Source organism: Dasypus novemcinctus, chromosome 24, assembly GCF_030445035.2.
Source record: "Dasypus novemcinctus isolate mDasNov1 chromosome 24, mDasNov1.1.hap2, whole genome shotgun sequence".
Classification (NCBI taxonomy): Eukaryota; Metazoa; Chordata; class Mammalia; order Cingulata; family Dasypodidae; genus Dasypus; species Dasypus novemcinctus.
The window spans coordinates 23,899,746-24,042,017 of NC_080696.1; the positions used below are offsets into that span (position 1 = coordinate 23,899,746).

General features: G+C 43.5%; 2 protein-coding genes across 2 annotated transcripts; one reads left to right on the top strand and one right to left on the bottom strand.

Annotated features, from left to right (window-relative positions):
* Positions 1-50,374: 50,374 nt before the first annotated feature.
* CST7 (cystatin F) lies at positions 50,375-62,396 on the top strand. Its single transcript, XM_004474646.4, has 4 exons — positions 50,375-50,508; positions 58,008-58,180; positions 58,871-58,987; positions 59,636-62,396. The coding sequence occupies exons 1-4, from the start codon at positions 50,439-50,441 to the stop codon at positions 59,711-59,713; spliced, it is 438 nt and encodes a 145-aa protein (XP_004474703.1). The 5' UTR covers positions 50,375-50,438; the 3' UTR covers positions 59,714-62,396.
* An 11-nt stretch (positions 62,397-62,407) lies between these two features.
* APMAP (adipocyte plasma membrane associated protein) lies at positions 62,408-116,554 on the bottom strand. Its single transcript, XM_058286784.2, has 9 exons — positions 116,273-116,554; positions 85,326-85,442; positions 76,777-76,892; positions 74,500-74,592; positions 72,988-73,104; positions 71,785-71,959; positions 70,086-70,220; positions 69,512-69,704; positions 62,408-64,753 (listed from the first exon to the last, which is right to left on the bottom strand). Exons 1-9 carry the CDS (start codon positions 116,362-116,364, stop codon positions 64,544-64,546), a joined length of 1,248 nt encoding a protein of 415 aa, XP_058142767.1. The 5' UTR covers positions 116,365-116,554; the 3' UTR covers positions 62,408-64,543.
* Positions 116,555-142,272: the final 25,718 nt, after the last annotated feature.

Sequence of the window (142,272 nt, forward strand, 5' to 3'; positions counted from 1 at the left end):
GATGAAAGATGCAAGCCAGGAAGACCAGAAGCTAATGTTTCCACACAACCCCTGGAGTAATGATACAGAGATTTTTCCCAGGGAAAAAGAGAGGCTGCAAAAACAAAGAACTCTGCAGCAACCCTTAAAGGAATTGACTATTTGAAACAGAATGTGGAGAAGTTTAAGCCTAAGGGTGTCTCAAAAACAACGGAATTTTTGGTGGCAAGAAATTTAGGGAAGGTTAGTAGACCTATAAGAAAAACAAACTAAATCATAAGACAGCTAGTTTATCAGAGAGAACTGGTGAAAGAGCTAGCTAATAAGAATCCTCCTGGGATCAGAACAAACCTTGAAGACTGACTTCAAAAACTATCACTGCCTAAATATAATTGAATCAGACAGTGGAGCAACATATGTCCCAGATCTTTTTTTTTGGGGGGGGGGGGGAGGGAAAGAGCAACCAGTAGTGTCTAATAGCTGGGTGTGTACAAAATGAGGCAGATGGCTCAACAGAGAAATCAGGAAAGAGTTAGTCAAAGAGAACCATAAGAGAACCATGTCATCCAGGGTGAGTGGGCCTCTGAATAGTGACATGAGATGCTTCACAATGCAGGGGAAATAGACTTTGCTGAAATAATCTTGCCAAGTCTCTAAACAAATAACCAAGCAAACAATATTAAAAACAAACCCCAAAGAAAGGGATGGGGTACCAATATCCAGAGTTGCTACAATGTATTCCCTAATGTCCAGTTTTCAAAAACAAAAGTAATATGACTCATGCTAAGAAACAGAAAAGTGTAACCAATACTCAGAGAAAAACTCAAGCAACAGAAACTGCTTATGAGAAGGCCCAGATCTGAATTAGCAAACAAAGACTTCATAATAAAGCAGTCATAATAGATAAGTTCAAATAACTAAAGTAAACCATGCTTAAAGAAGTAAAGGAAAGTTAGATGACAATTTCACATCAAATAGAGAGTATCAATGAATAAAGAGATAGAAATTATTCTTAAAAGGACCAAATGGAATTTCTGGTGTTGAAAAGTATAATAACAGAAATGAAAATTTCATTAGAGGGGCTCAACAGTGGAGTTGAGCTGACAGAAGAAAGAATCTGTGAACCTTAAGATAGAACAAATTAGCAGTTCTTTCCCTCTGGCCTCAACTATTTTTAATTGAGAAAACAGTCCTTAGTGTAATTGCACTCAAAAAAAAAAATAGATCAATAGAAATTATGCAATCCAAAGATTAGAAATAAAAAGAAAGGAGAAAACTGAACAGTGCTTCAGAGAAATATGGGAGACCGTCAAGCATACAAACATATGCATAATGGGTATACCAGAAGAAGATGAGAGAGAAGAGAGCACAAAAAATATTTGAAGAAATGATGGCTAAAAACTTCCTAGATTTGATGAAAAACATTAACCCACACATCCAAGAAGCTCATGAACTCCAAATAGGAAAAACAGAGATTCACACCAAGACACAGCATGGCAAAAATTGTTGAGAGACAATGAGAAAATTTTGAAAACAGCAAAAGAAAAATACGTTATGCACAAGGGAACCCCAACAAGATGAACAGCTGATTTCTCATAAAAAACAATGAAGGTTGGAAGGCATGGGATGAAATAGCCAAGGAGCTAAAAGAAAAAAAAACAAAACTGTGGACTTAGAATCTAATATCCAGCAAAATTATCTATGAAAAATGAAGGCAAAATAAAGATATTTCCAATAACAAAGACTGAGAAAACCCACTGCCAGAAGACTTACCTTACCTGAAGTACAAAAGTATGTCCTTCAGGAAAAAAGTAACTGGCAACAGACAGTAATTTCAGTCCACCAATAAAGGCCCTGTTGGCAGATTGACCTACAAGAATACATGCAAGAAAAATTAATGGGGGATTAAAAGTATCATTTACTGAAAGAGATGATGATGTTATTGATGATGACAACAATGACAACAATGACGATGATGATGATGATGGGTCTTCATAAGTCTAAATTCAGTCAGTTCACAAAACACTTAAACCTTTCATCATCAAAGCCCCACCTGACTTCATCCTTCTGCAGGACTAATCCCCAGCCCTAGACTAATCAACCTACTTTCTCACTAGAGTTTCAAAAAAAAAAACTTTATCAGAGCCAGGAATGTAATCATTTTCTTGTTTTTACCAGTGTGTATCGAACTTTCCTATACATTAAACCACCCAGAGGGCTTTTAAAACTCAAATTTCTGGGACCCATGCCCAGAGCTTCTGCTGCAGTAGGTCTGGACTAAACCCAAGAATTTGCACCTCTAACAAGTTCCCAGAGGATGTTCATAATGCTGATCAGGAACCACATTTTGAGACCCAGTGCCAGTATCTGACCACAGTCATAGTAGCCATCATTTCTGGAGAGTCCATTGTGTGTCAGGCACTGTGTTTAACAGTTTACACATAGGATTTCACTTATTTTAGCCCTCACACAGATTCTGAGGTAGACAATATTATCCCCACTAAGAGATGACTTCATTTGGGAGAAGCAACAGTGTGTTGTAGCAAAAAGAGCGCAAGCCGGGATCAGTAAGATGTGTGTGTGCTCACCATTCATCCAGCAGGAGGCGCTCCATGATTGCTCCTTCTAGTCTCTCATGCTTATGCCTGGGTTGATGGTCATCCACAAATGTTCAGTGAATGAAATCAATCAAATAATGCAAAACTAAAATATAAGAGATACATCTAAAATATAAGGCCAGGGACAAGTAGAAACTAAAATATTAGGGGAAAATTATCAGAAAAATACTAATGAAAAGAAAGCTGATATACCCATACTACTATTAGATAAGACAGATAATGAAGGATATTCCAGAATGATAAATGAAGCCAATCAAATGGAAAATACAACTGTCCTAAACTTGTAGCATATAATCCCGTAACCTCAAGCTATATAAAGCAAGAACTGATGGAACTGAAAAGAGAAATAGACAAATCCACAATAGTAATAGGAGATTTTTAACTATCTCTCTCAGTCACTAAAAGAACAAAGACAAAAAGTCAGTAGAGCTCTAGAAGAAAACTTGACCTGACTCCCCAAAATTACAGAACACACATTGTTTTTAAGAGCACACAGAGCATTTACAAAAATGCTGGCTATAAAGCAAGGCTCAACAAATATATATATTGCATATATTAATAGTGGAATTAAGCTAGAAGCCAATCATTTTAAATAACTAGAAAATCACCATATGTTTGGTAATTAAGCAGTTATACTTCTAAATAACACATTGGCCAAGGAATAGCTTCAGGTTGCCAAATTTCTATTCTAAAATTATTAACCTCAACTCTCATCCCTAGTGTATAAGAGTTTCTATTTACCTATACCTTTGTCAATACTTCATATTAACTATTTAATTTTTGGCCAACTGGATGAAATAGCTTTTTTCCTCATGACACAATTTGCATTTCCCTAGTTACTATCAAAGTTGACCTCCTGCTCATGTATTTACTGGCCATACTAGTTCTTTTCTGAGAATCACCCAGTTCACACCCATCTTAGTTTGCAAGGGCCAATGAAACAAATACCACAGACTTATTAGCTTAAACAACAAAAACTTATTGACTTACAGTTTTGGAGACCAGAAGTTCAAAATAAAAGTGTCAGCAGGGTCACACTTTCTCTCAACTCTGAAGTCCTGCTGGTGGCTTGCTGGCAATCCATAACTTAATCTCTTCCTCCATCACATGGCCGTCTCCCAATCTGTCATCTCCGCCTGTCTCCTACTGTGTCAAGATTTCCTGCACTTATAAGGACTCCAGACATTTTAGATTAAGGTCCGCCATGATTCAGTTTGGCTGCTAACCTTAACTAATAACATTCTATCTACCAATTGGTTCACATCCACAAGAACCAGGCTTAGGACTTGAACATGTCTTTATGGAGGACATGGTTCAATACATAAACACATCCATTGTCCATTTCTCTATTGGATAGTCTATCCTTTCTTTTTGTAGATGTATTTTGTATATTCAGAATATATACACTTATCAAATAAATGGATTGAGAAGAAAAAAAATTGTCAAAACAACCCCATATGTTTGGCAATTTAAAAACATCTAAATTACTAATGGAATAAATAAGTCAAAGAAGACATTATCATGGACTACTTTTAAATTTTCATTCATGATTTTATATGGTTAAGTCCATAAAAAGATCAACATCTTTTCACTGAAAAGTACATTGTTAAGTGAAAGAGGCACATTTCAGAATAATATAATCCAATTTTTGCTATCTGAAAAGGGGAGTTAAGAGAGGAAGTTTGAAAGGTGCCTGATCAACGCAGGTTCCTTCCTGGAAGGGAGGCTGGTAATGGGGGAGGGGTAGATGGTGAGGACTTTTCACTTTGCATACTTCTGTATTGTTGGTTTTTTTAGGTATGAAAGTACACATTTACTTAGAATTAGAGAAGATTCTACCACAAATAAACTCTAAAAAACTGGCAAATAACCATAAACATCTTAAAATCTAAAAAAATAACAATTTTTATTAACTACCTGGCATATCTTTATAACATATCTTTCCTACTTTTTTTGGCTGTGTAGTCTATTTATAACCTTTTCACACAGCAAACTTTCATAGTATTTTCCATAAAGAGAATAGAAAGATAATTTAGTCTTTTTTCTATCATGGTTGATCAAAATATGTCTTTTAATATTGAAAGCAGGAATGTGAGTTCACATTCCTTTATAACGCAGGTGCTGAAGAAACACTGAGGGATTTCAGAAAAAGGGGATAGTATTGGATTTGCATTTTACAAAAACCGCTCTGGCATAAGTTTGCTTGAAAGAGTGTCAGGTTTAGACCGGAGGCAAGAGGACATGTTAGGAGAGCACGTGAGTTTTATAGTATGAAAATGACAAAAAGATTTTCTCTTACTAGAAATGAGCTCACTCCCTTAATACATTCTTTAGCCTATGTGAAGAACAATGAGAAAACTCCATTTCAACATTAGTTTTAAAAAATGAAAGAAAGAAGTCAATTAACTTAGCCTCTGCTTATTTTGTTTATAGAAGCATATTTCAATCTCATCAAGTTATTATCTCAACAGAGATCTTTTTTTAACAAATCAGTTTTATTGGTACAAAAAGCATAAATCCATTCAAAGTGTACAATCAGTGGTATTCAGTGTGCATCATCACTTCAATTGTTCTTAGAGCACTTTCATTATTCCAATAATAATAATAATAATAAATAAAAATCAAACAAAACTCATCACCTCTCAATCCTCTTCCTCCCCTGCTATACATAACTGCTATTCTTTTTCCTTCTCTCTAGTATATTTGTATTTATATTTTGTAAAAACAGTCATGCAATATCACCCATATTTGTGTTTTACATGAGGTTTTACTATCTTATACAGTACCATGGTACAGTTTTTAGCTTTCTTTCTAGTAATATACACGACCTTATACTTTCCCTTTCAACCACTGTCTTACCCATACTATCGCACTGCCAATTACAAATACCATGATTTGCTTTCATCAATTCTATTTATTTCCAAAGATTTACAAACAACACTTTTGCCAACCCTGCACAGATTAAACCTCAGTCCTCCATCCTCTACCCTTCTTCTATTTTCTGGTGAACTATATTCTAATTATTAACTCCATGAGTTTACACAGTGTATTTAGTTCATAATAGCACAATCATACACTGCTTTATGTCCAGCTTGTTTCACTCAAAATAATGTCCTCCAGGTTCATTCATGTTGTCATATGCTTCACGACTTCATTTCTTCTTATCACTGAAAAACATTCCATATTGTGTTTGAGTGTTTGTAAAACTGAAAAGACCTGAAAACTGATCTGAGGTGGAAGATAGATGTCATTAAAGGGTTTGCACAGACATGGCTATACGAGTTCATACAAAGGAAAAAGTCTTCCCTCAAGAGGAATCAAGGAACGTTTTGTAGTGAAGCTGAACCATGAAAGGTGGTTGAATTGGCATGCTGGAATAGATGGGAATGGGAGAGAGCACAGGTAGAAGGAACAATGGGTACAAAGGCTTAGAGGCAGGTATGCATTAGGCAAATATATCAGTTATGTCATGCTGTGTAACAAATGATCCCAAACTTAAGAGCTCAAAACAGGGAACATATATTATCTCACGCAGTTTGTAAGGGACAGGAATGCCAGGTGGCTTAGTTGGGTGTCAAGTTTCTGTCTCACAGTTTCTCATGAGGTTACAAGCGACAGCTAGAGCTGCAGTTTTTGGAAGGCTTGCCTGGTGTTGGACAGCTCACTTACTTGGCTGTCAACAAAAGGTCTCAGCTCTTTGTCACATGAACCTCTCCATAGGGCTCCTGACATTGTGCTGGCTCTCCCCAGAGCAAGCAGTCTGAGAGAGTAGGGAAAGCCAGCATGCCCTGGTCTCTGATATCATATACCACCACTTTCAAAACATTCTATTCTTGAGAAGTGAGTCAGCAAGTACAACCCAAACTCAAGGGAGGGGAATTTGACTCCACCTGAAGAAAGGAGAAGTATCCAAAAAATGTGTGGACAGTGTTTTAACCTACCATAGTATATTTGAGATAAATGGTTACATTTGATAAAAATTCAAAAGTGAAAAAGACTGGTGAAAACTAAAATTGGAAAGAAGCAGAGCAGGAAGGTTTTGGAATGCTGGGATAAGGAATTTAGATAGGTGGCAGGCCCAGAGTAGCAACCTCATACTTACAGGTGTCAGGCAGCTAACAAGCAGGTGGAGCGATTCACAGGGGTACACCAAGGAATGATAGGGAAGGTAATGGACAGGGTTTGTCCCAAACTCTACAAAGAGGAGATGTCCCTTGCTACTAGCACTAGATAGCAGTTGTCACGTCAGAATGTGAACTTTTGTAAATAGTTGTCTGGCAAGAAAGCGAACTTTTTAAAAGTAGAATTGGAAGCCTAGATTTCTCTCTGTGACTTCCAAATTTACAAGTTCGAAACTAATTGTACGGGTGTTTAAACTCTGTGCAAGCCAAACAAAATGTATTCAAAGCACAGGTCCCCACAAAACTCCATCCATCATCATGAGTCTGGTGATCTAATGAAGGAGTGCACCTGGGCCATGTGATTGGAAGAAGGAGGCTCTAGAAGCAGTGGTAAGGCAGAAATCAGATGGACAGAGGACAAAGGGAGGAAGACATTGTAAGGGTCCACATGGGAGAAGAGGCTTACCCCAGAGAAGCACAGGCAACCAGGGGTGCCCACCCAGGAAACAAGGTGAATATCCTAAAAGCATAAGCTAAAAATGGGGGAGAAGAGATGAATCTTGTTGGCTTATGAAAGAAGATAATTGACGTTGCTACTCCCCACTCCAAGGGTGGAGTTTAGTCTTCTCCCTCAACATTGAGTGTAGCCTGCACTTGGTGATTTGCTTCGCAAGGATAGAGTATGGAAAGGTGGAAAGAAAGTAACTTTACAGTGGAGGAAACTGCCAACACCATGTCAGCCAGTGGTTGAAGGCTCACCTTCACCTTGAGAAATCATTCATGTGGTTTCTTCCCCAACCCCTCTCACTCCAGTCAATCATGAGAAAAGCTATCAGACAAACCCCAACTGAGAGGCATTCTATAGACTACTTGGCTAGTCGTCCTCAAAATGGTCAAGGTCATGAAGACGAAGGAAAGACTGAGAGACTTAACCAGACCGGAGCAACCTAAGGAGACCTGACGACTAAATATAACATGGTTTCTTGGATGGGATTCCAGGACAGAAAATGGACGCTAGCAAAAAAACTAGTGAAAATCAAATCAAGTCTAGAGTGTGGCTCATCATGATGTGCGGTGCATACTGGGGTTCTGTGTATGCTGTGGTCTTCATTTTGACAAAGGGACCCTAGTCATTTAGGATATTAGCAGTAGGGGAAGCTGAGCAAGGATGTGCATTCTCTGCACTGTCTTTACAATGGTTCTGTAAATGCAAATTATTCCAAAATAAGAAGTTGTCAACACACACATACACAGACCCAAGAAGTCAAGCCCTGGAGCTGCAGCAAAAAGGTTCTTTTGGGGAAAGGAGAGAACTTTGCCTGGCAAACGTTAAGAAATACCTCAAAACCTTAGTAAAAATATGAGTGAATGAATGAAATGCAAATATTGGTGCAAAAATAAATACATAGATCAGCAGTACACAACAAATGCAGGTTGCAGACACATGGAACTAAATTAGTGGTAAATCTGGCAATGCAAAACACTGAATAAGGGACAAACTGTATTAGAAAAACTGGCATATAATACATGGAAAAATAAAATGTACGTCCTTGGTCCTGACCAAAGATGTACTTCAGATGAATTAAATACTTAAACATAAACAATAAAATTATGGAGTTAATTGAAGAAAATGCAGAATAGCTTTGTAATCCATGGCTAAGAATAGATTCCTTTAAAAATAATAACTAACCATAAGGCAAAACCTGGATAGATTTTTCTATACCAAAATGAAATATTTTGATTCAATAAAATACCATAAACAAAATTAACTGATAGATGACAGATTGCAGGAAGACATTTGTAACACTTTTTTGTTGTTGTTATAGTTCTACAGGTTGTTAGGTTTTTTAAAATCTTCATTCTGTTAACATGTATAAAACAGAAAGTTTCCTATTTTATCCACTTGCAGATATATAACTCGGTGCTGTTAATTATATTCACAATGTTGCAATAAGGTGCCATCATCACCACCATCCAGCAAAAAAACCTTTCTATCACACCAAACAGAAACTTCACATCAGTTAAGCATTGACTTCCCATTCCCCACCCCAACCCCTGGCTTCCTATGTTACAGTTTCTGACTCTATGAATTTTCTTATTCTAATTATTTCATACAATTTTGTCCTTTTCCTTCTGATTTTCTTCACTCAAATGATGTCTACAGGGTTCATCCATGTCTTCTCCTGTATCAGGATTTCATTCCTTTTATATTTGTCACATCTTGACTGATAAAGGATTACTCCTGAGATGATACAAAGCACTCCTACAAACAAATAAGAAAAAAAAAGACAGGAAACATGAGAGGAGAAAGGACAAAGTGTATGAACAGGCAATTCACAGAATGAGACCCTTTAGCTTAGCAAATGCAGGAAGAGGCTCAAACTCACAAGTAACCAGAGAAAAGCAAATTCTGTAACAACCTTGAGGCCAGCTTCTGGCCAAGATGGAGTAACAGTTCACCCCCACTGCTTCATACAAATAGAAATCAGGACAAAATATATGAAATGACTATTTTCAAGACTTGGACATCAGGTAAAAAAATACAACAAGCCCTGAGAGCTGGGAAACGACAGAGTTACCCTCAGATTGCCCCATCAGGGAGGGGGAACACAAGCAGAAGCTGGAGTTTCATTCAGGAAATGAAGCTGAAAGTCTAGGGAGCCTAAGCAGAGCAGAGAGTCAGCAAGGAGAAAGCTGCAGAGACCCTGGAGGGCTGCAGAGGTCCCCGTGTGCCCTCGGGTGAGTTGGGAACAGAATGTGCATGTAAGGAAACGACCTGCAGAAAGAAGCACTCAAGAGAACCAGAAGGAAGGACAGTTGGAGCTCTCACAGGGCCTGGAATAGTGTCCTGTTCTCACCAGCCCCAGTGGATCACCAGGGCATCAGGTAAGATGCTTAGAAAGATCTCGCCTCATTCAGGGGAGAAATGAGCCCTAGACAAGATGCTGCCCATTCATCTAACAATGTTTTAAAGGGGCACCCACATGCATTAAACTGTTTCCAAGTAACTTAATTGCATCCCAAAACAAAGCTCAAAACCATGTAGAGAAATACAAAATTATCCACCACCCAGCAAAGTAAATTCACAACATATGACATCTAATAAAAAATGACTAAGCATACAAATAAGCAGGAAAATATGATTCATAATGAATGTCAAAAATATAAAGTACTTAGTGGTAAACTTGGGGGAAAAAATAAAATAAAACATTCAGTGACCAATTGATCCCACTCCCCAGTGTCCTAGAAGAAGCACATGGGAGGAGATTTTTTGAGGCACCGTGATAGAATTCAGGGCAATCTGTATGCCATCTCGGGGAAAGAGATAAAAGGAATGTCTTAAATGCAAATAAACAGCAGTTAAAAGGAATGCCAGATGTCCAAGAAACACACACTTCCAAAGCATCATGTTAAGAATAAAGATGTGTAGTACAATTCCACTTATGGAAATTCAAAACACACAAAACGATGTTACATATTTCACAAATTTTCCCCCCAAACAACGTGCAACTGTGTGGAGAGGTGGAGTCAAGAATCATGAACAGAGCAGGAGGGCAAGGAGGCTGCAGAGCAGGTAAGGTTTGAAAGAGGTGCCTTCTGAGCACTAGTGATGACAAGGTTCTCTGAACTGAGGAGCAGAATTAATTCAGATCTGTGTACACAAAGTCTGCGCATTCTACCAAGCCTTCCTGCCATTTGTGAGGTCACCACCGATAGGTCGCCGCCATTCTCTGGTTCACCCTCCCTTTTCCCTTGTTGGAAGATAAGATGGAGGGAGATATTGACAGGTGGGTTTATAAATGTGATTTGGTCAGAAGAGTTCAATTTTGAATCACTCAGAATTATTGATGTGGAACAGACAGCAGGAAGGAAATAAAGGTTGTTCTCAAACAGCTCCTGGTGCTGGGCCTGATTCCAGGGAGGTGTCCTTGGCTCTTTTGTTCCCCTCAGAGACTCAGGACTCCCCGTTTCCTGCCCAGCATCTGCTCCACCCCCTATCCACCTTCTTCATGCAACAAATATCTGCTGGCACACTAAGTGCAAAACACTCTTCTGGGCACCAGAGGAGTCTTCGTTTCCTAGGGCTGTGTAACAAAGTACCAGAAATGAGGCTTACAATAACAGAAATTTGTCCTCTCTTGGTTCTGGAGCCTCAAAGTTCAATTAAAAGGTGTCAGCTGGTCCACACTCCCTGCAAAGGATCCTGCCTGGCTTCTTCCAGCTCTGAGTGGCCCCCTGGGACTCTGCTTGTGGCAGCATCACTCCAGCTCTGCCTCCGACTTCACAAGGCTGCCTTCCCTTGTGTGTGTCCAAATTTCCATCTTCTTATGAGGACTCCCATTCCATCTTCTTATGAGAATTGAAACCTCACCCTGCTCCAGTCTGACCTCACCTTCATTACATCTCCCAACAAAGATCACCTTCTGAGGTTCTGAGTGGACGTGCTTTGGGGGTGGGGGGCACATGCAATTCAAACCAGGTGGAGGGATGCAAGAGGACATAAGACCTGGGCCTGTCCTCCGAAGGTGTGCAGTCTGCTTACAGAGCACAGCGTGTGGGTCCATGATAAGAGGCGGGGAGGGGGCTACCTGCCAAGGCCATCAGAAAGGCTCTCACTCACCTACTCACGCATTTGCCTAATACTTGAACACCCACTTTGGACAACTCTTGATCGAGCCACAGTCTGGGAAAAAAATTAAGCTGAGCTTTATCGTGGGCCACTTAATACCATCTGACATCACAGACACAGCAGTTCCATGCTCAAAGATGCAATTCGAGCTTATGAGGTCCCTACAGGTACCCATCTGTCAGGGTCTCTCAGCTGGCATCACTCAGTGATTCTCTCCCCCTGAAGATCAGTACCTGAGCCAGTTCTTCCCAGAGCAGGAGGTAGATCAGCATCTTCTCCCCACCAGTCAGGGAATCAGAGGGAATAGACATGGAGCGGTGTGTTTTGGTAAGTAACTTAAACAAAGCCATTTTATCTGCTCTTGGTTCTGTAGGCTAGACTGGGCTCAGCTGGAAGTATCTGCTGCCCATCTTGCCATGGGTCACTTGTGTGGTCGCATTCATCTGAAAGGTCACTCTCTTTACTCATCTCCATGTGGCCTCTCCATCAAGGTGGCTAAGCATCTTCTGTGGCCCCTGGGGCACAAAAGCAGAAGCTGCCTGACCTTCTTGGGGTCTAGGCCTGGAGCCAGCACATGGTCCATTCCTCCACACTTTGTTGTTAAGACACATCACATGACAGGGGACACCATAAGAGTAAAAGGCTTGATCTACTGGGGACCCTGCAGCAGTTTAATTTGGTTATGAATTCCAAAAATCAATATTGGATTATGTGTGTAATCTAGTCTGTACCTGGGCTTGATTAAGTTATGATTAGGGCTTTGATTGGACCACATCACCAAGGGGTAGGGACTCACAAATAAAAGGCATGGCAAAGGACAGAGTTGAGGTTTTCTGATGTTGGAGTTTTGATGTTGGAGTTTGAGGCTGAAGTCTTAAGCTGGAGCCCCAGGAAGTAAGCACACAGAGGAAAGAGAAACAAACCCTGGAAAGAGAGGACCTGAGCCAGGAGAAGAACACAAAGGAAAAGAGATGGCTCCTTAGACACGACAGAAACACCAGGGAGAGAGAAAGAGTTATTCGCCTGATAGTCTACAGCTGACCTTGTGGAGAAAGGCAAAGCCTAGAGAGCCTCATAGTCTACAGCTGACCTTGTGGAGAAAAGAGAGGCGCTGAGCCCAGAAGAACCCAGGAAGCCTGAACCCTCACAGATGTTGGCAGCCATCTTGCTCCAACACATGGAAATAGACTTTGGTGAGGAAAGAAACTTATGCTTTATGGCCTGGTATCTGTAAGCTCCCACCCCAATAAATACCCTTTATAAAAGCCAATAGGCTTCTGGTATTTTGCATCAGCACCCCTTTGGCCAATACAGACACCAGTGCTACAGACTGCCACAGAGCATACTCCCAAGTTTGCAGCATCCCCTTCTCCTTCCTACATTCCTTTCCTCCCCCGGGGAACAGCCAATTCATTTTCTGGGTTCCATCTCAGGCCCCCTGTTCAGCATTCCAATGCTCCCTTTGGGTAGAAGCTCTGTCCTAAAATTCAGGCACCCCTAATGGGTGCTAACCCCATATTCCCCAGATCTTGCCAAACTTCTCCTCCCAGGAAATGCCAGCTGTGGCCAGGCTGAGCCTTGAAGCACTTTGCTCATACTTGCCTTAAGTGCCTTGAAGCACTTTGCTCATAACTTGCCTGAAGTGGATCTCACCTGATACCTAGGGGCTTCCCTTCTGCCACCCCTCCCCATACATCCACCAATAGCTACCCTGCCTAACCACCCCAGTCTAAGCACCAGGGAGGAGGAGGCACTCATCTAATTGGCTGGGACCAGGTATTTGTGTGGCTCCACTTTTCCAGCTGGAGCTGCGCCTTTCAGGCCTCCTGGAGCCAAGTCTAGCCATCTCTACTGTGCTCTGCCCCACACCCCACTCATGGAATCTGTGCACACAGTAAAATGGTTGTGTTTTTACCCTAAGTGTGAGGTAATGTTTCACACAGCAATAGTAACAGACCCCACATCACAAAGAGAAAGCAAAGATGGGACCCTTTTCCTGAAGGACCTAGAATTCAACAGAGATGGGGCATCTCAAGACTGGTGGGGGTGGGGGAGAGTTTGGTTCCTCTTTGTCTAGTAGTTCAATGGCCTATTCTCATCAGCAGCATCCTCGGGGAGGTGAGAAACCATCCCCACCATCCAAACGGGAAGGAGGAGACGCTTTTACCCACGGACCTTTCAACTTGGTCCTAAACCCTCTTATGAGAAGGGGCTTGGGGCCCTGGTGACACCCCCCCCCCAATCCTGCATCCGCTGCTTCTGTGGTCCTCTCTCCTCAAGGCTGGAGAGTGGCGCATGGAGTTTGGGGCACCAAGGTGCCAAGGACAATGGCCCGATTTCCCCACCCAGCTTCCCCTGGCACTGTGGGGTCCTCCGGTGGCCTAAGCCAGCTACCAAGAGGAGGCAGGAGGGATAGTTAGAGCTGACTCCACCCAGTCTGTCACAGCTCAGCACAGCCTGACCACGGCACACGCTGGGCAAAGAGCAAGCAGATAAACCAAGGCCGTTGCTGCTTTCTCCCTGGAAAAGTGGGGTGAACAGACAATATCTAGGGCAGACTGAACTTGGATTTGTGAGTCTGGAGCACCTGGCCAGACACATGGATGGGCTTTGTGGATGCAGGCTGGGCCACGTGAGCCTAGCATGGCTGTGAAGCCACCTTTCCTCTTTTCTCCAGCGATCGACACCTAGAAGACTGGAACCAATGGTGACGAGTGTGTCCAGAGCCCCGTCAGCCTCTGTGCATCAGGGCTGGTTATAGGATAGAATAACCAGGTGAGACAACAAAGCAAGAGACGCAGGTCAAGGGGGTGTGGGAGAGTTGTGGACTCCATGGCACCTCCACCTTCCTGGGCTGAAGGGAAATATTAGCTACAACCTCTGTGGGTAGAAGGGAAGAGGAACCAGTCTTGGATGATTTCCATCTGGATCCAACTAGAATGGAGACTCTTGTCAAACAAGTCATATTAAGTCAGCACAAGATGGAGAGCACCAAGAGAGAAAGAGGACCTGATCACAAGGCCATGCCAGCCCTGGGCTGGTGTCACGGTTTCACTTGTGCCTGATGCAATGGCCAAACACAAGGATTTAACCCTTCCGGGTGAATGGTGCCCCCCCCCATCTGATCAGGACTGGAAATTGGGAGGAGAGATGGGGAGAGGGGGAAGTAGGCCAAGGACCCTTGGGCCTTGCCTTATTATAACACCTGCAGCTGGGGGAGGCCCAGGTGTGTAAGCCCATTCACAGGTGCCCTGAGAGTGTGTCAAGTTAGGACAATGCTTGCACTTGGTTCTGTGACTTTGGGCTTGCCACGCCCTTGTACCATGTCTGCTGAACAGGATTCAGTGCGCTCAAGGAGAAAGGAAACCTTGTCCCTGGAGTCCATCACAACAATTCATCTTATCTTAAAAGGAAGAAATTAATAACAATAGCCCAGAGGGAGAAAGGCAGCGACTTGCATCACCGCAATATTCACTCAAGACCTGTCTTGGAGCCACACACTCCCCAGCCCCCACCCCCAACCAATCCCTGCCATGGCTATCAGTTCTGCGTGGGCTCGCCCCTTAGACCCTCACTGATTCAGTCCACCCGTGAGCCCTACGCCCCCACCCCAGGGCTGCTTGATGTGCGGCACACATGCCCCACTGACCAGGGAGGACTGGGAATGAACACGCCAGGAAAGCATTGACCATGATGGGGTAGGGGGGGCGGGTTGACCCTTCGCCCTCCCCCACCTGTGGACTAAGGTACTCAGTCGCTCCTCCCTTTGCTCAGACATGCTCTTCCTCTCGGCACTGCTTATTCCCTGTTTGCTCCCCTTCTTCTCATGCTTGCTCTCAGAATTACACCCCATGAAGACAGAGCACAGAATAATATTCCGTCCTGGGTATCTACCACATTTGGTTTATCCATTCATAGGTTGATGGACACTTGGGTTGCTTCCACCTTTTGGCAATTATGAATAATGCTGCTGTGAACAATGGTGTACAAATATCTGTTCAAGCCCCTTCTATTAGTCATCCAAAGGGGTGCTGATGCAAAATACCAGAAATTGGTTGGCTTTTATAAAAGGTATTTATTTGGGGTAGGAGCTTACAGATACCAGGCCATAAAGCAAAAGTTACTTCCCTCACCAAAATCTATTTTCACGTGTTGGAGCAAGATGGCTGCCAACATCTGTGAGGGTTCAGGCTTCCTGGGTTCCTCTAGGCTCAGCACCTCTGTTTTCTCCACAAGGTCAGCTGTAGACTCTCAGGCGAATGGCTCTGTCTCTCTCTCCATGGGGTTCCAGCTTCAGCATCAAAGTCCAACATCAAAACTCCAACATTAAAAACCCCCAACTATGTCCTTTGCCATGCCTTTTATCTGCAAGTCCCCACACACCAAGGGGTGGGTACTCAATGCACTACTGACATGAGAATCCAATATAATCAAATATCCAGAGGAAAAGATCAGTTTACAAACATAATCCAATATTTCTTTTTGGAATTCATCAACAATATCAAACTGCTACATCCCTGCTTTCAATTCTTTTGGGTAGATGCCTAGAAGTGGGATAGCAGGCATGTGGTAATGGATATTATTCAGTTGTAAAAAGGAATGATATTCTGATATCTGTGACAACATGGGTGAACTTTGAAGATGTCATTTTGAATGAAATAAGCCAGACACCAAAGAACAAATATTGTATGATCACACTGATGTAAAATAAGTAGAATTAAGCAAACTCATCAAGTCAGAATCTAGAATATAGGTTACCAAGAGATGGGATGGTGAATGGGACAGGGAATGCGAAGCTAAGGCTTAAAATGTATAGGGTTCCTATTTGAAACAATGGAAATGTTTTGGTAATGGATGGTGGTGATGGTAGCACATTTTGAATGCAATTAACAGCACTGAAATATTTATCTAAATGTGGTTAAAGGGGAGATGTTAGGTTGTATATATAGTAACAAAATAAAAAAAAAATTTTTAATCCATGGAAATGTACTGCGCAGTGAACCCTAAGTAAACCATTCAGTATAGTTAATAGTACAATGATAAAAATGTCCTTTTATCCATTGCAGCAAGTATACCACTCCAATGCAAGGTGTTAATAAGAGGGTGTTATATGGGAATCATGTCTTTTATGCACGATTGTTATATAAATCCACAATTTTTCAAATAAAAGAGAAAGAGAGTGGACATGCACAGAAGACTTTGCCCAGGGCTCTCAAATCTTGAATGTTGCCTTTGGTTATCTTAAATAAAGGGACATGAGTGAGAACTTCTCTGGCTGATGTTTGCCATTTAGAATTCTAAACCTTTTACTTTCCATCTGATGAATTGGGTTTATGTAACCATTTGGGAACTGGCAAGGAGAAAAGAGAATGCACTGGTGTGGGGACAAAAGTTTCCTTGGAAGCACTGCCATCCCCAGCATGCCCTGCAGGACCCACCCCTGGAAATCCCATAAGACTAATGCTTGGGCAGTGGATGTGGTTAAAGCAGTTGAGCATCTGCTTCCCACATAGGAGGTCCTGTGTTCGGTTTCTGGTGCCTTCTAAACAAATACAAACAACAAGCAAATAAATGAAAAAAACAACTCAGGGGAGCTGATGTGTCTCAGTGGTTGAGTGCCAGCTTCCTACATATGAGGTCCTGGTTAAATCCCCACCCCCCAGTACCTAAAAGAAAACCTCCTAGTGCTTTTAATATATATATATGTGTTTTTTCTTTTCAAAGAATTTTTTTAAAAAGAATGATGCTGATTTCCTAAAGTAATTCCTTGCCCAATCTACTCCCACCCCTTTGGGGTGCTCCTTGCCCCCTCCACCTCCATCCCAACCCCCCCGCCCCGTCTCTGCAGAGCCTCTGCTGTCCCACAGCCCATACAGAACATCTAGCAGCTCCAGCTCAACATGCTCCCAAACACCATCTCAAATTGTTCGATGGACATGATAAATGGTCTCCTGGCCCACATTTCCCTTTAAAAGGAGACGGTCCACTCAGGGCCAAGGCCTACTACCCACACTGGTCTCTCCTGCCTCCCAAACTAATAAGTGAATTTTAAGGGAATAAACCTATTGCAGCGAAAAGAATTGGAGGCAGTCCAGAAGCGTGCGGGCACGAGATTTCAATCAATTTTGGTAAGACAGAAAGCAGATGGAAAAGCGCTGGCGGATGAAACACAGGTGGGAGTCATCCCAAAATACAGGCAGGCAGAGGCGGATCTGCCCAGCAGGACCCAGAGAGGCCTTGCTCACTGCGGGGGGTGGGGGTTAAGTTTAAAAAGAATCCTGAGAAAAGGGCACCACAGACACCCAACACCTGGGGGATTCTGTCCCCTGCTTTCTTTTTTTTTTTTTTTCTTCAAATTCTATTCAATTCATTCATTTTTTTAAAAAATATTACTGTCCCCTGCTTTCTAATCCAGGAAATTGATCAGGAACCATTCCTGTCAGCCACTGATAAATTGTATTTTCTCTCCTTCCAAGAGAAGCTCTTGGGCTGGGTAGGCCCTAGAGTAAGGAAAAGCAGAAAAGAGCTTCCAAAGCTTGCTCCTGAGGTGACGGCACTTGTCTCCCATGCCTCATTCACCCTTCCTTGTGACTGCCAACTAGCAACACTGTGATACCACAAAGAAATAGCACCAACATCCTAACAGCCCTGCAGAACCAGGGCCCAAGGTTCAGTCTACCAGCTGCCTCCCCATGTGTGTCAGGGCATGAGCCATCACCTGAGAGATATAGCATCCCACCCAAACATTCTCTCAGTACTTACATGAACAAATAAAGTAAGCAGACATCAGCTGTTTAAGAGGACCAGAACTTCCACCCCTCAACTCCTCCTTCTTCCTGCTACAAACACACGGAAATGCCTTCAGGTCTGGAAACTCCCGATGTAATGGCAATGTCTTCCATGGCCTGTTACACAAGCTTTATGTGCACTAACCATCAAGTCCCTGTTACATCTCTACACAGCAGGGGCCTCACCATCATTATACAGAAGAGGAAATTGAGGCACAGAGAGGTCCAGGAACTGGTCTGTTGGGAACTGAGTCATGTCCCCCACAAAAGGCATGTTCAGGTCCCAACCCCTGGTTCTATGGGTGTGAGCCCACTTGTAAATAGGACCTCTGAATATGTCATTGATTAAGGTGTGCCCAAACTGAGTGAGAGTGGGCCTTCATCCAAAATATGAAGTCCTCATAAGAAAAGTATATTGGACACAGAAAGAGAAGCCACAGGGCACAGCCAGAAGCTGAAAGTCAAAGGAAACCAGAAGAGAAGGAAGATGCTACCATGTGCATTGCCATGTGATGGAAAAGCCAGTGAGAAGACACCAAGCCCTGGAGGAAGCAAGCCTTCTAGCCTCTGAAACCTTGAGTAGATAAATTCTTGTTGTCAAAACAACCCATGTGTGGTATTTGTTTTAGCAGCTAGGAAACTCAAACAGAGCCCAAGACCACCCATGTAGAGAGTTGCTCTTGGGATTTGCCACAGGCATTCCACCTCAAGGCCACTTGCCCCTGTGCTGTCCTTGCCTCCACAGTACAGTTTTCATCCTCTAATTTTTATTTTTTAAATTAACATGCAGGACAATTCACTGTTTTGAATCGTTTGGTTACAGTTCCATGCTTTTTGGCAAGTGTAGATAGTCACATAATAACCACCACAATCAAGATTTAGAAGTCTCATCATCCCCAAACAATTCTTTTTGCTGCCCCTTAGCAGTCAGCCCATCTCTAGATCATGGTTTTAGAGACAAGGAGAAAGAAGACGCCTTCTATGGATTCCATAATTTCACCCCATCTCATAGCCATGACCCTGGAGTGGTGTGAATTAACATAGAAAAAATTTAAGTGACAAAAGCTTCCAATACTTTTTACATATGACAGCTTATAGCTGAGGTCTGATAAGGTGCCAGGCCAGGCCCAGCTGTAAAAGAGATACTTCATACTTCCCAAGTCCCCACGTCACCTCCCAACACAAGCACATCAGGGAAGGTCACATCCTGGGCATTTAGCACTTTGTGGCTGTTAGAGGTTTGCAGTAATTAACAAGCTGTAGCTCAGTTTCCCCTAATATGCATTGGGGAAAGGCTAACCCCATCACCCCATAAGCCTACATGCCTAAGGACACGGCACTTCTCCACAGGTTAAATAAAGAAACCACATAGAGATAGGAATAAAGGGAAATGGGAACCTTCCCTACCTACATATCAGAGGGAAATAAAATTCCTACAGAACAAAGAAACATCTGCTCCTGCAGCATTCCAAAAAACCATAACTCCCTAAAACACTATCTTCTAGTCACTATCAGGAAAAAATTTTACCTCTAGGGCTTCCTATTGGCCCCTGTACTTCACTTGGACCCTTAACCTCCTCCCACCAACTATCATTACCCTCCCTAGGAAAGTTCTGTATAAAATCAAATCCCACCCCCCACCTCCCCAGGAGTGGCTGAAGTCTTCAGACCCCCACCATAGTGGGGGGGGCTGAATTCTGTTCTTCAGACCCCTTCTATTGGGAGAGCATCCCAATAAATTCTTTCTCTGCCTGAGTTCATATCGGTCTCCATTTTCCAGTAAGTGCCATTTTTCTCCAACAGTGACCTTTAGTATCTGCCTGTAAATAACAATTGCCAGACTTCAAAGCTTCCACATTTTTGTGCCACAAAACAGAGAAATGAGCAGTCTCCACCTTCCCCACCCATACATGCCCTGGTTACAAGAGAACTGAGAATAGGCATGGGTCTGTAGACGTGTTTGCACAGCAGTCAATTATTGGGGAAGGAAAGACATCAAGGAAATTCCCCATGCAACTACATCATGCTGCAAAGACACCAGGCATCAGTGAATTCTGGGAAATACCAGAGAAAAGTGGGGTTGGGCTGAGGTTATCTGTGCCCTCCATTGCCAGTTGTCTTTTATAGAGCCCTCAGTTTAAGTCAAAGCATGTTCAACCTAACAACTTCATTGTGTTGTTATCAATCTACTTGCAGTATTAGATATAATGGATTTGCTTAAAGAGGAAAAATGCTTCATTTCTTTGTATACACATTTCCTTCTGGACATTGTCAGCACTGCTATGCTATGCACAGAGGTCAACTTGAGTGAGAAATTTTGTACCTGATGGAGTAGAAAATGGGATCTTTGTAGACTTGATCAGAATGATGATCTGGGTGAAGTACAGATTTCAGAAGATTGTTCTGAGGGCTCCATGCAACACTGAGCAAGAGCCTGGCTCCAACTTCACCTGGCAAGAGCCCAGTATGGAAGGTTGTCATTGCCACACACAAAGGCTGATGCCCTGGGGGTCCCTAGAGCTACTGGGCTGGACCTAATGGCGATTACAACACTGATAACCATTAACTGAACTAGTTCCATGGGCCAGACCTGGCTCCCTCTTAGGTACACCTGGAAAAGCTGAGCCTGGGAGAGACTGGGTGAATTTTCCCTGAGCAAAGCCAAGCCCTACTGGCTCTGAAGTTGGCACCCAAAGTCTTGTGCTGTTCTGCCCACCTCCACCTCATGAATCCAACTCCCTGACACTCTAAGCAAGCCCCTTTGGTATCAAAACTTTCCAAATAAAAGTGAGGAGGAACAAAATGGAATATCATTAAGTTGCAAAAAGGAATGAAGTTCCTATACATGTCACAGCCTGGATGACCCTTGAAGACATCACGTTGAGTCAAACACAAAATATTGCATGATCTTGCTCATACAAAATACCTAGAATGAGTAATTCCATAGAGTCAGAGAGTAGATTATAGGTTATCAGGGGCTGTGGGGGTGGAGGAGAGGTGAGGTAAGGGTGGAGTTATTGCTTAATGGCTGCAGTTTCTGTTTGAGGTGGTAGAAAATTGGGGTAATGGATATTGGTGATGGTAGCACAATATTGTGAATGCAGTTAATACCATTGAATCGTACATGAAAGTGGATAAAAATGGGAATTTTTGAGTTATAAATAAAATTAAAAATACAATAAAAAGGTTTTTCAAAAGGAGCAAAGCATTTTTTTAAAAAGTGAGGAAGAATTAACCATGAAAGAATGACTCTGATACAGAACTCCTAGAATGTGGTTAAAATTCAGCAAGATTTTTAACATTCCCCTCAAATTCTGTTCAAAATGGATGGCAATTCCTATCTTCCATGGACTAGCACATTTGTCACTGTACAGTAACCTGATCCATACCCCTTCCCCCCCAGAAAGATTATGATACACCCAGACATCTCTGTGCAACTTTGCAGATCCTCCCACTAAAGAAGCAAAGGCTTTTTGTCACCCCTTGACTTTGGGTTTGGCTACTTGACTTGCTTTGGCTGATAGTTTAAGATGGAAGTAATGGTGTGTCTATTCCCAGCCAAGGTCCTGAGAGTTCATGAGTTTCTGCTCACCCTCTGTGCCTCTGCCACTTCTGTGAGCACTCACCCAGGCCTGCCTGTTGGAAGATGGAAGACAAAGATGCAGAGCCACCCACCCTTTACCAGCCATTCCCTGCCAACCTGCAGGTGCAGATGTGCTTTGGAGCAGTCAGTTATACAGCAAGTGCGGACATATCCAGCAATGCTTACTTTGCTTGAGGTTGGCCATCCAGACATTACTTGAGGTTGGTTGTCCAGACATTGACATCCAGTCATGTAGCCAAGGAGGCTGAGGCTTGGAGATGCCCAAGATCAAGGTCACAGAAGTGGGAGGTGATGGGGCTGGGAATTAAGCTCATATCCTCTGGCTCCTGGGACTTTGCTCCCTTCTTGCCACTGTGTGTGGAATTGAGCCAGAACTCCTGAAATTACTTTTACCCAGATGGTTGTTTTCTGGTTCTGTTCCTTTGGACTCTGGACTTCAATTAAAAGCCAACCCAGTGACATGAAAGGCGGAAAGATCTGGAAACTGAACAGGGCCTTTCTTTAATGGAGGTAGCCATCTATTTTGTGTATCAAAATAGGGTTTACCTGTACTCTGTGTTGATAAATCTTCACAGAATGGACTTACTGTGGTCTCTAGCTTCCCAGCTAAGCCTTATTAACAACTATGTCAAAAATGCCTCTAATCTCTGGATGCATATGACAACACGGAGAATCCTGACAACATTATGTTAAGTGAAATAAGTCAGACACAAAAGAACAAATACTGTATGGTCTCACTGATATGAACTAAATATGATGAGTAAACTCATGGAGTTAAACTACAGAGTAGAGGTTATTAGGAGATAGAATGTGGGTTGAAAACGAAGAGCTGATGCTGAATGTATGTAGACTCTGTAATAAGGTGGATTGTAAATTGTGGAAATGTATAGAATGAATGGTAACACATTATAGTGAGTAAAACAAACATTGCAGATTTATAAATGTGAATGTGACTGAAAGGAGTAGTCTAGGGAGTTAATGTCAATTGAAAGAAATGTGCAGAATAATCTAGGGACTTATATGCATAGTGATTTTGGTGATGGATGATGATGGTTAATTGTACAAATACAAGAATGTTCCTTTATTACAAGGTGTTAAGAATATGGAGATGCATGGGGAAAATACAACTAATGTAACATATAGACTATAGTTAACAGTAATATTGTAATATCTTTACAGCAATGGAAAAGAAGGTACTACATCAATGCCAAGGGTCAATAATGAGAGAGTGTAAGGGGGTTAGAGATTTTTCCTTTTGAAGTAATGAAAATATCCTAAAATGGACTGAGCTGATAACAGCACAACTCTGAGATGAAACCAAAAGCCACTGAGTGCACACTTTGGACGGATCATACAAGGCATGGGACCGTAGAACACAGTGAATCCTGTGGTGGATGATAGCCTGGGACGATGTGGTTAACAGTACAAATACAAGAATATTCTCTCATGAACTATAACAAACATACAATACTAATACTTGGTGTTAATAATAGGATGGTTTGTGGGGAAAATATACCAAATATAAGCTATAGACTATAGATAGCGATAATATCGTGATAATATTTATTCATTTGTAACAAATGTGTCACAAGAAGGTAAGTTGGGGGGGGGTGATGGATGGGAATCCTGTACAATATACATAATTGTTCTTTAAAATTTTGAAATTAAAAAAGGAAAAAAATGCAGCTAACCCTCTTAAAGTTTTAACATCAGCTGATAACTCAATCCAAGATCCATAAATAAAAAATACAGGACTTTACAAAAGAAAAGTCTCGTTTGTCAGCTTGCTTCAACTGAGGGGCTGAGTACCTCAGTCACTTGTTTTTATACACAATAGTTCTAATTCCTACACTAGTAGCATTATTCTTTTTTATTAAATTTAATAGATCACAAGGAACATTACATTAAAAAACATTAAAAAAACACAAAAAGCATAAGAGGTTCCCATATAGCCCACCCCCACCTCATCATTTTGTAAACTGTATTTTTTTGAAGATATATACATCACACAAAAAAGTTACATTAAAAAATATAAAAGGTCCGTATACCCCCACACCCCCACCCCACTCCTCCCACATCAACAACCTCCCCGATCATTGTGGCACACTCATCGCACTCGGTGAACACATTTTGGGGCACTGCTGCACTACATAGATAATAGTTTACCCTGTAGTTCACACTCTCCCCCAGTACATTCAGTGAGTTATGGCAGGATATATAAAGTCCAGTATCTGACCCTGAAATATCATTTAGAACAACATTGCCTACCTTCAACTGTTGTGAACTTGAATATTTTTCAGGAGCCCTGCTTATAGGTATGTCAGGTTTTGAAACTTGGGCCAGCCATCCCCCTGAAATCCCCTTGTGGCAAACAAGGGGATTGACAGATATTTCTCCTCTGTCCAAGCCAGACTTGGGAGCCCAATTCCTTTGATGGTCATTTGTTCGTGGGTGGGCCCATGACCAGCTCTGGCCAGTGATACACTAAGAGGAGTTTTCTGTGGACTTTGGAGAAAAACATTTTACTCTATGATAAAAATAAAGGAGGGTCCAGGATCTCTCTCTCTCCCCCTCCCCTCCCCACCCCCCGTCTCTTTCTCTCTCTCTTTCTCTCTCTCTCTCTCCGCCCACCCTCTTTTCCCAAAGCGTCTTCTTGCCTCTTGTCTTTGAACAGGATTATGTCAGTTGATAATATGGGAAAATGAAATCTGGAGCCTAGGCAGTCATCTTGCAACCATGAGTCAACAAACCCGAGGACAGAAAACCAACAGGTTGAAGGTGGCAGAAAAGAAAAATGGACAGAGTCTAGTCTGGGTCCAAGATGATGGCAATGAGCCACTGAATCATCCCTGTAACCACTCCCTTAATATTTCTTGTAATGTGAGATAATTATGTGGCTTTTAAGCCACCATCAATCTGGTACCCAATTCCTGGCAGTTGTAAGCAACTAAATAAAATACAGATGCAAAAGCTCATTTTATAAGACCAGCATAACCTTTGTTCCTAAACTTTGAAAGGGATAGTTTGAGAATAGAAAATTAGAAGTTAATCTTTCTCATCAATACAGATGCAAAAAGCTTAAGGAAAATAGCAAATCAAACCCAGCAATATATTTAAAGGGTAATAGCAAGACCAAGTTGGGTTTATTCCATATATGCAAACTTGACCTATCATTTGAAAAGCATTTATTATATCTCACCACATTAGCAGAATGTGAGAAGACTCATAACCATTTCATTTTCTATAACACCCACACTTAGATGGCGAAAAGCAGGCCACAATATTCTGATCTGGTTAAGGTTACATGAATGGGTTTACTGTAAACATTCAACAAACTGTAACTTAGAAATTGGGCACTTTCCCACATGTTGATTATACTTCAGTTTGAAAAGCTTACTTTGATATGACAGTTCAAATAGTCACATAACAATGAAAGAAACTGAATATTGAAATCTTCCCACATAGAAAGCAGCAGGCCTAGATAGTTTTACAGAAACATTCCGGTCAGGGTGGAGATCAGGGGCCAGATCAGGTGGTTATACGACCTGCTCAGAACATGCAAGAGGAGCTACACTCACACGATGGTAAAACCTTGACACCAAACACAAGCAAGTTACAAGGTGAGCTCGCGCACAAACATGAATCCAAAATCCCAAATTTTTAGGAACTTGAATGTTGCAATTAAAAACTAATAGTTTGACCAAGTGGGGTTTACCTCAGATATGCAAGGTCGGTTTAAAATTGAGGAATGCAGTTTACTGCATTATGGACTAAAGGGGAAAGGTCAAGATCATCCACAGTTGCAGAAAAGACATTTGATAAAAAGTCAATACATCACACAAATTAAAACCTCTTAGCAAAATAGGAATAGAAAGGCAGTTGCTCAACATAATAAGGATTCACACAAAAAGGCCTGAGCAAACCTCACACACAATGCAAATGGTTAAAAAGCATTCCACTTTAAAATCAGAACAAGAAGAACAGCTACATTCACAACTTCTATTCAACATCCTGCTGCAAGTGCTAACCAGCACAGGAAAACAAGTAAAAATCTTTTTAAATATAGAAGAACTGGAAGGAGGAAACAAGTGTGTCACTTACAAAACACACAAAAAAAGAGAAGTGACAGGAAAATTATTAGAATTAGAGGTTCCTAGATATAAAATCACATTTAAAAATCAAATGGATTTTTATAGACTAGAAACATGTTGTTAGAAAATTAATTTGAAAAATAAAAGTTACAACTGTAAAAAAAAGAGAATAGGAAGCAAGGAAAAGAAAGCGAGAGAAATAGAAAGAGAGAGACACATTTGATTAGCTAGGTTCTTCAGAGGCATATAACCAACAGGATGGGGGAATTTATTATAGTAATTGGCTCATACAGCCATGGGAATTTGCAAGTCCAAATGCTGCAGGGGCAGGCTGCAAGCTGGAAACTCTGACGATGCGTTTGTATTCCCAGGAGAAATTGGCTGGCTATTTGAAAAAGAGGCAGAAATTATTTTTGACTTCTGAAATCCTCAGTTCTGGCTTTAAGGCCTCCAAATGATTGGATGAAGAGATTCTCACTGTTGAGGACAATCTCCTTTGTTGATGTTAGATGCAATCAGCCATAAATGCAATCAACTAACTAGATGCAAATCCATCTCTTAAGTACCCACATGTAACAATCAGTCCAGTGCTCACTTGACACAACAACTGGACACGATAATCTAACCAAGTTGAGACATGAGATTAACGATCATAGTACATAAAAATAAATCTAACAAAAGATATGTGAGACTTTATGGGAGAACAAAACATAAAACTTATTGAAAGACATTTAAGGAAACCTAAATAAATGGAAAGCTATGGATAGGAAATCTCAATATGGTAAAGATGTCTATACTCGATGAAGATCAGTTGATTCAATGCAATCCAATAAAAGTCTCAGCAATATTATCTGTAAAAATCGACATGATTCTAAAATGTAAATGGAAAGGGCAAAAGGCTTAGCCAAGATTAGACAAACCTGAGGACTTGCTCTACTAGATATCACAACTCATTATAAAGCCAAAATAATTAAGAGTAAAGAATTAACAAAAGGATAAACAACAGGCCAACAGAACAGAATGTAGAATCCAGAAACAGATCCTGTGTACATGCAACTTAACATAAGTCAAAGGCAGCATTTCACATCAGGGGATAGAGAAGTGAGTCTGAAACAATTGGTAACATGGAAAAGAATGAAAATGGATCACTACCTCAAGCCACATACAAAACCAATTCCAGACAGATGAAAGGCTCTGTTGTGAATGACTCCATAAAGATTTCAAAAGCCAGCAGAAGAAAACCTCTTCATGAGTTTGTAGTACAGAAAGTTTCTTTAAACAAGTTATAAGAAGGGCGAACCATAAAGATAACAGCAGATATACTTGCCAATGTTATTTAAAACTGTTCATCGACAGATGCCATAGAGAGACTGGAAAGATGAGTCACACACTAGAAGATTTGTCACATACATTTTTTAAAAAATAATTTGAAGCCATAATATAAGCAGAGCTCCTAAAAAATATGAAAAATATAAACAATGTAATGGAAAAATAAGAAAAGACATGAATTTGCATTTCACTAAAAAGGAGACAGGAATGGTCAGTAAACATATGAAAAAGTGCTTAACCCCTGTGGTAGAAGATGGTCTGCAAGTGGCCTGCCCCATTTCCTCTGACCTACAAATAAACTCTCATGCTCAGGGCTAGGTATGTAATCTGGCAGCTAGGATAGGATGGTGAATTTGGGCTGACCCACTTCTTGGGGTACCGAAAGCAATTTAACAGAAATGGGTTGACTTTTACAATGGGGATTTATTAGCTAGGAAGCTTAGAGTTCTAAGGCTGTGAAAATATCCCAATCAGGGTATCATCAAGCCTTCTTCCTGAAGAATGGCTGCCAGTAACCTTGGACTCCTCTGTCACATGGCAAGGCAAATGGCGGCATCTGCTGGTCTCCCCCTTCTCTTCTGGGTATTTTTGCTTCTAGCTTCTTGCTTTCATGGCTTTCTCTCTTTATCTGACTTTCATTCTCTTATACAGGACTCCAGTAAGAAGTGGGTCACATCTTACCTTAAGACAAGATCCTACTCATCAAAAGATCCTACCTACAATGGGTCCACACCCACAGGAATGGATTAACTTAAGAACATGATTTTCTGGGGTCCATATAGCTTCAAACCTTCACATGCTTTAACATATAACTCATCCTCAAGCAGATAGTGGTCTACTGGCCCATTCCTTCTTCTTTTGTGCTGAACACTGGCCCACCACCACTGCTATATCTGTTCTTGGGAGGGAGGGAGTCACTTCCCTCCACTCTGGAACAGAAGGGTTGCACAAAGCACCTCTTCCTACGCTGGTGTGGATTTAAACCCACTGGTCATGGGGGACTAATGCTCACTAGTGAAACTGACCTTGCTCTTTCTTCTCATGTGAGCAAACATCATTCCAGCCAGGGTCTGTGTGTTGCGCTTTTGGCTGGGGATGCTTGCAAACCATGAATAGGTTGGGACTCTAAGTCCCTTATGCAATAAGACAACAAGCCCCTGACCTGGATACAACAGGTACCTCTCTTTCTGAGCCACAGTTTGGCATAGCTATAATGACAACCCCATTGCTAATCAGGGAAAGGCAAATTATAGCCACAATGACTGACAATTCCACACTAATCAAACTGGACAGGGGGTGGTCTTTAAATGAAATCCCAAGAATTGGCAAGAATGTGGAACTCAGGGAACACTTGTAACCTGCTGGTAGGATTAGAAATTGGTACCATCTACCTGGAAAACCCTTCGCTTTCAGAAAATTCTCATCCTCATCCATCAGAAATTCCACCTTTCAGCCATACCTGGAGAATATAATCCTAATGTAGACTCAGAGAAAAGCATCAAGCCAGCATCTGAGTTTTGATTACAAAAAGAGAGAAAAGAAGAAAACAAACTCAGATTCATAATCTTCCAGAGTCGTTTGGACTTTCTTCCCTGGAGTCAAAGAATACTCTTATGGCAATAAAGGCCTTAAGGGGCAGAAAGTTATGAACAAGGGGAAAAATCTCCAAAAGAAGGGTCTCAGTTAAGACCACACAATTATATCCCAAGACACAGGAAAAGTTGAACTCTACCATCTAAAGTGATTTCACAGGTGGCAATGACACTGGTGATCCAACTTTTAATGGCAGCTACTCAGTTTCAGTAAGCTTGCTACATCTCTATTCTCTTATTTTTTAATATATTGTTTTAATTTTGGTAAAATATATATAACATAAAATTTTCCATTTTCATCATTTTAAGTGTGCCATTCAGTGCTTCACTGTTGTGCAAGTATCACTACCATCTATTTCCAAAATTTTCAACACCTCAAACTCTGTACCCATTAAGCAATAACTCCCAGCCCCTCCCCTACCCTCAACCTTCAGTAACCTCAAGCTTATTTTCTGTCTCCATGAGTTGACTTACTCCAGGTATTTCATATAAATGGAATCATACAATATTTCTACTTATAATCTAGCTTCTTTCACCCAGCACAATGTTTTCAAGGTTCATCCATGTTGTATCATGTATCAGAACTTCATTCCTTTTTACAGCTGAGTAATATTCCATTTTGATTATCCATTCATCTGTTGATGGACAATTTGGTTGTTACGACCTATGGCTGTGGTGAATAATGCTGCTGTGAACATGAGTGTATGAGTATCTGCTTGAGTCCCTGTTTTAATCCCTTTGTGGTATATATTAAGTAGTGGAATTTCTGGGTCTTATGGTAATTCTCTACTTAACTTTTTGAGGAAATGTCAAACTGTTTTCCACAGTTGCTGCACCATTTCACATTTCTTCCAGCAACACACAAAGATTCCAATTTCTCCACATTCTTCCCAACACTTCCTATTTTCTAGTTTATGTATATGTGTATGTTTTGTTTTGTCTTGTTTTTGTTTTTTAAAAATAATAGCCAAGCTAGTGGGTATGAAGTGGTATTGCATAGTAATTTTGATTTGCATTTCCTGGATGACTAATTTTGTTGATCATCTTTTCATCTGCTTATTGTCCATTTGCATGTCTTCTTTGAAGAAATGTCTATTCAATCCTTTTTTAACTGTTTATCTTTGTTGAGTAGTAGGAATCCTTTATATAATCTAGATATTAAATTTTTCTTAGATATGTGACTTGTGAATACTGTTTCTCATTCATGTCTTTCCAGTTTCTTGTTAATGTTTTGCAATGCACGAAAGTTTTTAATTTTGATGAAGTCCAATTTATTTCTTTTTCCCTTTGGTTCCTCGTGCTTTTGATGTCCTAACTAAGAACCCACTGCCAAATCCAAGGTCATGATGATTTTCCCCTATGTTATCTCCTAACAGTTTTATGGCTTTAGCTGTTAGATTTAGGTTATTGAGAATTTTGAGTTGATTTTTATATTGTTATGAGGTAGGGTCCAAAATCATGTCCACATCCAGTTTCCCCACATTCTCAACTTTGAGGTGCTTAGAAACACTGTCAACCCTACTAAATATAATATGCATAAAAACAGAGAGTGTTGGCAGTGCTCAGAAAACCCAGAACGGTGCATTTATGAGTTTCTTGTCAAATGAAAGAGCCTGTAAAATGATAAGGCTTTTGTCTGCATACATTATAAATGGAAAAGCAGCTATGACTCTGAAGTGTCAAGAAGGATCTGTGTATGATGCCATGTCTGCAACCCCCATTGAGATCAGTGAGAAATAAAGCCTGGGCAGATGGCTGGAGACTCAATGGGGTTTTTCACACCCAGTCTCAGGCCTCAGGGACTCATCCCTTAGAAGACAAGGAGGGCACAGAACTTTGTTCACAGTTGGGGGATTGACCACAGACTCTGAATCACATTCTTCTGGGGGGTATCCCTGCTTCCCCAATTGGCCCAGCAATGGGCACCTTATAAAGCAAGGGAAGTCCTCTCGGGAGCCATTCTGCAAAGCTCAATGGACAGATGGGGAAAAGAGGCCCAGAGTGGGTAGGTGCCATGCCCAAGAACACTCTCCTGGTAAACACAGAGGACTGGGTTCGAACCCACCTAGTGCTGACTCCAGTCCTCCTCCTCCCAAAGCTGAGCAGGAGGTTGGAGGCTGGGCCCCACATCCACCCAGAGGAGCTGGGCAGGGGCAAGACTGGCCTGTGGGCCCCTGAGGGGTGAGGGCTTTCAGTCACCTACGCCATAGGCCTGGACCTGGGTGCCGTGACCCCCTCCATAGATCCCTCCCTGGGAAGCTACAGCAAGAACCTGAGTGGCCAGGGTTTGCTAGATATCCCAGCCAGGCTGAAAGCGTGGTCATCAAAGGCAGGGGTTAAAAAAAGAAGCCAAGCTTCAAAAGGCCACTTTGGCCGTTTCAGCACTATCCGTCACATTCCTTCTCCCTCTGCAGGAGCCTTGTCTGAAGAAAGCCACCTGCAGCGAGGAGGACTGGCCAGTTCCCAGAAAGAAAGGAGATCTGCAGGAACAGAGATGTACCTTCAAGAGACGCTTCAATAGCTGGGCCTTGAAGCCATTTTGGATTCTCCAGATTTTTTTTTTTTGTAAGATAAATCTAACGGCTTCATTCTGTTTCGTGTGACTCTTCTTCTTATCCCCAAGCTGCTGAGAGTAATTTGGGCAGCATAATTCTGTTCTCCAGAGAAACATATTTTGATGGAGAAAAAGACATTTTCAGCCCAATTTAGCAGCCACCCCAGCCTGTCCCGCCTTCCCAGCTCATAGCCCTGGGTATAGAGAAGAGGTGCAGTGCAGGCCAGGCCCCGCGGGCTCTGAGCAGAGAGCCAGGGCTGGGGCTGCTTGTGGCACTGGGGCTGTCTGGGCCCCTGGGAATGCTGGGTCCTCTCAGGTCCCCTGGGTCTCCCTCTGCCCAGTCTCTCCTTGGACATCAAAGACCCCACCTGCTATTTCAAATCTCAAAGCCGCAGATTCTCACTTGGAACCTCCTTCTTTCTCCCTCCCTAAAAATTTGGGGCTATGGACACCCTATGGTGTGACAAGGCATACTTGAGCCCCAATCCAGGGCAAATGCATGCACCTCCAACAGAAATCTCCCCACCACACAAGGGCGGGAGCGGAGAAGATCCTTCCGGGTGAAACAAGGCTCTATTTATCCTTGACAAAGAAAGATCCCCCTGAGAACCAGGCTGTGTTGCTTTTCCTTAAACCTGAGCCAACTTGGGAACTGCCTCACAGAAATGACACTGCATGGCCTCCGAGGCAGGTGACAAGAGACCAGGTGCCTCTGTGGGCTCCTCATAGGACACCTTACAGCTGCATTGTGGGCTTCCCAGACCACTGTGGGAAAGAGGCAGCTCTGGCCAGGTCCAGCCCCAGCCTGGTCTGACCTCCCTCCCCATGCCCCATCAATAGAACCACAAAAGGGTAGAAGGCTAAGTGATGCTATTGTTTTGTCACACTAAGTTTGGGGTGGTTGGTTACATGCAATAGATCATCTGAGCATCTGATTTTTAGTTCTTACTACAGATCTGTTTCCAGGTAAAAAACCTTGGGGCCCTATACCCACCCCATAAGAAGGACAAACCCTCTGCCCATATAGGAGCCAAGCTAGCTTCCTTTTCTACTACAGGGTTCTAGGGGTGGGGGGAGGGAGGGAGAAGGAGAGAGGAAGGAGAGAGGAGCCTTCTCACCAGTCAGTGTCTACCCACATGGGGTGGGGACTGGGGGCTGTGAGAATGGAGCCCACAGACGTCCAATATGACAGAGTCTCAGGCTGCTGGCATGTCCACCCAAAATGGTTTTGTTTTTCTGAAAACTGCCACCCAGCATCCTCAGTTAGACCTTATTTCTGGTGGGGAGCAAGTTCCCTGAATGAGTTCCTAGCCAGGCTTATACGCTATCATTTTGTTCTGTGTCATTCTTGTTTTTTGGGTTCAGCCCTGCTTGTCTTAAAACATCCATCTCACTCTTTTATTTTTCTTTTTAAAAATTTATTTTTTTAATCAATGTTACATGTTAGGTAACATAAGACAATAACTACAATAACAATAAATCTGCTTTAGTCAGTGGTTATATTCCCCCCTTATTTTTGTTCTTTCCTCGAGCTTGAGGGATTTGATATGACATCTGTTCTGACTACTTCAGATTGAAAAGGGAAGTAGGTATTATGTGAAAGAGGAATGGAATTGTTTTGCTTACTCCTTGCTTTTGGGCTGAGGCTGGTCCATCATCATCATTTTGTTAGTTGTCCAGGGCAAGCCTGAAGACTTAAAAAGAAGAAGTTGGCCACATACCTGCTGGGTTTCAGGGCTCGATCAGCATAAAAACGTATCCAAAGACTTAAAGTCCCTGAGAAATATACTTAACAAGTAAATTGAAAAGTATAGGTTCAAATAAAAGAAGAATCATGATTAGAGGATTTATATCTAAGTATAACTACGTTATATTGGGGAAATAGCTTTACATATATTCCTAGATAGAGCCTGCTGAGGGGGTATTGATTTCATGTGGTTTTGCAGCTTGCCTATGGTGTCCAGACATCCCTAGGGCCCCCAGGAGCACTGTTGTTTGAGGCTTTGTTTGCTGTGGCACTTTGTGGCGTCCACCTGAGACCTGCATACATGTAACCTCTAGAATGACCTCCCAACTCACTTTGAAATCCCTTAGCCATAAAAACTCTATTTTACTTAATATTTTTTCCTTTTTGGTCAAGGTCTTTCTCCAAATGTGTGTTCCAGAGAAAGTGATTAATGCTTGGTAAGAATCCCTTCGTGCCAAGGAGGTTTATCCTTGGGAATCATGTCCCACATTGGGGGAAAGTGGTGAGCTTATTTGCAGAGTTTGACTTAGAGAGAGGCTACATTTGTCCATCTCATTCTTGATTCAAAGATCTCCTCCCCCAGTGAGGGAGGCCTGGGCTCCCACAACTGGAGGAGAGGGAGCAGATGCATGATCAGACACCCCCATCATTGTGGGAGGCTCGCTCAGGGCCTCTTTCTACCTGGGGAGGGGGCCAGTGTGGGGACTTGTCCTAGAGGGGCCCCTGGCCCTTCTCCTCAGGTGTCTCTCCCACCAGAAAGCACAGAGAATCTCACAATAAGAACCAGGACCTCAGGGACTGCTCTTAGAATAGTTTTTTTTTTTAATTTCTCTCCCCTTCCCCGCCCCCCACCCCGGTTATCTGTTCTCTGTGTCTATTTGCTGCAATGTCTTCTTTGTCCGCTTCTGTTGTTGTCAACAGTATGGGAATCTGTGTTTCTTTTTGTTATGTCATTTTGTTGTGTCAGCTCTCTGTGTGGGCGGTGCCATTCTTAGGCAGGCTGCATTTTCTTTCATGCTGGGTGGCTCTCCTTATGGGGCACACTCCTTGCATGTGGGACTCCCCTATGCAGGGCACCCCTCCATGGCACGGCACTCCTTGCGCGCATCAGCACTGCGCATGGGCCACCTCCACATGGGTCAAGGAGGCCCGGGGTTTGAACCGTGGACCTCCCATGTGGTAGAAGGATGCCCTAACCACTGGGCCAAGTCCACTTCCCTCTTAGAATTGTTTTGTCCCCACCTGGTTGTGGGGTGTGGCTGCACACAGTGAGAGAAAACAGCTGCCTACTCCATCTTGTCAAAAAATAAGCTTGAGCTGACCCTGCCCACAGTCCAGGCCAGCAATGTAGGGAGGTCCAGAGAGCCAGAGGGACACAGGAAGGGGAACAGGGAAGGAGCCCCAGCGAGATGGGCAAGTGTAAGGGGCTCACTCCGGCTGGGCCTCAGCTCACAGAGCTTCTTGCCTTTTAATGTGACAGGTGGGCACATGTGGACACCGAGGAATGTTGAAGGATTCAAAGCCTAGTTACATAGCTTTCCAATTCTTTGCAAAATATTGCTGTGATTTGGTTTTCCCTGCAGCTTCTTGGCCTCAGTCTCCTGAAAAAGTGACAACAGATACACAAAAGGAGCCTGGAAGGCCCAGACCTCTATCCTCAAAACCACCTTTGGTCCCATGGCTGCTTGGCCCCTGGTCTAGCTCACACTTGATTTGTTTCTCCTCCTCTAGACAAATTGGCGCTACCCATCATTTCCATCTTCTTTAATTTAATATAAGTGCACAGGACTTCCCTCCGCTGCTAGATGGAAGGCAAAGGCACCAAAACCAGGAGCTTATTCAAGTAAGAGAACAAAGCCAGCAGCTTGGGAGAAATGCTCCAAAAACTGGCTCACAGGCCCCCACACAGGGGAAGGCGCAGGGTGCATCAAGATGCATCTGATCCAAGCAGTGATGCATTCTCTAAAAGAAAGAATATTAACATCAGCACAGAGTTACAACACTGAAATGTTCCTATAAAGCTGGTGGTAATTAACATCTTATCTAGAAACCCTGATATCCTGAATTCCCAGGAAATTCACACACATGAGCTCACCACACTGACAAGCAAGACAGAGGGATGTCTGACCGAAATGAAGAATGAATTTGAAGGAAAATACATGTGGAAATAGTCATAATCCATCATTTAAAAGATGAAAAATAATTGGATGGGAACCAAAGATCTCCTGGGGAATTATTTGGAAAATGTGTGAAGCCTTTCATTTGAGACAGGCAGAAAGCAAGAAAGCACAACTAGGTGCAGAGGGAGTGAATAAAAGAAAGGAAAAGGACATTTCTGAACAGAAAAAGGTTTATGGAGATGAATTTCACAAATTGGTTTTTGAAGAAAGTTGACAGAAGAGTATTGTTGGACTTAAATGGAATAAGACTTTTATTCACCCATCAGACTGAGGAGAAAAAAATTAAGCATAAAATGATATCTGGTGCTGGTAAAGGACACAGACAACCTCACCCATCGCTGGTGGGTGGGGAAGGAATCTGCAATAGCTATGAACATTTAAAATGCACACACTCTACAATTCAAGGATCTCATGAGAGGAATTTGTCCCATAGCAAGAAAGAGCAACAGCATGCAAAAATCTGTGGACAGAGTTGTGTTCATTTGCTGGTATGTTTATTTACTAGCTTGTTTGCCTGCTTTGTCTGAGGCAGCAAGATACTGGGTACAACCTGTCAACAAAAGAAAAGAAATTAAACATTAAAAAAAAGAAATGGTTCAATGAATTGCCGTATAGTCATTCTCTGAAACATTATACAACAATCAAAAAGAATGAATTAGATCTCTATCTATGACCTTAATGGATGAACCCAAAATACCTTTTTTTATTATCTATTTTTTTTTAATGTTATATTCCAAAAATATGAGGTCCCCATATACCCCCCACCCCCTCACCCCACTCCTCCCACATCAACAACCTCTTTCATCATCATGGTACATTCATTGCATTTGGTGAATACATTTTGGAGCACTGCTGTACCACATGGATAATGGTTTATATTGTAATTTACTCTCTCTCCCAGTCCACCCAGTGGGCCATGGCAGAGCATACAATGTCCAGCATCTGTCCCTGCAGTACCACCCAGGAAAACTCCAAGTCCTGAAAATGCTCCCCATCATATCTCTTCTTCCCTCTCCCTACCCTCAGCAGCTACCATGCCCACTTTCTCCACATCAATGCTACAATTTTTTCCATTATTAGTCAAAATATTTCCACAGTAGAATATCAGTAAGTCCACTCTAATCCATACTCTATTCCTCCATCCTGTGGACCCTGGAATGGTTATGTACACTCCACCTCTATATCAAAAGGGGGCTTAGATTCCACATGAATGATGGATGCAGTTCTCCTACTTGCAGTTGTAGGCACTCTTGGCTCCCTGGTGTGGTGGTTGACCTTCTTCACCTCCCTATTCACTGGCCAGGGTAAGTCCGATAAACCAGAGGGTAGGAGTTGCAAGTCTGCTGAGGCTCAGGGTCTGAATGTCACTTGGACAGTCCAGAGATCCAGGTCTCCTGATTATGTAGCCAAAGTAGATACAACCCCAGGTACTGGTTCAGAGGACTACAGAGATCCAATATACTTTTAAGTAAGAAAAGTCATTTCCTGAGTGTGTAGTGTAATCCTGTTTAAATAAAAAAATTTAAAAAAAGAAAAATGCCATATATGTGTGTATATATGTTTGTATGGACATGCAGCAAGATGTGGAAGAGTACATACCAAGCTTGTAACACTGGTTACCTTGGGGTGAGTTGTGTGTGTGTGTGTGTGTTTGTGTGTGCGTGAGACTAATGGGACTAATTAAGATATTTAATTTTTTTTAAAATCTAAAGACCCAATCGCAGTTCACAGTGCCCACTTATATCTCAATCACAAAAAGCAGAGAGCACTCATTAAAATTAAAAATCACTTTTGCTACGAAAACACTACAAAGTTGTTGTTAACTATAGTCTATAAATTACATTAGTTATATTTTTCCCATACATCACCACATTTTTAACACCTAGTAGAAGAACACTACTTTGCTTCATAGCAAAAGCAAGGAAAGTGCTACATTAATGCTAAAGGAGAGATATGAATATAATTAAGCAGTTTGCCCTTCATTTTTTCATTAATAAGAAGACGTTGACTATGTCACTTAACTAACCTGTGTTCATCTGTGTATCTTTCTGTACACTAGAGGAAAAATTGAGTTAGTAATTAGAATCAGATAAGCTAAAAAGTGCCTGGACAGAGCTTTTTAGGAGTAATGCTTCTGTAACTTGTTGAGCTGCCTTTTTTCTGTTACTTTTTTCATTCTGAATTTGAAATAAACTTTGAAAAAAATGTAAAACCACTCACAGAAAAAAACAATATTCAGAACATGAAAAGACAAGCCACAGATAAGGAGAAATGTTTACAATACATATATCCGATAAAGAACTTAGATCGAGAATATATAAAGAAATACAAGTCAACAGGAAAAGACAAGGAACCCAAATTTAAAATGGGCATAAACATAAAACACTACTTCACAAAATAAAATACTAATATGCAAAAGTCCATTACATACTTGAAAAGAGGCTCAACATTATCAGTAATCAGGGAAATGTAAATTAAAACAATGAGATACAGTTCTGCACCCACTAGAATGACTAAAATAAAGACAGACAGTATCAAGTGCTGATGAGGATGTGAAGCAACAGGAGTTTTCCTACCTGGTTGTGAGAGTGCAAAATGGTACAGTCACTTTGAAGCAGTGTGGTGGTTTTTATAAACTAAGGATACAATTGCCCAATGACCCTACCGTCCCATCCAAGAGAAAGGAAAATATATGTCCAGGCAACAAATTATACAAGAAACATTTATAGTGGCAAAAACTGGGGGGCAGAGGGGAATCTAATGTATATCACCAGCAACAAAAGGAAAGGACAAGTGATAACACCCAGCAATGTGGCTCCATCCCAAGCACTTTATGTTGAGGGAAAGAAGGCTGAAGAGTGCATGCTGGATAATTTTACTTCCATGGAGCACAAGAAGAAGCAACTAACCCCTCGCGATAGAAACCAGAACTGTGGTCGCCCATGACAGGGGGCGGATTAACTGCCAAAGGGCACGAGGGAACTTTCCTGGGTGATGGAAATGTCCAATATGTGTGGGTTCCACAAGAGTACATATTTGTCAACGCTCATGGAATTGTGCACCTAAGGTCTTACCTTCACTGTGTTTAAATTTTACCTCAATCAAAGCAGAGCAGCAAACCTCAAAGATAAATGAGGATGCAAGAGGAATTCATCCATGCGGCCAGAGGGAAGCCAAGGGGAAGGGGGTGCTCCCCACTTCCCACCCTTCCCCCTGCAAGCCCTTAAGTTGGTGCTCCTTCATCCTCACTGGGAGGTTTGTCCCATTTGAAGGGCAGTGACACCCTGCCAAGGAGCTCCTGGTGCCAGCATGTGGAGATTTTATGACCTGGGTATTGAGTATTGCGTATGCAAGTTTGATATAAAATGAATTCCTCGATATTTCTTTTTCATTCTCATTTTCCCCACAACTCATGCACCTCAGCATCCCCCCTTGATCCCAGGGACTCCTTGATATTGCATCACCCCCAGCCCACCTTCTGTTCTTCGGGTTTCCCCAAAGGAGACCCTGAGGAAGGAAGTGAGGGTGGCTGTTGACTGGGAAGATGATCCAAGGAGCACTGTGGGCAGTGGGCAGTGGGAGGGGGTGATATGGACCCCCAGGCTGCCAGACCTCTGGGGGGAGACGCACCCTTGGAGGTGTTTGCTGCAGAGCCGAGAAGGGTGTTGAATTGCCAGCCCCTGGCTCTCACTTGACCAGGGCTCATCCCCCAGCCTTCCCACCTGCAGGCTACACCTGGTCCTGGGGTAACCAGGGGCCTCTGAGCAGGCCACACACTGACATCTACCCGCTTCCCAGCCCCACCCCCCAAAACTGGGCAGCCATGGAACCTCCCCACACCCACAAACCACACACACCCACGGGAGCCAACCCGGCCCTTTAAAGAATCCCCATGCCTGGTGTTTAAATGGAGGAAAGGAGGCTCAGGGATCCCACAGCGTCTGAACTCTCCGCTGAGTTCATCATTTCAAACTCAGTCCATTCATTGTTTTGCTGATGCAGCCAGCTTCCACTAAAGCCTGCGGGTGCCTCGCCCTCGGACAGCAGCTCTCGCGTAGCGTCGCTTCTGATGGAGAGTTGTTGCCTAAAGCCCGAGCCTGCAAAGCATCCTAATCCGCTGAACCGCAGCCCTCATTACGCCAGCCCAGGAATGTGTGAGCAAATGAGTCCTCCCTGGAGATGGCTCCTGGGCAGCCATAGGTCATAAAGCATATTGACACTGGAGAGGGATAATTAAGGCTTTTACAAGGGTTCACTCTCAGAGTGCTTTGGAGTTCAAGGCTAGCCCCAAAGGCAAGGAGAAATTAAGGAAACCCATGCAGGTCCCCAGCCTGGACATCCACAATGCTACCAATTAGCTGTCTGCAATTTATGGAGTTTACCCTTCCTTTTTCACTTAATTTGCAAATGCAGAGTGTGAAAGCTAGCATCCCTGGGTCTACATAAAGATTCAGAGGTATTTGGGGAAGTACGCACTCATTTTCTACAGAACATTTTAGCTTTGAGAAGTAAGGAAATCAATGGGACCAATAACATCATTGGAATCAGGACTCTCCAGAGTCACATCCCCTGGTGGTCCTTGAAGCCAGGTAGAGAGGAAAGCCCCAGGGGGCTGTGGGGATGACTCAAGTCAGCACCCAAGGAAAGAGACACACGCAGGAGGGAAACCATGTACAAAACATGGGCCATTTGCCCCCCAATGTGCTCCATATGACTGAGGATCTGTCTTAGTTTACCACAGAGCTGCCAATGCAATATAGCAGAAATAAGTTGATTTTTATAAAGGGAATTTATATGCAGTAACAGCTTACAGGTCTGAGGCTGCAAGAATGTCCAAATCCAGGCATCATCAGAGATGTTTTCTCACCAAAGGTCGACTGCTGCCTCCTGCTCTCCTGCCATGTGATGAGCAAGATGGCAGCCAGTCACTGCCTTCTCCAGGCCACTTTCTCTTCTAGCTCAGCTGTGAGTGATCAGTTTTGAGCTGCTCTGTGGGCCTAGCCTCTTGGGGGCTTCATCTTCTAGAAACCCTCCAGTCCCCTCTCACATGGCAGGGTGAAAATGACAGCTCTCTTCTCTCTGCGTATTTCTGCTTTCAGTTCTCTGTTTATGTAAAACTTCAGTAAAAGTGTAGAGACCCAACCTGGGTCAAGCTTCACAGACTTAGGAAAGCTCTAAAGCGATCTAATCAAGTGATCTAATCAAAGTTCCTTTAACTGATTCTAATCAAAAGGGCCCTTCCATGTATGAGTCAGCCTAAGAACATAATTTTCTGGGCCCCACAAAAGACAAACCAAAACAGGGTCCCTTAGTATAGGGGTTCTTAAAATTTTGTTCCACAGACCTCTTTGCCAGTCAGGTGAAAACCACAGACCCCTTACGAAGTCCATGCTCTACAGTGTATTATTTAATAAATATATCACACCCACACCAATATATCCCCACAAGAATAATGTTTGTTTTTTAATTTCAATTCAAGCACATGGACCCTTTGTTAAGAACCCCTGCCTTAAGGATAAGGCATCCTCAGGCCAAGATCACGCCTCCAGACCCTTCCCAAAGGACACCAAAAGCCTGGTCACATTTTGCACCCTCCAGGCATTTTAGGAATAATTTTACCCTCAAGCAGCTGTGGAAGCTTGGACTGGCTATTCTCAAAGTGAGGTCCCTGGGCCAGCAGCATCAGTATCTTCTACAAGCTTGCTAGAAATGCATATTCTCAGGTCCCATCCCAGACCCACTGAACCAGATACTCTGGAGGAACCCAGCCATCTGCATTGAACACACCCTCCAGGGGTTTAGATGCACAAGAAAATTTGAAACACACTAATGCTTAAACAATTCCAGTCAATGCTGTCTTTTGAATGGTTACAGGTGGGTGAAATTGAACCCATTATTGGGCCCCTGGCTCATAGGGGAACTTGGTTACAGAGCCAAAGCAGATGGACTGGAAGCCATCCCAGGTAGTGAGTTTCCCAACTCTGGGGCAGTCGTTGGGCATAGGTGGGGTCATGGAGACTCAGCATTAAGTGATTTTGAAATGTCCCAAAACAAAACAAGAAGACAGACTGATGGACAGATAGACAATAAAGCAAAACTAGAAAAAGGCCACTGTAGATTCCAAGGGGTGGACATATAAATTTTCACCAAATGATTCCTTCAACTTTTCTGTGTGCCTGAAGAAATGTATAATAAAAATGTTGTCGGGGGGAGGGGGGGGAATAAATGAAAAACTGAGTTAGAGGAACTTCATCTGCTTCCAGTTCTGGATTCTGATCCTAATACAGAGGATGATGTGTAAATCCAAGCCCAACCTGGCTGCACATTTCCCAGAATACTAGAAATACTGAGCGGTCCTGAGGTACACACTCTCAGCTGAATCACCAGCAAGAGGAAAGTAGGTCACTAAGGGAGCTGTTTGCAACCAAGGCTGGGGAAAAGGTGCTGATGATCCTGAACCATCCACATAGACCAGGCTGTGATTTAAAGGGCCAGCTGAAGGTTCTGAAGTTGCCATCTGACAATTTTATACAAGACCTACAGAAGCTAATGATAGCTGGAGAGCCAGTAAAATGTATTTATCCTCAGCTCCGCGTCAGCAAACGAATGACACCGGATAGTTACAGATGATACCGATCAATTCAGGGGTTTTCTGCCCAATGCGGACAAAAGAGTCAATTTTGTGACACTGGGGTTTCAAAAAGAGAAAGAGTTTATTGCTAAGTGCAAAAAAGGAGATCATAAGGCTTATGGGCCATAAATCTGTCTCCCTGAAATGGAAAAACTTTCTTGGTGTTTTAAAGCATTCAAACAAAGGCAGGCAGTCTAGGATAATGAGCAAAGCAGTTTGAGATGAGGAGGTCAGAAATAGTCTAATTACTGAGTAGGCACAGATTGATTACATTATGTTTCAAGGTTTAGGCTTCTGCACATCAGGCAGACCAATTCTGATTAGACCATTGGCTTGGTCTAGCAAAATAGCTTAGAAATTTGGGGTATTCAGTTCTGGGCTGACTCATGTTAATCAAAAAGGGGAGCTACCTGCAGGGGATACAAGCAGGGCCAGTCACGAGTTGTCTCATTACTGTCTAGTTTCAAGGTAATGATTATGCAGTTACAAAGCATAGCCTCAGCATCAAAGAAACAAGGCGTCTGGGTTACAGTTCCATGAGTTATAACAATTACAGATATTTGTATCTGGCTACATCAGAAGTTCAGTAAGTGCCCAAAATACAATTCAGCAGACTAAAACACATTTGTTAATTTTTTGGTTACACAGACACCTGCACCAGTCAAGGGGAAGAGAAAACTGGGACAGTTATTTCATAGGATAGTAAATGGACTATCAGGCACAAAAGGGGGATTGGAGCAGAAGGGGCATCTTCATACATTAAATCTTCATACATTATATCAGCATTCTTTGGGAGAAAAATGGGAAGAGCAATCGGGCCTTTGGGGCAGAAAGGAAGTTCTGCTTTATGAATTATATGGAGACGCAGCTGTGCATAAGGTTCTGCCTAGATTCCCCAAGAGCTTTGTAAAATGCTCATTCCCAGGTCACAGCTACAGAATAGGGTGGCAATGGAGGAACAAAGAATCTGCATACTGATGAGCAGCCACTCTAAGAAGCAAGAGTCCCACCAGGAACCTACCTGTGTCCTGAGACATCAGCCTGGATGCCCCACCTACACCCAGAATTTTTAGGTCCCCACTGCAAGTATCTCTCTGCTCCAGGGCCTTCTCATGCCTGCCTGAGGGGCGGGCAGTGAGTCACAGTTCCTGGGAGGTACCCTCAACCAGTGCCAGCTCAATGCCCTTTCCCTCAAGAGAACCAGGTAAGGCTTGTGCTCTGCACACTGTCCCCCAGGTGTTGGGGTGACTGAGCCCCAGCTGCCCACAGCCAGAACCCGTTCACTGACCCACTCCGCACAGGCTGCCTGCCCTGCCCTGCCTCAATCCCCACTCCCCCACCCTTGTTTCCTGGGGTCTCCCCCCAGACAGGCTGTGTGCTCTGCAAACTGTCTCAGGGTCTGTTCTAGGGAACTCAGCCTAAGACCTTTCCCAACAGGAGAAGGAAGGTCAAATGGGAAGGTCTATAAATGCATCCAGCTGTGGGTGCCCCCTCCCCAGCCCCCACCTCCAGGTCTCACCAGCAAGGCCACAGAGATTTTCTACTGGGGCCAGCAGCAGGACCAGCCCTGAGCTTACCAGGGCTGCTTCTCCCTCCCTCTTCCTGATACACCCTGTGGTCATCAGAATAATGGTCCCCAAAGATGTCCACGACCCAGTACCCAGAATCTTCCCTGATAGAGCAAAAGGCAATTTGCAAATGTGATTGAACCTTGAGATGGGGAGAGGATCTTGGCTCATCTGGATGGGCCCAATCCAATCACTTGAATCCTTGAAAGCAGAGAACCTTTTCGGGCTGCAGCCAGAGGCAAAGATGTGAAGACAGAAGCAGAATTGAACAGATGCAGTGTTGCTGGCTTTGAAGCTGAAGGAAAGGATCATGAGCCAAGAAATGTGGGAAACCTCTGGAAACTGGAACAGCTTCAGTTTATAGCCAGCAAGAAAATGGGCACCTTGGCCCTACAGTCCCAAGGAAACTGAATTCTGCCAACAGCCAAATGTTCTAGAAACTGTTTCTCCCCTGGAGCCTCCAGAAAGGAATGCAGCCCTGCAGACACCTTGACTGAAGCCCACTGAGCCCTCTTTTGGAGTTCCATTGTCTACCCCCTGTAAGACAGGAGGCATGCATTATTTGAGCCATTAGATTGTGCTAATTTGTTACAGTAGCAACAGGACACTCACATACACCTCAGCTCTAGCCTCTGTCCACGCCCCTCCCAGGCACCCTCTGAGCTTCCTCCTTGGCTGTCATTGGCACCCTTGGTCCCTAGCCTGGGCCTCACCGGACTCTGGCATCCAGGAGCTCTTTGCCCTGTGCCTTTCCCTGCTTGTCCTCTGCTCCCGACCTCTTCTGGGAATTATCCAGTGTCCCAATTCCAAACTGAGTGTCCCTGGCAGAGATGTGTTATCCCTGGTAGTTTTTGGAAATAAAAACCCAATTCAGGGAGCTGGGGCTCAGGGTGGAATTTCAGCAGGACAGGTGGTGGGACATTTCAGAGTATACACAAAGTCTAAATCTACAGATGACCCTTGGTTCTCCCCAATGCCAGACCACTGTTCACCATCCATTTGCAGGGTGAGGCCTAAACCTTTGGACATTGGCAGGTGGGCCTTGCTAATAACAGCAGAAAAAAAAAAAAAAAAGTCATGCCCAAAACCCACTATTTGCTCCCTTTCAGCAAAGCTTTCTAGGAACAAACGGTTCCATGCCAAGACCCAGGACCTCATTGTATAGGCCCTTCCTGGCACCAGCACTTTCCTGTTCCCAGCTCCTACCCCAAGGAAGAAACACTGTGCCCTAAACTAAGAACATACTGATACCTCTGTGCCACACTTTTGCTTACACTGTTCCTTCTGCTTTTTTCCCTTCCTTTCCTTTCAAGAAAACTCCTACTCAGTCATCAGAACCCATTTAAATATCCCATCTGCAGAGATGATGCATCCCACTTGTTGCAGGGGAGCTCCCCCAGTTAGCTTTGAGAGCAAGGGATCTACTGGGGTATGGCATTTTGATATTATTAATGAATGCCCAAAAAACAGAAAGATAATGTTTGTAAATCGGTCTGTTCCTCTGGGTATGATACCCTTTGATTGCATTAAATTCAAAGGTTTTAAGTGTACTTGTTAAAACCAATTTGGGGCTTTTGATTTGACCACATCAGTAGGGCATCACTCAGGTTGAGTCCCCACCCCCTTGGTGGGCCGATATAAACTGACACTCACTCAAGAAGACACACAGAAGAGGAGGGAACTTGGTCATTTCAGTCCTGCCATGTTACAAGAAAGGAGAAGGCTCAAAGAGCTAAAGCCCTGGAAATAGAGATGAGCCATTTGCCTGATAGTTTTCAGTCGAAGACACAGAGCAGCTGAGAAGGTCCGAGAGACCAGGTAGAGATTGCCCACCATCTTGCTTCAACACGTGTCAGCTGACTTTGGTGAGAAAGTACCTCTTTTGGTACCTTGAGTTGGACTCTTTAGGGCCTTGTAACTGTCAGCTTTTACCCCAAATAATTACCCTTTATAACAGCCAACAAAGTTCTGGTACTTTGCATTAGCACTCCTTTCACTGACTAATATATGGGCAGAGCCCTTGAGATCCACACTTGTGGGCAAGGGAGGGAAGCAGGGTTGGGAGAGGGAGACATCGGATTGAGATGAGATTGCAAAAAAGGCCTCAGCTGACTTGCGGGGAACTCTGGAGCTGTGATGGCCTTGCAGACTTGTTCCCTAGGAAGGAAGAGGCCAGGCCTCTGTTATCCCGCATAGATTCAGGCAGTCCCTAGAGAGGGCAAGACAGCAGATGAGGTGGCTCTCTCCAGCCAAAGGCAACCCTGGAGGGGCACTGAGCTAAGAGCCTTCAGTGCCAGCACACCCAGCAGCTGGAGATGCCTCCTCCATTCTGAAGTGGGTCTAGGTGGTACTCCCCAGTGTCCATCAAGTTGCCCCAGCATAGAGAACATCTCCATCTTCTGTTGTCTGCTGGGCATCATCTGAGTGATACTTGTCCTCCTCCAGGGTGTGGGCTTCTTGGGGCCAGACAGCACCCAGGGGTAGAGTTCTGCAGACAGATGTTCACCTGCATCTGGCTGAGGAGGCTGCTGCCTCCTTCAAAAAGCTCCTAAGTTACTTATTGTATGAGTTATTGTTGGAAGCAGCACAGCAGAAACCCTGGGCAGCCAGCTCCAAAAGACTAGGGAAAGAGCTCAGCCCTCCAGGAGTCACCTGGCACAGTCCAGAACGCAGTTGCCCCACAGAGAAAAACATCATGTCAGGGCTCCTGAGCAACATGTGGATTGTGGGCAGAGCAAAGGAAATGCATCCTGTCCTGTCAATACCACATTCTGCCTTCTGCTCTGGTAACCAAAGCAGAGCTCAGAGCTGAGCCCTTCCCATTCCACACAGAGGAGGCAGGTATAAAGAGCTGGCAAATCTATCAAGTTCACCAGGCAAGGAAAGGTAGGGTTGCTAGATTTTGCAAATAAAAAGACAGGATACCCAGATAAATTTGAATCTCCGGTAACAAATCATTTGCAATATAAGTATACTCCATGCAATAAATATTTAGAGCATGCGTATACTAAGAAATTATTTGTTGCTGATTTGAAATTCAGATTTAACTGGGCATCCTGTTTTTTAATGGGCAACCTTGAGTAAAGGGGATGTGATGTGAGAAGACAAGCCAGACCCTCCAAACACCTCTGGGTGAACCCCACTGTGACAGTTGGAAGTTCTTTTATGAATCCCAAAAAGAGAAATATCATGTTTTTAACTAAACGATTCCCTTTTGATTGGACTATGTCAATGAGGTATGACATAGGTAGGCCTTACATAAATGGAGACACAGAGAGGGAGACACAGAAAAAGGGAGCTCTGCCATTTTTAACCCTGCCATGTGAGAGAGGACTCAAGAATCCCTAGCAGCCAAAGCTTAAGCATGAAGCCCCTAAAGTATCAACAGCGATGCTTTCTCACCAAAGTCAGCTACTGGTGATCCCAGTGTCCTGCCACATGGCAAAGCAAGATGGCCACTGATCTCTGCCAAGGTCCCTGCCTTCCCCTCCATAATCTATCATCTTCTGGTGCTCAGCTATGGGCAACAAGGCAGAGGGCTTGTCTCTTTCTAGGCCTTCTCTCTCAGTCTCAGCTGCTCCACTTTCTTCCTGGGTTCAGCTGTGAGTGATTAGACATATGTCTTCTCTCTTCAGCCTCTGATGCCTTGACTGGGCATTTCATGGCCAACCCATTCTGGCACTTTCCATAGGCAGCCCTGTGACAAACTAAGACACCCCTCACAGGTATTGGGCAGTTCGGTCTCATCCCCAGGAAGCAACCCCATTTCAGCCTGCAGAAACTGACCCTGCCCATGGCACTTGTAATCAATTCTACCTTGGATCCAGGCCACCATCACTGCTGGAAGGGGTCTCAGTCCTCCTAGCAAATGCCATTACCAAGTTCTCCACCTTCCCTGATTTGATGGCCACTGGAAAACACATAGCCACAAACCAACCTGTTTCCCACCCAGGTCATACTGGGCTCTTTCATACTGGGGGCGGGGCGGACAACGACTGGAAACCCCAACTCAGATAGTCTTAAACAGTAAAGGAATTTATGGGCATTCATAACTAAAAAGTCTAGCAGGAGCTGGGCCTTGTAGGTTTGATCCAGAGGTTGGTCACAGCTGAACCTGGACAGTTCTCTCCTCTTCTAGTTTCCTCATTGGTCTGACTGCCCTGGTGGACCACAGTGGCTACCAACAGCTCTGCTGCTTCATTCATATCCTTAGACAGAAGGGAAGAGGGAGGAGGGGAGAAAAAGGGAGAAAGGAGAGGTACCTTTTCTTCCCCCAGTTATGGAGCATAAGACCTTCACTTACTTCTGACTGAGCTACCTCCAGCCATCTGCCCACCTCTGAGCCAACAGAATCCCCACCATGAGCTGGTGTCAGCCCCTCCTGAACCCAAAGCTGCAGAACCAGCATCTCTACTGTCATCTCCCTGCCTCTTGGCCATACCAAGCACAATGGGAAGGAGGTGCCATCTGGATGGTTAAAGTCAGGGATACAGGGTCCCTTCCAGGGAGGCCTATACCTTCATTCTCTCTGGACCCCTCATAGCAAAGATGCTCACAGTGATATGTCCCATCCCACATGCTCTTCCCAAAGTGTGGCTTTGACATGATTCCATCGGGAGGTGAGTTGTTATTTATTTCCCTTACCTTGAATTAGGGTATGTAACTTTCAAGGCTGCATCATAATAGATGTACAGTTTCCACCTGTTGCTCCAGGGAGCACTGCTCTTCCCCTGCCACCAAGCTGGGAGGAAGCCCAAGCAGCTATGAGGAGAGGCCACGGCGGGGCTGCGGCCAACAGCCCCAGCTGAGGCCCAGCCTCCAGCCAGACACACAGACAGGAACCTTCAGACAGGTGACTCCGAGCCCTGCCTTTCAGTCCTCCCAGATGACATCCAGACACCAGGGAGTCAAGCTGTCCCCACTCGATGCTTTCCAAGTCCCTGCCCCGCAGAATGTGAGATCCCAATAAAATGTTTTTTTTTAACAATGTTACTAAGCAGAAAGTGGCACTTGATAAGTGCGATAACACTCTCCCACTACGCTCAAGTTCTGAGTTCCTCAAGGTCCAGTTAGGATGAGTGTGAAGGGCTCCACGGGCCTTGAAGACGTGCAAGGTTTCTCCACTCATTGAGAACACATCCCGGAGAGCTTTGCAGTTTAGGGAGAACCTTCTCATTCACAGAGTTTCATGTCCCCAGTGAGGGCCAAGGACTCCTGGAAACCCGTCACTGGCATCACAGCTCTAACAGCAAAGGGCGCGGTGGCCGGCCAGGGGACCAGCTAGGCAGATAGGAAACAGGCTGCGAGCCAGAGGCAGCATGAGATTGAAGAAGGCTCACGGAACAGGGAGAAGGGAGGTGCTGGTGCTCACCCTTGAGGAGACGGCCCAGACAAGGCCAGAAGCTCGGGGGCCCCTGGGCCTATGCGGGGAAGTAACAGGGGGCAGGTCCACGCCAGTTTCTTGGATCACAGCACCACCTGGTGTACAAAGTTCTTCCTGCATTTCCCCACGGCTCCTTGGAGAAATTATAATTTACTGTTTTTACAAAGAATAAAGACCAAAAAAAAAAAAGGCTTCTAACGCACCACTCAGATAACCATTGCTGATTTAAAAGAAAAAAGGTACAAACAGAACAGAACAAGCCGGTAGTGGAAATCACCCCACATGCTCATCTTGACACCCCAGGTTGAGCTCCCTGGGGCAGCAGTTTGTGTCTCCTCCAAGCGTTTGTTTATACACATAGAAATCCCCTCTCACCCACACGTGGCCACCTTCTGAGGCCCACCTCGCCCCCTGCTCTGCACAGTTTGTGACTTTTTGCTCTTTCTAGTAATTCTTGAAGGTCCAAGGCCAGTACCCACAAACGAGCCCTGTCCCCCCTGCACTGCTCTTGGCCTCCGTTGGGGCTGTGGCCACAAACCTCCAAGTCACCAGCTCAATGTCTGTGGCCGGTAGCTCTACCAGACCTTCAGCACCCCTGCCCAGCCCCTGTAGCTCAACTGAGGGGCAGTGGGGGCAGTGGCAAGGATGGGGACACACAGCCAGGCCCCACTGAGCCCCAGCATCTTCCTCAGCTTCTCCGTGCCTCAGTTTCCTCCCCTGTGGAATGATGGTGTGGGGATTCAATGAAGAAATACTCATCAGGTGCTCAGAGAGAGCCTGGCCCATCCCAAGTACTAGGTGCACAGCTACTGTTATGGTTGTCATTAATTGCCAGTACTGTTAAAGCATCAACCCACACACACCTGTGCATCCAGGTACAGACAGGAGCCAACCCCACCTGATGCAGGAAGGTCCTCACGGCCCAGGCTTTGAAGGGCCAGGACTGGCCGGGCTTCCAGGGCCCTCCCCATATCTCATCATTCAATCAACAAACACTGCTCAGCTCCTGATTTCCTGCAGAAACATGGGGCATGTGCCGACCACGTGTTTCTAACACTAGCCTTCGCTACCCCCTCCAAAAGTGTGGGTCTGGACGCAGTTTTCCCCCCTGAGTTCCCCTGGGAAAGATGCCAACTCCCACCCGGACCTAGACTGGGACCACCTTAGAATGCTGAGTCTTTGTGAGACTCTTCTGCAGAATGAGACCCAAATGATTCTGCTTCTGCAAATCCCTGCTAATGTTCTGCAAGTTAAGTCTCTTCCCTGTGTGGTCTGGGGGGTGGGTGGAAATCGTACGTGGATTTGTTCACAGACCCTCATTTCTCTCCTCCTCCCCCAGCAAGCGATCACGGCTTGGAAACTTTCAGAAAGGAAGCGGTTGATGATGTGGCATCTTGATCTGGAGGTAAAGAGCTTCTGGTTAGAATGATTAAGCAAGAAACCCCCCCAACCCGAAAGCCAACAGGCGCTCCCCCACACCCAGGGGCGGTCCTCAGGGCAGCGCTCCTCCCCCGTCCCACCCCCAGCCCCTGACACCAGCCTCTTCTGGGCCCAGGGCACAGAGTGCAGGGAAGAGAACCCAGCGCACAAGCGGCCGTGGCGCTGCCCTACACTGAGCGCGCCATGCAGCCGGCCTGGCCACTCCTCTGTCTCTGCAGCCTCATCTGGGCCATCACCGGGGACCCTTCAGCAGGTAAGAGGAATGTCTCCCCTCACCTGTTTCCCTCTGTGGCTCAGGGCTCCAGCCCTCCCCCAGGTGTTCTCCAGCTTCCCAGCCTGCTCTCAAAGTCGCCCTGGGTCGCAGTGACCCCAGGGTCCTTGAGTCTTTCCAGGTGCAGTTTCCTGACTTGGAGACACAGGGGGACTGGACCTGGCTGGGAGGGGTGCAAGGTTCCCTGTCAGTCTGGTTGCAGTGGCTGGAATCACGTTTTGGAGAGTGGGCTTCAGGGAAGGATGGGGGTGCCTTGGGGGGCACCGCTGGCACAGCCCTGCAGGCTGGGACAAGGGAAGCTGGGCATGTGGCATCCTCTGTCCCCACTGCCCCCTGCTGCTCTCTGGAACCTGATTAGGGACCCCCGAGGCAGGGCTCGGTTTCTATCTGATGGCTTGTCCTTCCTGCCTGGTGGCTGCTGTCCCATGACTCAGCTCAAGGACTCTAACCTTCAGATGCGCCATCCTTCCTGAAACTACACTGGGGTCAGCTCTGGGGAGTGGAGACAGAGGGAGGGGAGGAAGGAGACCCCCGGGGCCAGGAGCGGAGGTGCAGGGAGGTCCCCTGGAGGGCTCGGATTCTGGTGGAGGCCTTGTTAACCCACGAGGAGGCTGGTGCCCCAGCGAGACTAGAACCACCTGGAGGCTGGTTTCTGCCCTCTGCCCTCTTGGGAAAAGGCCGGAGCCTGGCAAAGGCCACAGGCTGACCATGTTCAGGCAGGATCCATGTCAAGAGACCTGGGGCCAGCGGTCCATGGTAGTGTCACACCCCACAACCGTAAATCGGGCCTAGGGCTGGCTAAGGACCAGTGTTGGACTCGGAGAGGCCAAGGAGTCAGGCAGGTGGGGATCAGGAGGTGGACACTGGACGATGGCAGGCAGACACTCACAAACACATGGCTACCAATTCTGCCACATACCCAGGAAGCCAGAGCTGGGGTGGGCAGGGGATAGGAGACCCCGAGCCTGCCCAGTCCTGCCCCTCCCATGCTCCTTGTGTTCTCGGCCTTGAAGCCCCTCCCTGGGCCTCTCCTCCTTGGCCTGCCCTATCCCTCCCCACCTGGTGCCCACCCAAGGGGCCTGCAGCAGGGAGAGAAGCTGGAAGTTCCCACCAGGTGAGCAGGCACCTTCTCAGAGCCCTAGAGGACAGCAGAGCCGGCTCTCTTAGCGCAGACCAGGGTCTCAATGTTCAGACATACTGTGAATCATTCTCATAAGTGACTTCTCTGGTCTCAGTTTCCTCACCTAAAAATTAAATGGGGACAGGAACTGGACAGCATGAGCTGACCCTTGTTGCGAAGCCCCAGGTGACTGCTGGGTGGTGCTTTACCGGTAGCACTACTCCCACCCCCACTCTCCCAGGATCTCCCTTTTCCTCCTCGGACCCTCACAGACAGAAGGAGGTGGAAGAGAGGGGGCTCGCCCTCTTCCAGAGAGAGGACCAGGAAGTGGCACCAAGGCCATCCCAAGTTGCCGCAGCCCCTCTGGTCTGGACCCCCAACTGGTCCGACCTGGTCCCTCTGCCAATGGAGTGCTCAGAGGTCCAGACACCCACACAGTGGGCCCTGGGGGCTCTGTAGACCCCCACACCACACCATCTGCTGGGGACCTCAGAACCTCACTAAGCCTCAGAGTCATCATCCATGAAATGGGTAAAAAACTGTCTCCACTTTGGGGTTTCAGAGGGGACCGGGTCCTCACACCCTGGGTCTGGTCTCCAAGGGGACTCGGTGGCTGGCTGATGGGAAGTGCTGAGCCGGGCCCCACGCCCTGGTCTGGGGAGCCCCCCCAGCCACCTGAGCCTCTTGCCCCTGAGCCAGTCCACTGTCGTCCTTCCTTGGCTGTGTGGGGGACCCCCAGCCACCAGGACGGAGTTACTTGTGCTTCCTGTGTTTGACCGACAGCAGCCCATACAAGGCCTTGGGTCCTTGGTGTCAGGTGGGGTGCTGGGAGGCCCCTCCTTCTGGGGAGAACTGAGTCTATCGCCTTCCACCGGGCACCGGGAGATGACCAGGGCCCCAAGGGGGGTGCCCACTGGCATCTTGCTGCTCTCGCACCCTCACTCTGGCCCCCTTCCGCGCTGAGGCCCTGTGGCAGCTCCCTTGCCTGGGCCTTCAGAGCTCAGGAAATTGCTGCACTGGTTTCCTCAGGCCTTTGCATCCTTCTGCTTTCTCCACCTAATTTTCATCTTTTCTGGGAAGTGCCCCAGGCTGACCCAGCCTGGGCTCTCCCCAGCCAAGCCTGCAACTCGGGTGGGGGCTGAGGGGTCAAGAAGACCTCGTGCCTTCCTCAACATGCCCATGGGACACATGGGTGGGCGTGCATGTGGGCGACTTCATAAGGACAGAGAGCGTTAAATTGGCTCCTACTCATGAGGCATGCACCAAGGATGGAGGTGGTTATACAAAACCAGAAGCTTGGCCCAGCACCCAGCTCCATCACTGGGCCCTGATGCATCCCTGTATCTGTTCAGGGGGATTGGGGGACCCCGCCCCTCTCCCCTATTTCCCCACTGTGGCTGGTCTTGCCCCACCACCTCCCCCTGCCCTCCCTGGGTCAGAGTGGACGTTGGTTCTTGGTTCCCAGCCACACCCAGGGAGGTCACCTGTGGCAGGGAAGGTCACACTGCCTTCTGAACTGTTTCTGCAGGTGGCTGTGTCTGGAGCCTGGCAGGGATGACCTACCCTCTGTGGGCTGAGATTTTTTTTTACAATGGGGGCCATCAGTTTGCCCCCAGAGACCCCCACTGGAGCCATCTCACATATTTGATCTTATATGTGATAATAACTGCACTGTTGCACTTGCCGTTCACTGACAAGTATGCTCACGTGTTGCCTCATATCCCCTCCTTGGCACCCTGTGAAGAGAACATGGAGGCTATAAGAGGTCAAGCAGGGTGGCACAGCCAATGTCAGCACCTGGATGTGTCTCTGGGTTAAGCCAGAAACCTGTGTGTGCTGGGAGCCAGGAAATCCTTGTGCCCTTAAAAGAGAGGTCTACACCCTCCTGCCCCCCATGAACCCCCAGTGTCCAGTGAAGTGGGCATGGCCAGTGGAAACCGCAGCCACCACCCAGGCCCACCGAACTTGGATGGCAGCACATGGGGGAGTGGAGGGGTACAGGCTCAGGATGACACTTCTCCAGGTGGGCAGAGGGTGGGCATCAGCACCCTAGAGCTTGGCCTGTGCCTCCCCCTGCCCCAATCCTTAGGCTGTTAGCCCCAGAACAACCCGAAGGATCCCTGTGGTCCCTAGCACCCAGCCCCCATGAGGGTGCAATGGCACAGCCTGTGGGGAGCCCCTGAAGCTGACAGGGGGTGGGCAAGTGTCATCTTCCTGTTAAGCGAGCATCCCTTTCCCTTCTCAGGTTTCACAAGCTGGGGGTCTCTGCACCTCCCAGGCCACACCTAGAAAGACCCACCTCCTGAAAGAGGAGGGTCTAGGAGACCCCATTCTTTTCCCTACCAAACACAGGAGTTCACTGGTACAGACTCCCTCCATCACTGGGGCTGGCAGGACAGTGGGTGGTGGGATGGGGGCGAGGGGCAGCTCATCCATGTTTTGAGCACTCAGGGTCATGGATTCCCATCCCCCTCTAAGCCTCATGTACCCAGAAAAGTAAATGAAGGATGCTTGCCCATGTGTGCCCTTGAATCCTTTCAACCAGGGCCTCTTGGTGAGGTGCCCACTTCCTTACGGTTCAAGGGAAGGTGGTAGCCTATTTAATCTGCCTGGGGACATGTCACTTGCTGCACCCACCACTCTCCAAGCTTCAGAGTCACCTGCTTGACTCCAGTTTGATTTCAACTCTTCCATGAAGACTCCATCCGGACAAGTGTGCCCTGTGAGCGGAGGTCATTATCTCTGTTTCACTTCATTTAAAAAGAAAATTCTGTTAAATTCAAGCAAAACTAAATCTAATGCATTTTACGTCAAAAACTGTTGATAATAGTTACTACCTTTAAGGTCTTGAGGAATGATTTTACTTCAAAACAGTTAATAGTAGTTAGCTTTAAGTTCTTTCGGAATGATTTTAAAATTTTTCATTATATGCTATTATATTTTTCAAATTCTCTACCAAAGACAGATAAACTTATTACCAGAAAAAGCAGTAAAGGTAGTTCTTACAAAGAAAAAAAGTGGACGATGATATTAATCCAGGAACAAAAACAGAAGGGAAAACTCCCAGTGCTGCTCTCTACGTCACAAGCAGGCTCAAGCACTGTCATGCCCACAAAGGTGCCTGCCCTTTCTCTATGGTTTGGACTGCAGTCTTGAGCAGAAACCAAGCTGGTTTCCAAAACAGGCTTTTGTTAGAGCTAGAAACTACCAAATAAACCACCCTTGGTTTCCTGTCCTCTGCAAGTATGGCCTTCAAGCCCCCTCCCTCCTTCCCTGCCGTCCTCCCTCCCCTCCCTTCTTCCCTCTCCCTCCCTCCCTTTTCCTCTCTCCTCCTCCCCCTCCCTCTCCCCTCCCCATATCAGAGTCACCAGGGCAACCTGGGGAAATGCAGGTTCCAGGCCCTGATCCTGACCCACCAAACCCAGGGGCAGGGACCTTGGGCACAGCTTCCGTTGGTTCTGCCAGAATCCTCTAATGGGAGCTGCACTGCCCTGAAGGCAAGTCCCAGAGGGCTCTGGAGCTGTGGAGAACTTCAGCTGCACACACCTGGTTTCCTATTGGGACTGCAGGCCAGGGCCCTTGAACTGCCCACCTTGGGGGCCTTGCAAGGGTGTCCTTACCAGGGGTGTCCCGCCAGGTCCCGCAGTGCCGCCCCCTCCCAGGCTCCTTTATCTCCGTCGCTGTGCTTCTGCTAGGCCCGCAGAGCTGCACAGCGCCAGCCCTAGACCTCAGTGTGGGGTGGGCTATGTACCCCAGTGCCAGGCCCCAGCTTCTACAGAGGCAGCCTGAGTTCCCTGCCCCCACTTCTCAGCAGCACGACAGCCCTGGCGGAGGTTCCCAGCTGCGCCCAACACCTTCCTAGTCCCCAGAAGCCTCTGCCGCCAGGCCACAGGGGCCCACGCTTGCCCTCCGTGGGCTCAGGCCCCATGCCTGTCTGCGGTTCCCCTGCCTCCCGGAGGCCCCAACCTGAGCTCATCCCCAGCCCCAGTGCAAGGTCAAAGGTCTTTCCTCTGCTCCCTCTGAGCAGGCTTGGGTCTGTGCACTCGGTTCCCACAAGTCCCCAGGGAGACACCCAGCTGAGCTCCCAGGACACGCTGTTGGACGGCCGTCCCCATTCCCGCTTGAAGTGCAGATGGCCTCGTGGCCCAGGTTGCCAAGAGCTCCCTCAGCAACCCCCAGGCCCAGCACCTTGCCACCATCTTCTTCTCAAACAGCTGTCTCTCTAACACCCAAACACGGCTGGGCCTCTCTGATTTTGTTTGTATGAAGAGGGGGAGACCACAGGCTGTCACTAATTGTGCTCCCCTTACCTTGAAACCTGGAGCTTGGCTTCCTGGTGCCACTTCCAGAACAGCCACTGAGCTGCCACCTCCTGCTGCCCCAGCACCCCCATCACACCGTCAGCCCAGCCTCCCAGCTCTGACAGATGCAGACACCAGGTGGCCAGCCTCACGGAGGCACCAGGGTGCCCCTGGAGAGGGTGTCCAAGGGTCACAGAGCTGGAGCCCCCAGGGCAGGGCTGTCCGGCAGGACCCTGAGCCGACTGAGCGGGCTGAGTCCTGGGAGTGAACCTGTGAGGCTGTGGACTGAGGTTTTATCTTTGGTGATAGTATTTACTTTTACTTAATTTTAGCTAATTCCATAAAATAGCCGCATTGGCCAGCACCTGCCTTAAGAGATGACAGAGCTCTGGATCATCTCAGACACAAAGATATTTCAGGAAGAAATCCTGAGTAAAGAGAACCATTTTACAAACCTAAAACTCCCCACAATTTATTAGATTTCTCTACAAAACTTATAACTCTTTATTATCTTAATATACAAGTAATCCACATCCATGGTAGAAAAGTTGAGAAATATTGAGAAATCTAAATTCAAGCCATCCATGAGCCACCAATGAGAAGTGCCACCCCTGGCATTTTTTATTATATAGGGTCTTCTCCATTCATGCTTATATTCTTCATATTTTACTACTAATAAAATCCACACTCCCTAACCTGACTTACAAACACCCGTACCCTGGATCTGCTTTCCCTGTGGCTGCCAGGCCCTTCTCCCTTTGCCTCCTCACTGTAGTCCTGCTGGTTTCCTTTCAGCCCCTCAAACGCCAAGCCCACCTCAGCCATCTTGGCTCCTGCAGCCCACTCTGCCCCCCACCGATTGCCAGCCCTTGGTCTTTCCCTTCGGATCTTCCCATTTGAATCTGCTCAGTAGACAGCCATGGCCATTTTCCCTGCCTCCCTTAGGATCTCCCTGCCTAACTTGTCTTGCTGCTTCAGGATATTGTTTGTGTTTGTTTATTTATAAAATGTAAATTCCAGCAAACATGAGCTGCTACAAAACTCGAGCCTGGCAGGTCAAAGGCAGCTCTGGAAAGTACTTGCAAAAGCTTATAAGTGAATTTGAATAAAGGAATGAACTGCTTGCGTATTCTTCTTTAGCAAGTCAGTCCTGACTTGAGTGGGACCATCAAGGAAAGGACCATTTTGTCCTTGGGCCTGCTGTGGCTCTGCCCCCTTGGGAGACAGAGAGCAGGAATATCTGGGGTCACTGGCTCTGGCACCAATGTGGGGGGACATGACTGTTGGGGGAGAAGCCCCTCATGTTGCTTCACTCATCTGTTATACAAATGTGGGCCTCCTTGGTATAGGAGAACAAGGCACAGGTTGAGGAAACCAACCCATCCATCACTCCATCCATCCATCCCTCCATCCACCCATCGACAGGGCATGCACCATGTGCCCAGCTCTGGAGTGGAAACTGTATGAGGTCCAGTGTTACCACTCCTGGCCCCCACTCCCAGAGCTCCCGACATTCCAGAAGAGAGAAGACCTGAACCCAAAGAACTCAGCAAGAGGAGCACTCAGGGGCACCAGGAGCAGAGAATGGGGGGTGGGGGGCACCCAAGAGCACACAGGGCCCCAGGAGGACAGCATCCATGGGGGTAATACCCAGGACATCAGGGGCACAGGTGCATCGAGGGGAGCACCAGGGGAACCAGAGGCACATCACTGGGGCAGGGGGAGCCTCTAGGGACACCAGGAGCACAGCATTACAGGAGTCCCTCAGGCTGAACCCAACTCAGAGCTGAAAGTTGGAAGTGACCCTGAGCTCTGAGCACTGTGTCGGCAGGGACATGCCGATGGGTGCTATATCTTATCTGTCACTATGCCCCACCCACTCTTCCACCCACAGCACCTGATTCTCAGTCTTGAACACAGGGCTCCATGGAGGGGAGTGAGCAGTGGGCAAGGACACTTGGAGGAATAAGGGAAGCTGGGCACCCCCAGATGTGAAGTATGATGCCAGAGGTGGGCCCCACTGACCCCAATGTCCTTGTGTGTCTGTGTTTCTCTTTTAGATTTTTGCTCCCAGAGCCTTAACTCAAGTGTGAACCCAGGATTTCCTGAAACCATAAAGCCCAATGACCCAGGAGTCCTCAGAGCTGCCAGGCACACCGTCGAGCGGTTTAATAACTGCACAAATGACATCTTCTTATTCAAAGAGTCCCATGTCAACAAAGCTCTAGTCCAGGTAAGGGCTATGGTCCAGGTGAGGGCCCTAGTCCAGGTGAAGATCCATCTAGGTCATACCCCCATTCCAGAACCCCATTCCAGGTGAGGGCTGCAGTCAAGGTGAAAGTCTAATCTAGGTGAGATCCCTAGCCCAGGTGAAGAGTCTGGTTTTAGGAGTTCAGTGGGTACCTGCTGGGAACAGGACTCTGTCTTTGGCCTATGGCCCAGCCCCAGGGAACCCCAGGGAAGCCTGGTCTGACCCTCCTAAGTGCAGAGCTCTGCACAAGAAAGAACACAAAACCCACATCTCACCCTGGGACTGAGAGCTGGCACCATGAGCAAGAGTGAGCCAATGTATGACTCATGTAAACCCCAACAGGACCCCTGGATACACTAAATGGAGGGGAGGAGAGGGAGAATGGGAGGAGATTGGGCCTGGAGTCCAAGCACCAGCCCCTCACCAGCCCCCAAAGGGCTCCCAGTACAGTCTGAGGGAGAAGGGGGTGCATATGGAGCCTAAACCCCACCCCCTGACACCCCCCAATACTCCAGGGGCGCCTCTCCACATCAGCTCACCACCCCACTCTCTCCCAAATGGCTCACCTAGGCATCTTTCGCACCTATCCTAACACCACCTTGTGTCTGGAGAAGCCAACCATCCTTCCATCTGTGCGGGTCACCCAGGAGCCCGTCCCTCTGTTCTCTTTAGATAGTGAAAGGCGTGAAATACATGCTCAATGTGGAGATTAGCAGAACCATCTGCAAGAAAAGCAAGCATCCACGTCTCGACGAGTGTGACTTCCAGACCAACCGCACTTTACAGCAGGTACAGCCCAGGCCCTGCCCTTGCCGCCTGCTCCTCTCCTCCCCCACCCCCTCCTCCTTTCTTGTCAGGGCCTTGAAAAATACCCCTTCCATCAGGTCTCTGACCACACAGCTTTACGTTTCCATCTCTGAAAAAGCCAGGCCTTCCACACAACCCACAACTTCAGGGAAAGGGCCCACTCCCAAGAGGACACAGGTTGGGGCAGGGGGAGGCCATGTTGTCCCATTCCTCCAACTACCTGCTCCTTCGCCACGGGACAGGCCCTGTCGCCAGATGAATGCTGTGGGATTGGGGGAGGGGACCCAGAGCAAAAGGGAGCTTCCAGTACACCAGAACTTTTATAGACACATACACACAGAGGCAGAGAGACAGAGTATGTGAACAAATGTAATAAAATTTAACTCCATAAATACATGTGAAAGGTAGATATCCTGAATCATTCTTTCAACTTTCTTCAGGTTGGAAATTTTCTAAATAAAAAACCTGGGGGGTGGGACAGGGGTTGCACAGAACTCCTCGTGAGGACACACACAGGCTCTAAGCCCCTGGACAGCGTCCTGGGCAGAGCCCTGGAAACTTCCTTCCCAGGTACGCCAGGAGGGGGCATTCGCTGGGGGCGGATTCTCCAGAGACTCCTTCTGTTTTCAGACTTTTGGCTGCTACTCTGAGGTCTGGGTCATCCCCTGGCTCCACAAGTTTGAGGTGACCGTTCTCCATTGTCACTGACCCCCTGCTCCTCACCAAGACTGCAGCTGGCGACAGACATGCAGCACCTGTCTCTGTCACCTGCGGCCACAGCGCCCCCAGCTGGCTGTCACCAATGCTCCGGAGACTTCTGAGCAAGGCCCTCACGAGTGAGCAGAATGGAAGGGCAAACAGGCTCAAGGCAGGGCACAAGGGAAGAGTTGGACCACCAGATAACCAGATTCATCCTATCTCTTTTCTTTAGCATTAACTCATTTCGTGGATGCCAGGCACCTAGATTCGGGGTATGGTATAGGAGACTGAGCTCTTGGGTGGAAGTTATTTGAACCAGAACCCAGGCAGGGCCCAAGTCCTAGACTCCTGGGGAAGTGTCGAGGTGTGGGTGTCCCCAGTTCATGGCTGTCCATTGGTCCCTAGGGCCATCTTTGAACTGAATAATAGCTATAGCACTGGGTAAGGGGATGCATCTGCTCCTGACCACCTTGACCTCTCAGGAATGGAGAGTTGTGAATAAAGATGAATAAGGAACTGGCCACCTGGAGAACAGTGCCTCTGTGCTTTTCCTTCTATATGCCAAGTCGGGAAGGTGAGGGGAGACCACGAGGTCTCCATCCCTACGTGGTCATAAGAGGCTTCTCCTAGGATCGGCTTCTAAGAGGTCAAAGCTGCTGAGCCAGCACTCTTAACTAGTGGGCAGGCAAACACGCCCTCTCAGAGATCACCATCCAGCTTTGGTCCACTTTCTTCTGACAGAGGAAGCCCAAAAGTGAACGGCCGTGCACCCAGAGGAAACCCAAGAGTGAACGGCCGTGCACCCAGTTCTTCTGGGTGTGGAAATGCTTACCGCCAGCAGGCCCCACTTGGGTAGATGGGGGTGGGGTAGAAGGTGTGGGGGCCCTTCCCACTGACCTACCCAGGAGACAGAGGCCCACAACAAAGGAGGCTAAGGAAGGATACTCTGCTGGAGGTCTCAGGAGGAGAGGCCACTACACGCTGGAGGGTTCCAGAGTCTCTTGGAAAAGACAGGCCTTGAGCTTGAGATGGAAGCAGCAAGCACGAGGCTGCACCAGAGGGACTCCAAGAGACTGCCAGGGCCAGCGACAGGAAGGGCTGGGGACAGAAAAGACCCTTCCAGATGGCCTGCATCAGCAGCCCCAGTGAGTGCCCCTCGATGGCACTTCCTCCTCCCAGAAGACAGAGTAGGGCACACAGTTAGTCTGTGCAAGGGCATGTTGTAAAAATATGAACTGGAGCACAAAATCTGTATTAAATATGCATGGCAGTTTAGCGGCCCTAGCCTTGATGCGTACAGTCACGACTTGAATTCCCTAGTGAGGATTTTAATCGTAATTCCAAATTCCCCTGCGTTTTTGCTGCCTCGACTCGCCTCCTTTTGGCCACTTAATTCAGGGATGGCAGGGGCAAACTGTACCTTCAGTTACTGGAGTTAAATGATGATTCCTAAGGGCCCTGAAGGCAACCCTTTCCATGAGGAAGAAATAAGCTTACTCCAACCCTGTGGTCCTGGATGTTCGCAACATGGCAAATGCTGGGAGTCAGAGAGCTTCCGGCCCTCAGAGCCTCTGACACATCCCGAAGGCCGATGTGATTTACATCGGATGCAGCAGCAAACCAGAATCCCTCAAGGTCAGGCTGCCTCCCCTGGCCTCACAGCATCAGCAATGAGACTGCATGTGCACAGGCTTGGAAACCAGCAGCCTAGGCAGCAGGGCTGGGCTCAGCCATACTGGGGGTCCCCCTCCCTGGGCCAGCCACGTCACTGACAATCATTCTGCCCTCAGCAGAGCACCCATGCTCCAGTGGCGCCATGCACACATGTAGCTCCGAGGCCCTCCAGACGCCAGGGCACACACTGCCACACAGACCAGTCACATTCCCCCTTCCTAACTCTGCTCTGAGACTGCCCAGGTAGGCTCAGCACACCCTGGGCCATTCTCAGGAGAATATGGACGATTCTAATAAAGTAACTTTCCATAGGTGGCAAATGTCTACCAGTGTCCACCTGAATCCTATACTTCCAACCCCATTTTCCCTGTTTTAAATTGATTTGTCAGTTTCACCCTGACAGAGTGGAATTATTCTTACATGGGGTGGGGTGGGGGGCATGCCATCATCTGTTTTTATGTGAATTTAAATACCCAAGACTCTAAGGTGTAGCAGAATTCTGATGAAAAAGAAATGCTTTCTTTCCGATCGCAGCTGAGGATACAAGCACTTTCCTGGGCCATGTAGCTCTCATGTACTAAGCATGGCTGTGTGCTTCCAGTGTTAGCTTAGCACCTCTTCACGTTGCAAATGGGCCCAATCTATGATGATGTTCCCTAAAACTCTGGGAGCCACACTGCTGCCCAAAGGATTCCCCTGGGAACCAAAGCTCCAATGGAAGAGGTCAGGGACCCCTGCCTGCTGTGACCCCTGGGTCCCTGGGGGTAGCTCCCTCTCTCCCTCATGTCCCAGCATCACAAGCCGACTTGTCACACCTCTAGAGTTTCAGCTCAGCTGGACGCTAGCCTCTCTTCCTTGGTGCCTCACGTACCTGTCTGTAAAACGAGGCAGTGGTCTCTTGCACCATGGAAAGAGTCGGTGGGCATGAGAAAAAGTGCATGTTGATAATAAAAATCTCAAAATGGGGATCTATGTCTTACGATTATTGAACCACAGAGAAATTTTTGCCGCAAAGAATAAAGGCACACACAATGAATCATTTGATTTAATTTAAAAAGCATGTTACTAATTCACATTAGAGCAAATTCTCTTCATGCTTACAACAAAAGCACATCAAATATTTAAACCTAATAACAAGGCTATAGTTTGCACATTACCTTGCCAAATTACCAGATAAGACACAGGAAATGACACTTTGAGTCAGAAAATCATCTGAGTCAAAATCAAGCCTCCTTTGCTGAAAACTGTTAAAAACAATTTAGCAGCTTCTTTGCATTGGTGAAAACCAAGCACTAAGTGCAAAGCCCTCTGTTCTCCATGGAAGACCCAAGAAGGGAACTTGCACACCAGTACATTTAAACTGGTTTAATGAGGACACACAATAACTGAGGCACAACCTTAGCTAGTAACAAAAACTAACAACTCATTCCAGTAATGCAATGAAGACATTGCAATTTTTTTAAAAAAATCTAATTAATAACTCAGCTTCCCTTCCTATAAAGTTATATAAACAACATTAACAGCTGTTCACTGACACAATGCGGGTTGCATCAAGCCAGGAAGCCAATCCCTGACTCTGTTCTGCTGCTGGTCTCACGTCAAGCCAGGCCTGAGGAGGGCAAAGCAGCTGGGTCCACCAGCGCCCATAATCCCGACTCTTTCTCATCCTCTAAAAGGAGGCCTGACTGGCTAAAGGCAGTGTAAGAGATGTTGCTGGGAGACAGAAGGCCGGGCAGTGGACAGACACACAAGATTCATGTGTCACCACAGCTACCAAGAGTTTCTGATTTCTAAATAGGTGTCTAACACATGCCCACAGACCCAGCCTCCTGTACCCCCCGCAAATACCAGGGAAAGAGAAGAACCAAAATTAGCCCCATTTGGTGGGTGGGAAAGCAGGGGAGAAAAGGAATAGCAACATGCTCAAGAACAACAATGCTGGGAGATGCAGACCTGTGACCAGGCTGCTTGCTCCCTACAGGTGGGTGGCGGGGTGGGCAGGCCTGCAGCTTTCCTTCCTGAGCAAATCCAACAGACTGCTCATTGCCAAAACAAAATCCCAGCCAAAAACAATCCTCAGAGCCACACTTGACACAATTACATTTTCAGTCACTGTTAAAATAATTATAATAAAGTAGAGAAGGAACTCTAGGCAAGACAATCAAAAAAGGGTCATCAGCAGGGAGTAGGTTTAATTGACGATTATTCCATGGGTCTCCCCAACAAATTATGACCAGTGTGTAAACATACTGGTCCAGTTGTCAGCAACTTCAAGCCTTCAGCACTTGAGCCATCATGACATTAGAACATTCACTGTTCCCACCTGTAGGTCTAGAGGGAACAGAAAAGGTGCACATGCACGCTTTTCCCAAATCTATCTCTGTGGTGCCAAGTCACTCGCTCATTTGACTACAGTGTGGCAGGTATTTTATAGAAAGAAATCCAGTGAGGTCTTCTAAGAAGTGCTGGAATAAATACACTTTTCCTATGTATCAGCTGGCAGGTCCTTGTCTCTAAATGGTTGAAGCAACCAAGGAGTCATGAGAGCCTCTCGCATGGAGGGAGGCCAAGCTGATGCAGGCTGGAGGTGGGGACACTGTCCCTGCCACCACCCTGATGGAAGGGTGCACCAGGGGCCACGGGCCGTGTCCTTGGTGAATACAGTTCTCAGTTCCTGGTCTGCAGAGTGTCCACCGGTGACCTCAATGCACATCTACACTGTACTCCTGTTACCCGTTCCATGCTCCCCCAAAGAAAAGCTCATACCCCCACACTTTACAGTAAATACATTGAAGCTGGCAGGACAGAGCCAGAAACAAAAACAAGGTCCCTGAGCAGCTCATCTACTGCTCCATTCACCAAACCCTGAGTCCCGTTAAAAGTGCAGGAAGTGTCCCAATTCCTAAGAAACAAGTGCACATAGAACACTTTTTTAAAAAAAGAGAAAATGGCTTTGCATGGACTTATCTTCCCCAAAGCAGATATGTTACACGTCCCTTTTAATACAAAGTCAGTCCCAGGTAAGGGAGGATGGACAGGTGCACATAGACAGCGTGGTGGACAACGAGGCATCCATGGCTCCCTGGGCACCTATAGCCTGGTGCTGCTCCAGGAGACATGTCCTAACCTGGTGGTGGGGGGTGGCTGCGGGAGTAGGGATACTGGTTAAACTGCCTCGAGGCTAAGCCTGCAGAGGAAGGGGGAGCGGAAGGAGCCCAGGTACAGGTGCCCGTCGTGCTCGTGCACCTCGCTGATGTACGGAGCCACCAGCCCGTTGGGGTCATGCAGGCTCTTCCGGAAGGCCCCACTGTCGCTGAGTTCCAACACAAGGCTGTACCGCGGCACGAGCTTCATCACCGTGTCCTGACTGAAGAGCTGCAAGGGAAGCACAGGGCCAGGAGTTCAGGGTGAGCATCTGACCACACAGCCAATCCCTAGGCAATGACAGTGACACTCCCCCCAGGGACAGAAGGCTACAGGCACAGCCGAGGCTCAGCCCAGCCCAACTGCCATTGCAGAGCTGCCCAACCCCCCCCCCCCCCCACTCCTGCGAAAGAAGGTGCTCTGTGACTTGGATCCAAAGAAGCGAGGCTAAGCTAGCATAAGGATGGCACATTAAAGGATGCCCAGCAGATCCAAAGCAGCCTGGATGAACACAGAGAAGTGCAGCTCCCATCTGAAGAAAACAAGACACTGAAGCCAAGGTTCAGAAAGACCTCAGCCACCAGAAGGCTAGGCCAACACCAGCACAGCTTGACCAGCATAAACAGCAAGTCCTGGGATTAGGGTTAAAATACATTTAATGTGCAAGGTCCAAATGATGGAGGTTTGAGAGGTTTGTATTTAAAACAAACAAACCTGGGAGGGTTGAATGGGCACATCTGCACACAGAGGGACCTGACTCCCAAAGGCAGCCCCTCGGTCGTAGACTGCTTTACTTAGACATAGTGCATAGTCCAGGGGCCCTCCTGGCAGTCAGGGTAAGGGCTCAGGTGTGGATTCTATGGGCAACCCAGGCTACTGAGAGTTAGAGAGAGAAACCAGGTGATGAGAGACACAATTTCTGGCAGAGCAGGATACTGAGTAGGAAATTATACAAAGTACATCACTGAGTAAGACAGATGAAAGCCAATTAATAGGCAGATTTCTACCTTTTAATACAAGGAAAATACCCAAATAATTGCAAATGCCCAGTGAATAATATATCCCTGTCATAGGAAGGTTCCAGCAGACATGCAAGTCATCTGTGGCACTGCAGCCCAGTTGCAATGTAGCTCAAATATTACCCCATAAGGCACTCATAACCACTGCAATGCCACCTCCCACTGTCCTAGCCAAGACCCTCCCCTTCCCTCTCTACATCTTATGTCTAAAAGAGCTCATCCTTCTCAGTATTTCAACTACATACTTTCCCAAGGAGCCCTCAAACTCTCAAAATCTCTACCCCTATTTCCAAGCCCCAGTGCTATATTCCTCACTGTCTCGTCTCAGACCCATCGCCACTTGAACTTTCTAATGGCACTTCAAATTCAACAGACTTCTCCAACTGAGTGGGGGGACCCCTTCCATCCACCTAGGGACCTGGATTCTTGCCTTTCTGCACCCCACAACTCCAATCCACCACTGTGTCCTGTCACCTCCAATGTCTGCATCATACTCACTTCTGTATTCCTTCCCCAACCCCCAAGCCCTGCCCTATCAACTCTGCCAGCTGCCATCCCCACTGCCATCCCAGGTTACCCACCCCCCAGCAATCAAGCCCTGCATCAATCTTTTCTGCACATAATCTCTTCTGCCTCAGCAACTCTTCAGAAGGTTCATTGTATGACATATGACATCACTCCACCCCTGAAGCCACTCAGTGGGGCCAAGCAGGCTAGGTGACTATGGAGGGTGCAGGAACCACGGTGGCCCAGACCAGGTTTCTCACTACTGTAGAAAGGACTAACAAATATGGAAAGGGAGAAAAATAGACTAAATCCTGTGGCGCTGGACTGGAATTAGAGGCATGAGAGTAAAGAACTCATGGTGATACAGATGTAAGTATGCATGTGTGTGTACACAAACACATGAATTCAAACACGTTCCCTGGCTTTGTCCACTGAGGGCATATGGGAGCAGCAAACCCCAAGAGTAATGAGTATATTAAACACCCAGATCGCTTCTAGAAGAAACCAGGCTCCTGGGAGAAAAGGCTGATTACAGAGCTGGAGCAAAGCAAGTACCAGGCGAGCCTGAAATAGATTGTGGAGCCAGAAAAGTGGGGTACTACTCCAAAAAAGACAGAGATATGTCCAAAAGTCAAGGAGCCACAGGGCAGGACCCCCACAAGCCATACCTAAACAATCTGAGCATTAAAAGAAATAATCATAGCAAAGGATTATAACCCACTGGATAAAGCATCTCATACTATTCATTTAGTTATAAAATATTCATTAAGGACAAATGGAGAAGGAGAAACTTGGCTGGACAGAGCCTGGCCTTCCCCACCTCCATCAGATGACCAGTTACCTCCACCAGTGAAATCAGGTGCCACCTGACAAATGAGAACACACCTCTGCTCCAGTGGGGCTCCCACCAAAGATGCAACACCTGAGCCTAATCATGAGGATACATCAGATAAATTCAAAGCAAGGCACAGTCTACACCATAACTAACCTGTAATCTTCTGAAGGTCAAAAAGTCAAACGGAGACAGGAGCTGCTCCACACTGGAGAACAGACATGTGACAACTAAATGCAGTCCCTGGTCTTGGATTAAACCCTTTGGTTATAACAGGCATGGTTGGGACAACAAGAGACACCTGAAAGGGGTCTCTAGCTTGAACAATAGTTAAGGTCTACTTGTGAATTTCCTGATCTCAATGGGTGGGTGGGAAAGAGAATGCCCTTCTTTGTAGTATCCGCTGACACTAAAGTATCTGAGGATGATGTCAGCAACTTCCTTGCAATATAGGGAAAGAAGTTCTTAATATTCTTCTTGCTATTTGTCTCAAAACTTAAAAAAAACTTCCCATGACTTCAATGATATTTTGCATAAGCTCTAAGCCCCTTTCCAAGTCTACCTGGCCTGCAGTATCCTTTCCTTCCTCAGTTCCTTCCAGGGAATGTTTTATAAAGATTCACCTATGAACAGGAGGAGAAAGAGCAGGCCATGGTTGAAGGGTGTGTGCCTGGTCATTGATGGAGTGGTTGATTTTTTTAATTGTCAAGGAACCCATGTAGAGGGTGACACAGGGACATTCTGAGAAGGCTCAGGGAGGCAGGTGGAATGGAGGCCAAGGTCATAGGAAGATGAGGCAGGTCCACCAAATGACTATTTTCTTAGTTAAAAAAGAGACGGCATCATTTGCCAGGGGTGCAAGAGGCAAATCCTCAAGGGGATGAGTGAAGATCTGAAAAAGGCATTGCAGAGAGGAGAGAGTGACACTGACAAGCAGGGGAGAGGCTCTTCATGATGAGGAGGATAATGAGGAAAAGACTCAGAAAAAGAACAAATTTAGAAGACACACTTTCTGATCTCAAAACTTACTACAAAGCTACTATAATCAAACCAGTGTGGTACTAGCACAAGGACAAAAATATGGACCATTGGAATAGAGTCCTGAAGTAAAACCACACATCTAGCCAACCAACTTTTGACAAGGGTGCCAAGTCCACTCAATGAAGAAAGAACAGTCTCTTCAACAAATGATGCTGGGACAACTGAAGTTCCACATGCAAAAGAATGAAACCATGTACAAAAATTTAACTCAAAATGGATCAACAACCTAAATGTAAGAGCTAAAACCATAAAACTCCTAAAAGAAAGCACAGGGAACATCTTTATGATATTGAATTTGACAATGAATTCTTAGATCTGACACCAAAAGCATGAGCACTAGAGAAAAAATAGATAAGCTGGACGTCATCAAAATTCAAAACATCTATCCACCAAAGGATATTTATCAAGAAACGGAAAAGTGAAAAAAATGGGAAAAAATAATTGGAAACCAATTAATATCCAGAATATATAAAGAACTCCTACAACTCAACAACAAAAAGACAAAATGACCCAATTTAAAAAGGGCAAAGGACTTGAATATACATTTCTCCAAAGAAGATATACAAATGGCCAATAAGCACATGAAAAGATATTCAAAATCATTTGTCATCCAGGAAATGCAAGTCAAAACTCCAATGAGATACCATTTTACATCCATTAGCATAGCTATAATGAAAGACAGATAAAAAGTCTTGGCAAGGCTGTGAGGAAATTGGTACCCTTGTACACTGCTGGTGGTAGGAATGTAAACTGGTGCAGTTTTTGTGGAAAACAATTTGAAAGATCCTCAAAAATTAAACACAGAATTACCATATGACCCACTCTTAGGTATATACCCCAAAATAACTGAAAACAGACTCAAACACATACTTGCACAGCAATGCTTATAATAGCATTGTTCACAAGAGCTAAAAAGTAGAAGCAACCCAAGTGTTCAAAAACTGATGAATGGATCAACAAAATGTGGTATATCTATACAATGGGAGATTATTCTGCTGTAAAAAAGAATGAAGTTTTGATACAAGTGATAACAAGGATGAATCCTGAAAACATTATATTGAGTGAAATAAACCAGTCACAAAAGGACAAATATTGTATGATCTCACTTATATGAACTTTTTAAAGTAGGCAAATTCACAGAAACAGAAAGCAGATTACATGTTACTAGGGACTGGCCAGGGAGGGAGAATGGGGAATTATTGCTTAATGGGTAGAGTTTCTGTTTGGGGTGATAAAAAAAAGTTTTGGAAATATTGGTGAAGTTTGCACAACCTTGTAAATGTAATTATGCCACTGAATTGTACACATAAATAAGGTTAAAACAGCAACTTTTGTGTTACTTATATTTTCCCACAACAAATTTTTTTTAAAAACCCAGAAAGAAGGAAACACAAAAGAAAAAAAAAAAGGAAAGGGTGAACCCCAATGGTTCAGATGTTTAAGTTTACATTTCAGGCAGAAGAATGAAATGTGTTTTTTAAAGTAGTCTTTAAAAATATTAAATATTTAAGCAGAACCAGAACTTTTAGAACTAAAGATCAAAAAAGATCATTACTAGAATCATTTTGGATTTGTAGTTTTTATAGTTACCGTAAAAATTATTCTTTTAATCCAGGGTCTCTCGGATAAGAAGTCCAACATAGAAAACCCAGGGTTAGAGCGGACCGTCGACATGCCGACCCAGTAACCCCCAGAACTGCTGGGACGGATGTTGTCTGGAAATCCAGGCAGGTTCTCCACAAATATGTCTGCCCCTCCCTTCATCAGGCCGGACACGTAGAATCTGAAAAATTCACCCAAACAGACGCTCAACAATAGCCCCATTTGAAGGAAGAGGCTGGCCAGAAACAAGAATAAGTACACCCATCGTGAAGGAGGAATAGCTTAGAGCTCAGAGGGCCTGTGGGCCAAGGACAGGTGCACTGGCAGGGTGGGCACTGGCCCACACAGTGGGAAATGAGGCCTGGATGGCACGCCTGTGTTCAGTCCAGCTGCTGGCACAGACTGCCACTGACAGGCTGTCTGAGAGGTGAGAGAAAGGACACAGCATGGCCAGCAATCATCCGAGGAGGGCCCTGTGCATCTTAGATCTCGGGCACCAGTGCTGACCAGCACACCCAGCCACAGCAAGCCCCAGCGAGCCCCACACCACCACCACACGCACCTCCTGATCCTGGCCATGGTTGTTTCTGCCACCAAGACAAAGTCCTCTGCAGGAGAGAGCTGGACTCCATTAGGGAACTGCAGCTGGTCCAACAAAACCTTCACCTCCTTGGTCATAGTATCATACTCGAGCAGGCTGCAGGACACCAGAAAGGAAGGGTCACAAGCAACCCATGGAAGATGCCTCTGCCTCACACAGGAATCCCCAGGCCCTCTGAGGTCTCTGCTCGGACACGCTCCAGGCTGGCCTTTGAGGGCCCTTCCCATCCAGAGCAAATCAACAGCAGTCTCTTCCAGGGGACCCGAATGGACAGTTCTCACTGACCTTGGGAGTGGACTTCAGCCTCACAGGAGCCCACTTCAGAGGGGTGACCTGACACCTAGGCCTGCACAGACCACCTAGAACCACCGCCATGGCTGTACCAGCCAGAAACCAGCTGTCCTCAGAAATGCCAGGTGGAGTACCCCCAACTTCTGCCAGCACACACCTCCTTGGGGAATACACACCCTATCCCCTGGCAGCACAGTTCTATTTCAACGTGCTCCTATTTCCCTTAGAGAGGAGGGCCATGTGGGCCCTCTCTCTGAGGCCTCTCAGAGGCGGGGGCAGCAAGCTCAGCTGTGTGTGGGGATTCTAGCAGGGCCCAGCCTGCAGCTGCTGCCATCAGTGCCATGCAAGTAGAATGAACTTGAACTGCAGCAACAGGCAGGAGAGCCCCAGAGTGGCCACAACATGCTATGTTTCTGAGCAGGCAAGGTCCTGTTTGAACAGACAGAATCAGCAACAAATGGCTCCAAAGATCTCTCATTGTGCACCTCTTTGACACAGTTACAAATGTGGTCTCTTGCGGGATGGTTTCCCACATGAAGACTGCCCACTGAACAGGAAGGAAGCAGCTGAGGGGCCAGACCCAGCTCCATCCCTGTCACATATACTGTTTGTGGCAGAAAAAACAAGGCTTCCTCTCCCTCACTGACACCTAAGAGTCTGACTGCTATCCTACCCACACGATTTGCCCACAGACCCAACGGCCCACTACACTCAGCTTATCAATCTTCACAATGTTCAAAATCCCATGTCCTCCCTCTGGGTACAGCCTCAAAGGTCCGCCTCAAGCAGAGAGGACTAGGACAGAAGAGAGACCAAAGGGGCAGTCCAGAGTCTGGGGGACTCCACACACACTACCTAGAGCCACCAAGAAAGCACCTGTTTTTCTCCCTCCCTGAATATCCCCACACTAAATTCCCATCCACTCTCCTAGGAGGCTGCCCCAGGGTGATGAGGCTCAATGAGCCCCTCTCCCCAAGCCCAATCAAATCAGAGTGACTGAAACAGTCAAATACCACACCCACACATGCAGAAGGCCCACCCCAGAAAGAGGGGGCAATTGTAGTGGTGGGCTGAGGGACTAGGTAAACCACTGATATGAAAACCCTTAAAGGGACATTAGTCACATGGAGAAAAATATTTATACAAATCCTATTTAATTTCATTTCTTCAAAGAGAAGATGAGAACAACTTGCTTTATTTTATTATATCCATCACCTGTTCCCAGAAGCCCAATATTAAGGTCTTATCTTGAAGGTTGAACTACTAGGCTCAGAAGCACTTCAGTGATCCCTAGTTGTAATAAGCTGTGCTGGAATTAGCCTGCCTGGATGATTATTTACCTGAATAGGAAAAAGAAACAAATACTTACCGGCCATCATCTGTTCCCTCCATAACCAAAAGCAGATAATCTCGTCTTTGCCATTTGCTGCTAGAATCTGTGAAATAAATTTTCCTCCCATCCTTAGTTATTGTTAGGTCATTGACAAAGGACATTTTCTTTCCCTCAATAGGCATATCAGAAGACAACAGCAGTTTCACTTCACCTGAGTTGTAAAACAGGAAAGAAAGGAAGTAAGGAAGGAAAAACTTGCCGTGATTCTAAGAACTTGTTTCTCAATCATTTCAAATTAGCAATCAGTCTCATTTGATTTAAAAATAAAAAATAAGCTTCTCCAACTCATATTCCAAATGATTCATTCCTACTTAGGGTAAAAAATAATATGTAATCTGTTTGGTGATGAATTTTTGGAGACTAACTTGATTAAAGGCAAAACCTTTCTTCTAAGGATAAGGACCTTTTTCTTTTATTAAGGACAAATGACCTCAAAAATTTTTTTTAAGAGTCTTAGGTAAAAGGCAATTTAGTTCTGTTTGTTTGCTTGAGAGAAATAAAAAATGTTCCATTCATCTGCTTTTTAAATAAAGCAGTAGTGGTAGTAGTAAGTTTTAGAGTAAATGGACCTGAATGTTTGAATGCTGAGCTCTTGCCACACACAATCTCACTTAAACCCCCACAACAATGCTAGGAGGCAGGTGTTATTACCCTCTCCATGTGATGGATGAGGAGAGACTCCTCCGGAGCTTAAGCCTCCATCCAATGCAGCACATACAGGAAATATAACACTGAACTGAGGTGACACCATGACAGCCAGAGAAGAGAAATGGGAGGAGAAGTTAGAGAAAGAGAAAAGTGAAGAGAGATAGGCATGAAGGAGAAGGAAAAGAGAAAAGACAGAGGAAACAAACAGAAAACTGAGGTAGAGAGAAAAATGTAGAAAAATAAATATAGAAGGACAAATTTTCATGCCCTAACATCCTCAAAATGAGCCCTTGTGAGACCCTGTGGCTGAAATGCACATGCCAGGAGAAGTGAGGGCAATGACCAAATGCAGTTGTGGTGTTTAGCACTAGCTGATATTGTAGATAATGTGTACAGTATGACTAATCAATGAAAAGAACTACTGGAGTCTCCAGCAGACTGTATTTAATGAATTCTATTAAAGCTGCTTATGCACATATAGTTGACAAGATCTGAATGCTTCACCAGAGGAAACACAATATTGTCACCTACGTTTCCAGGGATTTACTTCAAATAGTCCCTTGTAAGCATCAACCACAAAAAGGGTCCTGTTGGGCCCTGCCCGGATGCCCAAGGGTCTCCCACAAATAGGCTCATCATCTCGAGTTTCTAGAAGAATAAACAGACAAGAATAAACAACTCAGTGCCCAAATGCCTCTCATCTGTCCCTTCATAAATATATAATGCACTTTATTATAGAGATCAAAAGACAATGGCACAGGCCAGAACCCACCCATCTAGTATTCCAGCCCCCTCCTGGCTGTTGACCATCCAATGGGTCCAGAGGGACAAGTCGAACATGTGGATATATGCGTAGCAACCAGTACCCATGAATCATGTTCATAACAGCATCCTAAGTCTTTAACAGCTAACCCAGGAGCAAAATCAGGACCCAGGACCCAACTTCAAAATCTGCTCAGAAGATCGAGAGTTGGGAATTCCAGCCCTACAACCTGACCTAAACACTTCTACCTATCAGCATAAAACTGCTTTCTCTCCACTTGGCACAAAGAGACAGCTACTTTTTGAGTCCGTAGAGAATTCACCCACTCCACTACCCAAACTCTTTTAAACCTGTAGCAATAAATGTTTACAGCAGGGGTATTACAACAGAATGTTTACTGCAGGGTGCTTAGTGAAAGGGTGTCTATTGCAGGGTGCTAACTGTAGCATGCTTAGTGCAGGGATGTCTACTGCATGGTGTTTACTGCCAGTTTATTGCCAAAATATGGAATGAAAAAAGGCAAGTTAAAGAACCATAGGCACAAGATGATTCCATTAAATAAAACTGGGGAGAGGCTGGGGGAAGGGAGTCCATGAACAGAAAAGTATCTAAAAACCTATTTGCCAAAATGTTAATAGTAACATCTAAGAGGACTCTGGGGTGATTTTTACTGTCTTCTTTTTACCTTTGTGTTGTCTTGCACTTTACCAATAAAAATGCATCATTTTTACAGAAACATTGTAAACTATTAAAAAGTGTAACTGGTAACTAATGAAAAGTCTGTGGACTACTAGTTTTCAAACAGTGAAATTCATGTACTCTAGTTTTCAAAATTCCAAGTGTCTTAAGGTATTTCCACTCTGAGAGGCACTGCTGAAATTCCCATGTGGCCAATGCACCAATCATATTTGAGCATATGAGTAATGACAGAGCCAACTGCTTTTCTACTACAATATTCTGACAGCACCCACTAACCCTCTGTGAAGTTACCACAAAAGTGACCGTGGTTCTGAGAAGAATGGCAGGGTAGGGCCCACGAATAAGCTAGTGCTTTCACCACTGGGAAGCTGGGAAAGTTCAACGCAGGGGACTAGGCATCAGAATGTCCAGAGACCACACTGGCAGATTAAGCGCTCTTGGTACTACCCACAGCAAGTTCTACCTGTCAAAGATCAGGGGTTCTTTTGCTCAGGGTTTTGAGTGGTTTCCTGGGAAAAGTAGCCACACATGGTCTCCTGAGTAACTGAGGAGACACCTGCTCGTGGGCAGGGCCAACTTACTGCATGGGCCTGTTCCAAATCGGGCGATCGTCTCTACCTCACCATTTTCAAGTTTTACAACACGGCCATCTGCGGTACCAGTAAAGAGCACATCTGTTTGAAAAAAGGAGAAGGGAGTGAGAGTATTTCCAGGTTGGTCTACAGAGCTGAAACCATACCCCTCTTCTACAACAGAGATGGACTATGTTTTTCATCTCCATGAGGAAATGGCAGTTCTGAAGGGGAAGGTGTACAAGTAATGTCTGGGAATAAAAAATTCCATAGAACTTAGAGCAATTAAAAATGGCGGCAGGAGGTTCCAGTCAGTGGTAAAAACCAGGACAGTCTACTCCCAAAAGAAAGCATAGCCATCCTAAAGGCCTCAGCTGATGCCAGCAGTCAGGAGCACATGCTCAAATCTCCTCATGGCTATGGTTGCTGCTCATGCTGATTAGAGCCAACTAATGTGGAAGAATTTTCAGGAAGTCCTTTAGGATCAAATGGGGCATGTTAACTGGTGATCACTCTTCTAAGAGCTCTTCTGGGAGGCTAACCCCCTCCATGTCAGCACCTCACCAGCCACCCACCACAACTTCCAGGTGAGGCAGCAGCAGCAGGTCCCTGGGGCTTCCATGTGGCACACACCAGTCGGGGAACCAAAGCGGTCCCACTGTCCTTCTCAGAAATGTCACCCAGAAGATAACGGTGCCTTCCACATGAGTAAAGAGGAATAAAAAAGGCAAAGCCTGGCAACAAAGGATGATGAGAGGTCAGCCCAGGTGGACAGAGAGAAAACAGGAAGAACTTCTCTTAAAGAAGTAAAGACCACCAAATTACACTTTAACTCCTATAAATATCAATATCTGATTTTCCATCAGACAAAATTTATGGAGCTTTCCAATAAAATGGCTATTTCTTCTTAAAAGAAATAAAAAGTTCTATTAATAAATGGTCGACATGAGACCTGAAACAATCTTGACTTTGCCAAAATGACTGTGCAGAAATGCGCCAGGTCTTTGTTTCCATGTGAAACAACAGGGACAGGAACAAGAAAGTAGTCAAAAACAGTTGGAGGAGGAGCAGCTACTGATCTGCCTGAAAAAGAAATTTAGAAGCCTGGACACAGGCCTACCTTCATGTCACAGACACATACTGATATGTCAAATGATGAGGGGTATGTTGAAACAAGCTGCTCATAAAGCCTCACACCATTTTAAGCTTGCAAACCTTTCATTAGCTGTACTTTTTTTTTTAATAGTTTTCTTTTTTATTTAATAGTTGTTTTCTTTTTTTTTTAAAGATTTATTTTAGTTATTTATTACTCTCCCCTTCCCCCCTACCCCAGTTGTCTGTGCTCTGTGTCTATTTGCTGCGTAGTCTTCTTTGTCCACTTCTTTTGTCAGCGGCACAGGAATCTGTGTTTCTTTTTTGTTGCATCATCTTGTTGTGTCAGCTCTCCGTGTGTGCGGCACCATTCTCAGGTAGGCTGCACTTTCTTTTGCACTGGGCAGCTCTCCTTAAGGGACGCACTCCTTGCACGTGGGGCTCCCCTACGTGGGGGACACCCCTGCGTGGCACGGCACTCCTTGCACGCATCAGCACTGCGCGTGGGCCAGCTCCACACGGGTCAAGGAGGCCCAGGGTTTGAACCGTGGACCTCCCATGTGGTAGATGGACGCCCTAACCACTGGGCCAGGTCTGCCACCTAGCTGTACTTCTTAATTCCTATTTTAACAGAAAATGTCTTGCTCCAGATTGCTAGAGACTCAGTTAATAGAACCAGACCCGATTCTGGTTCTCAGATTTGGGCAAGTGTGAAGCAGATAGCCTTAACTGTAACCACCAACATGAGCTTAAAAAAAAAAAAAAAACATGGTAGAACTAATGAGGACCATTTGTCTTCATTTCAAAACCTGATATCTATACAAAGACAAACTGAGCTAATAAATAATTCATCCGTCAAGTAATATCTACTAACTTTTACAAATTAATTCATCATCAACGTCCACATTTTCCTTTCATTTTAATGGGCCTGACACTTTCAACAGAGACAAGGGCTCCACAGAGATAAGACAAAAATCACCCAGACCTCAAAGAGCACTGCACCTGGAAGCAGCCACTTTCAGAAAGAGCCTGCTGTCCACTACCCTCTTTCCACCTGAGTGAAGCAGGCCACCCAGGCCCCACCTGGAGTTGCAGGCCCACTGTGGCCGCTCCCACGGAGTCCATCCCTCACGGCAGCTGGCAGCCACGACGGTGCCTTAGAGCCACACTCTGCAGGTCCAGTCCTGGACTTACCCCCTATGTTGGCTATGGACTCTGGTCCAATTAGTTGATTTTCAAACAGTCTTTCCGCCTGTCGCAACTTCGTATTTGGTTGCAGAACACCAAGTAAGAAAGGAGGTTCTTTGAAGCTGTAAAATAATACAATTATAGGAATTGGTCTATAAAAACAAGATGAAGAAAATATTCCCTGAGGACCTATTACATACATAATACCCTGTTCTTTGATAAAGAAGGCAAATTCCAGTAATATCCTTGTTGCCACAAACACAAATGTTAAGGAAAAACCTGTCCTAGGAAATTAGAAAACTTTATAGTACAAAATAAATATGAAAATATAAATAAGCGTTAAGCCAGGCCTTTGTCCTTGGTGAATGATCAGCTCAGCAGTCACCTATCAATCATCTGTCACCAGGGAGGGCCCAGAGCTTCTGCTCACCCTCCATCCAACACCCACAGTCATTTTAAGCCCCTCACACCTTTCAACCTACACAACTCTAGGGTTATTTTCCAGCAGCAAGGTCCAATTGGGAAGGAAGGAAGCAGTGTCCATGTCTCACACTGCCAGGCCCCACCCAACCGCTAGCCTGGCTTCCTGCTTCACAGAGAAGACCACCCTCAGCTGGCCTTGCCACCTGCCTGGCCCTGGCCCTCTGCATGGTCCATCGGGCTTCTCTCTAGATCCACCCTCCCCTGGTTGCTAGTCCCCACCCCTCACACACTCATTCTCTTCTCTCCACCAGGTGTCATTCCCACCCATTGGGGCTACTTCTCCAATCCATCAGCAAATCCTGCTGATGCTACCTTCACAACAGCAGACACATACTGGAACCATGACCTCTGCTCTTAGCATAAGGGCATATCCTCTGCTCTTAGCATAAGGGCTTCCTGCCTCCTCCCTTCTGCTCCACAGCCTGGACTCAACACAGCAGCCAGCATGATCCTTCTGCAAATGAAACCAGATTACATCCTTCCTCTGCTCAGAACCCCATAGGACCAAGGGCCTCCCTTTTCAGGTCCTGCCCAACTGGCCCCATGACCTCACACCTCCTCTGCCAACCCCAGCTTGCTCCACTCCAGCAGACAGGCCTTCCTGGCCACTCCCTGAGCACACCCCACATCTCCATCTGCAGCCCTGTGTACTGGCAGCTCCCTCCCCTGGAATACTTTCTCCCGCACAGACCCCTGCCCAAGCCTCTTCTCCTCAGCGGGGCCTATTCTGACCACCCAAGGTCACCTTCACCCCCAACCCTTCTCCCCTTGCCCTGCTGATTTTTTCATAACACATGGCACCTTCTCACATGCTACTTTACTGACCTCTCTGTTACATTACAGTCCACCTGTCCCCACCAGGTCTTATGCTCCTCCGTGAGAGCAGGGATCTGTTTCTGTATTTGTCTCTGCTGCACCCCAAGCACCAGACCCCTACATGGCACCTAGAGGCTCCCCTGAGCAATGCTAAAAGGAAGTGCTCATAGGGAAGAACAAGAAAGGCCTCCAATTCCCGCCACCTGGCAGTCTCCCCTCTACCTGCCATGGCAGGAGAACCAAGAGCACCGGGTAGGCGGAGGCAGAAGAATGGAAAATGCTCTCTGCCCTGCCCATTCCCTGCCTTCTACGCAGAGCACTTCACTGCCCATCACCTCCTCTGCATCAGCACCTACTTTGGATACAGGCTAGCACCCTCCAATTTCAAGTTCCTCTCCTTCACTCTTGGTCCTGTCACCAGTTGTGGCTTCCTACCTGCTTTTAGGAAATCACTCCTGGCTTAACTAAGGAGCTTTATTTGTACCAGGGGAGAACAAGGAGGTACTTGTGGAAGTGCTCTATATGCTTTGGTGAAAGAGCATGGGCTATGGAGTTAGACATGGCTGGGTTCAAATTCTGACCTTGGGAAGGTAGTCTCTGCCACCTGTGCCTTGCCTCCTCCCCATCTCAGAGGTTACCATGTTCCAGGTTAAAACACAACCAAGCCCAGAAAGGCCCAGGACAGAGTGAGACACATGGGTATTCAGCCACTCCCCACCCTCCAGGTCCGCAGACTAGGCCTGATTCCTTCACACAAGAAGTGAAAAAAATATTTGTTCAATTAAACTAATCACTCTAGGATGCTCTGTCCCTGCCCATAGTGAGTCTGACTGTCCTCTCAGTAGAAACACAAAAAACTTATACAAGATGATGCAAAGGTGGACGGTAAGGTCCCTCTATATCCGCAGCAGGAAACCACCAGTGATAGGCAAGCACAGGCAGCCCTTGCCAGCAGCCAGGCCACAGGGAATTCTGTTAAAGTCAGCTGACACTGGTTCACTCTTAGCTGTGTCCTTTTTTTTAATGCAAATACGGGATTTCATGACCAGTTTCAAATTTTATCTTGTTTATCCCCGTATCATTTGCAGATCAGGATCATACTTTTAACCTTCCTCCTGAGATCAAACTTATTCAGTGTTCCTGTCAACTTCACCATCCTGGAAATATGAGAAGTCTCAACAATCCATGTGGCTAGGACACGGCCTGGTGGTCCACCATCCATGCAGACACCAGCTCAGGCATCAGCCATTTCAGTCTCACAGCCCACACTCACTCTGCAAAAGAACTCGACCTCTACCCGAAAAGAACAAAATTATTATTTCTCATAGAATATGATGTTCTAGTCATTTTTTAAAATATCTGTATCAGAAAAAGTAATTTTAAGGTCAAAACAATACAAGAGTGTTTTGAAAAACAGGTTTTGTTGCTAGAGTTTTAAAGGCCAACAGGATAGTACTTCTACCAGCAGTTGACAGCAATTATAGTACTATCAGAAGTATACATTTTGCTACCAGGGTAAAACTGTAAAACTCAAAGATAACAAATAAAAAAGAGGAACGTTTGTGGGCGGTCAGGGCTGGGTGGAGGCAATAGAAGCACAATGAATAAAACTAAGAAGGGTCCAAAAGGGACTGGCAGGGGAGGAAGAGACTGAGAGAAGCACAGTGCCCCACGCTCCCCGACCTCCTGCAGGAAAAAGACGTGGACCCGGGGAGGAAATGATTCTCAGAAACGCCTAGGAAAACCCTTTATCTATACAGGCCATCCCGGATGCCACCTGCAGCTGAGAAGGACAGACCTGATCTGTGCTTTCACGACCAGTGTCAATGACTACCATTCTGCTCACATCTCAGCATACCATCAGAACATACCCTGGCACCAAGGGACTATTACCAAGCATCAACTAGCAATGCATTTGGAAAAAGACCTTGGCCAAAAGGGGGAAATATTAAATACAAATGAGTTTTTATGGCTAAGAGATTTCAAAGTAAGTCGGGAAGTCATCCAAGAGGTTATGTTTATGAACATCTCAGGAGGATCTCATTGACTGCCACAGTAAACACTGCTTCAAGCAGAAGTGCTCCTGAGGGACCTAGAGGCATCATATTAGTCAATTAAAGGGGTACTGGTGCAAAGTACAAGAAATCTGTTAGCTTTTATAAAGAATATTTAGGGTAAAAGCTTACAGTTATAAGACCCTACAGAGTTCAATTCAAGGTACCATAAGAGGTACTTTCTCACCCAAGTTAGTTGTCATATGTTGAAGCAAGATGGCAGGTAGTCTCTTCTTCTTAAGGACCTATAGGCCCAGCTTCTTCCCATCTCAGCTGTAGGCTGTCACAGGGCTCATCTCTCTTCCTGGGGCCACAGGATCAAAGTTTTCTCCTCTGGCATCTATGGAATTCTTTCTCTTTTCTCGTGTATTTTTTCTGTGTGTCTTCTTGAGTTAGTGGCAATTTACATAGCAAGAGCCAAGGGGACAGGAACTTAAACTGAGTTATACCCTAGTGAGATGGTCAAACCAGAGCCCTAATCTTAATTTAATAAAAGACATCTCAGCTGAATCTAATAAAAAAGGGTATCAAACCCAGAGGAACAGACCAGTTTACAAAAATTATCCTGATCTTGTTGGGGGGGGTTCACAAATAATCTCACACTGCCACAGACATCTAGATACTATAGGCAGGCAGACAGTCTCAGGAATTCAGCACCCTGCCAGTGGACCTTATCTTGGAATATATGTTCCCTAATGTTAACAGAGTTAGACTAATTTATAATTTCCCTATCCGTGGTTCTTCTGTCCCTTTTATCTGAACCTATAATTAGCACTATACTCAGTAAATATATGTTACAGAGACTTAAATCTTCAGTCTGTTCATATGCTGTTGAGCCCTGAATCTCAGCAGAGTTGCAACACCTACTCTCCAGTTCATCCTCCAGTTCATCGGACTCGCCCAGAACAACAAAAGGATATTATGGACAACTCCCATTCCAAAAAAACAGAGAGTATCTACAACTGCAAGCAAGCCTGTTCCATCCATCTGCCCCATGAGATCTAAGCCCCCCTCTCCATCAGAAACAGAGTGGGCATCACCATCCTAAAATCCTCAAGACTGAGGAATAAACAAACATAAGAGGGGAATGCAACTATGGACTAAAGCAGACATTATTATTCTAGCAATGGAAGAATTTGTAACATTGATATAAAGGCAGTGGTCACCAGATGTTCTGAGGGGAGGGAGAAGGAGGAATAGGTATAACATGGGGCATTTTTGGGACACTGGAATTTTTCTGAATGGCATTGCAATGACAGACACAGGCCATTATATGTTTTATCAAAACCTATAAAAATGTGTGGTACAAAGTGTTAACTATAATGTAAAGTATTGACCGTGGTTACTGGCAATGCTTCAATATGTGTCCATCAATTTTAACAAATGTACCAGAGTAATAAAACATGTTAATGGGGAAAAGTGTGGAAGAGGAACAGTATATGGGAATCCCCCTATATTTTTTTTTTGGTGTATTATTTATGTAATCTAAAGCTTCTATAAAAATAAAATAATAAAATAAAATACATACCCTGAAGGCACTGTCAGACATTCTATGGAAACCATCTGTCCATACATGCTGTCTATGACATTCCTCTAAGCTTCCAAACAAGGAAAGGAAAAGGAAGGTCCTTGGTAGGGAAAGCTTTTGGTAAAGGCCTGCAGTCTTCCTGCTGACTTTGCTCTCTAAGCTTCACACTCTGAATCTGCCCCAGTAGGGTCTCAGCCTTGCTCCCTGTGGCCCCCAAAAGTCTCCTGGTCTACCTCTTCTCTGACTTCTTAGAGAATCCTAACCACATCTAAGATCTCACAGCAAGGTTGTTTAGCTCAAAGGCCCTTCCATCAGCTGGATGCCCATCCCTTCCCACCTGTTTGGCCTGACTCCTGTTTATCATCATGACTTCACCCTCCTAGTGGAGAGAGATGATCGAGGCAGAGCAGAATTTGGTGACTCTGCTCTTCTGTCATCATGTTGTATCATTTGTCCCAAAAGAGTGAGTCTCTTCCTTGCTCTTTTCGCTCTGGACAAAGCTTTCAAGAGGTCCTTTTGTCTGCTGCCATTCACATCCTTTCCTAAACCTCAGTGCATTCCTAGTCTGACACTCTGTGCCAGTCTTTTGCTTTGCTCTTCATTTTCCAGGCCCATCCTTCCAATACCAGAATAAGTCATTCATGGAATCAGAGGCTCAAGAGAGCTCTGTCAGACACACGGAAGTCGCTAGATTTCTCCCCCTTCCCTCTTCATCAGCTCTCCTGTGACTCCACAGACAGAATCCACTTTTTAGAACCTCATATCTTCCTTGGGTCATGTTTCCTTTCAGTTTTTGGTCAGGGGATGTATTAGTCAGCCAAAGGGGTGCTGATGCCAAGTACCAGAAATCTGCTGGCTTTTATAAAGCATATTAATTTGGGGTTAAAGTTTAGTTACAAGGCCCTAAAGAACCCAACTCAAGGTCCCTTTCTTACCAAACGCTGTTGCCACGTATAGAAGCAAGATGGCAGGTGATGCCTGCCAGGGTTCAACCATCCTGTTTCCTCTTAAGGCTCCATGGATACAGCTTCTTCTCTCAGCTGTAGGCTAGCATAGGAATGGTCTCTCTTCCCAGGGCTCATTTCTTTCCAGGCTCACCTGCTCTGTTCTCTTCACAACGTCAGCTATAAACTACGATGCGAATGGTTCATCTCTTTTCCTGGGGTTTCTGCCATGACTATGGAGCTGTCTATCTCCCTCTGTGTATCTTCTCTGTGTGTTTCTACTTCTGTTCTTGACTGAGTGTCCATCTATATAGCCCACCAAGGGGGTGGGGACTCAATCTTGCATACCCTACGACATGATTGAATCAAAGTAAACTTAAAGCCTTTGAACTTAACACAATCAAAGCATATCAGGCCAGAGAAACAGACCAGTTTTCAAACATAATCAATATCTCTTTTTGGAATTAATATCAAACTTCCACAAGGGCACACACCTATTCCTCCGAATGCTTTCACTGCTCTTTCCACAAATAAATTCATTTTTAAATTATGGAAATTGAAGTTTTTCAGTCACTTAAGCTCTATCCCTCCCTTGGCAACTCAAAAACTCTCTCCTCAGCTACTTTCCTCTTTCCTTCTTCTATCTGCATAAGTGTCTCCTCTTTTGCAAAGCTAACTCCCTTACCATGCTTTGACCCCCAGCTGTTCCACTCAACCTGCCTTAGCCAACTAGATTATCCAAAAAGGCTCTGGGTCAGTTTCTACTCAGGGTGGACTAAGCCCATCCTTCTACATGCTGAGAGGGGTTGGCAGGAGAGAGGACCCTCCCCTAACACATCTAAGGAGCCCCTGAGGACAATGACTCACTATGCTGGGGCATGCCCTGGCCCCTTCAAGAGAGATAACCCGTGGGTTCTTAGGCCTAGCCTAAATTGCAGATGTTATATGCATCCTTGTAATTAGACATGGTTCTTGGCTGAGGTTTTAATATCTTACATGGACTAACTCATTTAAAATAAACTTTAGGGAAGCAGACTTGGCCCAAAAGATAGGGTGGCCTCCTACCACATGGGAGGTCCACGGTTCAAACCCCGGACCTCCTTGACCCATGTGGAGCTGGCCCACGCACAGTGCTGATGCGTGCAAGGAGTGCCGTGCCATGCAGGGGTGCCCCCTGCGGAGCGGAGCCCCACGCGCAAGGAGTGCGCCCCATAAGGAGAGCCGCCCAGCATGAAAGAAAGTGCAGCCTGCCCAAGAATGGCGCCACACATACGGAGAGCTGACACAACAAGACGACACAAGAAACACAGATTCCCGGTGCTGCTGCTAAGGATAGAAGCAGACACAGAAGAAGACACAACAAGTGGACACAGAGAGCAGACAACTGGTGGGGTGGGGGAGGAGAAGGGGAGAGAAATAAATAAAAAAATAAAATAAATCTTCAAAAAAATAAAAAATAAATAAATAAATAAATAAATAAAATAAACTTTAGACAACTTCGCCTCCCTTGGCAGTTTCAACGGAAAATGTGAACTTACTTAGATTGTATAACCCTCTTTAAACCAGTTCTACATCAATACCATAAGTCATCACAACTAAAAGCCTATGTTAAAGCCTATAATATAACCAATATTACAGTTATATAACAGTACAGGCATAAAGATATCTCATGGGGCCCCCAGGTGTATACTACTTTTTTCTAGTTGTACTGGACAGGGTTACTCAGGGATTTCCATTGGCAAAAGGTAACTTAGGAAAAACAGAACACTCATCACAGGTTTGAGAAAAAAAAAACAGTTGCTGATAAAATTTAAACAAGGTAAAAAAACTTAACCTCCATTTGTGGGTACTTTTGCCACTTCAAATAAATTGAGGTTAAACTATATCTCTACTACTTAAGCTTCTCTTCAACGTAGATTTTTGGTTTTGGTTTTGGTTTTGGTTTGTACAGTCTCCCTTCTGGAACAGTGACATGGCCCACACCATGTGCGCATCCTATGTGGCATCTAATCTAATCCAACATGAGGACTTGGGCACTAAAGATACCACAAAACTTGATTTCTCATAGTAAACTGCCTTTAAGACCAGATTGATTTAACTGCCCTCTCTTCCCTAGAAGTAAGGTAGGTCATGACATTTGAGGCAGGCTAGAACAGGGATCTGAGGGGAAAAAAAGGGAGGCAGGGGAGAGTGCCATAGGAAAGCACTAGGATGACAAGGACATAACAATTCTGTGTCCTGCTCAAAGGCACCCATCTTTGTCTGTGCCTGATAATGGAAAGTCCTGCCAACAAGGGAGGAGTCAACTACCTAAGGACAACTTTCTGAAGACAAATGACAACTAGAAGCCCATTCGTACCCACTCAGGCTGGCAGACACTCAGAACCAATGAAAAAGTTATGTTTCCAATCCTTCTTTTGCATACTCAAAACCAATGAGAATGTTGCAAATCACAGAGGGATCGGGGAGAATTAATAAGGCCACAGCTCCAGCCCCAGCCTCAGCTCCATGGTGCATCTCACCCTTGAGCACTCCGGCACTCAAGTGTGTACTCACATCAGGACTCAAGTGTGTACTCTCTAGCTTTCTTTCACTTCCCATTATATCCTTTACTCGCTTGCTTAATCTACGGTGCATCCTTGAACTCCAACCTGCAAAGTGGCCAAGAACCTGGAAACTACATCTGGCAACACATTTTGTCAAGCAGCCCCATACCCCCAAGCAGCTCACCTGAAAGGTTGTGGGTCAATGGGGGAGTCCAAAAGCAGCATGGCACCGAGCAGGGGCACGGTAAGAGAGACAGCAAGCATCAAGAAGGTCGCTCGGAAAACTCGGCCACTGAAGGAGCTGCCAGAAACGAAACACAAAAAGGGCCTCAGCAAAGGCTGACACCGTGACAAGCTCGGCTGTCTTTAAAGCCAGTACGTAAGAACTCTCTTCCAGTGTCCCTAATACACAGTCACCACCCCCTGGGGCTTAAGATTAAACTTTATCATTATATGCTAGGATTGGCAAACACACCTTTGCTCTCTTGGAAAATCTTCCAACTTTAGGGGACACACTGATCAGATATTTTCCAAATAGGACAAAGGGCCATATCGTAAGTCTTCTAGCAGAGTTTTAAAAAGGGCAAACTCACAGAATTAATGAACACTAAAAGTAATGGGAGTAAAACAACTAGATACCACTACACCCCTATTAGAATGGTTAAAAATCCAAAACACTGACAACACCAAATGCCAGCGAGATATGGAGGAACAGGAACTCTTATCCATTGCTAATGGAAAGGCGAAATGATATAGCCACATCAGAATACAGTTTGGCAGTTTCTTACAACCAACAATCACATTCCTAGGTATTTGCCAAATGTAGACTATGGACATTAGTTAATAACAATGTATCAGCATTGGTTCATCAATTTTAACAGACATACCACACTAATACAAGATGCTTAATAATAGGGAAATTGGGGGGGTGTATTAGTCAGCCAAAGGGGTGCTGATACAAAATACCAGAAATCTGCTGGGCATTATAAAGGGTATTTATTTGGGGTAAGAGCTTACAGATACCAGGCCATAAAGCATAAGTTATTTCCCTCACCAAAGTCTATTTGGAACAAGATGGCTGACAATATCTGCAAAGGTTCAGGCTTCCTGGGTTCCTATGTTCCTGCGCTTGCTTTTCTCTGGGTTCAAGGTTCCTTCCTTCCTGGTGCTGGCTTCTCTTTCCTCTGGGTGCTGACTTCCTGGGTCTCCAGCATCAAACTCTAACATCAGAAATCTCCAACTTTGTTCTTCACCATGCTTTTTATCTGTGAGTCCCCACCCACTAAGCCGTGGGGACACAATGCCCTAATCATAACTCAAGCACGCCCAGGTACAAATCAGATTAAAAGCATAATCCAGTATTTCTTTTTGGAATTCATCAGTTATATCAAACTGCTGCAGGGGGGGTAGAGTGGCAGGGGAGAGTATATAGGAACTTTCTTTTGTAAACCTAAAACTTCTCTAATAGTCTATTTTATTTAAGTAATGGCAAAAATATTTTCAATGATGCAGGGGATATGCACTCATCTACAGAGAAGGCAGCTGTTTCTCAGGTACCTACTTTCCCTGACTTGGGCTCAAAGCAGTAACAATTAGTATCTGTGAATCCCTAACATTTCTCAGGTTTTATGGATTAAAAAGGGGGGAGAAAATTTGATGAAGTAAATGGAAGCATGACAACTGCTTGATTTTCCAATTTACCAATCATTTTGCAGATCACACTTTCAAGAATCCATAAGAAAATCCCAGCTCTTTCCCCTGGTGTAAGTCTAACAAAGACTGACAATTGTTCGCATAGAATTATAAAATTACAATTCTAAATCATCACTACTAAATCCTTGGGAAAAATATCTGAAAGATGCCTTGGGAATTTTGAGTGAAAGTTTTTGGATAAATGACCAATAGTGACTGAAATTTCTCTCAGCCAATCCTCACATATTTTACTATCATCTGATATAGGAGTCATGTGATAAACAAGTGAGATCATTTAGTTTACTGCTAAGTAAGGATCATTACTTGTTTATATTAATTGCATGCAAATTTCCTAAGCACTAGACATTAACTTAGAGCTGGGGGTTCTGGTCAACCAAGAGAGTATTGTAGAATGCTCCAGGGTTCCGTCTTTAAACAAGCAAAAACTAGCAGAGCCATCTTCCTCAGAGCTCTGGAAAACAGCTAGAGGCTTGCAGTAACATGGCCAGCACCATCTCAAAGAAAATGCAACTTACAAAAAAAAGTTAGGAGAGGCTCATAGCACTCTTGCTGACCACTTCCCCAGCCCTCTCTGCTGCAGTATGGATCTGGTTTGTACTATTAATGTGGGTCCCTGAACTTGTTCTGGAGGAATCAGAGTAACCCCTTTGTGCATACTGGGGAGACTGTATGTCAATACCACTCTATCCCATGACAGTCTGAAAGACTAAAGATAGGGCATTGTCTCTAACTTGCCTTCTCAAAACTTGCCCTGCAGGCAGAAGCAGCTTGGTGACAGAAAAAGATTGATTAGAAACAATTAAATTGAAATAGCCCAGGCAAAGGATTATCAGCTTTAAGACATGCAAAAGACCACCCCAGGAGAGGGAAGAAGTCTGTTTCAAAGGAAGTAGCAATTTGGATCCCTACAAACAACGGAATACCTAAAGCCATAAGTGCATGTCCAACTAACAGCCAGTTTACAAAGACTGTGAAGGTTGTTTTATTTTTTAACTTTTTTTAATAGCTTGTGCCTTCGAGGAAATCTCTGCTATATCACTAGCTAGAAACAAATTTAAGTACAGACAGCTCAAAGATTAAATTTCAAATTTAAATTGTCAAATGCCAAAGATGAGTGAGTTCTGAAAGCTACAAGAGAAAAGCAACATGTCATGTACAAGGGAGCCCCAATAAGATTAAGTGCCAACTTCTCATCAGAAACCATGGAGGTAAAAGGTAGTGGGATGAAATACTTAAAGTGCTGCAAGAAAATAACTGTCAACCAAAAATTTTATATTTGGTGAGAATGTTTTTCAAAAATGAGGGAGACAACTAGCAAGACAGCATCAGAGTAAGGAGCTCCTGCTCTTGTTACAGGGCAATTAGTAGTCACCCAGAGCTATCTAAAGCACCTGTTTGGGGATGCCAGGAAATCAGAAGTGTTCTGCAACATCCTTGAAAGGATGGGAGGAGGAGACTGCTCATCTGCAGAGAAGATTTGAGTAGAGCACTCCACACAGAAGAGGCCAGTGCCCATCCTCCACTGGCAGTGCAAGCTGCCTTGGGAGCTATTCCGTGGCTGGAACTGGAAGCACCATTTCCCAGGAACAGGGGCGGGGGGTGGCGGCGGAGGAACGGGTGAGCACCAACTTTGGCTGCTGAGTAGTAAATTCAGTTGGCTAAAGTTTAATCCTAAAAATAGCTGAAGTTTGAATCTGTCCAAGTTGGAAAGAGGCTCATAGCTGCCATTTTAACTTCACCACCAGCATGAGGGGAAGCAAGGCTGACTGAAAATCCCAATGCTGGTAGGAACCGGCTTCTTTTCAACCAGATTGGACTGCAGCTCTTGCCCAAATCCCAGGCCCACCTCTGGCAGGGAGGACGGTGGTGGGACCTGCACCAACCTCTCTGAGTAAGTGCAGGTACATTTGGCCAGCACAGACTAAATAGTCACAAGTCTACCTGAGCAACAGGTGGACCCACAGAGCATAGATTGCTACCCATACCTTCAACTCTATCCCCTCCACAGGCAGGGGAGGAAGGGACAAGAAGTTTATCAGTCTCTCCAGGCAACTACACACACTAGTACTGTATTGTACTAAACAAAGTGAGGGACAGAGGATGTTTTAGTTTTCTAGCTGCTAAAACAAACCAGCTTACAACAGATTGGCTTAAAACAATGGGATTTTATTGGCTCACAGGTTTGAAGCCAGGAGAAGTCCAAATCTGAGATGTCAGCAAAGCGATATTTTCTTCACAAAAACAGTAGCATTCTGGGGTTGGCTGCTGGACAGCCTTGATCCTTGGGTTTTCTGTCACATGGCAATGCATGATGGCCTCTCTTGGCTTCTCCCTCCCTCTGACTTTCACTCTGCTTGTAAATTTAGGACCCCAATAACATGGATCAAAGCCCAACCTGATTCAATTGGGCCACACCTTAAATGAAGTAATATCTTGAAGAGATCTTATTTACAGTGGGTCCACACCTAATAGAACGCAGAACAAAACCAAGAACATGTCCAAACTAGGGTACACAATTCAATCCACAACAGTGTACAGAAACATAGCTTGTGTTTGCTATTTATATTCAGTTGGTGTCAAATCAAACTAGATTGTTATAAAGTCAGAAAGTTAAATTTAAGCCCCATTGTAACCACAAAGAAAATATCTGAAAAATATATAAGATAGAAATAAGAAGGGACTCAAAAGAGTAAAATAAATATGAAAGTAGGCATTAACAGAAGAATTGAGAGGCAAAAAATGCATAAGACTTACAAAGATCAAATAGCAAAATGGCAGAAGAAAGTCCTGCATTATCAAGAGTTACTTTAAATGTAAATAGATTAAACTCTCCAATCAAAAGACAGACTGGCAGAATAGAATTTTTTTAAAAAAGCATTACCCAACTTATGCTATTTCTAAGAGACTCCCCTTAAATTCAAAGAAACAAATAGATTGAAAGTAAAAGGATGGGAAAAAAAATTATGCAAACAAATAGTAACTAAAAGACAGCTAGGATAACTATACAGATATATCTCGTATTATGCTTCACTTTATTGCCCTTTGCAGATATGTATTTTTTATAAATTGAAGCTTTGTGGCAACCCTGCACCAAGCAAGTCTATTGGCACCATTTTTCCAATTGCATATGCTCACTTCAAGTCTCCGCATCACATTTTAATTAAGGTATGGACATTTTTAAAATATAATGCCATTTCACACTTAATACTTTTTATTTCAGCAAATTTTTTTATTTTTTTATTTTTTTAAAAATATACATAGATTACACAAAATGTTAATAGACTTTTTTATGTGCTGGGAAAACAAAAATTTGTGTGGCTCACTTTATTGCAACATATGTTTTATTGTAGTTAGTGGTCTGGAACCCAATCCACAATATCTGCAAGGTATGCCTGTAATAATATCAGATAAAATAGACTTTAAGTCAAAAAGTGTTACAAAGAACAAGAAACAACACTATATACTGATAAAGGGATCATTCAACAAGAAGAGATAACAATTATAAATATATATGTAGATTCGAAGAGGGCAAGATGGTGTCTGAGTAAGTACATGGTCTTCATCTCTCTTACAAAAGACCGGCTGTGTGGTGTCAGAGTCCTACTGGAGCAGGCTGTTTCAGGAACCTGCAGGGCGGGAGGTGTCTGGACATTGATCTGGAGAGACTGCAGCAGAATTGGTATTTGCTCAAGGTAGAACTGTGGGTTTCTAACACTGAACGCGGAAACCATGGGAAGGTAAATCCCTCTCCCCTAGGGCTAAGAGCCGTGGCATTCACTGAGAACTGCGGGTTGTGGGGCGGAGTCTCCAAGTCCCATGCCCCAAACGCGTGAACCCCCTGAATCCCTGCGACCCACGTTAAATACCCTGAGTCCACATTCTCCCTGGTCTCTGTTTCCCGAGCCCAGCACTCCTGGACATCCAGCATTGCCCTACCCCTCCAGATGTGGACTAACTCTGGAAGTGGGAGAGTTTAGGTGGGAGGTGCAGAGGGACCAAGGATTGTAGGTTCAATTTTCTGGTTCCCTCCTTTTTTATTGAGTTTGGAGGAGCTATTAGCTGACTTGGGGAGAGCCTAATAGAGAAGAGGCGAATCTGGTGAGAGAGCCCAATTTACCTAAATGCCCTGGGATAGGAAACTTGGTCTGGGAGAAGGTGGAGCCAGAAAATTAACCAGACCCCTTGTAGCACACCTAAGGGAGAGGGACACTAGGATGTGCTTAACAGGCTTCCAATGGCATATTTAGGGTTTCTGACAAGGGGTGGGTGCTCTCTCGAGAAATTAAGAGTCATTATTTCCTCAGGTGAGTTGGTTCACCAGGGACCCATTTGAATTTCCTACTGGAGCCCTCACACAGCCTTCCTGCTGCCTTGGGAGAGAAGGAAGTGAGGAAAAGAGAAAGAGGGAAGGTCAGACTCCTAAGCAGTTTATTCAATTGCAAAGAGGATTCTTTGTCTGAGGCCTTGTCTGGTCTTTTTTGTTGGTCTGTTTTCTTGTTTTCCTTCCTCTTTATCACTCCCACAGCCCTTCTTTTTTCTTTTTCTTTTTTCTCTCCTCTGTCTTTTATTTTTCTTCTCTTTCTCCTATTTTTCCCCCCTTTTTTCTTTTTTTATATTAGTGCTGCAGGCAACATTTCTTATTTGCTCTGCTTCCTCATCCTCAATTTTCTCTTTTCTGGGTGTTCTGATTTTGGTTTCCAATGCTATCCCCTTTCCTTTACATCATTCTCTCCCCCATCATTTATTGTTTCTCTTACATTTCACCTCTCTCTGTTTAACACCCAATATTTCTGACTTTTTATCTCTAAATACCATTTATTCAGTCCTTATGTTATTGTCCTCTCTTTTCTTTTTCCCTCTCTCCTGATCACACTGACCTTTTAATTCATAGTATATTCCTCCCAATATTCAGTTTAATATCTCATTATAGGTACTCCACTTTTTTACGGTTATAACTATACACACCTTCCATGAGTTCTATATCCATTCTCCTCGATCTCATATGGTTCTTCTGCTAACACTCACTATCAATACTATTATTCTATTTTTCTTTTCTTATCCCTTTTTCTTTGTCTGGACCTAATATTTTCCTTCAACAGAACTTAGCCAACAACAAGGAAATAGAAGAAGAAAAAAAAGTGAAAAAGAGAAGACTTAACAAGCACACAAAAACAACTAATTAAACGCCAAGGCTAGAATAAGAAGATAATCAACAGAATAAACCCAACAAGATAAAATGATGACCAGACAGCAACGAAAAACTACAGACCATATCAATAATCAGGAAAACATGGCCCAATACAAAGAACAAACTAAAAACCAGGAAAAGAAGTGGAACACCAAACAAGTAATTAAAGCTCTCAAAACATGTATCATGGACCAATTCAATGAAGTGAAGGAAGAGAGTAAGCATATTAAGAAAACATTTGGAGACCACACAGAAGAAACTGTGATCATGCACAAAAAGATCACAGAGATAATGGGGATCAATAGCACAATCCAAGAAATCAAAAATACACTCTCAGCAAATAACAGCAGATTTGAAGAGGCAGAGGAAAGAATTAGTGATGTGGAAGACAGTACATCTGAAATCAAACAGATAGTAGAATTAATTGATAAAAAGATAGAAAAAATCCAGCAGGGACTAAGGGACCTGAATGACAATGCAAAATGCACAAACATATGCATTATAGGCATCCCAGAAGGAGAAGAGAAGGGAAAGCGGACAGAAGGGGTGTTGGAGGAAGTAATGACTGAAAACCTCCCAAACCTATTGAGGGAGACGGATGTACATGTCCAGGAAGCACAACGCACCCCAAACAGCATAAATTCGAACAGGCCGACCCCAAGACATATATGTCAAATTATCCAATGCACAAGACAAAGAGAAAAGAGAACCATCACATACAAGGGAGGCTCCACCCAGGGCCAGATGGCTTCACAGGTGAATTCTACAAAACATTCCGGAAAGAACTGACACCAATCCTGCTGAAACTATTCCAAAACATCGAAACAGAAAGAACGTTACCCAACTCCTTCTATGATGCCAACATTACCCTAGTACCAAAGCCAAACAAAGACATCACAAGAAAGGAAAATTACAGACCAATTTCTCTAATGAACCTAGACGCAAAAATACTTAACAAAATACTTGCTAATCGTATTCAACAACACATTAAACGTATTATACACCACGACCAAGTGGGATTCATCCCAGGTATGCAAGGATGGTTCAACATAAGAAAATCAATCAACGTAATACACCATATAAACAGATTGAAGGAAAAAAATCACATGATTATATCTATTGATGCAGAAAAAGCATTTGACAAAATACAGCACCCTTTCTTGATAAAAACACTCCAAAAGGTTGGAATACAAGGGAATCTTTTGAACATGATAAAGAGTATATATGAAAAACCTAAAGCCAATATTGTTTACAATGGAGAAATCCTAGACTCCTTCCCTCTAAACTCAGGAACAAGACAAGGATGCCCACTGTCTCCGCTCCTATTTAACATTGTCTTAGAAGTACTTGCTCGAGCACTGAGGCAAGAACCAGAAATAAAAGGCATTCAAATTGGAAAGGAAGAAGTCAAAATTTCATTATTTGCAGATGACATGATCCCTATACATAGAAAACCCTGAGAGATCTACAACGAAGATTCTAGAACTCATAAATGAGTTTAGTAAAGTCGCAGGTTATAAGATCAATGTGCAAAAATCAGTAGCATTTCTGTACACCAATAATGAGCAAGATCAGGAGGAAATCAAGAAACAAATACCATTCACAATAGTAAATAAAAAAATCAAATACTTAGGAATAAATTTAACTAAAGAGGTAAAGAACTTATACACCGAGAACTATACAAGATTGTTCAAGGAAATCAAAGAAGACCTAAATAAATGGAAGACTATTCCTTGTTCATGGATAGGAAGACTGAACATTATTAAGATGTCTATCCTACCAAAACTGATCTACACATTCAATGCAATCCCAATAAAAATCAATGCAGCCTTCCTTAAGGAACTAGAAAAACTAACTATGAAATTTATTTGGAAAGGAAAGAGACCCCGAATAGCCAAAGACATACTGAAAAAGAAAAACGAAATTGGAGGAATCATACTACCTGACTTCAAAACATACTATAAAGCCACGGTGGTGAAAACAGCATACCAATACCATGGCATAAGGAGAGACACATAGACCAATGGAATCGAATTGAAAGCTCTGATAAAGAACCTCACATATACAACCACATAATATTCGATAAAGCCACCAAACCCTCTCAACTGGGAGAGAGTGGCCTATTCAACAAATGGTGTCTGGAGAACTGGATAGCCATATGTAGAAGAATGAAAGAGGATTACCATCTCACACCTTATACAAAGATCAACTCAAGATGGATCAAAGACCTAAATATAAGAGCCAAGACCATAAAAACCTTAGAAAGCAGTGTAGGGAAACATCTACAGGACCTTGTAATAGGAAATGGATTTATGAATATCTCACCAAAAGCACGAGCAGCAAAAGAACTAATAGATAAATGGGACTTCCTCAAAATTAAAGCCTTCTGCACCTCAAAGGAGTTTGTCAAGAAAGTAAAAAGGGAGCCCACACAGTGGGAGAAAATATTTGGCAACCATATATCTGATAAGAAACTTATAACTTGCATATATAAAGAACTCCTATATCTTGAAAATAAAAAGATAAACAACCCATTTAAAAAATGGGAAAAAGACTTAAACAGACACTTCTCCGAAGAAGAAATACAAATGGCAAGAAAGCACATGAAAAAATGTTCCAAATCTCTAGCTATCAGGGAAATGCAAATCAAAACTACAATGAGATACCATCTTACACCCATAAGATTGGCAGCTATGAAAAAAACAGAAGAATACAAGTGCTGGAGAGGATGTGAAGGAAGGGGAACACTCATCCACTGCTGGTGGGAATGCAGAAGGATCCAACCATTCTGGAGGACAGTATGGCGGTTTATCAAAAAACTAGCCATAGATTTGCCATATGACCCAGCAATACCACTGCTGGGTATATACCCAGCAGAACTGAAAACAAGAACACAAACCGATATATGTACACCAATGTTCATAGCAGCATTGTTCACTATTGCCAAAAGTTGGAATCAACCCAAATGCCCATCAACAGATGAGTGGATCAATAAAATGTGGTATATACACACAATGGAATACTACTCGGCTGTAAGAACAAACACACTACAAACACATGTGATAACATGGATGAATCTTGAGAACCTTATGTTGAGTGAAGCAACCCAGACATTGAAGGACAAATACTACATGACCTCAATGATATGAAATAAACAAGCTGCCCTAGATAGCAAGAGACTGAACGATAGGCTTACAGGAAATCGGAGGGTGGAGGAAGGATATGAGCTGATGTCTGCAGGGGTCGAATTTAAGACGAGATGGTGGTAAGTATGAACACAAAGAAGAGATAAAAGGGGGGCAAGGGGTTGCCTTTGCTTGGGGCTTTGCGGGTTTGAGGGTGGCTGGGGAGGGACGGATGGGTAACGTTGCCCAAAAGTGGGGGGAGGGAGGGGTAGCATACGAACCAGGAGAGGGTCAGGTGTTGGTGGAGAGTAAAATGCCGAGAAAATCATATCAAAATATAATAAAGAGGGTTACCTGTTTAGAATGCTCGGAGGGGAGGGTCTGATGCAGGACGGACTCCTGGGGAATGTCTAAATGCTCATTCTGCCAGAGTGGGTGACACCATGGGGTAGAAACCCAAGTAGTGAGAGTGGGGGTGGACCCACATCCTGGGGAGGACTAATGCCATCAAATAGAGGGAACTGTATCCCTCGAGAGAAAGGGTGGCTCCCAGGGCATTGGGGAAGTTGAGTAAGTTAGGACCTGAACACTATTCCATCTATCTCTGGAAGTGGCTCCTCAGGAAACGGAGGTTGGCTATCACTGAGGACACCAAGGTGGAAGGGAAAATGGACGTTAAATGTGTGGAACCAAAGTAAATGGGGGGTAAGAGAGGAGTTTCTTGAGAGTACACAAGGATGGATATAAAACATGTAATATTACACTATAACATATAGGAGATGACAGACTGATAATGTAAACCATAATGTAAAACATAGGATAACTAAAAATGTAAAGAACTGTGTATCCTAAAGTATGCACCACAATGTAAGCACAGATGTCACCTTGTTAGAAAGCTAATGTCTCAGACTCTGTACATCACTTTAAGTAAATATGATATGAATAGGGCGTAAGAGTATCACTGTGGAAGGGAAAAGGTTTTCTGGTGGATGTGTGGGAGTGCTGTATATTATATATATACATTGCTGTGGTCTAGGACTCCTGTGAAGAAAAGCTGAATAATTAGGGGGGGGGGGGGAAAAAAAAGAAAAAGATAGGATGTGGAATTTTTTCAAGTCAACAATCTTTATCTAAGTTCTTTATCTAACTTTATCCAAGTTCTTTATCTATCCTTTAAGCTCATCGCTATATGCCATTCCCTAGTAAGGGACCATGAAATTATATTGGGCTTCAAATTTCGGGGAGTTCTGGATCACAGAGTGTTTCAACAATGGCAATGGAGGGATACTGGTATGGGGTACCAATGACAGGTGATATATGGCTGACAGGGAGCTGTACAGAACATATGTCCAGGGTGCATGGTAATGTTTGGATATACTCATAGTGGCAACAATTAAAAACCACAGTAGGGGGGGTACTGGGTTCCTGGCCAGTGGTGCTCTGTTGTGGTCCCTAGGGGAGCAGCGACAGTCTCCCAGGTACAGTGGCGGGGACCGGGAGGGAGTGAGGGTTCAACAGTGAGCCCCTGATGCTAATGACTATGCTTGTGAGCTGATAAACCCAAAATAAGAACAAGGCCTAGAACAACTTTGTGCCTGGGAATTTCCTCCTGTCAGCCTTCATGTTACTCAAATGTGGCCAGTCTCGAAGCCAAACTCAGCATGTAAATGCAATGCCTTCCCCCCAGCGTGGGACATGACACCTGGGGATGAGCCTCCCTGGCAACGAGGGACCACTATCAACTACCAACTGATGATGCAACTGGAAAATGACCTTATACGGAAGGTTCAATGCAGATCAGCAGAATATCCACGTCTACATAAAATACCATGACTTTAAAATGCTGTTTGACCTAAAGTAAGGGGGAAATGGAAAGGAGAAATGAGTTTATATGGCTACGAGTTTCTAAAAAAGAGTCTGGAGGCTGGCAGAAGGTTTGCCCTCATGCACAACTGAGCAGAGTCAGAGAGACAGATAAAGCAGATACAACCCCCAGATATTGGTTCCTTTGAGGGCTAAAGAGACCCACGGGAGTTATGGTCATGGCCGATGGGGTTAACTACCAGGGCAGATGGCCCCTCTTTGGAAATGGTGTTTATGTGTGATGAATCTGGACTCAGATGGGATCTCCCTTCATAAGACTTTCATGCCAATGTGCTGGAGGTGCAGTTAATGTTGGGGTTTAAGATATATTTAGGGGATTTGAATCTCTGGACTGACAATGTGATAGCCAGATCCTGAGCCTCAACAGACTCCAGCACCTACAATCTGATTTATTGGACTTACCACACTCAGCTAAGATGGAGTTGAAGAAGGACAACCACCACACCATGGAGCCTAGAGTGATTACAACTGAAAATGGGAGGATTGCATCCAGCATCCAGGTGGAATCTGACCCTCCTCTTGACATAGAAGTGCAATGGACACAACCAATCCAATGTCCACATAGAAGAGGTGGCATTGGAATGGGAAAAGTGGACATAGTGGACGAAGGGTATGGGGAAAGGCAGGAAGAGATGAGAGGTGGAGGCGTCTTTGGGACATGGAGCTGCCCTGGATGGTACTTCAGAGGCAATCACCGGACATTGTAAATCCTCACAGGGCCCACTGGATGGAATGGAGGAGAATATGGGCTATGATGTGAACCAATGTATATGAGGTGCAGAGGTGCCCAAAGATGTACTTACAAAATCCAATGGATGTGTCATGATGATGGGAACGAGTGTTGTTGGGGGGGGGAGAGGGGGGGTGGGGGGATGGGGTTGAATGGGACCTCACATATATATTTTTAATGTAATATTATTACAAAGTCAATAAAAAATTAAAAAATTAAAAAATTAAAAAAAAAAAAAAAAAAAAGGGAGGCTCCATAAAATTAAGTGCTGATCTCTCATCTGAAACCATGGAGGCAAGAAAGCAGTGGTATGACATAGTCAAGGTACTGAAAGAAAAGGATTTCCAACAAGAATACTCTACCCATCAAAGCTAGCATTCAAAAATGATGGAGAGTTCAAAATATTCATAGATAAACAGAAACTAAGAGAGTATGCCAACAAGAAACCTGCCTTTCAAGAAATACTAAAGGGAGTTTTGCAGGAGGAAAGAAACAGGAGAGACAGAGCTAGAGGAGAGTGTAAGAACAACTAAAACTACAAAAAAAAATCAAATAACATAAGACAAACACAAACCCAAAGAAAATATGACTAACTTAAGTAATTCCTTTAAAGTAATAACACTAAATGTCAATGGATTAAACTCACCTGTTAAGACACACAGATTGGAAGACTGGATAAGGAAATATGACCCATCTATATGTTGTCTACAAGAAACTGATCTTAGACCCAGGGATTCAAGGAGGTTGAAAGTGAATGGCTGGAAAACAATCTTACAAGCACACAATAACCAAAAAAGGGCAGAAGTAGCTATATTAGTATCAGGCAAAATAGACTTTAAATGCAAAACAACTGTGAGAGACAAAGATGGACACTACTTATTAGTGAAAGGGATAATCTTTTAAGAAGAATGAACAATCATAAACATTTATGCTCCTAACAAGGGCACCTCCAAATACATGAGGCAAACACTGGAAAAACTAAGTGAAAGAATAGATGCCTCTACAATTATAGTGGGGGACTTTAATACACCACTATCAACTTTGGACAGAACACCTCAAAAGAGAATCAATAAAGAAACAGAAACTTTGAACAGTATATTAGAGGAGCTGTACCTAATAGAAATATACAGAATATTACTCCCAAATACAGCAGGATATACATTTTTCTCAAGTGCACATGGATCATTCTCCAAGATAGACCATATACTAGGCCACAAAGAAAGTCTCAATGTATTCAGAAAAACTGAAATCATACAAAATAATTGCTCTGATCATAGTGCAGTAAAGCTGGAAATCTGCAAGGGACAGAGGCCCAGATTTCACAACAAGATATGGATTTTAAACAGCACACTCTTAGAAAACCAGTGGGTCAAGGAGGAAATATCAAAATAAATTAATAACTACCTTGAAACTAATGAAAATGATAACACAACATACACCAAAACTTATGGGATGCAGCATAAGCAGTACTGAGAGGGAAATTTATAGCCATAAATTCATACGCCAAAAAAGAAGAGCTAAAGTTGAAGAACTGCACACTTGGAGGAATTAGTAAAAAAACAAGGTAACCCCAAAGGAAAAAGGAAAGAAAGAAAAGAAAGAAAAGAAAGAAAAGAAAGAAAAGAAAGAAAAGAAAAGAAAAGAAAAGAAAGAAAGAAAGAAAGAAAGAAAGAAAGAAAGAAAGAAAGAAAGAAAGAAAGAAAGAAAGAAAGAAAGAAAGAAAGAAAGAAAGAAAGAAGAGCAGAACTAAATGAAACAGAAAATAAGAAAGCACTTGAAAAAATAAGCAAAACAAAAGGCTGGTTCTTTGAGAAGATCAATAAAATTGACAAACCCTTAGCTAGACTAACGAAGAAAAAAAGAGAGAAGATGCAAATACACAAAATAAGAAATGAGAAAGGAGATATCACCACTGATCCCACTGAAATAAAGACTATCATAAGAGGATACTTTGAAAAGCTATATTCCAACAAGAATGACAATTTAGAGGGAATGGACAAATTCCTATAAACACATAAGCATCCTCTACTGATGAAAGAAGAAATTGATGATCTCAACAAACCAATCACAAGTAAAGAGATAGAATTACGCATTAAAAGCCTCCCAACTAAGAAGAGCCCAGGGCCAGATGGCTTCACAGGTGAATTCTATAATACATTCCGGAAAGAACTGACACCAGTCTTGCTGAAACTCTTTCAAAAAATTGAAACTAAAGGAACATTGCCTAACTCATTGTATGATGCCAAAATTACCCTAGTACCAAAGCCAAACAAAGACACCACAAGAAAGGAAAATTACAGACCAATTTCTCTAATGAATCTAGATGCAAAAATCCTCAACAAAATACTTGCTAACTGTATTCAACAATACATTAAACGAATTATACACCATGACCAAGTGGGATTCATTCTGGGTATGCAAGGATGGTTCAACATAAGAAAATCAATTAATGTAATACACCATATAAACAGATTGAAGGAAAAAAATCACATGATCATATCTATAGATGCAGAAAAAGCATTTGACAAAATACAGCACCCTTTCTTGATAAAAACACTGCAAAACATTGGAATAGAAGGAAATTTTCTGAACATGATAAAGGGTATATGTGAAAAACCCACAGCCAACATTGTTTACAATGGTGAAATCCTAAAATCTTTCCCTCTAAGATCAGGAACAAGACAAGGATGCCCACTATTACCCCTTCTACTTAACACTGTCTTAGAAGTACTTGCTCAAGCACTGAGACAAGAACCAGCTATAAAAGGCATCCAAATTGGAAAGGAAGAAGTCAAAATTTCATTATTTGCAGATGACATGATCCTATACATAGATAACCCTGAGAAGTCTTCAAGAAAGCTTCTAGAACTCACAAATGAGTTTAGTAAAGTCACAGGTTATAAGATCTATGCCCAAAAATCAGTAGCATTTCTGTACCAATAATGAGCAAGCTCACAAGGAAATCAAGAAACAAATACCATTTACAATAAATAAAAAAATTAAATACCTAGGAATAAATTTAACTAAAGATGTAAAAAACTTATACACCGAAAACTACACAACACTGTTCAAGGAAATCAAAGAAGACCTAAATAAATGGAAGAACATTCCCTGTTCATGGATAGGAAGACTAAGTATTATTAAGATGTCTATTCTACCAAAACTGATCTACACATTCAATGCAATCCCAATAAAAATCAATACAGCATTCTTTAATGAACTAGAAAAACTAGCTATGAAATTTATTTGGAAAGGAAAGAGGCCCCGAATAACCAAAGACATATTGAAAAAGAAAAATGAAATTGGAGGAATCACACTACCTGACTTCGAAACATACTACAAAGCTACAGTAGTGAAAACAGCATGGTATTGGCACAAGGATAGACCCACAGACCAATGGGACCGAACTGAGAGTTCTGATATAGATCCTCATATATACAGTCATATAATATTCAATAAATTGGCCACCAAACCCTCTCAACTGGGAGAAAATGGCCTCTTCAACATATGGTGCCTAGAGAACTGGATATCCATATGTAAAAAAATGAAAGAGGATTACCAGCTTACACCTTATATGAAAATCAACTCAAGATGGATCAGAGACCTAAATATAAGAACTAAGACCATAAAGACTTTGGAAAGCAATGTTGGGAACCATCTACAGGACCTTGTAATAAGAAATGGCTTCATGAACTTCACACCAAAAGCACGAGCAACAAAAGCACAAATAGATAAGTGGTACTTCCTCAAAATTAAAGCATTCTGCACCTCAAAGGAGTCTGCCAAGAAAGTGAAAAGAGAGCCTACACAATGGGAGAAAATATTTGGTAACCATATATCTGATAGGAGACTTATATCCTGCATATGTAAAGAACTCCTATATCTTGAAAGTAAAAAGACAAACAACCCATTTTTAAAAATGGGAAAAAGATTTAAACAGATACTTCTCCAAAGAAGAAATACAAATGGCTAAAAAGCACATGAAAAAATGCTCCAAATCTATAGCTATTACGGAAATGCAAATCAAAACTACAATGAGATACCATCTTACTCCCATAAGATTGGCAGCTATGAAAAAAACAGAAGACTACAAATGCTGGAGAGGATGTGCAGGAATGGGAACACTCATCCACTGCTGGTGGGGATGCAGAAGGTTCCAGCCATTCTGAAGGACAGTTTGGCGGTTTCTCAAAAAACTAGCTATAGATTTGCCATATGACCCAGCAATTCCACTGGGTATACACCCAGTAGAACTGAAAACAAGGACACAAACTGATATATACACACCAATGTTCATAGCAGCATTGTTCACTATAGCCAAAAGTTGGAATCAACCCAAATGCCCAACAACAGATGAATGGATAAATAAAATGTGGTATATACATACAATGGAATACTATTCAGCTTTAAGAACGAATACACTACAAACACATGTGATAACATGAATGAACCTTGAGAACCTTACATTGAGTGAAGCAACCCAGACTTTGAAGGACAATACTACATGACCTCAATGATATGAAATAAGTAAACCAAGCTGCCTTGGTTTACTGGAGAGTAAAGCTGGAGACTGGATGATAGGCTTAAAGGAATTTGGGGGGTAGACGAAGGTCGCAAGCTGACACGTACCTGGGTGAAATCTATGATAAGCTGGAGGTAAGTATTTGTACATGAAAGGGATAAAATGGGGGACAGGGATACCTTTGGGTGGGGCTTTGTGGGCTTGAGGGGGGCTAGGGATGGGAGGATGGGTAATATGGCCCAAGAAATTGGGGGGAGGGTAGGGGAACATATGAACATAGGAGATTGTCAGGTATGTGGTTGACAGTATATTGTTGAGAAAACTTTTTCAAAAATATAATAAGGAAGGTTACCTGTTTAAGATGCTTAAAGGGGAGAATCTGACACAGGACAGGCTTCTAGGGAGTGTGTGAGTGCTCATTTTGTCGTAGTGGGTTATATCATTGGATGGAAACCCATACAATGAGAGTGAAGGTATACCCACATCCTGGGGAGAACTGATGTTCTCAAATAGAGGGAATTATATCTCGAGAGAGAAATGGTGGCTCCCAATGCATTAGGGCAGTCGAGCATATCAAGCCCTCAACATTATTGCAAGTATCTCTGAACATGGCCCTTCAAGCAATGAAGAATGATTGTCACTGTGGGCCCTGAGAGGAGGCGGAAAGAGGTATTGAATAGGTGGAATCAGTATAACTGTAGGGCAACGGAAGTGTTCCACAAGAGTATGCAAGGATGGATATAGGATATGTTAAATTACACCCAAAAATGTATAGGGGCCTATAGGCTAAAATGTAAATCATAATGTAAAACATAAGATAACTAAAAATTTAGAAAACTGTATAGTGTAAAATATAGACCACAATGCAAACCCAGGTGTAACCTTGTTTGAAAGCTATTGTCTCAATATCTGTACATCAGTTGTAATAAATATAGTATGAACATGTAAAAAGATTACTGCTGGGCAAGGGACAAAGTGTCTGATGTTGAATATGTGGGAGTACTGTATATTGTATATATGAATTACTGTGGTCTAAAACTTTTGTGAAGATAAGCTTAATAATTAGAAAAAAAGAAAAAAGAAAAAGAAAGGACGTAGACCCTGAGGAAGAGATGGAAGAAGTTGCCTTGCCAATGTGCATACAGGGCAACACTTATTGCAATGATGGAAGGCAAAACATCAAAAACAAATTTTTAATTTTTTAATTTTTTGATACCCCAATTTATTTTTACTTTAATTTTTCTAAATTAGTATATATTCTATATCTAACCTTTATACCCATCACTATATCCCATTTTACTACTAATGGAACCTGGCAAAAATACTGGGCTTCATTTTCAGGGAGGTTTTGTACCACAGAGGGGTTTAATGGTGGTGGGGAAGGAATACTGGTGTGGGGTGTTATTGGTGGGGGGCACATGGTTGGGAGGAAGTTCTCCAGGGCATATATGCGGGGGTGCATAAAAATGTTTGGATATTTTCATAATGGTTACAGTTGGGAATGATGGCTGGGGGAGTGCTGAGCTCCTGGCCAAGGGAGCTCTGTCGCATTCCGCAATGGAACAGCAACAATCCTTTGAGTGCAATGGCTAAGACCAATAAGGAAGGATGGTCCAACAATGAGCCCTTGATGCTAATGACTATGCTTGTGGGCCTGTGGGCCTGAAATAAGAACTAGGCCTAGAGCTGCAGGGTGCCTAAGAGTTACCTCCTGAGAGCCTCCATGCTGGTCAAATGTGGCCAGTCTCAAAGTCAAACTCAGCATGTAAATTCCCCCCAGCGTGGGACATGACTCCCAGGGATGAGCCTCCCTGGCACTGATGGATTACTACCAAGTACCAGCTAAAGGATGTGGCTGGAGAACAACCTTGAATAAAAGGGTCAACTCAGACCAGCAGAATATCTCAGCCTACATGTAATATCAGGAGTTAAAAATGCTTTTTGACCCTGAATAAAAGGGGGAAATGGAAAGGAAAAATGAGTTTATATGGCTATGAGTCTCCATAAAAGAGCCGGGCAGTCATCAGAGGGGGTCACCCTTATGCACACCTCAGCAGAGTCCCAGAGATAGCTAAAGTAGATACAAACCCAGGTATTGGTTCTTCTGAGGGCTACAGAGACCCACAGTTTCCATGGTCATGGCAGATGGACTTCAGTGCCATGTCAGTTGGCCCTACTTTGGAGTTTGTGGTTCTGAGTGTGATGGAGTTGGACTCAGATGTGATCTTTGTTCACAAGCCTCTCCTGTTACTTTTACCAGACCTGTGGATGGCACTGGGGTTTAGTGTATATTTGGGGGACCTGAATCTCTGGACTGTCCATGTGATAGCCAGGCCCTGAGCCTCAAAAGACTTGCAACTCCTACTCTCTGGTTTATTGGACTTACCCCAGCCAGCTAACAGGGAGGTGAAGAAGGTCAACCACCATACCAGGGAGCCAAGAGTACCTACAACTGCAAACAGGAGAATTGTATCCATCGTCCAAGTGGAGTTGAGGCACCCTCTCGATAGAGGGGTGGAGTGGACACAGCCATCCCAGTGTCCACAGAATGGAGGGATAGAGTATGGATTAGAGTGGACTTACTGATACTCTATTCTGGAACTAATGTGATTAGTAGTGGAAGTAAATGTAACACTGAGATGGAGAAAGTGGACATGGCAGCTGCTGAGGGTGGGAATGGGAAGAAGAGATGTGATGTGGGGACATTTTCAGGACTTGGAGGTGTCCTGGGTGGTACTGCAGGGACAGTTACTAGACAGTGTATGTCCTCCCATGGCCCACTGGGTGGACTGGGGGAGAGTGTAAACTATAATGTGGACCACTGACCATGTGGTGCAGCAGTGCTCAGAGATGTATTCACCAAGTGCAGTGAATGTTCCATGATGATGGAGGAGGTTGTGGTTATGGGAGGAGTGGGGTGAGAGGGGTGGGGGGTATATGGGGACCTCATATTTTTTTTAATGTAACATTAAAAATTAATTTAAAAAATAAATTTTAAAAAAGAACATTAAAAAAATGAAAATTCAAAATAAATAAATATATATATATATATGTATATATTTAACTAACAGCAGAGTCCCAAAATATAGGACAGATATTGACAGATTTGAAGGGAGAAATTAATAGTAGGAGACTTCAATATACCACTTTCAATAATGGATAAACATGTACACGGAAGATCAAGAAGAAAAGAGAAGACTTGAATGATACTATAAACCAAGTGGACTAGGCATATACAGAACACTTCACCCAATAACAACTGATTACACCTTCTCCAGGACAGACCATATGTAAAGTCACAAAAAAAGTCTCAATAAATTTAAAAATACTGAAATCATAATGTATCTTCTCCAACCACAATGGAATGAAGCTAGAAATCAATAACAGAAGGAAAACTGGAAAACTCACAAATACATGGAAATAAACAACACACTCTTAAACAACCAATGTGTCAAAGAAGAAATAATAAGGTAAGTTAAGAAATATCTTGAGGCAAATGAAGCAAAACTACAACATACTAAAACTTACGGGATGCAGCAAAGACAGTGCTGAGAGGAATATTTATAGCTCTAAATGCTTACATCAAAGAAGAAAGCTCTCAAACCACAGCCCTAACCTCATACTTGGAGAAACTAGAAAAAGAAGAACAGAGGGAAAGAAATAACAAAGATTAGAGAAGAGAGAAATGAAATAGAAAATTAAAAAACATAGAATTAACAAAACCAAAAGTTGATTCTTTAAAAAGATCAATAAAATTGACAAATCTTAAGTGACAAAGAAAAAAAGACAAAGGATGCAAATAACTAAAAGCAGAAATGGAAAGGGAGACATTACTATTGACACCACAGAAACAAAAAGGATTAAAAGAGCATACTATCAACTGTATACCAACAAATTAGACAGCCTAGATGAAATGGACAAATTCTGCGAAACTATCTACACTGACTAAAGAAGACATAGAAAATCCTAACAAGCCACAAACAAGTAAAGAAACTGAACCAGTAATCAAAAACCTCCCAACAAAGAAAAGCGCAGGATCAAATGGCTTCACTGGTAAATTTACCAAATACCCCAGAAGATTTAACACAAATCCTCAAACTTTTCCCAAAAAGTGGAAGAGGCAGGAGCACATCATAACTCGTTCAATGAGGCCAGCATCACCCTCATACCAAAGCCAGATAAAGATATCACAAAACTGAAAATTACAGGCCAATATCCCTCATAAATACAGATGTAAAAACCCTCAACAAACTATCCCAATACAACAGCACATTAAAAGAGATATATATATTATGATCTCGTGAAATTTGTCCCAAAGAATGCAAGGGTGGTTCAAAATAAGAAAACCAATTAATATAATATACCACATTAATAGAGCAAAGGGGAAAAAACACATGATCATCTCAATTGATGCAGAAAAGGCATTTGACAACATCCAGCATCCCTTCTTGATAAAGAACACTCTGAAAACTAGGAATAGTGGGAAACATTGTAACAAGATAAAGGACATACAGGAAATACCCACACCTAATATCATACTCAGTGGTGAAAGACTGAAAGTCTTCCCCCTAATATCAGGAACAAGACAAGGATGCTCACTGTTACCATTGTTATTCAATATTGTAATGAAAGTTCTAGCCAGAGTAATTAGACAAGAAAAAGAAACAAAAGGCTTCCAAGCTGGGAAGGAAGAAGTAGAACTTTCCTTATTTTAGAGTACATGATCCTATATATAGAAAATCCTGAAAAACCCACAACATAGTTACTAGAGCTAATAAATGACTTCAGCAAAGTGGTAAGATAAAAGATCAACATGCAAACATTGGTGCTGTTTCTATACACTACTAGTAATAAACAATCTGAAGAGGAAATGAAGAAGACAATTACATTTACAATGGAACTAGAAGAATCAAATATTCAGGAATAAATTTAACCAAGGACTTGTACAAGGAAAACTACAAAACGTGGCTGAAAGAAATCAACGAAGACCTAAATAAACGGAAAGACATTCCATATTCATGGACTGAAAGGTTAAATATTGTTAAGATGTCAGTTCTACCCAAAGCAATTTACATATTCAATGCAATCCCAATCAAAATTCCAACAGCCTTTTTTGTGTAAGTGGAAAAGCCTATCGTTGAATTCACTGGAAGAACAGGGGACCCCAAATAACTGAAGCCATCTTGAAAAAGAACAAAATTGGAGGGCTTACACTTCCTGATTTTAATAGTCATTAAAAAGTTACAGTAATCAAAACAGTGTAGTACTGGCACAAGGTCAGACATATAGACCAAAGAAATCCAATTGAGAGTTCAGAAATAAACCCCCACATCTACAGCCACTTGATTTTTGACAATGGTGCCAAGTCCATTCAATGAAAAAAGAATAATCTCTTCAACAAATGGTGCTGGAAAAACTGGTAAGCCATACAAAAGAATGAAGGTGGACCCTACCTCATACCATATACAAAAATTTAACTCAAAATGGAGCAAAGACCTAAATCTAAGAACCCAAACTATAAAACTCCTAGAAGAAAACATACAGAAACATACTCAGGACCTTGTTATAGACAATGGTTTCTTAGACTTTACACCAGAAGCAATACCAACGACCAAAAAAATAGATAAATGGGACTGCATCAAAATTGAAAAATTTTGTGCATCAAAAGACTTGATCGAGAAAACAAAAAGAAAACCTACAGAATGGGAAAACATATTTATAAATCACATTATCTAATAAAGGTTTAATATACTGATTATATAAAGAATTCTTACAACTCAACAGACAACCCAATTAAAAATAATTATTTTGAATAAACATTTACAGTTCTCTAAAGAAGTTACACAAATGGCCAGGAAGCACATGAAAAGATGCTCAACATCCTTAGCTATTAGGAAAATGTAAATCAAAACCACAATAAAAAAACATTTCACTCCCACTAGAATGGTTACTAAAAATAAAAAACACAGAAAACAAGTGTTGGAGAGAATATAAATAAACAAGAACCCTCATGCATTGTTGGTGGGAATGTAAAGATTCATCTTTGGGAAACAGTGTGGTGGTTCCTCAGAGAGTTAAGTACTGTGTTACCAAATGGCCCAGTAATCCCACTGCTAGGTATATACTTAAAGGAACTGAAAACAAGGACTCAACCAGATATTTGCACACCAATGTTCTAACAGCATTATTGACAACTGCCAAAAGATGGAAGCAATCCAAGTGTCCATCAATAGATGAACAAACAAAATGTGCTATACACATACAAAGGAATATTATTTGGCCATAAAAAGGAATGAAGTTCTGATGCATCTACAGATGCATCTGCATCTACATCTGATAATCTACAACCAACTCATCCTATTGAGTAAAATTACTCATCCTACTGAGTAAAATTAGCCAGATACAAAAGGACAAATATGAAATAATAAGAATATGCAAATTCATAAAGTCAGAAACTAGAATACAAGGTATCAGGCTGGGTGAGATTGGGGAATATGGAGTTAACACAATTCATATGGAGTTTCTGTTTGGGATGCTGGAAGTTTTGGTAAAGGATGGTGTTGAATGCAATTAACACAATGAATATATAATTGGAAGTGATTAAAATGGGAAATTTTAGGAAATATATATGTTACCAGAGTAAAAATTTAAAAAAAAACACACATAAAACTATATAACACAAAGAGTGAATCCTAAAGTAAACACGGACTATGTTAATACTATAATTATAATAATACTGTATCATCATCTGTAAGTAAGTTACCATACTAAGGCAAAATATTAATAATGGGGAAATTGTGTGTGTATCTGGTGGGTGGTACATGGGAACTGTGTACTGTCTACATGATTTTTCTGTAAACCTACAACTGCCATAATTTTTAAAAAGCAAAATAAATAAATAAAGATGAACTTTAAATAAATAAAATCACCTAAGATGGCAAATCTTTTTCTACCAAAAAAAAAGTTGTCTACAGAAATAAATCAAAATTCACACTTAACAAAATGGACTTGATTTAAGGGAGAGGTTTTTTTGTTTATTTTTGATGGAAGGATATTCTACTGCTGCTCACTTGCGGTTAACTCTATTCCAGGTACAGTGTAGAAATGAACTAAAGTACAAACCCTAACTTTCTCAACAACCAGCTGAGCAACTTTAGCTGAGTTTCTTCACCCAAAAGCCCACAGGTTCCTTGTTGTAAAACTGGGGTTTGGAGCAAGGCAACCTCAATATCCTGGCCAGATCTGAACATGCATGATTTTAATAAAAGAATAAAGCAGTAAATAAAGTAAATAATTCTGTTTCTAGTGAGGTAGTTGGAAATGAAAGGCAAAGAGAAAGAAAGCAAAGAAGGAGCAGACAAGGCATAGGCTTTGCAGCACTCTGTACAGTGCCTGAATTCCACCAATAACCTGAACAAGCAGGAAATAGATCTTGCCCCAGAGCCTCCAGAAAGAACACAGCCCTGCCAACACCTTGACTTGAACCTGGTGAGACCTGTCCCATCCTCCTGATCTACAGAACTGTAAGATAAAAAATTTGCATTGTTAAGCCGCTAAGTTTGTGGTAACTTAATATGGCAGCAACGAAAACTAAAACAGACTTTAGCACCTGGAAATGGCGCTGCCGTGACAAATATCTAAACATGCGGAAGTGGCTTGGAATCAGGCAGTGGGTGCAGGGTAGAAGAATTTTGAGAACCCACTTTACCCGACCCCAAGCCAGGTAAACTGCCAAGTCATCAGTTTCCGCCCCCCTTTCACTAGCTGGGAAAGGAGGTGTCCAGGTCCCACAAATCCAAACAGAATGCTGGAGATATACTTGGGAGAGGTGGAAAGAGCCCAGGCTCCTGGAAGAGAGCAGGCAGCCAGGAAGAGAGGCAAACTAAAGCCTCCCCCACGGTCCTCTCAGCACAACCCCAGGCCCATACAACTTACTTTGTTTTGTTTTTTTAAGTTTTATAACGGTTTTTATCTTTTTTTTTTAATATACATAAATCGCACAAATGTTACAATAAAAAATATAAGAGGTTCCCATATACTTCACTCTCCACACCCCCCACTCCTCCCAAATCTACAACTTCTTTCATTAGTGTGGTACATCATTGCATTTGATGAGTACATTTTGGAGCACTGCTACACAGCATGGATTGCCATGCCAGGGTCCTTACAATGGAGGAATAAAATATGGATTAGAGTGGACTTAGTGGTGGTATTCTACTATAGAATTATTGTGACTCTAGCAATGGAAGAAATTATACCATTGATGTGAAGACAGTAGCCGTGGGAGCCGCTGAAGGTAGGCAGAGGGAAAAACAGATGTGATATTGGGGAGAGAGTGTAAACAACTTTCTTTTAATGTGATTTGTGCTGGTCAAAGGGCATAAGAACCACACGGGTATGAAAATGCCTATTCAACACAGATGAACAGGCCAGACAACCATCACAGACCAATGCAACCAGAGAGGTCTTAGTGGGGAGGGTCATAAAGAGAGCAAGATAAAAACAGTAAAAATAAGAACATGCAAAGTGCTGTACGTGATTAATGATGAGTCTCTCTGCTTTATGAATGAGGCAAATGGGCAGAGAAAGTTTCACATGGCTTGCTCACAGCCCACCACAAGGAACCGGAATGGCTGTGATGGAAAGTCAGGCCTGACTCTAAGCATGCAGCCCACATTAGCAAGCTGCCAGCAGAGGACAGGACAAGTGGGGAAGCCCTGACCCCACCAAGAAGAGTTTAAAGGAACTCCCTAAAAATTAATGGTGATGAAAATGCTTTAAACTTAATTAGGGTAGTGACTGCACAACTCTGAATATACTAAAACACATTGAGATACATAATTGAAATGGGTGAATGGGTATATGAGTTGTATCTCAATAAAGAGTGAAAAAAAAAGAAAGAAGTTAATGATTCCACAACTCAAACTGCCATTCCAGAGGCTGGGGTACTCTTTAACCCAAATTATTTTCTTTAAATTAAAAGTCAAAATAGCCAAAGTCCTTCAACATAATGGAAGCAACAAAACACATCTATACAGGAAAGCGGGCTTGCTTTTAAATACAATGGGAGGTTAGGCTTTTGGTAGTATGGTTCCTTAAAAAGCAGAATCCCAAAGAGTTACATACACCCCTTTGTCTTGGTAAAGATGCATGAACAGTGAGAACTGCGCACAAGGCACCTGCACAGATCATTTTGGTACAGAATGCTTCCTGGCCTTGAGAGGAGGATGATGAAATTGCTGGCCTGCACAGAGGAGCAGTCCCGGGAGGGCAGCTGCATTGTGCAATCTTCCCCATGCCAACTGCTGACACTCACAAGAATTTAACAACCTGACCAAAGTGTCACTTGAATTTCTCCTTGCCTAACACGACTCTTTTCATTTGTCTCAGATCCCTATGTTGTTTTGTTAACTCTCCTTTACCACACTTACGCTTGCATTTTTTTAATCTTAATTTGGTAACCTGATTCAGAGCTTGTGACATCCTGCTTAAATATCTGCTTGCCCCTTCACACAATGGCAAAAGGCTCGATTATGCCTGAACAAAAAGCCCAGTCAGGACTGAAAGCAATGGTGCTTAGGACTAAAGAGTCTGCCGAAGCCCGTGGACTCTGACCAAGATCCACATCCCCACCCTCGCCAGGGATCTGCCACAATACCCTCTTATGCTCACAAGTGGTAGGTCCCTGGACACCTACATTAAGATGACCCAGGCAGCTGTAAACACACAGGTCCTTGGGCCCCAGTCCCTAGACTCTGATGTGGAGGGTCCAGAAAGGGCTTGGGAATGCTCTTCTTTTCATGCTCCCTGGCTGTTCCAAATGTGAAGTGGATACTACTGACCTTGTCCAGATCCCTCCCCAGGGAAAGAAGTCCATCCATCACTCCCTGGCAGATCATCATTCGGCCTCTACTGGGAAATTCTGTCATCAAGTTTTAGAAACAGAGCTTAAAGCCAAACAAAACACCTTGGGCAGTGCTGTCCAATAGAACTTTCTGGGATTAGGGAAGTGTTCTAAATTGTGCTGGTCCATACAGTAGCCAGCAGCCTCATGTAGCTGCCAAGCACCGGAAATGGGATGAGTGCAAGTGAGGAACTGTATTTTTAATTTTAGTTCATGTTAATTTATTTAAATTGAAATAGCTACATGTGGCAAGTGGCTACCATGTGGGACAGCACAGCCATGGAACATTTTATATTCTTTCCTACAACCAGTCTCTATCTCATTCTAGGCCATGAGAATATTGTAGCAGGTGAAATCAAGACGCTGCCCTCTGTGCCTTCTAGCATTAATAAGCAGAGACCAGACCATCACAAACATAATGAATAAAAATACAGCAGGGTAGAGGGCAGAGTGACAGGAGTGCCAGTCATAGGCAGGGGACAGAGCAGAGGACTTCTGAGGAGACCTCAGTGAAGCTGGAGCAAGCATAATCCAGGCAGAGGAAGCATAGTAGCACAGTTAGGACTTGCATGAGCAAAGGACAAATGCCCAGAGGAGTTGGGTTTAACTTGAGGCCTCCATCTCTCTACCATGACCATAGAGGCAGAAGAGTTCAAAGAGCAACTGGGAGGTTGAGGCAGAGTGAGAGAGGAAGCCACTGGAAGAGAGGTTGGGCCAGGGGCAGACCCCACAGCCAGGGAAGCCACTGCTCACATGCACTCTGAATGTCCACAGAGGACTAGAAGTCCATCTCCCCATAGAGCCCTGCCTTCTTGGGCCACCTCATGCTTATGCTCAGTTCTGCCCCCGAGGTCAGCAGACTCTAATCCTCCCTGACAGCATTCCCAGAGCTGACGTCCACCATCATCGCACAGCCCCCACAACTCTCCAGCCTCCAGGAAGCATCCCTGTCTTGTGTGAGTGCCTCAGATGGTGGGGATTGCAGAACATTCTCTCTCCTGGTTTGTCAAAGTCTCCCACAAAACTAAAGCAAAGCTCTAGTATACACCACAAACTGCCATTCCACAAAAGGGCATTAGTTGCCAAAACCGAAAAATAAGGAGAATGCACATAAAAATCTGGATTTCCAATTTCCCTTGAAAAAGCAGTAAGTCTGGCCCTCTGAAACCCCAATGCTGCAGGGCCACAGGCTCCTCAGGTGGTACCATGCTCCATTTCTCTCCAGTGCCCACATGTCTATAGGGCTCTGTCAGAGCCAAACAATGTAATGTGGGTGCAACTCTAAGATCAAGCCGAACACAGAAAGCATTCAGCAAATTGCAGTAGCAGAATAACTACTGGTAGCAGCTGCCACTCCCTGTACTACCCCTCTGCCTGCTTCCCTGGCAGCATTTGAGTCTGTGACAGAGAGGTGCAGAACTGGGGAGGAGAGCATGTGTGGACTCCAGGACCCATGCTCTGGGCACAAAAAATACAGCCCAAGGTTCATTAACTTTTTGGCAGGCCCATCTCACTGGTGGTTCCTGCAAACTGGCAGTCAACTACAATTCTCCTGCCTTTCCCCGACATATGCCTCCCTCTGATCTTTTGTACCTACATTACACTAAGTACAGGACAAGACATTTATCCCTATTGAACCTCACTGACAAAATATTGCATTCCCATCAGAATTTCCTTCCCAACCTGTGCTGACACATCCAGGGGAGCTGGCAACTTACTCCCCAGGGTCAATCTGGGTAATCAACTTGTTTGCCCCAATCTCTTGGAATAGCCCGGAGCTATGCTTGCTCTCCTTATGGACATCTATACCCTGAAATTTCATGCAGTCTCTAAGGGCAAGTGAGCAATCAGGCTGATGCAATAGGATTTGACAATCATTGTTGGTTCAGCTACAATTTACAAAACCCTCTGTAGACTCACCAAATCCAACCCTTTCTGTACCTGCAACCTCAGAGTCTTGAGTCATGGACTGAAGTACCAAAGGACAGATGCAGCAAGATCAAAACTGACCTGTGATTCGTTAGTCCTAAACTGGGTGACTAGCAACCACAGGAAAGAGCCAGAGAGCCAGACAGCTTGAGACTGTCAAACAGCAACAAACCTAGTCTTTTTAAGTGATTGCACCTTGAACTGCTCACATTCCTTTAAACTGGGGCTCCTAGGCCCTATGTGTCATCATTTTATCACTGAACAAAATGAGGAAACAGTTAAGAGAGTCATTTGAAAACACACAGCAGGGCTGGGAAGAAAACAGTGGGTTCCTGAGTGCCCAGGTAGTGCCTATCTGTTTCCGCACACTGCCTCCCTCACCATCAGTCTTAAAAGGGAAAAAGGAAAAGGGACCTAATAGAGACTTTTTAAAATTAGTCTAAAATCCTTTAGAAGTTTATTGAAAAAGCAGCTGTTAAGTTTTCAATGTATTTACTCTTCACTCCTAAACCACTATTTACTCTTTCCAGACAGAGTTGTGTTCCAAAATAGAATGAAGAGTTTCACAGTGTACAATTAGTCTGCCAAGATAGTTTCTAAGGCATCTGGGGAAATGGATGCCTAATGATAATAATTATAAGCTGGAACTGGTATGGGAAAGTGCTTATCTCCTCTATATTCCACCCTGAATAAAAGGATTTAACAACCAAATTCTCCATTATAGTTCAGATACAGAAATTCAAGAGCTTTGACATAAAATCTTATTTCCAAAGCCATAATTTTTAACATATACTTTTCAGTCCTTGTCCAGCTACCAATTCTATCCCTTTGTCATTAGAAAGAAATTTTAATTTCTTTTATTCAATTACTCTGTAACTTTATATAAACTACATCCCTCACACAGACTTCAATGACTTCCTCAGAAAAGCAGAACTAATACCACCTTTCACGCCCAGGGTCAGAAGACCTTTTAAGGTATTGCCCGGTGTCCTTTCTACTGTTAAGTTCATTGTCCTCCTTTTGTTTTGTTCATCTACTAACATATCTTTCAAGGCTTCCTAAAGTGTATTCCACAGTTGTCATGTTTCTGCTTCCTTCAAATTCCTTTGTTTCACCCAATATATGCAAGACTTTCATGCTTTCCTTATATGAAACCCTCAATTTTTAAGGTAATCAAGAAGATAATCAGAACTACTAGAAATGACGAAAAAGGAAATGGAAAAAAAGGAGAATTGCGAAAGAAATATAAGAAAAACAGCTCTAAGATTTTAATAATAAATGTAGAAATAAAGACGAATGACAGAAACTCACTTTGAAAGAGGATCCTTACAGATATATACAAGGCATCAAAGAAATAAGAAGAGAAGTAGGGAACACAGGAAAATAAGAACAATGTTCATGGACAGGCAAGTTAAGAAGGTGACTTTGGGACATCCAATTTACCCTGCCGTTAAGGAAGAAATCCACAGTGAAACTTAAAAAAAAAAAAAAAAAAAACCCTAGTTTCCTATGCTTCTCTAAGGTCCGACCAGGAAAAACCTGGAAGCCCAAATTCTCACGAAAATTTAAAAGTAGGAAGGGTGGAAGGAAAAGGGCCTAACAATGTCACTTTTGTTCTCTTCTCAGGTGCAGACAACCAGGTGTAGACTCTAGCTCTTGGGCTTGATCTCAAGGAGGTTCGCGATAGTATTTTCGGGCAGGGCCGCGAGCCAGGTGGCTCTCCAGATGGCTCAGGTAAGCCAGCAGGAAGGATGGCGCCAGGAGCTCATAGGGCGAGCAAGCCAGCGCTCCAGTGAATGGGGAGAGAACGAGGGGCAGGAAGGGGCTGAGCTGTGTAAGGCGGTCTAAGGCCCCCGAAAGCCAGTAATAACGCTGCGATGCGATGCGATGCGGCGCGGGAGGAACGAAAGACCGCAGGTCAGGCAGGTGCATCCGCCTTGTCCAAGCTTGTTCCCTCCTTGGTAAAAGAGTTTGCTGTGGAGACTTAAATGACAGAGTACGCAACGCGTCTGCCCGCATCTACCCGGGCGCTGTCCCTGCCGTCAGGGTTGAGGGGGAAGATCGCTTCGCCACCCCCCGGCGGAGCCCTATCCTCCCGGCCGCATCCCAACCCCGGGGTCAGCGGGCCCGGCTCACCTGCCGTCCTTAGCCTCCGGGGCCTGGCCATCGTCCGTGACCACCTGCGGCCGCAGGGGCCGGCGCTGTCGCAGCCCGTCCGCCTCGCTCATGGTGCAGATGCCGCCGCCGCCACTCTCCCTGACCACCAGCGGGAACTGAACCACGCAGTCCCTAACCCAGCCAGCGCCGCCCTCGACTCTGCCCCGCCCAGGCCCTCCCCCCGGCGCCCGCACCGCCCAGGACTCCGCACTGTCCTAGGGCCCGCCCCATGGCGCGCAGAAATGACGTACACCCAGCGACCAATCCGCAGCGCCGGCACCGCCCCTTCCGGCCTCTGAGAGTTGCGCCCTAGTCTTACCGGCAAATTCGACCAGGCCATACCTCGGGTCAGCTGGCGTGAGAAGGGGAGCTGGTTAGGGTTGGAGAGGCGTGGGTCTGGGAACTGTGTTCCGAGTGACCCTCGAAGCCAAGAATGCCAAGGGCCCTGCCCCTATGCTTAACGTTTTCCTTTTATTTTCTTTCTGATGGAAAGACAATAATAATCATGAACATCGGCAGTGCTTACTAAGTGATAAAGAGAGGCTTTCATGCAGGCAGCGCCAGTGAGTGTAGCAGCCCACAGTCACTTAAAAAATTGTGTACTTTTCCCAACTGATCCAGCTAAAGAGAAAACTTAAGCTAGAAAAGGTTTTCCCTTCCTTTAAGTCAGATGTTAAGTATTAACATCTTCACGTGAAAGTTATAGTCGACAGTTTATACACAGGTTAATTTAGAAGTAAAAGAAACTATCACTAATAAATAACTTTTAAGAAAGCATGAAGCAAAAATCATTAAGTTATTTAATGAGCTACGACTGGGAAATGATGGTGAACAAACCACAGACAAGGTCTTTTTCTAGCTTTAGATCAGATCATCATAAAAATAAATGTAAAATTTGAAATATAATTGCTTTGAAGCTGGGAGGCACTGGAGTTGAATGGGATTGGGGGAGGGGGCAGGAAGTAGTGGAGAGGAGGATTTCCAGGCAGAGGAAACCTAGTCCTGTTGCTAGTGCCACTATAATCTCAGAGAAAGGCATGTTAAAGTATATATTATTGAAGCTGACTAGTAAGATAGGGAATCAATAGATGGATCTGGAACCTGGTGAGAAGTCCATGTGGACATCAAAAACCCCAAGATGGCTACTGGAAGACCCCCCTCCCCAAGATTCTACTGTTCAGAACAAGATTTCCTCCAGAAGCCAGGAAAAGCCCCGGATATTCCCCAAGGACTTTTCCATTGAACATTTCTGGAGAATTGATGGGTGGGGCAATCAATCAAAACAGTAAACAGCTGGTACTCCTCCTCTGCCATTAGCAAAGGGATAGAATAGTTCAAAAAGCAAGTACAGATTCCTGTAATGGCTGCTTCCAGGAAGGCGGTGTCATGTGGAACTTCCTAACCTCAACATCCGGAGCTCCAAGGAAGGGAGTATTTCAAGTCAGATAGAATTGTATATCTCTATACCCCAATTCTTCTTTGGAATCTTCAGCCTTCAAGATCCCAGCATCATGACATCAATTTCAACACAATTGTTGATAGTCCTCATTGCACTGCTTTTGGTGCTGCCTATTGTTGAAGCAGTAGAAGCCGGAGATGGAATTGCTGTCTTGTTAGGTGTGATTCTCAGCATTACAGACATTTGTGCTTGTTTGGGGGTATACGCCCGAAAGAGAAATGAACAAGTGTGACTTGGAAGGGCCTCCTAAATCAAACCTCATCCTGAGAACTTTTATGCTATTGAGGTTAAAGCTAGGCTTTAGAATCTGAAAGTTCCCATGAAACAGACAGTAAATGAGGTGTTAATTTCACATTCCTAAATGTTTCCCTATAAATAAGAACAAATTGATGTATGTTACATAGTGAATAATGTTTTCTTCACATCAAAGAAAGCACTGGAAAAAAGGAGACTATAATTTGTATTTGCAGGTTGAAAAGGAGATCAAGTAAATAATATGATTGAAGTTTGCATAAATAATCCATAGTTTCAGAAGCTCCAAAAGCTCACAAAATAGTAAAAGGAAGCTCTTGCTTAGAATCCTAGGAAATTGCCATTGTTCACTAGTCACTGCCTCCTGAATTGTTGAAGAGTCTTTTCTCCATATTTTAAATAGATTTTTGTTTTCTCATCCCCAAAGTTAATAGTGTACTTAGATAAAATTAGTCAAAAAATGGAAACCTTTATTTCTTTGAGGGAAAAACTTAGAAAAATGTATACAGTGCATTTAATATTGCAATGAAGAAAAAGATTTAAGGTAAAAAAAATACTTTATATTGAACACTGAAATGGAGAAAAGATTAATGTAAAAAAATGTATATTGATCAACCAACTAACATCCTTCACTGAGAAGTACTATATTAAATATAAATTCATTATGTTGTAAGCTAAAAAAAAAAAAAAAAAGAAGCAGGCACAAGGCCTGAAATTGCTCTCTCCCCTTTTGACCCAGATTCTGGCTGCCTTCTCCCCCCACATGGACCAACACACAAGTAAAACCTGGGCATTTATAAGCTATAATGGGGAATTGCAGTCTGTAAATCAGCCCTTTTTATCACTTTTCATCCCCTTCCTCTTCACCTGGGACCCATGATCTGTTATTTTCTCCCATTTCTCTTCCCTCCCTACCTGAATAAATTACTGACCTAACTTACGTGATGTGCTCTTGAAATTCATTTCTGCAGCATCGTCAAGAATCTAGACAAAATCCGGTAACTTTATGGTATTAATGATACCTGGAAAATGTCCCTATTGAAGTTTCCTCACTTAAGCAGCTCTGAAAATTCTAAAACTAATTGAACTGGTTTCTATTAATCTAATTTTATAAGTTTACTCTTTGTACTTAGTTCCCTGAAGGATATTAACCAGACCTTCTCAGTTTTGCTTACAGGAATAAGATAATGGCTCAAATCAAAACCAGACACAATGGTATCATTCTGTAACTTTTCTCAGAGACAAAAACTTGATATCCTTGAGTGGTTGGCTGAGAAAGGAGCCATGAAGGCCTTGCACCTGCACAACTATATCTAAACTGGTTTATTAGCAGCTGAAATCAAAGACATGTTGAACATGCTGAGACAATACAGGACAGAAATTGCATGTACCCTCCTCACAAGACTCCTGGCATCACTTGTTTCTCTTCTCCCTGACCCCTCTCCCTTTGCCTATAAAAACCTAGGTCCCACGGTCACTGGTTTGGGGAAGATTCCCCCAGTTCCTTGCACTCGCGATAAATCACCTCACTAAAAGACGTATTTGTCCTTTGTAGTTACAGGATCAGGCAGGCTCTTCTATTGGAAATAGCCATCCTTACAATAACATTAAATGCAATGAATGTCTCATGATGATGGACGAGATTGTTGCTATGGGGGGAGGAGTGGGGTGAGGGGGGTGGGGGGGTATATGGGGACCTCATATTTTTTTAATGTAATTTTAAATAAAAACAAAAAAAAGTGAATTTCCTTATTGCACATGGAGGCTCTCCTGAGGCAAACTTGCTGTTGCCTTTTTCAACGCTAGATGGCACTAAAATGTCACATGGATGTTTCATATGCACAGAGTCAAAGAACCAGCGTGAAAGAAATGGAACATTCTTATATAAATATAGTTCTGTAGTGACCCCAGATTATACTTCAGGCTTGGCAACATTTTAATTCATTCAGCGTTATGAAATATAGCCCAAATAGATATAAATTAACAAGCCCTTTATGATCTGGCCCCATCCCACCTGTCTGAATTATCCATGCCCCAAATCCCATGTTCCAGACACTCAGAATTGCTTTCCATTTCCAATTCCAAGGTTCCCTGCCTTTCTTTATATTATTCCTTCCACCTTCACTTTACCAAGGCCTTTTTTTTTAATCATTCAGGGCCCACTTCAGATATCGTTGTTGAAAAGCTCCCTAATTTCTCCAGCAAAACATCTACCCCTTTGTTTCCAAGGCACTTTGAACATGCCTCAACTGTAGCTCTTAGCCCACTGCATTAGAGTTATTTGTATTCTATGCCTGTTGTTAAAGTCATGACTGGAAATAGCCAGGAACACTTTGTAGTTAAGATGATGATAATAATAATGATAATGATAATAATAATAATAATAATAAAGTTAGGTGTACTGAACTGACCTGTGAGGTTCCTCAAGACAGAAGTTAGAGAAATGTACTCATGGGGCTTGGGGGCCAGGAGTTAGTCATAGGATGGTCTTGACAGTGACTAGTCTAGACAGGGCCTGGTTTAGAGACTCTCTAGGAGAGTCTCTAGAGTGGTCTTATCTCTAAAATACATGAGTCCAAAAAGAATTACTGAGAAATCAGCTTGGAAGTCTTATCTTGAGCACACAGGCCTGAATAAACTGTTGTTAAAATGGTCTGAGCTATCATTTGTATGGCATGACACAGTTTTATGCTGGTATTATAAAGTCTGCCTACTTGTGGTGTGTTTCAATTCTGAGACCCCCACTGCACCTCCCAGCCTGGATGTCAGTCAGATTGATGTTCACTTTCTCATCATACCTAAACCAGGTTTTGGCAGGGGACATGATACCGCTGTGTTTGGTTAGTCCATATTTGTCAATCTCAACACTACCGACATTTTGGGCTGCCCTCCGCATGTCAGTTGTTTAGAAACATCCCTGACTTTCACCCTGACAGCAATACCTTACTTTGACCACCAATGTCTCCAGACATTTCTAAATGTCCCCTAGGAAGTAAAATTTCTCCTAGTTGAGAATCATTGGGTTCGGCCAACCAGATCCCACCCCTGGAACTGGAGAGGAGGCCACTTCCACTGAAACATTAGCTTACATGGAAGGCATTTACCTCTATAAAATCTGGGTTCTGCCAACAAGGAAGAAGAGGAAATGATGCTGGATTGACAGCCAACTGCCTGCCTTGCAGCTAGAACTAGAAACCGATCCTATTTCCATCCAGTTCCCATATGTTTTAGTTTGCTAAAGGCTGCTGGGAGCAATATGCCATAAATAGGTTGGCTTTTACAATGGGAATTTATTAGGTTAAAGATTACAGTTCTGCGGGTCATGAAAGTATCTAAATCAAGGCATCATCAGAGAAGCCTTCTCACTGAGCTATAGCTGTGGGCAATCAGGCACATGGTGAGCACGACGGTGGCCTTGACTCATCTGTCCCCTCTCCTCCAGGCCTCAGCTGCTTTTAGCTTCTGTCTAAAGTGGCTTCCTCTCAGTTTCTGGTTCCTGGGACCTCTCATCTTCTGGGTTCCTCTCCATCTCTCAGTTTATAAATAAACTCCATTTATAAAAGACTCCAATAAGAGGATTAAGACCTACCCTGGGCCATGCCCTGCTGAAATGATCTAATCAAAAGGATGATCCCTTAAAAATATTTGAAAACCATGTGTCTAATAAAAGTTTACTATCCAGAATTTATAAATAAATTCTACAACTCAACAATAAAAAGACAAACAACCCAATTTGAGAAATGGGCAAAAGATTTGAATAGACATTTCTCCAAAGAGAATATTCAAATGTCTAAAAAGCACACACAAGTATGTTCAACATCACCAGCTATTAGGGAAATGCAAAGCAAAACCACAGTGAGACATTTCACACCCACTAGAATGGTCACAGTTTTTAAAAATTGCAAGTGATGGAGAGGATGTAGAGAAATAGGAATGCTCTTTTATTGCTGGTTGGATTGTAAAATGGTGCCTCCACTGAGGAACACTGTTTGGTAGTTCCTCAGGAAACTGAGTAGAGAAATATCATATGACCCAGCAATCCCACTACTAGGTATATTCCCAGAGGAATTGAAAGCAGGGTCTTGAACAGATATTTGCACACCAATGTTCATAGTAGCATCATTTACAATTGCCAAAAGATGGAAGCAATCAAGTGTCCGTCAAATGATGAATGGATAAACAAAATGTGGTGTAATATACAATGGAATATATTCAGCTGTAAAAAGGAATGAAGTCCTGAAGCATGTGCAACATGAATGATCCTTGAGGATATTATGCTGAGTGAAATAAGGCAAATATAAAAGGAAAAAGTATTATGTGATCTCACTGACATGAACTAATTACAATAAACAAACGCATAGAGACACAGAATCTAGAATATAGGTTACCAGGGGATAGATTGGGATACAGAATCTATTGCTGATGCTTAATTAGTACAGAATTTCCATTTATGCTGATTGGAAATGGATGGTGGTGATGGTAGCACATTATTGTGAGTGTAATTAACAGCCCTGAACTATGTATGAGAATGTGGTTGAAAGGGGAAGTTCTGGGTCATGCTTGTTACTAAAATGAAAGTCAGAAGATACAACACAGGACTGTATAACAGAGTGAACTCTGTTGTGGATGATGGACTGGGGTTAATACCATAGGTATAAGATTCTTCTTTCATGAATTATAATAAATATAAAACACTATTACAAGTTGTTTATAATAGGGTGGTATATGGGAGAAAATACACCTAATTTAAACTGTGGACTATAGTTAATAATACTATTTCTGTACTATTTCATCAATTGTAACAAAGGTATCACATTAATAGAAGTATCAACAATAGGGGAGTATATAGGAATATTGTATTTTCTACATGAATTTTCTGTAAACCTACTTCTTAATTTAAAAAATAATTTAAAATATTATGCAAAATGAAAGAAAACAGATACAATGTACTACATATTATATGATTCCATTTATATAAAATGTAAACATAAATCTATAGAGATAGAAATAGATTAGTGGTTATGTAGGACTGTAGAAGGATAGAGAGTTTTAGAGGTGACTGCTAAAGGGTATGGGGTTTTTCTTTCTGGAGTAATGAAAATGTTCTAAAATTGATTGTGTGGTGAATGTACAACTCTGTGCTAATGCTAAAAGTCGTTAATTATACACTTTGGATTGATTGTATGGTATGTGAATATAACTCAATAAAACTACTTTTAAAAAAGGATGGTCCCTTAACTGAATCTAGTCAAAAGGTCCCATCTACAATAGGTTTACACACACAGGAATAGATTAGCTTTAAGGAAAGGATTTTCTGGAGTCCACAAAAAACTTAAACCAGCACATCACACCATGCTGTTTTAATTCCTCCCATAGATATCTCCTGAAAGCCTTCTAGGAATACTCAGCTAAGTGCTGTGACAAAAAAAAAAAAAAAAAAAAAAAAAAGGTGTAATCAGGTGGGTCAACCTGCAGGGGACTTATCATCTGGGAGGGAAGATAAGAAGCATAATTACCGCTATAAAACAGTGCCACAGAAGAACCACGAAGTACTTCGGAATCAGGAGGAAGAACAAGTCTCACCAGTGGGAGCAATCAGAGAAGGCATCTTGAGGAAGTGGCCTGTGAATCAGGCCTTGGATAAAATCACAATGGGTCAGGTTGGGGGACAGCAAAGGACAAGAAAGGTTCACAGGGAAGGGGGGTGTGGGGGGGAGTGTCTCCTGGGATTGGTAAACAAAGGTATAATGATCAGAGGTAGACTTCATGGTTATTGAGTCTTCAAGGAAGAACAGTCTGAAAGGGGCAAAGAAGAGCAAGAAGTAGGCTGAGCCCTCCTCCTGCCCAGGGGTCCAGAGAGCAGAGAAAGAATGGCACACTTGAAAAAGAGTTTCCAGGTAGTTGCTGTGTCGTGATGGAAAACTCTGGTTTCAGTTAACGTGGGACAGTGAGAGTGTAAATTTAGAGAAAGTCAAATAGCTTGTGCGCAGTAGGAAAATGTCTTAGACAACTCATTTGGTTTTAGGAAACAGACATCCACAAAAGGCAGCTGAAGATAAGGTAGGGGCTAAGGATTTATTAGGAGGGTACAGACCTTACAAGACCTGGAAAGAAAAAAAGTTATACTCCACCTCCCTGGTGCCTCATGGTGCTCATCTCTGCATCTCTTCCAGGCTTCCAGGGCAAACCCTGTAGTCTGGCTGGCCTCCTTTTTTGCTGCCCTCCTACTCTGATCCTGGGAAAGATAAACCTTTCCAGCTACTGTTGTAGCTTAGGTGGCTCCAGGCAAGGTTCTGGCTGTGAGATAAAAGCAGGAATCTACTGGGGCCTTCTAGGGAGGCTTTCCTGATAGAACAGACAGATGTGATTGGCACTGTCTCCTCCCCACCTCCTCCTTCCTGCCCTGGGTCTGAGAGTAATGCTTGGAGCTGCAGCCACTGCAATTTATGACCACAGGAAGACTCCTTGTGGTCTAAAAGAAAACATGCTGAAAAGAGGAAAGCCTAACTTCTTGATAGTATCATTGAGCTGCTGACCCCCTGCCAGCACCCACCATCCTCTGAGCTTCTGGTTGCATGAAAAAAAGAATCCCCTTTGCATTTAAGCCCCTGCCAGTTGAGCAGATTGAGCTCACATCTTATTGCACCCTTGATATGCCAGCTGTCTCTGGTTGGACATGTCCGTGGAAGAAAATTTTCACCTCAAGCTCTTCATGACTTCCCATTCCCTAGTGCCCTACAATATTGAATGAAGTCTGTTTGTCCCAACTCCAAATTCCTGGACTGAGAATCTGATGTTTCCATGTTAGATGGCCAAACCCAGTCTGACCATCTGTGGCAGAGGACAAGAGCCTATGACTTACCGTCCACTCAGCAGGCACCAAACTGGAGATAGACATGAGCCAGGCAGGACTAGAACACTGGATGTCAGGCATTCAATAGCAGACAGTAAGCACAGAACAGGACGAAGAGATGAAGAAAGGAGAAAAGAGACTAAAAGCACATGGAGGCACAAAAGAAAGAACTGAGCCTACAGAAAGTAGGAAAAATTATATGAATAAGTTATATTTATATGAATAAGTTAAAAGATTATTGCTGTGGAAGGGAAAAGGTTTTATGGTGGATCTGGGGAAATACTGTATATTGTATATATGAATTTTGGTGATCTAAGACTCTTCTGAAGCTGACATTATGTTGGGATTCACTTTACGGGAAGTTTTGGATCACAGAGTGGTTCAACAATGGCAGCGGAGGAATACTGATATGAGATGTTATTGACAGGATATATATGGTTGACAGGGAGTTATACAGGGCATATGCCCAGGGTATATGGTAATGTCTATATATACTCATAGTGGAAACAATTAAAAACAACAGCTGGGGGGGTACTGGGCTCCTGGCCGGGGGGTCACTGTTGTGGGCCCTGGGAGAGCAGCGGCAATCCTCCAGGTGCAACGGCAAAAACCAGGAAGGAAGGAGGGCCCAACAGTGGGCTCTTGATACTAATGACTACACTTTTGAGCCTATGCACCTGCAACAAGAACAAGGCCTAGAGTAGCATTGTGCCTGGGGGTTTCCTCCTGACAGCCTTCATGTTACTCAAATGTGGCCACTCTCACAGCCAAACTCAGCGTGTAGATGTGATGCATTCCCCCCAGCGTGGGACACGACACCCGGGGATGAGCCTCCCTGGCACCGAGGGATCACTACCACATACCAGCTGAAGAAGCAACTAGAAAATGACCTTGAATTAAAGATTCAATGCGGAACAGCAGAATATACCTATCTACATATAATAACATGACTTCGGGAAGTGGTTTGACCTAATGTAAGGGGGAAATGGAAAGGAGAAATGAGATTATAAGGCTGTGAGTCTCTAAAAAAGAGTCTGGAGGTTGTCAGAAGGAATACCCCTATGTACAACTGAACAGAGTCTAAGAGACAGATAAGGTAGATACAACCCCAGGTATTGGTTCTTTTGAGGGATAAAGAGACCCACGGGTTCTATGGTCATGGCAGAAGGGGTTCACTGCCATGACAGATGGCCCTTCTTTGGAGCTGGTGTTTCTGCGTGATGCAAATGGACTCAGAGGGGATCTCTTTTCACAAGACTTGCATGCTACTTTATTGGAATTGTAGTTGGTGCTGGGTTTAAGATATATGTAGGGGATTTGAATCTCTGGACTGATAATATGACACCCAGGCCCAGAGCCTCAACAGACTTCAGCTCCTACACTTTGACTTATTGGACTTACTCCACTCAGCTAACATGGAGTTGAAGAAGGTCAACCACCACAACATGGAGCCTAGAGTGTCTACAACTAGAAGCGGGAAGAGTGCATCCAGTACCCATGTGGAATCTAAGCCCTCACTTGACATAGGTGTGCAATGGACACAACCAATCCAATGTCCACAGAGAAAATGTGGAATGGGTGTGGGAACGGTAGCCATGGGGGCTGCTGGGTGTGGGGAACGGGAGGAAGAGATGAGATGTGGAGGCGTTTTCGGGACGTGGAGTTGTCCTGGATAGTGCTTCACGGACAATTACGGGACACTGTAGATCCCCCCAGGGCCCACTGGATGGAACGTGAGAGAGTCTGGGCTATGATGTGAACCATTGACTATGGGGTGCAGTGATGCTCAGAGATGAACTTACCAGGTGCAATGGATGTATCACGATGATGGGAGAGAGTGTTGCTGTGGGGGGAGTGGGGGGCGGGGGCGGTGGGGTTGAATGGGACCTCATATATTTTTTTAATGTAATTAAAAATAATAATAATAATAATAAATAAATATTTAAAAAAAAGATCAAGCATTATGAAAAATGAAAAAAAAAAAAAAAGAAAGTAGGAAAAATTACAAAATACGGATTTTAAGTAGGTTGGGGAGAATTATTTAATTGCCTTATTGAGGAACATTGTAAAGATCCAGCCAGATTTGGTAGGAAAGATTTCACAGTTAGTATCTACCACAGGTATGGGCATTCTGATTTGTTATCCTTGCTGCAAAGTGAATTCCACTGTTCCCTTCGGATCTTAACACTGGCATTCCTTGACTGGCACAGGTCATGCATTGAACACATTTCACTGCATGCAGAAATCATTACTTGAAAACAGTGTTGTCACTTCCCTTTTGAGAACTATTTCCCTGCTTTTTTGCCCTCTAGGGGAATAAGCTTATACCTACTTATAAGACTTAAATGTTCCTTGGACTCCCAGTATTAAGAAATGAGTGGAGTTTGGGAAAAATAATTTTCTTCTCTAGTAGAGGAATCTGCCCAGGTGTATTTATTCATTCAGGAGGCTTAGTGGCAAAAGTGTACCTCCATAAGAGTAAGAAGACTAGAAAACCCATGATTAAGCAGCTTAGTGGTTTTCACCAAGAAAATGCCACCGTTTCAGTAAAGGTTGGCAATTTTGACTATTTCAACAGGTTTTTTAAACTCCTTAGGTGTTTCCTGGCTCTTTTCTTTATTTTTTTTTGGTCTTTATTTATTTTTCAATATTACATTCAAAAAATATGAGGTCCCATATATCTCCCCACCCCCCTCACCCCACTCCTCCCACAACAACCACCTCCTCCACCATCATGAGACACTCCCTGCACTCGGTGAACACATTTCTGAGCACTGCTGTACCACATGGTCAATGGTCCATATTTAAGTTTACACTCTCCCCCAGTCCACCCAGTGGGCCATGGGAGGACACACAATGTCCAGTAACTGTCCCCACAGTACCACCCAGGACAACTCCAAGTCCTGAAAATGCCCCCACATCACATCTCTTCTTCCCACTCCCCACCCCCAGCAGACATCATGGCCATTTTCCCCACCTCAACGCCACATTTACTTTCATCACTAATCACACCAATTCCAGAATAGAGCATCAGCAAGTCCACTCTAATCCATACTCCACTCCTCCATTCTGTGGACCCTGTGATGGCTATGTAACCTCTGTAACAAGAGGGTGCTTAGATTCCACTTGGATGATGGATGCAGTTCTCCTGTTTGCAGTTGCAGGCACTCTTGGCTCCGTGGTGTGGTGGTTGACCTTCTTCCCCTCCCCGTTAGCTGGCTAGGGTAAGTCCAATAAACCGGAGGCTAGGAGTTGCAAGTCTGTTGAGGCTCAGGGCCTGGCTATCACATGGACAGTCCAGAGATTCAGGTCCCCTGAGTATACACTAAACCCCAGTACCAACCACAGGTCTGGTAAAAGTGACAGGAGAGGCTTGTGAACAAAGATCACATCTGAGTCCAACTCCATCACACTCAGGAATACAAACTCCAAAGGAGGGCCAACTGACATAGCACTGAAGTCCATCTGCCATGACCATAGAACCTGTCTTCCTGGCTCATTAACAACATAGTTGCCTTGTACTAGGAGGGTTTATTTAGGATCCTTGCCCCCTAGATTGTCACTAGTTTTGCCTATTTAGCATCCTGTGGTCTGGGTCCAGGATTACCAACCAATTCCTTCTCTAGTATTTGGAGCAAAGACTACTGCACATGGTTGCTTCACTTCATGTTTAGTAACAGCTACTTTGATGGATTCAGCTGCAGGTGCAATGAACCTGAAAAGGGTGAGCATGGAGAGCTTAACAGCAGGGTTTTTTTGCATGGCTGGTAGGGAACAAGTTTTGGATTATCCCCTCTAGTCTCCGCCTCATGTATGATTATCCCCTCTAGTCTCCGCCTCATATATGAGAGAAATTAAAGGGATCTAGGTAAATGGAGGCATACGTATTAAATAAATGAATTTAAAAGACTCGATATTGTAAACATGCCAATTCGCCAAATAAATTGATCAATAGATTCAGGGCAATCTTAAACAATATCCCAATAATGTGTGCACATGTGTTTATGTAACTTAATAAGATAATTCTAAAAGTATGTGAAAGTATAAATGATCAAGAACAGCCAAAATGAAAAACGGGTTTATAGGACTAGTATATAACCTGGTGCATATTGGAAATTTGATTTGTGGCCTTGCAGAGTCTTTTTTAAATGATGCGGAGTCCGTTGTGGATGCATTTGGAAACGAACTTCACACTCCAGTCAAAACCAACTCCATGTGGGTTGAAGAATCAAATGTGAATGGCAAAACAAGAAAGCTTCTAGAAGTAAATATAGGAAAATGTCATGACCTTGGGTAAGAAATGCTTCTTCTGAATACTTAAGAAGTCCTACAAATCAATGGGGAAAGAAAACAATAGAAAAATGGGCGTGAAATTTAAACAGGCATTTTAGCAAAAATAATAACATATGAGAGGTTGTTCAATTTCATTGTTAATCAGGGAAACACCAATTAAAATACAACAAAATACCATTCTATACTCACCAGAATGGCTAAAATCAAGTGGATGGGTAATACGAAGTGTTGCCAAGAATGTGGAACAAAGGAAACATACCCTACAGGAAGGATTATAAATTAGTACAGTCACTTTAGGAAACATTTTGGTATTATCTTGTGAAGTTAGATACATGTATAACCCTATGACCTAGCAATTTCCATCCTAGGTTTACAACCAACTAAAGAAATGTGCATACAAGCAAATCAAGAGACATGCACAAGAATGTTCAGAGGTGCTTACTCCCCAAACTGGAACAATCCAAATGCCAAACACCATAGAATGGTTAATACACTTAAACACACACACACACACACACACCCGTACACATATATAAAATCAACATGGTCATGTGGGAATACTATACAGCAATGAAAATGAGACCTGTAGTTACACGCAGCAATTTGGGATGAATTTCCCAAATATAATGTTAAGCAAAAGAAACCAGATGCCAAAAACTACACACTGTTTGCTGTTTGATTTCATTTATGTAAAGTGACCCCCCAAAAAAACTGGTAAAACTAGATGTGATGTATAAATATATGCTAGGGTAGGTAAAATTATAAAGAGAAATGAGAAAGTGATTAAAATAAATGTCACACTAAAGATTAGCTTTGGGCCAAGGGGGTGGCAGGCAACTGGGAGGGGCACAAGGGGACTTTGGGATTCCTGGTAATCATCTACTTTTTTACTTTAGTTAAACAAGTGTGTTCACTTTGTGATAAATCACTGGAGTGTACATTTTTGCTTTGTGCACTTTTCAGTATTGTGTTATTTTCACAACTACAAAGGGATTTTAAAGAAAGGTAATAAGGTACGTATTTCATAGACTTTATAATATCCCCACATAGGCTAATACAACACTTCAAAATCAATTATTTTCTTATTTCTGCAGCAAAATGTATCTTCTCAGCAAGTAGGTTAAGTAAAGATGATAAATAGGTCTCACTTAAGGTCAAGCCAGGCTTGTACCAAATGAGTTTCAGACAAAATTTTAAGGAGAAAATAAGTTCTTTTTTTTTTTTTTACAGTTGTTTAGATCTCAAAATTGCAGGTTACAAAAAAAAAAAGATGAAACTATAATATTGCCCCAGTCTTATTTCTAAAGAAAGCAAGAAGAGGAACGTCTAGATTTTGTGCATGTATGTTTATTATACCAAAGAGTTTGTGTGGTTACCTAGGGGAAGGAGGAAGGGGATATGATGGAGATCGTGATGTCTTGGTCAGATCCATCCCCTCAAAAGAGCAGTGCCCGCTGCTGATTGAAACCACAGGTCTTGGAGTGAGGGTGGTTAGACACACAGCCCTTTTGCTCTTGCAACAGTTTCTTTATAGAATATCAAGGGGTGTTGCAGCAATGCCAAATAACACAGAAAAGGAATTTAGGAAGCTGGAGAAAGAGGGAGTCTGCCCAGAAGCCCAAAAGCAGCTTTTTTTGTTAATTATTTCTATGGTAACCATTAGCAGTCCCATCACAGAGTAACCACAAGCAAACTTCAAAGTAGAAAAATACATGGCCCCAACAGTTTTTCAGAATGTCTTAGTTTTTTCCCCCCATTTATCAATAATCTGAGGGAGGCAACTATACTCAAAATTGTCTTAGTAGTCTATGATATGGAACAGTCCAGAATGCTTTGCTTTTTTTTTCTCCATGTCCTCTGTACAGTAAGAAAGTTGTTTCAACTTTTTTTTTTTTTTTAAAGATTTATTTTTATTTATTTATTTCCCCTCCCCTCCCCCGGTTGTCTGTTTTCTGTGTCTTTTTGCTGCGTCTTGTTTCTTGTTTCTTTGTCCGCTTCTGTTGTCGGCAGCGGCACGGGAAGTGTGGGCGGCGCCATTCCTGGGCAGGCTGCTCCCTCCTTCGCGCTGGGCGGCTCTCCTTATGGGTGCACTCCTTGCGCGTGGGGCTCCCCTACGCGGGGGACACCCTGCGTGGCGCGGCACTCCTTGCGCGCATCAGCACTGCGCATGGGCCAGCTCCACACGGGTCAAGGAGGCCCGGGGCTTGAACCGCGGGCCTCCCATGTGGTAGACGGACGCCCTAACCACTGGGCCAAAGTCCGTTTCCGTGTTTCAACTTTTAATGTTTGATACCCTAGATAAAAATGAACTCATATTCACAGACCCAGGGGTTCTATATTTATTTAGTTAAATCCTGTTATACAGCAAAACTCCCAAACAGCAATGAGGTTAAAATTATATGACTCAGAGGTTGCTAAAACTCCAGTTGGCACCACCAACACCACCACTCCCCAACAGAAAAAGAAATGCTTTCTCCTGGCCCTAATTAAGGCTGCTTCCTTCCCTTGTTCAGATGCCAGTTCAGATCTATTGGCAGTTCAACAATAAGAGAACTTTAAAATAAAATAAAGGGCTGTAATAGTCCACAAAAGTTTTCCCAGAAAGGAAGTGCATTTGGTTCATTTAAAGTCTATTTTATGTAATATTAGTATGGCTATCCCAGCTCTATTTTGGTTACTATTTGCATGGATTATTTTTTTCATCCTTTCACTTTCAACCTACTTGTGTCTTTGAATTTAAGGTCAGTCTCTTGTAAACAGCATATAGTTAGGTCATGCTATTTTATCCAAAAGGCCTTTTGACTGGGGAGTTTAATCAATTTACATTTCAAGTTACTACTGATAATGCAGACCCTCCTGGCATTTTATTATTTGGTCTTTATAAGTCTTTTTTTGTCCCTCAATTCTTCCATTACTGCCTACTTTTGTATTTATTTCATCCTTTGTTATGAAATGTTTTGAGTCCTTTCTCTTTTCCTTCTGTGTAGAGTTTTCTGGTATTCTCTTTGTAGTTAACCCTCCATCCTTGCACCTTTTTGTTCTTCTCACAAACTACATCTCTATACATTGTATGTCCAAGGCTATAGATTTATCATTATTTTCTCTGCACTTGCATTTTAGATTCTGTTTAAAGTAAAAAGTGTAGTTACACAAAAAAGATACAATACAATGGTACTGGCATTTATATGTACCCATGTTGTTACCTTTACTGGAGATCTTTAATTCTTTGTGCTGCTCCAACTTCCTGTGTAATGTAACTTTCTTTCAATCTGAGGAACTCCCTTTAACATTGCTTGAGGGCAGGTTTATTGGTGACGAAATCCCTCAGCTTTTGTTTATCTGGGAATATTTTAATCTTTCCTTCACTTTTGAAAGAAAGTCTAACTAGATACAAAACTCTTGGTTTACCATTATTTTTTCTTTCAGCACTAAAATATTCCATCCCACTGCTCTCTTACCACCGTGGTTTCTGGTAAGAAATCAACAATTAACTTTATTGGGATCCCCTTGTACATGGCACAATACTTCTGTCTTACAGCTTTTAGGATTCTCTGTCTTTGGCATTTGACAGTTTGACTATAATGTGTCTGGGCATAGATTCTGTTTGGCATTCATTGGACTTCTTAAATGTGTACATTCTTATCTTTTCTTAAATTTAGGCAGTTTTTTTTTGTATTATTTCTTTAGATGTTTCTTCTGCCCCTTTCTCTTTCTTCTCCTTTTGGGAAACCCATAATGTATTCATTTGTATGCTTGATGGTATCCCATAGATCTCTAAGGCTCTGTTCACTTTTCTTCATTATTTTTTTCCTTCTGCTTCTCAACCTGAAAATTTTCAGTTGTCTTTTCTTCTAGTTCACCTATTCCTTATTCTGCCAGCTCCAGTCTCCTATTGAACCCCTTTAGGGAATTTTTTGTTTCACTTATTGTAGTCTTCCACTCTGTTTGGTTTCTTTTTATAATTTCTATCCCTTTATTGCTAGTCTCATTTTATTCATATCATTTTTATCTCTTTTTTAGTTCTCTCTTTGTGTTTTCCTTTAGCTCTTTGAGCACATTTAAGATAATTTTTAACTTTATTTTGTACACTTCATAATTGAAAGTATAAACAATTAAAAATTAAAAAGAAAACACAGTTGAATAAAAATAAACATTTCTCAATTAAATGTTCTGGATACCTATATTTTTTTTAATCATACAATATGTTATACAATATAATTGATTCATAGTAATGCAATCATATAGTATTTGTCTTTTGTATCTGGCTTGCTTCAGTCAATGTAATGTCCTCCAGTTTCATCCATATTGTCATATGCTTTATGACTTCATTTCTTCTTACAGCTTCATAATATTCTATCACGTGAATAGACCATAGTTTATCTATTCACCTGTTGATGGACACCTGGGTTGTTTCCACTTTTGGCAATCATGAATAATGCTGCTATGAACATCAGTGTGCAGATGTTTATTTGTGTCACTGCTCTCTGTTTTTCTGGGTATTACCCAGTAGTGGTATTGCAGGGTTACATGGCAAGTCTATATTCAACTTATTTTTTTTTTTTTTTTTTTTAAAGATTTATTTATTTATTTAATTCCCCCCCCTCCCCTGGTTGTCTGTTCTTGGTGTCTATTTGCTGCGTCTTGTTTCTTTGTCCGCTTCTGTTGTCGTCAGCGGCACGGGAAGTGTGGGTGGCGCCATTCCTGGGCAGGCTGCTCTTTCTTTTCACGCTGGGCGGCTTTCCTCACGGGCGCACTCCTTGCGCGTGGGGCTCCCCCACACGGGGGACACCCTTGCGTGGCACGGCACTCCTTGCGTGCATCAGCACTGCGCATGGCCAGCTCCACACGGGTCAAGGAGGCCCGGGGTTTGAACCGCGGACCTCCTATATGGTAGACGGACGCCCTAACCACTGGGCCAAAGTCCGTTTCCCTATATTCAACTTATTTAGAAACTGCCAAACAGTCCACCACAGTGGTTGTACCCTTCTGCATTCTTACAAACAGTGGGTAAGTATTCCTATCACTCCATGTCCTCTCCAACACTTGAAGTTCTCTATCTTTTTAATAGTGGCCATTCTGATAGGTGTGAAATGATATTTCATTGTAGTTTTGATTTGCATTTCACTAATCATTAGTGATGTTGAGCATTTCTTCCTGTTGTTTTTTTTTGTCATTTATATTTCTTCTTCAGACAAATGTTTATTCAAGTCTTTTCCCCATTTTTAAATAGGGTGATTTATCTTTTTATTGTTGAGTTGTAACATCCCTTTATATATCCTGGATATTAAGCTTTTATTGGATATGTGATTTCCAAATATTTTCTCCCACTGAGTTGACTACCTATTCACCTTTTTGGCAAAGTCCTGTGAGGTGCAAAGGTATTTAATTTTGAGGAGGTCCCATTTATGTATTTTTGATTTGTTGTACAAGCTTTGGGTGTAAGTTCTAAGAAACCACCACCTACTACTAGGTCTTGAAGATGTTTCCCTACATTTTCTTCTAGTACTTTTATGGTCCTGGATTTTATATTTAGGTCTTTGATCCATTTTGAGTTGATTCTTGTATAAGGAGTGAGATAGGGGTCCTCTTCCATTCTTTTGGTTATAGATATCCAGTTCTCCCAGAACCATTTGTTGAAGAGCTGTTTTGTCCGATTAACATTAATTGGGTAGGTTTGTCAAAAACCAGTTGACTGTATAGGTGAGGGTTTATTTTGGGTTCTCAGTTCTATTCCACTGATTGAAGAATCTATCTTTATGCCAATACCATGCTATTTTGACCACTGTAGCTTTGTACTGTTTCAAAGTCAGGCAGTGAAATTCCTTCTGCTTTGCCCTTCTTTTTTAGAATGCTTTTGGCTGTTCAGGTGCACTTTCCCTTCCAAATAAGTTTGGTAATTGCCTTTTCTAATTCTGTAAAGTAAGCTGTTGGGATTTTGATTGGTATTGCATTGAGTCTATAAATCAGTTTGGGTAAGATTGACATCTTCACAATATTTATTCATCCAATCCATGAACATGGAATGTCTTTCCTTTTGTTAAGGTCTTTTTAAAAATAAATTTCTTTTAGCATTGTTTTGTAGTTTTCTGCATATAGGTCCTGTACTTCTTTGGTTAAATTAAAATTAATTCCTAGGTATTTGAGTCTTTTTGTTGCTATTGAAAATGGAATTTTTCCCGATTTCCTCCTCAGATTGTTCGGTACTAGTATACAAACATATTACTGATTTTTGCATGTTGACCTTTTATCCTGACACTTTGCCAAACTCATTTAGCTTTTTTGTGGATACTTCAGGATTTTCTAAGTACAGGATCACGTCATCTGCAAACAGTGAGAATTTAACTCCCTCTTTTCCTATTTGGATGTCTTTAATTTTTTTTTTTTTTTTTTTTTGGTCTAATTGCCCTAGCTAGAACTCTAGTAGAGTATTCAATAACAATGGTGACAGTGGGCATCCTTGTCTTGTTCCCAATCTTAGAGGGAAAGCTTTCAACCTTTCCCCATTGAGTATGATGTTGGCTGTGGATTTTTCATATGTGCCTGTATTAGTCAGCCAAAGAGGTGCTGATGAAAAAAAACAGAAATTGGTTGGTTTTTATAGAGAGTATTGATTTGGGGTAGGAGCCTACAGATATCAGGCCATAACGCATAATTTACTTCCCTCACCAAAGTCTGTTTTCACGTGTTGGAGCAAGATGGCTGTTGATGACTGCGAGGGTTCAAGCTTCCTGGGTTCCTCCCTTCTGTAGTCTTGCTTCTCTCTGAGTTCAGGGTTCTTCTCTTCCCAGGGCTTGCTTCTTCCAGAGCTCAGTGTTCCTTTCTTCCTGGGGCTTGCTTCTCTTTCCTCTGTGAGCTTACTTCCCAGGGCTCCAGCTTAAGTCTTCAGCATCAAACTCCAACATCAAAACTCCAACATCAAAAACCCTCAGCTCTGTCCTCTACCATGTCTTTAATCTGTGAGTACCCACCCACCAAGGGGTAGGGTCTCAATACCTTAATGACATGGCCTAATCAAAGCCCTAATCATAAGTTAATCACACCCAGGTAAAGACCAGATTACAAAAATAATCCATTTTAGGAATTCATCACCATATCAAACCGCTACAGTGCCTTTTATCATATTGAGGAATTTTCCTTCTATTTCTATCTTTTGAAGTGTTTTTATCAAAAAAATTATGCTGGTTTTTGTCAAAAGACTTTTATGCTTCAAATGAGATGATTTTGTGGTTTTTTTTCTTCAATTTGTTAATGTGGTATATTACATTGATTAATTTTCTTATGTTGAACCAGGCTTGAATATCAGAATAAATCCCACTTGGTTGTGATGTGTAAGTCTTTTGATATGCTGTTGGATTCAATTTGCAAGTATTTTGTTGAGAATTTTTGCATGTATGTTCTTTAGAGAGAGACTAGTCTGTAACTTTCTTTTCTTGCAGTATCTTTATCTGGCTTTGGTATTAGGGTGATGTTGGCTTCATAAAATGTGTTGGTTAATTTTCCCTCCTCTTTAATTTTTTGGACATGTTTAAACAGGATTGGTGTTAATTCTTTTTGAAAAGCTTGATAGAATTCACCTGTGAAGTCATCTGGTCCTGGACTTTTCTTTGCTGGGAGATTTTTTTTTAATATGTATTTTTTATTTATTTTTAAAAGATGCTTAGATTACATTAAAAGTTACATTAAAAATATAAGGGATTCCCATGTGCCCCACTCCCCACACCTCCCACTCTTTCCCACATTAACTACTTCTTTCATTATTATGGTACATTCATTGCAATTGATGAACACATTTTGGAACATTGCCACTAATTAAGGATTATAGTTTATATTGTAGTTTACACTTTCTCCCACCCAATTCTGTAGGTTATGGCTGTATAAATAATGACCCATACCTGTCATTGCAATGCCACTCAGGACAATTCCAAGTCCTGAAATTTCCCCAAAATTACATCTTTTTGTTCCTCTCCCTGACATCAGCACGTCCAGTGGTCAGAGTTTGCTGGGAGATTTTTGATGATGGATTCACTCTTCTTAAATGTGATTGGTTTGTTAAGTTCTTGTATTTCTTGTACCATCAGTGTAGGTTCGTTGAGAATTTCTAGGAATTTGTCCATTTCACCTAGGTCCTGTAGTTTGTTGGCATACAGTTTCTCAGAATATTCTCTTATGATTCTTTTTATTTCTCTGGGGTCAGTTGTAACTTCCCCTCTTTCATTTCTGATTGTATTTATTTGCATCATCTCTCTTTTTTCCTTTGTTAGTCTAGGGGTTTGTCAATTTTATTGATCCTCTCAAAGAACCATATTTTGGTTTTGTTGATTTTCTCTATTGATTTTGGCTCTCAATTTCATTTATTTCTGATCTAATCTTTATTATTTCTTTCCTTCTGCTTGCTTTGGGACTGATTTGCCAATGTTTTTTCTAGTTTCTCTAGTTGTTCAGTTAAATCTTTGAATTTAACTTTTTCTTCTTTTTTAATATAGGGCTATAAATTTCCCTCTCACAACTGCCTTCATTGCATCCCGTAAGTTTTGATATATTGTGTTTTCATTTTCATTTGTCTCAATATATTTACTGATTTCACTTGCAATTTATTCTTTGACCCACTGACTATTTAGGAGTGTGTTGTTCAACCTCCACACGTCTGCGAATTTACTTTTTTCCTGTCTATTATGGATTTCCAGTTTCATTCCAGTATGATCTGAGAAGGTGCTTCATATAATTTCAATCTTTTTTTTTTTTTAAAGATTTATTTTCATTTATTTAATTCCCCTCCTCTCCCCCGGTTGTCTGTTTTCTGTGTCTTTTTGCTGCGTCTTGTTTCTTTGTCCGCTTCTGTTGTCGTCAGCGGCACGGGAAGTGTGGGCGGCGCCATTCCTCGGCAGGCTGCTCCCTCCTTCGCGCTGGGCGGCTCTCCTTATGGGTGCACTCCTTGCGCGTGGGGCTCCCCTACGCGGGGACACCCCTGTGTAGCACGGCACTCCTTGCGCGCATCAGCACTGCGCATGGACCAGCTCCACACGGGTCAAGGAGGCCCGGGGCTTGAACCGCAGACCTCCCATGTGGTAGACCGACGCCCTAACCACTGGGCCAAAGTCGGTTTCCCTCAATCTTTTTATAATTATTGAGAGCTGCATTGTGCCCTAACATGTGGTCTATCCTGAAGGAAGATCCATGGGCACTTGAAAAGAATGTAAAACCCGCTGAGTTTGGATGCAGTGTTCTGGATATGTCTGTTAGGTCTACCTCATTTATCATATTGTTCAAGTTCTCTGTTTCCTTGCTGATCTCCTGTCTAGTTGTTCTATCTAATGATGTGAGTGGGGAGTTGAAGTCTCCAGTGATTATTGTAGAGCTGTCTATTTTTGTCTTCAGTTTTCCCAGAGTTTGTCTTATGTATTTTGGGGCACCCTGGTTAGGTGTATAGGTATTTATGATAGTTACATCTTCCTGGTGGATTGTCCCTTTTATTAATATATAATGGCCTTCTGTATCTCTTATAACTTTTTTACGTTTAAAGTCTGTTTTGTCTGATGTTAGTATAGCTATCCCTGCTCTTTTCTGATTACTACTGACTATTTCTGATATACTATGACTTTCACTTTCAAATGGTTTGTATCCCTGGGTCCAAGGTGAGTTTATTGTAAGCAGCATATGGATGGCTCATGTTTTTTCATCCATTCAATCAGCCTGTATCTTTTGATTGGGAGAATTTAATTCATTTACATCTAATGATATTACTATAAATGCTCTATTTACTTCCTCCATTTTATTCTTGGTTTTCATATGTCATATTTTCATCTGTCTTTTTACTCTTTTAGTTATCCTTTCTGCTATTCTTTCTTCTACCTATACTCTCCTCCAAGCCTGTCTCTCCTGTCTTTTTCTTTCAGATTCTAAGGCTTCCTTTATTATTTCCTGCAAAGGTGGATTCTTTTTTGCAAACTCTCTTAGTTTCTGTTTGTTTGTGAATATTTTATACTCACCTTCATATTTGAAGGACAACTTTGCTGGATAAAGCATTCTCCACTGGCAGTTTTTATCTTTCAATATCTTAATTTTATCACACCACTGTCTTCTTGCCACCATGGTTTCTGAAGAGAAATCTGCACTAAGTCTTACTGGATGTCCCTTGTACATGATAGTTTGCTTCTTCCTTGCTGCTCTGAGAGTTTTCTTTTTTCCTTTCTCTTCTTCAGGAACTCCCTTGTCATGTATGTTGTTGTGTTTTGTGTTGTCATTCAATTTTCTGAGCGCCTGCTCAATTTTTTCCATTCTTTTCTCTCTATATTCTTTTCTCTAGTTTTAGCTGTTTTGTCTTTGGTATCACTTATTCTTTCTTCTCTTATTTCAAGTCTGCTGTTATATGCCTCACATGTGTTTTTTATCTCACCTATTGTATCTTTCATTCTCATGAGCTCTCTTACTTTTCTGTTCAGGTTTGCAAAGTCTTATTTGTGCTTGCTCAATGTCTTCTTCATGTCATTTATCTCTTTGAACATATTGTCTTTCACCCCATTAATTTGATTTTGGAAATTTGTGTGTATCTCACTGATTAATTCTCTCAAATTCTGCATCTCTTCTGGGACTTTGATATATTCCTTTTCTTAGGCCATGTCTTCTATTTTCTTAGTATGGCTCATAATTTTTTGCTGATATCTAGGTATCTGATTAGGATGTAGTTTACTCAGATGTTCAATTTCTTTCTCTTTATAGGGACTTAGTGGCAGGAGGTTGTGTGTTACCACTGCTCTTTGATTCTTGGCTCAACCTGAATTGTTAGGATTGTCCTGCTGGTTCCTCAAAACTGGGCACTGGACCAAGAAATTGGTTGTAGAGTCCCTTTCCAGGGCCTTGAGGAAAGAAGCTCTAATGGCCAGAAAAAGCCTTTCCCACTTATTTTTAATTTTTTGTGTGCATTTCCTTAGTCTACCAGGAGATGGTGCTCTTTGGCAGCTCTCAGTTCAATACCTGCTCAGAGAGTATTTGTTGCAGCACAGACTGGATCAATGTGATAGAGCTTCATGTCTGGAGGCTTTGAGCCTTGTAATTCAAACTTTCTCTGAGACAGTTCTCCATTCTTCTCTGGCAGCCCCCTCCCACTTTCTGGATAGGAAATATTTCCACTCCCATCTGACTCCCATCAGTCAGTCCCAGTTAGTAGAGGAGGAGATTGGGAGGCTTATATATCTTTAGCCCCTTGCTGGCTCCAAGACAAACAATGGCACAGCCCCACCTGACCTGGAAGGGCTCCTGGGACACAGCAGACCAAATTTGTGAGTCAAAATTGAGTCAGCCTCAGGCTGTGTCCTTCTCTCTCCTCTTTTCCAGGGCATCCTCAACAATTATTCCCAGCTAAGACGAGAGGAAGGTTGCAAGGGTTGGATTTCTCCAATCCTTCCCCAGCTCCTAGGGCAAACCAGTGTGTGGTCCCACCTGGGCTGAAAGGGCTCATGGGGCACAACAAACCAAATTTGTGGGTCAGAAGCTGAATCAGCCTTAGATGTGTCACTCTCTCTCCCCTTTCTTGGGGTAGTAGATCCCTGGAGCCCTCTTTGTCTGTAGTTGTAGACCCAGAGGCCTGAGAATTCTGAAGTGTCTTTAGTGTGAGGGATGGTGCCAGCAGCAGCTGCCACTGGTTTCAGCTCACATTTCTGTCATCGTGATTTCCCTCTTTTGCCCCTCTCTCCTCTGGGCTATGTTCAGTCTTTGCCTGGTGTCCTAAACCCTAGAAGATCATTTTCTAGCCTTTTTCAGCCTGTCCTCTAGCTATTTTTCTGGATAAGAACAGAGTCTTATGTTGTTCTAGTCTGCTATATTCCCAGAAGTTAAAATCATTTTTTAAAACTCTTTTTCTGGTATGTCTAAAGACTGATCTTTTTCATTAGCCATTTCTGATATTTTATGTTCTTCCTTTGGATGGGCCATCATTTCCTATTTCTTTGATTCTCTTGTAATCTTTTGGTGCTCCCTGTACCTTTTAATATTTAAACATGTTAATTCAGGAATTTAGTCCCTGGGACTTCTGTTCCTTAAGTTTATATGCAGCTAATGATATGACAGATTTCCTTGAGTTCCAGGAGAATTTTCAAGTAGTGTTTTCTTCAGTAGGAGCTCACCCAGTTACTGCAACCCTCGAACTGCTTTCTGGAGCTCTGAGGAAGATGGCTCTGCCATTTTAGCTAAAGATTCTGTGGGGTACTGGGACCCTGGAGGGTCTCAGGCTGCCATCTTGGTTTACTGGATACCTGCGCATTTGATTTGACCCTAGGATCAAGAGTGCAGGCTCTGAGGCCAGACCAGTTAAATCCAAATCCCAACTTTCTTATTTTTTCCCACCTCTTCTGCAAAGTGGGAATAAATGATACCTACCTCCAAAGACAATGTGAGGATGAAATGAGGCCATGGACCTGCCATTGGGCCTGATACATGGCATTCAGTGTGTGTTTTGGGTGAGGGGAAGTTGGTGCATGGCACTCAGTTTATTGGTTATAGGAAAGTTGGTGTGTGCCACCCAGTGTGTTTTGGGTGTAGGGAGTGTGGTGCATTGCACTGGGCAAGTATGGTGGGTGTGGGAAGGTGGTACGGAGCACTCAATATATTTGGCATGGGATGAGGGGGGGTGGTACATGGCACTGCATTAGGCGTGGAGAGGCCGGCTGATGTCACACACATGCTGTCAGCCCTCAGCATGATCTCTCTTCTCCTGGGAGGACTAATGCACTCATGTTATAACCTCCACGTGGTTCTACAGTTGAATTTCCTGACTAGTCAAAAAGACCAGTAATCTACCTGGCAGAGGAAATGGGAGTTATGGGGAGAACTCACAGTAGCTCTTCTTCACCCTAAAGGTATCTACTGTGGAAGTACAGGGGAGGAGCACGGTCTGATATCATCTAATATTTTACATTTAGACATATGTATCATCAGATAAACAGGAGCCATGGTTTCCTGTTTTAGAGAGGTTTGCAATGATACAGTGAACACTGAGTATTTGGGACCCTTGGGAAATTAATCATGCTTAAAAGCTGAATGTGACCTTTAAGTGCCACAAATGCTTTGTTTCAGCCACTGGCTCCCTCTCTTCTGTCCTGGCTCATCTGCAGACAGGTACTACCTTGT

Bases quoted from the DNA above. Each gene is read 5' to 3' on its own strand.
- APMAP (XM_058286784.2), bottom strand. From the start codon at position 116,364: ATGAGCGAGGCGGACGGGCTGCGACAGCGCCGGCCCCTGCGGCCGCAG. The intron at 85,443-116,272 runs GTGAGCCGGGCC...CGTTTCTGGCAG, and splicing joins CCGGAGGCTAAGGACGGCAG to CTCCTTCAGTGGCCGAGTTT. The intron at 70,221-71,784 runs GTAAGTATTTGT...GGTGTCCTGCAG, and splicing joins GAGGGAACAGATGATGGCCG to CCTGCTCGAGTATGATACTA.
- CST7 (XM_004474646.4), top strand. From the start codon at position 50,439: ATGCAGCCGGCCTGGCCACTCCTCTGTCTCTGCAGCCTCATCTGGGCC. The intron at 58,181-58,870 runs GTAAGGGCTATG...TGTTCTCTTTAG, and splicing joins TCAACAAAGCTCTAGTCCAG to ATAGTGAAAGGCGTGAAATA. The intron at 58,988-59,635 runs GTACAGCCCAGG...TTCTGTTTTCAG, and splicing joins CCAACCGCACTTTACAGCAG to ACTTTTGGCTGCTACTCTGA.